The following is a 121,052-nucleotide window of genomic DNA, read 5'->3' as shown; positions in this document are numbered from 1 at the left end:
TATATATATATATATATATATATATATATATATATATATATATATATATATGCACATATATACACACACGTATATATATGTAAATGTAAATATATATATGTATATAAAATAACTGATATAATAATACATATTTGGATTAAAATCAATCCTTCCTCTTAACCATTTTCTAATTGTTCTGTCCATTCTTTGGATTTTTTTTTCTTTCTACTGGGTTAATTGAATGTTTTTACATTATTCCATCTTATTCTATTAACAAATTTATCTCTTTAAAAAAATTTAGTGGTTACACTAGCGTTAACATGTATTTTTAATTAACCAGAATGTATTATCAAGTAATGTGCCACTTAACAAGGTCCTGCGTAACATATTCCCTGTTTCTCCCTCCCAACCTTTGCACTTGTCATGAATTTTACTTTTACATGCAATAAACACACAAAGCATGTTACAGCTTTAAAGTTATCTTTTGGACATTTACATAAGCAAAGAAAAATCATTTTACCTTCATTTATTCCATTTCTCTTCTTTCCTTTGTGTATACCCAGGAATCTATTGTGGTTTCACATTCCTTCTGCTTCAAGAACTTCATTTATTTCAGATAGGTCTTCTGACAATGTAGTTTTTATTTTGGGAAGGTCTTCATTCCTCTATCAATTTTGAAAGACATTTCCATGAAGTTTCAATAAAGACAGCTTTTTCCTTCCAGCACTTTACAAACGTCATTGTCCTCTAGTTTGCATTACTTCTAAGTCTACTGTAATTCTTTTTAATTTTTAAAGATATTTATTTGAGAGAAAATGAGAGGGGAGAGATCAGAGAGAGCAGGTGACTCCCTGCTGAGTGGGGAGCCCCATGTGGGACTAGATCCTAGGACTCCAGGATCATGACCTGAGCTGAAGGCAACTGCTTAACCAACTGAGCCACCCAGGTGCCCCTACTGTAATTTTCCCCCCTAAGTCTGCTGTAATTCTTACCATTGTTTCTCCATAATTAAAAAATCATTCGTGGTATTCTCTGACCTATATATATGTTCTGGTGTCGTCAGTCATTATTGCATCTTCAAATATTTCTTCCTCATTTCCTCTGGTCCTTCTGGGATTCCAGTTATGCATGTGTTGGAACAGTAGATCCTTCCCCCACAGCCCTTGGATGTTCTTTTTTGTCATCTCCCTGCACCCCTTGCCCCCCGCCCCAAGTTGTTCTGGCTTGGGGGATTCTCAAGTTCACGTATTCTTTCCTTGGCTGTGTCAAGTATATTGGTAAGCCTGCTGAAGGTACAGTTTGTGCTCATTTTTAGTATTTCCATCATTCATCTCTCTCTGCTCAAATGACCCATGTTATTTGCTGTTGTGCAACTTTATTAGAACCTTTAACATATTAAAAATTCTGTCAATCCAACACCTATATACTTCTCAGTAATTCTGGGTTGTTCTTTCACTTGGTGGGAGTGGGGAGTGTAGATTCTTCTTGCTTTTTTGCAGTACTTAATTTTGCTCCCCTCCTGCCCCAAGACCCAAGCCAGGAATCTTGTACAGGACAGTAGAAAGAGGAAAATAGACTTCCTAGAAATGGTTGTGTCATTTCTTCTGTTAAGCCTCTTGTGTGTGTGGCGGGGGGCAGGGGGAGTGTCATTAATATAGACAGGAAGTGGGCTAGGTTTAAGTTTGGCTGTTGCTATGGTTACCCAGAGTTTAGCAGTCTTCAAACATTACTAGTGATTCCTTAAAATGGGAGCCTGTTTTCCCAAGGGTTTATCTCAATAAACCTGGGTCACTTCCAGGTTTAAGTGTTCCCTGTCAATTACATCTCAGAGGAAATCAGGATATACTATTTTCATTAATCCATTTTAACTCAATATTTAATAAGTACTAACCACTTCCTGTGTGCCAGTCACTGTACTAAATACTGAAATTTGTAATTCCTTTAATACTCTACAACCTTCTGTGACTATTTTCTGCATCTGTACTTTCTCTTTGCCCTCAGCAGCCTTCCAACTTTTGTGTGCCTTGCCAACTTTAATGTCCTATTCTTCCTTTAATATAGTCACTATCTCCAAGGGACCATGTCCCCCTGTCCTCTATTCACCTTGGAGTTCACCATCTTCTCTAGATTACCTGTGTACCGGGTATGTTTCCACATTCTAATATGCTGTATTTCCTTATAAATTCTAAGTGTCTATAAGCAAGAACACTGTCTTAACAGTTTACTAGGTTTGTGACCAATGATTTGGAATCAATCCCTATGGCAGACCAACAGAAGAATTAAACAAAGGGAAGGGCATGGAAGGGGAGGAAGAATAGACATGCCTCTCCATGAACCTTTATTATCTGCTCACCTATTTGCTCCAAATATCAGAGATATTTTATGCTGATTTTACAGAATGACTATGACAAGTGTAAGTGAAAATTTACGGTTACTCTGTATGCATGCTTACCCTCTGCAAATCTGGATGTTATTTTCTCAGTTGTGGTCAAAATCAGAGTGACCTAAAGCCATGTGGTCATGCATTCCACAGTTACCTTAACAGGATATGGGTGGTTTTAAAGATGGCTTTTGCAGAAGAGTGCAATTATATACAGCCCAGTAACAAAAAATCTGATTTTATTTCTCACATACTTTGCACAAGCTGGAAACAGAGACTGATAGTTATCATATATGGTGATTAGCAGACAGGAAAAGAGCCTGGTACATAAATCCAGGGTTTCCCCCTGATGTATTAGCCATTCCAGATGCTATAACAAAATACCACAGAGGAGGTGACTTAAACAAAAGAAACTTATTTTTTTAGTTTTGGAGGCTAAAAGTCCGAGGTCAGGATGTCACATGGTTGGATGTAGTGAGGACTACCTTCCTGGCTTATACACAGCCATCTTCTTGCAGTTACCTTCATAAACTAGAAAGAGCAAGATCTCTGGCATCCTTTTTTAAAAAGACACTAATCCTATCATGATGCACCCGCATAACCTCATCTATTCCCTAAATATCTCCCAAAGGTCCCATTTCAAAGTACCATCACATTAGAGGTTAGGGGTTCAACATATGCATTTTGAGAAGACATATTCAAGGAATGGCAACTCATTTTCCACCAATCACTTATTACACACCAGGGTTCTTACAGGAAAATACCAATGTTTATTTATATAAATATAGACAAATTTATTTTTAGTAAAACAGTAACAAATAATTTCTCCCTGCTTTTAACTTCTCATTTCTCTGCTTTCTTTTTTCCCATCAGTTTGTCTCAGGCTTGTCAGATTTTTCACACGATGAATATTACATCTTCATTCGGAGACAATATGGCAATGACTCAACTGATCCACACAATTATGAGGACTATCTTTAACCACCTGAAGACTCACTCTTTTCTCACCCATAATTTTCTGCCAGCTGGAAGTAGCACTCTGGTTTCCCCAGGAAATCTCTTACATGTGATAGTTCCAGTCCTAAGAGACAAACTTAAACTCATTCTTCACGTGACCTTAAATCAGGCTCAAAGCCCCATCCACAAATATGGACTCTGTAGTTCTACTTTGTTGTGTGTGACTAATAAAACAGCTTTAAAATCACACTGGAAATAAAATATCAGCAATTCTTATCACATGAAGTGTGGTATTCATTAAAAATGACTGATCAAATCATATGAGTTTGCTACTTTGAAATTAGGACCTATGATAAGGTCACTGACTCAGGTGATCACAAATTATCTGGTCAAAGTCTCCAATGACTTCTGCTCTTCGGCTTTCAAAGTGGGACACATCATCAAACGGTCCCATTTATACAAAACTTATGTAACAGACAAGTGCATTTTCCAATGCCTTGGTCTCTGCTACTTTGATAGCCTCACTCTATGCTTTCACATATTTAAAACAAACTTAAGCTTTTTCTTCAGAATGTGTATTCTGATGTCGAATCAGGGATGAACTCCGACTATATGCCTTCCCACATTTACTGCATTCATATGGTTTCTCTGAAGAATGACTTCTCTGATGCCGAATAAGATCCGAACCACTGCTAAAGGCCTTCCCACATTCATTACATTCATACGGTTTCTCTCCAGTATGACTTCTTTCATGCAGAATAAGGGATGTCCGTTGACTAAAGGCCTTCCCACATGTTTTGCATGTATATGGTTTTTCTCCAGTGTGAATTCTTTCATGTTGGGCAAGGTGTGCACTCTGACTGAAGGCCTTCCCACACTGATCACATTCATATGGTCTATCTTCAGTATGAATTCTCTTATGTCGAGTAAGAGATATTCGGTGACTGAAGGCTTTTCCACATTCCTCACACTGATAGGGTTTTTCTCCAGTATGAATTCTCTGATGTTCAATAAGAAATGACTGTCGGCCAAAAACCTTACTGCATTTATTGCATTTGAAAGGTTTCTCTTCAGAATGAATGTTCTGATGTATTTTAAGGTTGGCAGTTCCAGAAAACATCTTTCCACATTCCTTACATTCAAACAGTTTCTTTTTCCTTGTATGAACTTTCTGATGTTGAATAAGGGATGAATGCCGATTACAGACCTTCTCACATTTACTACATCTGTACAATTTCTCTCCATTATGAATTCTTAGATGTAGAATAAGGGTTGAAAACCTCCTGAAGACCTTCTCGCATTTATCACATTTGTAGGTTTTCTTTGACATATGAATTCTCTGATGAAGCATAATGGATGAAATTCTATTAAAGGATTTTCCACACGCTCTGCATTTATAAGGATTCTCTAAATGGTGACTTTTCTGCTGTGGACTCTGACTTAAGGTCTTCTCACTTTCATGGGTCTTCTCTCCAGTATGATTTCTTTTATGTATAACAAGGGCTGATTTCTTATTGAAGCCTCTCCCACATTTATTGCATTTATATCTTTTCTTTCCACTGTGAATTTTCTTATGAAGTAACAGGGATGACATTCTAATGAAGTCTTTTCCACACTTTCCACACTGGTGGATGTTCTCAACAAAATTAATTTTCTGGCCCACACTAAGAGGTGGGCATTGACTCAAGGCCTTCCCACAGTCAGAGATTTCCTTCCCATTATGAACTTTCCCATGTAGAATAAGGGATGTTCTCTGAATGAAGCTTTCTCCACATTTACCACATTCATAACTTTTCCTTTCATTGTGAATTTTCTGATGAAGAATGAGGGATGAAATCTGTCTGAAAGCTTTTCTACAATTACTGCATTCATAAGGCTTCTCTCCAGTATGGGATTTCTGATGAAGTTTAAGAGATAAGCTTTGACCAAAGGTTTTCCCACAGTCATTACATTTTAAAGATTTCTTCCCTGAATGCACCTTCCTGGGTTTTATCAGAACTGAACTCCTCTTGCAGCCCCTCTTTCCAGTGGGAACCTTCTGTGAAGCAGAAACTGGTTTCTGATAGATGCTTTGCCCAGATTTGTTGCACAGATTTGGAAGTAACTTCTTGGTCTCACATTTAGACCCTGAGTCTGAAAGACATCAAGAAATCAAGTATTTGTTTTCCTATGCTGGAAAAATGAAGCTTCTGTGCAGTCATTATCAATAATGGTAATACCACCAACACTTCTCAAACACATAGTAACAATGCTGATGGCTGAGACAATAACTTTTTAGTGTCTTATTGTAATTTTAACGTAGCAAGGGCTTTTTTAAAAAAAATTTTATTTATTTATTTGACAGAGAGAGAGAGCTCACAAGCAGACAGAGTAGCAGGTAGAGGGAAAGGGAGAAGCCGGCTACCTGGCTGAGGAAGGAGCCTGATGTGGGGCTCAATCCCAGGACTCTGGGATCATGACCAGAGCCGAAAGCAGATACATAATCAATTGAGCCACCCAGGTGCCCCCACAGTAAGGGCTATACAGAAATATTTAATAATTAGAATTCAGGAAATCTTACAATTTGAAATTAATAAAATCAAAGGTTTATTTGTAGGATAAATTCATACCATATACCACATTAAGCTCTACAGTTATTCACTGGATGAATGTACTTTTATTATTAGAAATGTCTAAGATGACAGAAGATAAACTACAGATGGAAGGTAAGCTAGTAGTTAGCTGGGGTGGAGGTGAGAATAGGGATTAACTGTAAATAGACATGAAAAGTTTTATTAGGTTGACAAAAATATTCTAAAACTAGAATATAGTGATGGCTATACAACTTGTTAAATTTGTCAAAATTTGCCACTGAATTATACACTTAAAATGGGTGAATTTTACAATATATAAATTATATCTCAATAAAGTAAAATTTTTGTGAAGTTATAAATTTTTAAAATGTATTCTTAAAATCAAATATTAAAAAAAACAAAACAAAACAAAACAAAAAACAATCGGACTTCTGATTTCCAGCTCCTCATGTAAGAGACTTGCAAAGCACAACTTCGAACTAACAAGTCGAAAGCTAAACAGGTTGTAAAACCAGCTCTTTTTGGACCCATAAGAGAGGAAAAAGTACAAACTACTGCCTCCAAGTCCAGTTGCTTCCAGCCATCCTGTTCCTCTGAGAAGGGAGGAGGGATAGGTATAGGCTGAGAAACTTGTGATATTATTCATACTCCAGAGGCAAAGGCACCTAAAAGACTGAGCCCTAATTCTAGGACGACAGAATGCTTCCCATCCCAACACACCTTAACCACCACATCACGAAAAGGCTGTTTACATCAGTTCCTTCTACCTGGTACACCACCTCTGGCCATTAAGAAAAAAATTACAAGGCATATCAAAACACAGAATTTGAAAAGACAGAGCAAGCATCAAAACCAGACTCCAATATGGCAGGGATGCTGGAATATCAAACTAGAAACTTAAAAATAATTAATATGTTAAGGCCTCTAACAGGTAAACTATACAGCATATTAGAACAGATGGGCAATGTAAGCAAAGAGATGGAAATGCTAAGAATCAAAGCAAAATATTACAGATCAAAAACACAACAACAGAAATAAAGAATGCCTGGGATGGGCTTATTAGTAGATTCAACATAGCTAAAGAATGATTCTATGAGCTAACTTATCAACAGAATCCTTAAAAACCAGAAAGCAAAGTAAATAAATACTGGAAAAAACAAAAACAAAAACAAACCAAAACCCCAAACTACCCAAAGACTGTGGGACAACTACAAAAAAAGTAACAAATGGGTTATGAGAATGCCAGGATTAAAAAAAAGAGAAAAGAAGAAACATTTGAAACAATAATGAATGAGAATTTCCCCCCAAATTAATGTCAGACACTAAATCATGATTCAAGGCATGCAGAGAACAACCACCAGGAAAAATGCTAAAAAAAATAAATTTACACACACACATACACACACGCACACAAAAGAAGGACAGAAAATGGGAGTCATAAAAATGTTCATTTAAAACCAGAATAGCGGGGCGCCTGGGTGGCTCAGTGGGTTAAGCCACTGCCTTCGGCTCGGGTCATGATCTCAGGGTCCTGGGATCGAGTCCCGCATCGGGCTCGCTGCTCAGCAGGGAGCCCGCTTCCTTCTCTCTCTGTCTGCCTCTCTGCCTATTTGTGATCTCTGTCAAATAAATAAATAAAATTAAAAAAAAAAAAAAAAAAAAAAAAAAACCAAAAAAGGCAGGGGTGCTTGGGTGGCTCGGTCGGTTAAGCATCTATCTTTGCCTTAAGTCATGATCCCAGGGTCCTGTGATCAAGCCCCTCATTGGGCTCCCTGCTCAGCAGGAAGTCTGCTTATCCCTCTCTCCCCCCACCCAATTGTGCTCTCTCCCAATCAATACAATTTTAAAAAAAAATTAAATTAAAAATGAAAACCATGATAGGCAAAAAAAAGGGTGGAAGACAAAAATAGGAGCAAAGAATAAATACAACAAATAAAAATATTTATTTTAAGTGGCTGGGTTATGGACATTGGGGAGCATATGTGCTATGGTGAGTGCTGTAAAATGTGTAAGCCTGATGATTCACAGACCTGTACCACTGGGGCAAATAATACATTGTGTTAATAAAGAAGTATATTTATATATGTATTTATTATATATATAGTACATATCAATCCAACTGTATAAATATTCACTTTGAATATCAACAATTTAAACCAATTAAGAGAGATTGAATTTAATTTGATTTAATTCAGAGAGAATTAAAAAACATGGCCTGTGTGCTATTAAGAAACGTACTTTATGAGGGGGTGGAAAACAATTTACCATGCTAATAATGGAAGTCAAAGAAAGCTGGGGTGGCAATACTTGTATCAGATAACTTAGATTTTATTTATTTATTTATTTGTCTTAAAAGATTATTTATTTATTTATTTGACAGAGAGAGAGAGAGAGAGAGAGAGATCACAAGTAGGCAGAGAGGCAGGCAGAGAGAGAGAGAGGAGGAAGCAGGCTCCCTGCTGAGCAGAGAGCCCGATGCGGGGCTCAATCCCAGGACCCTGAGATCATGACCTGAGCCGAAGGCAGTGGCTTAACCCACTGAGCCACCCAGGCGCCCAGATAACTTAGATTTTAAGCCAAAGACTATAATAAGAGATGAGGAAGGACACTGTATCATACTCAAAGGGTCTGCCCAACAGGAAGATCTAACAATTTAAAATATCTATGCCCCTAACATGGGAGCAGTCAACTATATAAACCAATTAATAACAAAACCAAAGAAACATATCAACAATAATACATTAATAGTAGGGGACTTTAACAATTCCCTCACTGAAATGGACAGATCATCCAAGTAGAAGATCAACAAGGAAACAAGGGCTTTGAATGATGCACTGGACCAGATGGACTTTATAGATATACTCAGAACATTCTATCCCAAAGCAACAGAATACACATTCTTCACTACTACACGAACATTCTCCAGAATAGATCACATCCTGGGTCACAAATCAGGTCTCAACCAGTACCAAAAGACTGGGATCATTCCCTGCATATTTTCAGACCACAATGTTCTGAAGCTAGAACTCAGTCACAAGAGGAAATTTGGAAAGAACCCAAATAGGGGCGCCTGGGTGGCTCAGTGGGTTAAGCCTCTGCCTTCGGCTCAGGTCATGATCCCAGGGGCCTGGGATCGAGTCCCGCATTGGGCTCTCTGCTCTGCAGGGAGCCTGCTTCTCCTCATCTCTCTCTCTCTGTCTATTTGTGATCTCTCTCTCTGTCAAATAAATAAATAAAATCTTTAAAAAAAAAAAAAAAAAAAAAGAAAGAACCCAAATACATGGAGGCTAAAGAGCATCCTTCTAAAGAACGAATAGGTCAACCAGGAAATTAAAGAAGAATTGAAAAAATTCATGGAAACAAATGATAATGAATATACAACAGTTCAAAATCTGTGGGACACAGCAAAGGCAGTCCTGTCTAGAAAATATATAGCGATACAAGCCTTTCTTTTCTTTTCTTTTTTTTTTAAAGATTTTATTTATTTATTTGACAGAGAGAGGTCACAAGTAGGCAGAGAGGCAGGCAGAGAGAGAGAGAGGAGGAAGCAGGCTCCCTGCTGAGCAGAGAGCCCGATGCGGGACTCGATCCCAGGACCCCGAGATCATGACCTGAGCCGAAGGCAGCGGCTCAACCCACTGAGCCACCCAGGCGCCCGATACAAGCCTTTCTCAACAAACAAGAAAGATCTCAATACAAAACATAACCCTATACCTAAAGGAGCTGAAGAACAGCAACAAAGAAAGCCTAAATCCAGCAGGAGAAAAATAATAAAGATCAGAGCAGAAATCAATGAAACAGAAACCAAAAAAACAATAGAACAAATCAATGAAACTAGGAGCTGGTTCTTTGACAGAATTAGTAAGATTGATAAACCCCTGGCCAGACTTCTCAAAAAGAAAAGAGAAAGACCCAAATAAATAAAATCATGAATGAAAGAAGAGAAATCACAACCAACACCGAAGAAGTACAAACAATTCTAAGAACATATTATGAGCAACTATACACCAGGAAATTTGACAATCTGGAAGAAATGGATGCATTCCTAGAGACATATAAACTGCCAAAACTGAACCAGGAAGAAATAGAAAACCTGAACAGACCCTAACCAGTAAGGAGAGATTGCAGCAGTCATCAAAAATCTCCCAACAAACAAGAGCCCAGGGCCAGACGGCTTCCCAGGGGAATTCTACCAAACATTTAAAGAAGAATTAATTCCTGGGGTGCCTGGGTGGCTCAGTGGGTTAAAGCCTCTGCCTTTGGCTCAGGTCATGATCCCAGAGTCCTGGGATCGAGCCCTGCATCAGGTTCTCTGATCAGCAAGGAGCCTGCTTCCCTTCCTCTCTGCCTACTTGTAATCTGTCAAATAAATAAATAAAATTTTAAAAAAGTAAACAAACCCAAAAAACAAAGAGGCAAAGAACCTATACTCAGACATCTATAAAGTACTCATGAAAGAAATTGAGGAAGACACAAAGAAATGGAAAAATGTTCTAAGCTCATGGACTGGAAGAACAAATATTGTGAAAATGTCTATGCTACCTAAAGCAATCTACATGTTTAATGCAATCCCTATCAAAATCCCATCAATTATTTTCAAAGAAATGGAACAAATACTTCTAAAATTTATATGGAACCAGAAAAGACCTCAAATAGCCAGAGGAATGTTGAGAAAGAAAGCCAAAGTTGGTGGCATCACAATTCCAGACTTCAAGCTCTATTACATAGCTGTTATCATCAAGACAGTATGGTACTGGCACAAAAGCAGACACACGGATCAATGGAATAGAATAGAAAGCCCAGAAATAGACCCTCGACTCTATGGTCAACTAATCTTCAACACAGCAGGAAAGAATGTCCAATGGAAAAAAAAGACAGTCTCTTCAACAAATGGTGTTGGGAAAATTGGACAGCCACATGCAGAAAAATGAAATTGGACCATTTCCTTACACCACACACGAAAATAAGACTCAAAATGGAGGAAGGACCTCAATGTGAGACAGGAATCCATCAAAATCCTTGAGGAGAACACAGGCAGCAACCTCTTCGACCTCAGCTGCAATAACTTCTTCCTAGGAACATCACCAAAGGCAAGGGAAGCCAGGGCAAAAATGAACTATTGGGACTTCATCAAGATCAAAAGCTTTTGCACGGCAAAGGAAACAGTTAACAAAACCAAAAGACAACTGACAGAATGGGAGAAAATATCTGCAAAGAACGTATCAGATAAAGGGCTAGTATCCAAAATCTACAAGGAACTTATCAAACTCAACACCCAAAGAACAAATAATCTAATCAAGTAATGGGCAGAGGACATGAACAGGCATTTCTTCAGAGAAGACAATCAAATGGCCAACAGACACATGCAAAAGTGCTCCACATCACTTGGCATCAGGGAAACACAAATCAAAACCACAATGAGATCCCATCTCACAGCAGTGAGAATGGCTAAAATGAACAAGTCAGGAAATGAGAAATGCTGGCGAGGATTCGGAGAAAGGGGAACCCTCCTACACTGTTGGTGGGAATGGAAGCTGGTGCAGCTACTCTGGAAAACAGCACGGAGGTTCCTCAAAAAGTTGAAAATAGAGCTACCCTATGACCCAGCAATCGTACTACTGGGTATTTACACTAAAGATACAAATGTAATGATCTGAAGGGGCACGTGCACCCAAATGTTTATAGCAGCAATGTCCACAATAGTCAAACTATGGAAAGGACCTAGATGCCCATCAACAGATGAATTGATAAAGAAGAAGTGGTATATACTGGGGCGCCTGGGTGGCTCAGTGGGTTAAGCCGCTGCCTTCGGCTCAGGTCATGATCTCAGGGTCCTGGGATCGAGTCCCGCATCAGGCTCTCTGCTCAGCAGGGAGCCTGCTTCTCTCTCTCTCTCTCTAGCTGCCTCTCCATCTACTTGTGATCTCTCTGTCAAATAAATAAATAAAATCTTAAAAAAAAAAAAAAAAAGAAGTGGTATATATATATACAACGGAATACGATGCAGCCATCAAAAGCAACGTGGATGGAACTAGAAGGTATTAGGCTTAGCGAAATAAGTCAATCAGAGAAAGACAATTATCATATGTTCTCCCTAATAGGAAGAAGTTGAGAGGCAATGTGGGGGGTCTAGGGGGTAGGAGAGGAATAAATGAAACAAGATGGGATTGGGAGGAGACAAACCGTAAGAGACTCTTAATCTCACAAAACAAACTGAGGGTTGCCAGAGGGAGGGGGTTAGGGAGAAGGTGGTTGGGTTATGGACACTTGGGAAGGTATGTGCTATGGTGAGTGCTGTGAGGAGTGTAAACCTGGCAATTCACAGACCTGTACCCCTGGGGCTAATAATACATTATATGTTGTTTAAAAAAAAAAAAAAAAAAGGAAACTCACTTTAGATATAAAGACATATAATGACAGTAAATGAATGGAGAAAAATATACCATGCTAACACAAATCAAAAGAAAGCAGGAATAGCTGTATTAATTTTGGACAGAGCAGACTTAAAAGCACTGAAAGGTATCATGGATAAAGGGGGTCATTATATAATGACAATCAATTCTTCAGAAGACATAACAATTCTTAATGGGTATATGCCGAACAACAAAGCATCAAATTACTCTTATCACAGTTAAGAGATTTCGACACCCCTCTCTCATAAATGAACAAATCGAGTAAGCAGAAAATCAGGGAACTCAACTATACCTTCATTCAACTGGATATAAGTGGCATCCATAGACCACTTCATTCAACAAAAAGAGAAGTCACATTATTCTCAAGCTCACAGAGAACATTCACCAAGATGGACCACACTCTGAGCCTTAAAACATACCTGAACAAATGACCGAAATGACATAATGCTCTTAGACCACAGAGAAATTAAAACTAGAAATCAGTAACAGAAAGATCACTGGAAAATCCCTAACTACATCAAGATTAAATAATGCATTTCAGAATAACACATGAAATCACAAAAGATATTTTTAAATATTTTGAACTAAATGAAAATAAAACAGAACTTTGGGGCTCCTGGGTGGCTCAGTTAGTTGGACACTACTGATTGTTTGATATACAGATGTTGCTACAAAGCAACAGTAATTAAGACAGTGTGGTAGTAGAAAAAAGATACCAAGAGAACAAAACAGAACTCCAAGAAATATACTCTTGCATATCTAATCAAATAATTTTCAACAAGGGAGCCAAGATTACTCAATGAGGAAAGGACAGTCTCTTCCACAAACAGTGTTAAGAAAACTGAATTATCTATATGCGAAAGAATGATTTTGGATTGGACCCTTACCTTACACCTTATACAAAAATTAACTAAAAAAAGATTAAAGAACTAAATGTAAGACCTAAAATTACTGAACTCTTAGAAGAAAACATTGGAGGAAAAGGTTTAGGATATTAGATTTGGCACTGATTTCTCAGATATGACACAAAAAAGCACACGCAAATAAAAACAAAAATTAACAAACAAACAAAAAACTCCAGACAAATGGGACTACATTAGCAAGTCAAAGGAAGCAATCATAGTGTACAAAGGCAACCTATGGAATAAGAACAAATAATTACAAAATAATTTAATTACAAATAATTACAAGGAACTGATATATAGAATATATAAAAAACTGTAACTCATCAACAAACAACAATGCTATTTTTTAAAATGGGTAAAGGACTTGAATAGACACTTCTCCAAGGAAGACAGACACATAGCCAATAAACACATGAAAAGATGCCCAACCTCACTAATCATTAGGGAAATGCAAATCAAACCTACAATATCACCTCATGCCTGTAAGGATGGCCACTACCAAAAAGACCCCAAAAATCACAAGTGTTGACAGAAAGTTGAAACACTTGCAAACTGTTGGTGGAAATGATAGATGGTGCAGCCATTATGGAAAATAGTATGGAGGATCCCCAAATAATAATAAATTGAAGTATTTAAAAAATAATAATAATGATAAAAATAATAATAAAATCTAATTATGGTATGATCCAGCCATTCCCACCTCCAGGTACATATCCAAAAAAAATTGAAATCGGCATCTTAAATACCTATCTGTACTCTGTGTTCATTAGAGCATTATTCACAGTAGGCAAGAAGCAGAACAACCCAAATAGGCATTGATAAATGGATTAAAAAAATATGATATATATACAGTGAAATATTATGCAGCCTTTTTTTTAAAAAAAAAAAGGGAAAATCCTGTCACATGCTACAACATGGATGAACCTCAAGGACATTATGCTCAGCAAACAAAGTCACTTACAAAAAGGCAAATACTGTAAGACTCCATTTATACAAAGGATCCATGGCAATCAAAATCAGATAAATACAAAGAAAGTTGGTTACCAAGGGCTAGGTGGAAGGATGGAGGAAGAATTAGTGTTTTGTGAATACAGTTCCAAAAGTTATTACAAGATGGAAAAGTTCTGGATATCTGTTGCACAACAATGTGAATATACATAACTATACATTTTAAAATGGTTAAGCTATAAATTCAATGTCATGAATTTTTTTACAATTTAAAAAAACTCAGGGGTGCCTGGCAGTTAAGAGTCTGACTCTATCTCAGGGCCATAAGTTCAAGCCCCATGTTGGGTTCCATGCTAGGTGTAGACCCTACTTAACAAACAAAACAACAACAAAAAAAGTTAGAAAACTGTTAAAATAAGTAAGTAAAAGTAACCTAACCAAAGAGAAATATATCAGAAAAGAGAATGAGTTTTTAGAAAGTAATCAAAATGAACAGTTGTGGAAAATGGGTTTTTTTAAGAATGAAGAAAATGATGCAAGTGTGAAATTACCATGAGCAATGCTGTCACGAGAGAAAGTGGAACATGCCGAGGCAGGGAACATGATAGATGGGGATGAGGCATTAAGAGCTGAGCTTCTGAGACCAGACTGCGGGGTTCAAACCTGGCTCTGCTGTCACTTCCTACATGGGCTACCTTAGGCAAGTCACTGAACGTCTCAGATACCTGGTTTCCTCATATATAAGACAGGAACAGTAATAGTACTTACCGCACAGGACCGGAAGGAACCTATACTCAGAAGCACGTCTGGTACGTAGGAAGGGTTTATTAAATGTTGGTTATTCTCCTTCTGGGGCTCACACTAAAGAGACTAGAATTTATTCTTTACAGGCCTGGAGCCTTTAAGGTATGGAACCTGGCAGTTTGCAAACATCTCCAAGAGGCCACCCTCTCAGGATTGGGGGTATGCTTACGACAGTGACACGAAAGCCTCGATTCTAGATTCTCAGTCACTCACCCACGCCCCGGCGCTTCCTCACTGGCTCCACCATCCAAGGCGCTCTCCCTTTCTCCAGCAAGGTGATCACATTTGGCCTCCGAAAGGAAAGTCCTACATTCAAGAAAAACATCAGAACTGAGCACGACATGGATGCCCAGACGTCAGAGCCAAGCCCCGTGTCAACAGGAATGAGGACTTAGGAGCACGAAGGGAGCACAGAGGATGTGAAGGGCAGGAAGAGGAGGAGGAGGAGGAAAGTTCAGTCACAGCAAGCAGAACTGCTCATTTCTAAGTCTACAAAGCGAATTATGCTCTTGAAAAATCAGACAAGAAACTCCGGAGGCTGGCTATTAAGCTACTGCCTGCCCTTCAGCTCCCAATCCCACCCTTCTCTGATCTGTTTTGTGTGCAGGGGTTGGGGCTCTGCAACCCATGCTTCTTCACCAGAAGCTCCCTGTCAGCATCCATCAACAGGGCTCTGCTGGTTTTAATTCTGCTTCTTTTTTCCCCACACTCTCAGAACTAGCCTCATCCTGATCCTTCAGGAGTGTAAACAGACTAGTCAGCACACCTCTCCCTTCAGGAGTCTGAATCCCTTCCTCTAAGTCCTAAACAACCCCCCACCCCCGCCCAAATCTCCCCTTGTATCCCTAGCCCAAGGATGGTGGTTGCACCCTGCGGTTACCATCTCTGCATTACCTCTGTCTACTATTTTCCTTTTAATCAGAGCCATTAAGTAGAGTCCTCCTCTTAAATTCTCTTAAAACAAACAGATGTCCTCAAAAGGTTACTTATATAATTACTATATGACAGCAATTCCACTCCTATGTATATACCCAGAAGAAATGAAAATACATAACCACACAGAAACTCACACATTAATATTCACAGCAGCACACTCATAATTGTCACAGAGTGAAAAACTGCTCAAATGCCCATCAACTGATGAATGGATACACAAAATGTGGAATACTACTGGCCATGAAAAGGAAGGGGACACAGATAATATGCTACAATGTAGATGAACCTCAAAACTATAATGTTAAGTGAAGGAAGCCAGACACAAAGGATCTTTGATTCCTTATGAATCATACTTATGATTCCATTTCTATGAAAGGCCAAGAAAAGAAAAATTTATAGACAGAAACCAGATTAGTATCTGCCTAATCTGGAGGAATTAGTGGGCAAGGGGAAATGAAAACTGATTGTTAATGGATATGGGGTTTCTTTTGGGGTAACGAAAATGTTCTAGAACTGACTGGTGATGGATGTACAGTTCTGTGTATACATTAAAAACCACTGAATTATATACTTTTTATGTATAACATGTATACGTGTATGTATAACATATATATATGTAAAACATATATATACAAATAGAACTGGGTTTTTTTTTTCAAGATTTTATTTATTTATTTGACAGAGATCACAAGTATGCAGAGAGGCAGGCAGAGAGAGGGAGAGAGAGAGAGAGAGGAGGAAGTAGCCTCCAGGCTGAGCAGAGAGCCTGATGTGGGGCTCGATCCTAGGACTTTGGGATCATGACCTGAGCTGAAGGCAGAGGCTTTAACCCACTGAGCCACCCAGGCTCCCCACAAATACAGTTGTTAAAAAACAAAACTGCTGTGGCTTCTGTTTTCCTAACTAGACTAATTTATGTCCCAAAATGGGTTGGTTGTGGATTACAGGGTAGAGAGAGTCTTACCAACAGAGACCAGGTTCTGGTAGTTCTCCAACATGACATCTTCATACAGGTCTTTTTGAATGGGGCTCAGCCATTCCCACTCCTCCTGGGAGAAGTAGATGGCCAAATCCCCAAATGTCACTGGCACCTGAAACAGAAAATCACATGTCCTTTCACCACAGGTTTATGCTTCCAAATGGCTGGAAACAACAAGGAACTTGTCCCAAACATGGGAGATCTATGGTGCCAGGAATCTTCAGGAAACATTTGACCTTCTGAGGCCAAGAGCAGCAGGTGCATTAAATAAAACATAACACAATATAATATGATGTAGCTATTATTAAAAACTATGTCCCATAAAAAGCAGTTACAACTTGGATTTACTGGGCACTGACAAAGGAAAGGCATTTTTCTAAGCTCCCTGCAGGTACTGACTCATGTTAACCAGTGACCACAGCACTGGTGAGAGAATCACAGCAATGTTACAGATCAGGAAGTGGGAGACCCAGAGACGGGAGCGTCACTTATGGACGGAAGGTCCACAACTAGTGAATGGAGAACCTGGAGTTCAATCTGGGCAATATGGCTTCTGATTAATGCCCCTAATTACACACTCTCTAAAGAGCCAAAGGGCCAAAGGTTCTTTGTAGATGTAACCAAGGTTACTCATCACTTGACCTTAAATAGGGAGATTATCCTGGATTATCTAAGCAGATCACAGGAACCCAAAACAGTAGGGAAATTTCCTCCAGCTGGAAGAGGGGAGTGGAAAAGAAGTCAGAAATCTGAAGCCTGATTTGATCTGCTATTGCTGGCTTGAAGATGGGGGGAGTGGGGGAAGGGACATGTAGAAAGCAGAAGAGGGGGTTAAAGCCTCTACCTTCGGCTCAGGTCATGATCCCAAAGTCCTGGGATCGAGCCCCACATCAGGGTCTCTGCTCAGCAGGGAGCCTGCTTCCTCCCCTCTCTCTCTTTGCCTGACTCTCTGCCTACTTGTGATCTCTGTCTGTCAAATAAATAAATAAAATCTTAAAAAAAAAAAAAGAAAGAAAGAAAGAAAGAAAGCATAAGAAACTGAATATGCTAATAAACAGTGAGTTCTGAAGAGCCTCAGATGTGACCTGAGCCTCAGGTCTGTCCACACAGCAAGCCAATACCTTTTTGCAGCCTTGGGAGACTGAAAGCAGAGGACGCAGCCATGCTGCACTGTGCCTGATCTCCAACCCACAAACTGTGCATCATAAATATGTGATGTTCTGAGCAGCCAAGTTTGTGGAAAAAGTATTTATTAGAGAAATCGCATTCAAGATGCTTATTTTAGAAAATCACTTCATCATCTAAAGTGGTGAAGCGTGTTTTTTAACGGAAGCTTGACTCACTGGCCTGATTGCAAAGAACCCAATCTGAATGAAAGGTTATGTGGAATCTCTGAAATCAGAGAGAGCTCCTCCTTGTAAATATGGGCTATACACATAAAAACAAAGAGACATTAACAGATTAACTCTAGAGCACAACCTCGAATCCTCCTCTGCCTCAGCAGATGCTGCCTGGGCACTCTTGTCTACCTTGAGAAATGATGGTGGCTCTCCTCCACTACCCATGAACAGCTGAGGCACACAACCTGGAGATGCTAAACAAATGGGCAAATAGCCATATGCACACTGAGAAAAAAGGAGAGGAGGGCGCTGAGTGGTTACATGGGCTGCTGGAACTCTTCTCATCCTCCTACCCTCCATGGTTGATGGGAGGAAACAAAGACCAGAACTTGGATGGGATTCTGTCAGGCAGGAAGCTTCCATGGAAGGAAAGCGAATGACCTATGTCTTACAAGATGGAACTTCCCCGCAAGAACAGGGACTACTTACCTTGGACCTAGACTTCCCTCGCGCAGCAGGCATCCTTTCCTCCCCCTTGAGGGTCCGCATTTGGAGAAGGGCAGAGTGCAGAGAAGGTGGGGCTGTGGGAAAAGAAAAAAGTCATGAGGATGACAGGGCCTTCTGGGTAGTCCCAGCGTATTTAGGGTAAGAACTCCCTGGTCCTTCACCCTAGTCACACGTGCATGCGCAAGCAAACATACACACAGGTGCACAGACACACATGAAGGGAGGTCAGAATATCTTCTGCAGCATTCCTGACCCTTCTCAGAGAAGGGGCAGAGTCAGTGCTCTCTCTTCCCAGGATCACAGAAGGCTCCAGATCAGGAGGCAAGTGAATGTCTACTATGTGCCAGGCATTGTCCCAGGTGCTGAGGAAAGAGCAGAGTTAGACCAGAATTACCAGCTCCCCTGTACCTTATACTCCACCAGGGATGGCAAGTTCATATAGAACACAGAGTCAGCTGAGATCATTGCTATATAAACAAAACAAATCCCCCTCCAAAACAGCGCTGGGGGTGGAGAGGTAGTTGAGGGAAGCCTCTCCAAGGATGCAACACCGAGTTGAGGTGTGACTGTAGTACAAGTGTCAGGCATTTCGATGCTTGGGAAAGAGCATTCTGGGTAGAGGTACAACAGGCGCAAAGGCCCTGCAACAGGTGTGTACTTGGTGTGTGGAGGAAAGTAAATGGTGTGCTTAAGCAGAACAAGTGAGATGGAGAATTATGACATGGAGAACTCTGAGATGATTGAGCTCAGGAGGGGCCACAACACAAAGGGTTGTGAGTGGTCTGGAACTGATCCTAAGCATGATAAGACATCACTGAGGGAGCAGGAGTCTGAGGAGTGGAGTATGTGACTTAACATTTAACAAAATTTGATGAGTGGCTCTGTGGTGAGTACACTGTGGATGCTGATGAGAGGTGGAGGGGATGCAAGAGCTGAAGAGGCAATTCATCAGGCAGGTTATGTGTAAATCCGACATTGAAATTTGGTGGGATGGACTAGGCCCCTCTATCACTGCGTCACTCTGCACCTATGCTGTTATATATGCATTAGCTACTGGTAACTAGTGAATTCTGAAAATAAGGCTACTGCAACAGAGTGTTTAATGCTATTTAGTTTCAATTAATTTATTACTAAAGTCTTAATAAAATAATAAATATTAAAATCAACAAGTTAAAATTAAATCTAAAATTAAAAACTGATCCTCGATTTAATTACTGTAGAACTCTGAAGAATGTTTGAAATAACTGGGTATGTGAATCTATTTTTCCAATGATAAGTTTTATGAAATTTAAATACAGATCAAGAGGCACCTGAGCACACTCCCAAATCCACACGGACAGAAGCTCCCACACTTGCTATCTGCCCAGACCTCATCTATGTAGCTCTTCATCTGTACCCTTTACATGGCTCAGTTGGTTAATGTTTGCCTTCAGCTCAGGCCATGATCCCACGGTCCTGGGACTGAGTCCCATATCGGGCTCCCTGCTCAGCGGGGAGTCTGCTTCTCCCTTTCTCTCTCCCCCTGCTTGTGCACTCTCTCTCAATAAATAAATAAATACAGATCAAACAGTAAAAATTAAGTGTCTGAAGTGTACTGCATGTGTAAAACACAGATTTTAAAGACTTAGTATGAAAAAATATAAAATATTTCCTATTTTTGTTTATATAGATCACAAACTGATGGTTAGGATATATTAAATAAAATGTGCTAAGATTAACTGTAACGATTGTTTCTTTCCACTTTTTTCAATGTGGCTGCTAGAAAATTGAAAATTTATGTCTTGCATTACATTTCCACAGGATAACACTGCTCTATACTGGAGTCTATACCTTTCAATTGCCTCATTTTCTTCATAGCACAACCTGCCTCCCTAGAACAGCTTACGTTTGTGTTTGTGTGGGAACAATCTCCCCCACCTTGACTTGGGCTCCCCGAGAGCAAGCTACCTTGACTGTTTCATTCACTGTTATCCTGAGAGCTGAGAATATATCTGCACAGTGGAGTGCTCAAGAAATACTTGCTGACTAAATCAATAACCAGTCCAATGCTTCCTGGCATGATGAAACTGGGCTGACATTTTATGTCAACATCATCTTATAGAGAAACATTTCTGCTAGCAGTGACTTTAGCTCTCTAAATTTGTCTTTTGGAGAAGGCCAGGGTCTACAGAAGGCAGAAATGGAGTGTACTTTATATATCCCCTTTTTGAAAAATTTGAAATGTAGAGAAAAGAATAGTATCATGAACAGCTGATTCCTTTTCCACCAAATGTTAACATTTTCCTTTTTTTCTGCAATCATTTCAAAATTATAAACACAATCAAAATTCATGTCTACATGGTTCAGCACATACCTCTAAAGAATGCCATCAACATACTTCAGTGCCAACAACAGTGCAATAGTGAATATGTCATAAAAATCTTTTGATTTTTCTTTTCTATTATTTATTTATTTATTTGAGAGAGAGCACAAGTGAGCACAAGTGGTTTAAGGGTCAGAGGGAGAATCAGACTCCCTGTTGAGCAGGGAACCTGATATGGGACTCAATCCCAGGACTTCAGGATCATGACCTGAGCCAAAGGCAGACATTTAACAACTTAGCCACCAATTTGCCCTTTTGGTGATTTTTCTATGAAAAAGGTACAGTTGCATACAGTCTTGAATATGGAAATATGAATATTTCTCTCTACAGATTCTTTTTTTTCCTCTCTTGAGGGTGGAGTTAGGGAAGCCAAATGAAACCAAGGCCATAATTATGTTTAGAATTTGAGAATGGGTATGTTTTAGTTCAAATGCAAGTCCTAAGATCACCCTATACTGCTTAAAGGAATCCAGTCAGAAGAACATTTAGTTTATCATGCTTTCCTCTTTACAAAGAGAAAAGCATTAGTAGTAAGCAATAGTAATAAAACTAAGACTAATACTAAAATGAATACTGAGTGCTTAAACATGCAAGGTGTTACTTTAGGAAGACCATCATTTAATCCTCACTCCACTAACACCATTTCCAGATGAGGAACATGAAGCACAGAGTGGGAATAACTTGCTCAAGGTCATAGGGTGGAAAGTGGCAGAGCCAGGATTCAAGCTGAGGTTAACCCAGATACCCTGCTAACCCTCTAGGTCAGAGGAAAAGGCTGTGTTAAACACATCACTCTGAGGGCACCTGGGTGGTTCAGTCCGTTAAGAGTCTGACTCTTGATTTTGGTTCAGGTCATGATCTCTGGGTTGTGAGATCAAACACCACATCAGGCTACACATTCAGCAGGGAGTCTGCTTGAAATTCTCTCCCTCTGGCACTGCCCTCCCCACACTCTTTCATACTCACTCTCTCACACTCTCTAAAATAAATAAATCTTTAAAAAAAATAAGTAAACACATTATGCTGGAGTCAGACCACCTGGGTGTGGTAACTCTTTTCATTTAGGTGTGCTACCATGGCCATGTTACTTAACCTCTCTACCATTTTCTTTCCTTAATGAGAACAATACAGAACTCCTGGAATTGTCATGAAGATTAACAGAAGTTGAATGAAGGTCCTGCCTCTCTCTCCTTCCTCATGCAGTCTCTCTCCTTCCTCCTTGACAGTCCCCGAATGTGCTACCACAGCCCTGCCTCAGTTCCTCACTCATTTTGCTCTATGCTCCGATCTTACTTCTCTGCCAGTCTCACCCTAACCCTTCTAGTAACACTGCAACCTGCCGCTCACCCTCTACCGATCACTCTTCAGTCTCTCTTGTCCAGCCTTGACTTCTCTCTTCTTCATAACTCTGATCACTAATGCTCTATGACTGAGAGAATAAAAAAGGTATATATTGGTCTCTGACCCCTTCCTTGATAGCACAGAACTGCTAAAACCCTCATAAATTTGTCAGTGATAAGAACACTAGAAACGTCTCTTGTTCTAAAGAGGTGACTCTGGGTCGCTCCTGGACAGGGTCTGGTCACCAGAAAAGACCAAGCCATGAGTAGAAGCTTGAAATTTCCACCTCACTCCGGCATCTTCCAGGAGAGAAGCTGCAAATGGAATTAATGACTGATCATGCTTCCAAGAGGAAGCCTCCACAAAATCCCTATAGTATGGGGTCTGGAGAGCTTTCACACTGGTAAACACATCCATGCTGAAAGGGCAGCACACCCCAAATCCACAGGGACAGAAGCTCCCACACTTGGTACCCGCCCAGACCTCACCTACATAGCTCACCTATGTAGCTCTTCATCTGTACCCTCTACATAGCCTTTACTAAACTGGCAAATATGTTTCCACTCTGTTCTATGAGCTGCTCCAGCAAATCAGTTGAACTGGAGGAGACGGGGAATTTCTGATTTGGAGCATGTTGGACAGAACTTGTGGGTAGCCTGGGATCTACTATTGTGATTGGTCTGTGAAGTAGAGGGGCAGTCTCATGGAATTGAGTCCTAAACCCATGGGATCATGCACTATCTCCAGGGAGACAGGGTGGTTAGAACTGAGTTAAATTGTAGGACGCCCAGTTGCTGTTGAAAAATTGCCTCATGAGGAAAAAACCTCACACATTTGGTATAAGAAGGGCCATGCTATATGTGAGTAAAGGACACACATGGGGAAAGACTGAGTCCTTCCCCAAAACACTATGTAACTTGTTTGTTTAGTCCATCTGGCGCTACCATCTGTCTCCATCCACTTACGTGCACACCCCAAGTGCCATGGTGTGGTGCCTTCACTTCTTCACTTCTTCAAAGAGGGACCTCTTCAACCTGAGTGCAGTTCTTTGGGTGGGATACTAGTATCATGGTCAGTGCTCAAAGGGCAGCTGAATTTATCATTATTGTTGTTGTTAGGGTGGGATGGGGCCAGTGCTGTGGGCTGCGAGTCTAGGAAAGGCTGAGTCACTGCGCTGCCCCCCGTGCTCTGGGGAAGTGCTCAGGTGTGCGTGTAGAATACGCTCATCCCTGGGGAATGGCATCACCTCTGTGGCTAATAAAGTACAAGGTTTTTAAAAAAAAATTTTTTTTTTTTCATTTAAGACAGAGAAAGAGTGCATAAGCGGGGAGGACAGTCAGAGAGAGAGAGGGAGAAGCAGATTCTCCGCTGAGCAGGGAGCCCAAGGTGGGGCTCAATCCCAGGACCTTTAAATCATGACCTGAGCTGAAGGCAGATGCTGAACTGAGCAACCCCCAGATGCCCCGAGATATTTTATTTAAAATTTTTTAAAAAATATTTTATTTATTTGAGAGAAAAAGAATACAAATGAGGGAGGGGCAGAGAGAGCAGCAGACTTCCACTGAGCAAGACGCCTGATGCGGGGCTCAATCCCAGGACCCTGAGATCATAACCTGAGCCAGCCACCCAGGCACCCCTGTACTAGATATTTTAAATAAATCACATGATCTTCTTCCATCTTTAGAGCAAAAAAGGAACCTCAACATGGACCTGCCTATTGCCACACAGGTTTAAGTAATGGCACCTAGGCTTGAGCCCCTACCAACATGCAGCACAATCTGCCCTCTTGGTGTGACACAGGAGTCTATATGTGAAATACCCCTGCTGTCCACTCTGGCAGGGTTTAAGAGACATCAGTATGCCACCACAGTTACGAGACGTTTACCTTTGTTATATCAGACTGGCTACAGGACTTGGGGAGATTCATGTTAAGGTTGAGGAGCTGTGACTCAGTGACCAACCAAGTGGTCTGGCCTTCCATTCTGTGACTGTGCTGAGCAAGGCTACCCTCATGCAGAAAGTAGACAAAGGGGCCTACCCAAAGTCTTCAGAGGCCTGAATTCTCTCCGCATTAAACTCCAGGGCAGGGTTATCTGGGTGATTTGTAGGACCTGCCAATTTCCATGGTGTAAACACGCCCCTAAGGGCCCCACTGCAAGCTACCAAACTCACATCACTGAGCACAGAACTGGGGAAAGGTTTATGATCTAGTGTGAACCAGGCCCAGCACTCCAATACCACAAAGTCTCTTAGGACAAAGCTGCATTCTTTGTCTGGGAGTTCTCCTACTTTTGACTAACAGTCCCAAACTGTAATGGTAATGCCCAGTTCTGTGGTCCAGAACAGAACCCAAAGCAGCTTTATCATTATAGAAAAGTTCTGCTGGTTGATTCTGCTTCATTTTCAAACATCCACATGACTGGCATCCTACATCATAATAAATCTGAGCTTGTATTGATAAAAATATCCTACTTTAAACTATTTATCAGTTAATTACATCCCTTGGCTTTTCCCTTCCAATTCCTCAGGTAGAACAGATTATTGCATGAAGTAGAATCGTGTCCATCTTGTGGTTTCTCAATGCTGTTTGCACTAACCCCAAATTAGAAAACCACAATTCTTGCCCACAGAAAAATTTTCTCTGAGAAACTCAGCACTGCTGGGGAGGAAGGAACAGCAGTTTGATATTAGATAATTCTGGATTCAAAATTTGCATCTGCCAAATATCGGGGTAAAGAAAACCCTTAGCTGTTAGGAAGTTTACATGCACTACCTTTACAGAAACTATCCTCAGCAAGAGGCACACAGTAATTCCTCACCTTCCTTATCCCTTTTATCTCAGTATACACCACACATCCAAAAGACCAAGGAAGCCTGAAACCCACTCAGAAGGCTGTGGGTAGAATTCTCATACAGTGCAGGCAGGAGAGAAACTAGCACAACCTCAGTGGAGGGTAATTTGGCAAATCTTTGAAAATTGAAGGTACACATCCCCTCTAACACAGTAAACCTCATTTCTGGTACTGTGTTTGGAAGTCCTTGCATGTGGATAAAATTACACACAAAGGTATTCATTGTGGCAAGACTTGTAGGAATAGGCACTTAAGGTTCTACAGTTAAGGGCATGAGCCTGGAGGCTGTCTGGGCTCAACTTCTAACTCTGCAACCCTTCTCTGGGTGAACTCTCATGTCCTCTTTAGGCCTCTGCTTCCTCAATTGGAAAATGGGGCAAGTAACAATGACTCCAAAGAGCTGTTTGGAACATTAAATGAATAAAACCACGTAACACACTTAGAGCAGTGCCAGTGCTTCCCAAATACAAATTACCAACAGACTGGAGATAACCAAAATGCCCATCAATAGAAAAATGGCTAAGTGCTTCTCCCTCGCCTTCTGCCTTAACCTACTCCCTCCCCTGGCTCATGCAAGCAGGGTGCACGTGCTCTCTCTCACAAATAAATAAAATCTTTTTTTTTTTTTTAAAAAAGATCACAAGTAGGCAGAGAGGCAGGCAGACACAGAGAGAGGGGGGAAGCAGGCTCCCCACTGAAGAAGAGAGCCTGATGCAGGGCTCAATCCCAGGACCCCAGGATCATGGCCTGAGCCGAAGGCAGACGCTTTAACCCACTGAGCCACCCAGGCACCCCAAATAAAGTCTTTAAAAAAATAAGTAAAGGGGCACCTGGGTGGCTCAGTGGGTTAAGCCTCTGCCTTCGGCTCAGGTCATGATCTCGGGGTCCTGGGATGGAGCTCCGCATCGGGGTCCCTGCTCAGCAGGGAGCCTACTTCCCCTTCTCTGTCTCTGCCTGCTTCTCTGCCTACTTGTGATCTCTGTCTGTCAAATAAATAAAATCTTTAAAAAAATAGGTAAAAAAAAAAATGAGTAAGTAAAAACTTTCCAAGGTGATGCTAATAGGAAGTCATCGTTCATTTTATTTTTTAAAGATTTTATTTATTTACGTGGGAGAGAGAGACAGAGCACAAGAGGGAAGAGGAGCAGGAGAGGGAAAAGCAGGCTCTCAGTAGAGCAGGGAGCCTCACATGGGGCTCAACCCCAGCATCCCCAGATCATAACCTGAGCCAAAGGCAGATGTTTAACCTGAGCAACCTCAGAGCCCCAAGAAGCCATAGTTTAGGACCATTATGCCAGTATCTATGAGCCTCAGGAGCCAGGGCAAAAGATCAGATCCACCCCCGCCCCGGCCCCAAACACAGACCTTAGTGCTGAAGGAGAAAAGTCTGTGATAAGCTCAAAGCCAAACTCTTGGATTCCCTGATCAAAGGATACCACCAAGTCACTGCTGGTGGCCCTTTCCAGCTTTGGGGTTGAATGAGATGGGAAATCTGTGTGTTGATCCTGTGCTTAAGCCATAATCCCTTCACCCTGCTGTATTTCTCCAACCACTTATGACTGCTCAATATAAACTGAACTGTCTTCCTATCAAATGCACACTCCAGATGAACTGCAATCGGTCTAGCCAGTTAACTAGCACAGTGCCTGACTCATGGCAGGCCACTACACCACAAAGTAAGTGATGCCTCTCAGAGCCCACCCAGACTGCAGACCACAGACACTATCTTACCTAGAGATCATCATCCCTTTATCACCTCTCTCCTCCAGCCCCCCAACTCTCCTACCTATCCTCACACTTTAGTAAAGTCCATGGTGTGCCCTATACACCAGTGGTTCTCAACTGGGGTGACTCTGCCCATCAGGGGACACCTGGCAATGTGTGGAAACATTTTTGCTTTCACAGCCTGTAGAGGAGGGGGATGTGCTGCTGCCATCTGGTGTGTAGACACTAGGGATAAGGCTAAATTACATCCTACAACAGGCAGGCCCTCCCCCCCCACCACACACACACCCCTAAACAAAAAAATTCCCTGGCCCAAAATATCCACAATGCAAAGAATGAGAAACCCTGGTCTGACACAGAAACATCTCCAATTCCTGTGTCATTGGGAAATACTACTCCTTGGGCCCTGCTACTTCCCAACCCAGGATATTCAGCTCACAGGCTCCCTCGAGACATCTCCATTCTGGAAGATCCAGGACTCCTAGTCTCCCCTCCCACACCCCACTACTGCCCTCCCAGGACCCCGACCAGAGAATTCTGAACCTATCTAGCCTAGACTTTAGGGTTATTTTATATGATTCCAAAACCCTAGCTCTGGCTCAACTTCTGCTATTCTTCCCCTGGATCTTGCTCTCTAGGTGGGTGTGAGATCCTTGGGGTCATTATTTAATAATCAAACACTCAACTTACATGTTCCTCACCGTCCACAAGGCTAAAATCACTACTACCTAATACCATCCCTGCGTGGGAAGAGAAACGAGGAGAAGTGGATTTCCAAAACCTCTCTGGAAGTTGCACGAGTGGTGAGTGACGGAACCTGGAGTCCCCCGTTAGAAAGGAGAGGAGAGGCCCCCGCAGCCAGCGGTCCCCGAGGCCACTGGGCCATGCTCTCCCTTCCCCTACACACTGAGGTAGCTGCGCTACCGGGAGCACCGTGCTCCACCGTGGGGCCTTCCTCTGAGGCTCTGAGACCGAAGCCTCCCCAGCATTCAGCACCGCGACCCTACCTCCACCCCCGAACCTCACACGACACCCAGCGCTACGACCCACGGCACCCACAGCTCTGCGCCGGGGTCGCACCCGTGTCACTGGCTGGCTTCGCGCGCCCTCCCTCTCACCGAAGGGCACTCCGGCCTCCTTCCTACCCCAGCCGGGCAGGCAGCACGCGCAGCCGCGCAGAACCCTCCCGTCGGGGCAGATACGCCAATGTAACCCCACAGGCGTCCCACACGGCGAGCACCGGCCCCCGGGTCTGAGGCAGCACACGAACGCGCTCCGCCAACAGGAGCCTCCGTGCCTCCTGCACGCGTCCGCTCCCCGCTCCCAAACGCCCCGCCCCGCACAGGGAAGCCCACGGTCCGGGACACGCGCCCGTTCCCACACCTGCCGTCCGTCTCCCGCACGCAGCCGCCACCACGCATCCCGAACAGTGCCGGCCACCACCGTGCACGCAGCCCCGGGCGCGTAGCTCGAGCCCCGCGTCACGCCCCCCCCCCACCGTCCCGGGCCCTTGACCCGGCACCATCCCCGACCTGCCACCCCGCGCCGCCTCACGACCCCGCGCCACCCCCGACCTACCACCCTGCACCTCCTCACAACCTCGCACCGCCCCGCGACCCCGCACAACTTCACCACTTTACAGACACGCATTCACACTCACCTCAGTCCCCAGGGATCGCGTCCGGGTAGCGCCCACTCCAAAATCTGCGCAGCATCCCGCGCCCGGCCGCGCCTGCGCACTCTCCTCCGTAACCCCAGACGCACCGCCAGCCCCGCCCCCTCACACGAGCAACACGTAGACCAGCCGCCGGCCCGCCCACTGGGCGTCCCCAAGAACTTCCAGCCCCGCCCCTAAACAAAGCCACGCGGCGCGCACGCGCTCACTCGCCTCTCCTGGGACCTTCCCACAGGCTGGCCTGAGCCCCACACCCCCCCTCCCGCCCTCGCAAGGCACGTACGTAAGCACTGCCGCGCAATCAGAGCGGCCCTGGGGGCGCTGCCGCACGCGCCGCGCCAGGCCCCGCCCCTGCACCATCCCATCTTTCACACGGGGCCGCGCACACCAGACCCTACCGCGCGGTGCGCGGACTCGCTCCTTCCGCTAAGTTACGTTGACGCCCTCAGGCGCAGTCTTTCCGTGATCCATTGACCCAAATCCAGCCTCCGCGGCTGGCCACCCTCATCGCGTGCACACCCGCAGATGCCCGTCCGGGGGCTTCTCGACCCAGCGCCCTCCACTTCGCACTGCAGGGCTCACCCGCGGGTGCTGCCGCGCGCACTCGCGCGTGCGCACTGCGAGCTCAGAATGCACGTCCTCGGGGCCTTTGGGGCGCCGCGCGGAGCGTCCCCGGAGGGCCAGGCCCAAAACGTGCGATTGAGGGACCCGGGCTTGCGCTGGCAGAGATCTGTCAGGCCGCAGTCGAAAGGACCCGCGGGAGGGACGGAGGAGGGATGCTCCTCCAGGCCCGCAGGGAATCCCACTGGCGCCTACGTAGAACGAAGAACCCCAGGATCCTTCGCGTGGCGTCTCCCCAGCCCGCAGCCCAAGTTTCCCCGGAGCTCCTGCGGCGCGCGATGACGTCACGGCCGAGCGCGGCGGCGGTGCCCGAGGCCCCGCCCCCTTCGCGGTTGGGGGTCTGAGAGGTGTGGGGCGTGCGCTGCGGTCGCGAACCCAGCGCCTGGTCGTCTGCGAGCGGGAGGCGCAGGGTGGGTCGTTGTGTGTGTCTCGGGGCGTGCGTGCGTCCCGCAAACGTGCGGACTTTGCCTGCTTTCGCACGACGGCAGAGCAGCTGTGACACGGATTCGTGGGGCCTAGGAGCTGAGCTGAGCTCCCACCTGACCCTGGGTCCCGGCCCTCGCGGCTGTGGGCAGTGCGCGTGCACAGAGGCTGCGTTTGTACAGGCGCGCGCTCGTGTAAGGACGCGTGTGAAACCACCGTTGGGACCGCGTGTGCAGGCTCCGTTCTTCTCCCCACCCTCAGACCGTCCTCTGACCCCGGCGGGCTCCTCCGCTCAGCCTGATTCCGACCCAGGGGCCGGGACGACTCTGACGCCCGCGGTTAGGAGCCCAGTGCCCGGGCCCGCGCCCACCCCGACCAGACAACAGCACCCAGTGCACCCGTCGGAGGTTCCCGTGACCCGCCTCTCCGGGTTCGACCAACACGCGAAGAGCGGTGCACGCGGTTCGGACAAACGTCCACTCACTAGGTCGCCAGCCGTCCTAAAACGGCCGGACAGAGTCCGCGGGACTGGGCTCCCGGCTTCGGCCGTGGCGGAGCCTCCGAGTGTTCGCCAGCCTGGAGGGCCCGGACAGAGGCTTCCTTACGTAGGCATGGCCGTTGGTGACTGGACTCAGTTTCCAGCCCCTCTTCCTTCCACAGAGCTGGGGGGGTGGGAGTGAAAGCTCGAGCCCTCTAGTCACTTGGTTGGCTCCCCTGACCACAGCCCCCACCCCAGGAGTCCCTTGTCCCTCCCCCCACCCCCACTCCCACACTGCGGCGCCTTTAACATGACAAAAGACACCCTTCACTCTCTCCTCCCTTAGGAATTCCAACGGTTTGGGGAGCTCAGCGCCAGGAAGGGGCAAAGGACTAGGACCTACTTCTTACTGCAAAGCGCGGTATTGCAGCCTGTTTGGTGCAAATCCAGGGTTTGTGGTTGCGCTGGCCTGACCGGATGAATGAACGAGTTCCCGGGGCTAGATACTAAGAGGAAATGTGTGAGGGACTAATTCTTGGATTTCCGATTGTGTGACAAAGCAGTGGTGATATGAAAATAGCAGTTACCAGAGATGATTATTAGGACTTTTACTACCACCCCTGCTGCTAGCACCTAGCACATCACAGTCCCTGGTCAAAAGTGTCTTTTCCACCTAAGGTTTGTTTTTGTATTGTGTTTTTCTAAGATTTTATTTATGTATCAAAGAGAGTACATGAATGGGGGTGGAAAAGGGAAGGGGGAGAGAGAGACGGAGAGAGAGAGAAACAGACTCCCCCTAGCAGGGAGCCCAGTGTGGGACTCCATCCCAGGACCCCAAGATGGTAACCTCAGTTGAAGGCAGATCCCCAACCGACGAACCCCTCCAGGAATCCCACACTTAAGGTTTTATTTAATCCTTTACCCTACTCAGAGTTGTTTCTAACTGAAATCTCTGGTTTCCAGGTGCATAAATGGAGGCACAAGGAGATTAGGAAAGTACTCACCCAAAGGAGCAGGGCTAGCAAAGGTCAGAGCTGATTTCCGAATCCAGGCCCTGGGGACTTCAAAACCCCTGTCCTGTTCACCCCTTCAGGGGTTTTTCCTTGGAGGAAGCTGCTTCTTGAACAGGAAGATTCTTCTGCACACCTGGTGGTGCTGGAACAAAGGGGATGGCCAAGAAAATCAAGAAAACCTGCAATCTGGCAGTTCTGTGTTTTCCTTAGATCACCTCCCAAGAGTGAGTATCATTCTTTCTGCTGTTTAGGGAAACTTTGGTGGGAAAGTTTGGGAAGCCATGCACCGAAGAGAGCTTTATGAATTTGGACACTGCATGGCTATAGAGAAACCAGAGGGCCAGGGCTGAGATGTCCTAAATCCTGGTAAGGCCCTGGTCTGCCCGTTTCTCTGAATGAGGCAGTCTCCCAATAATCCTGTGAATGTGTGGAAGGCAACAAGCTTGTACCGGAACCAGGCCCACAGTCCATTCCGTGTCTTTTGTTCTGTCGGTTTCTCTCGCTGGCCTCTGGAATTTGACTGACACCTTGAAGCTAACACCTGCTGTTGGGGAAGGCGAGTTCCCTCAGGAGTTCCCTCGGGTGGGGGTGGGGGTATCTACAGGCCCTGAGGCTGCTAAGTGAATTTGGGAATGAAGGTATGAATAAATAAATCCTGATAGTTTAAGCATACAAACCTGAGATTGAGAGACTGTGCAATTTCTTAACAAATGAAATTTTGAGAGCTCTGGGTTCAAGCCAGAAATTTCTGGCACAAAGTCACAATGATATTCTAGAGCTTGATCTTAAGCCACTTTAGTATTTCATTTATTCTTTTATTTATTCAATATATTCTTTAGTTTCTATTATGTGCAAGAATTTTGCCAAGCTGGTATAAAATAGTAGAATCATAACTAATAGAGGTGGTATCCACAATCGTGGAGATTGATGTAGGAAAGATGCGAGGGCTCAAAGCCAATGTCTAAAAAAGAATTCCTAAGACGTCTTTGGTGCAAAAAGGTGGTTTTATTAAAGCATGGGGCACAGGACCTGTGGCAGAAAGAGCCGCACTGGGGGTGGGTGGGGAGGTGCCTGGCTGGTTTAGTGGCTGAAACATCTGCCTTTGGCTCAGGTCATGGTCCCAGGGTCCTGGAATTGGCTTCCCTGGGCTCCCTGCTTCTCCCTCTGCCCCTGCCCCAAATCATGCTCTCTTCTCTTTCTCAAAATTAAAGAAAATCTTAAAAAAAAAAAAAATAGGAAGGAAGAAAGAAAGGAAGGAAGGAAAGAGCTACTACACTGGGGTCAGGAGGAGTGCCTTATTATATACTTTCAAGTTGGAAGAGGGTTAGGAATAGTGTAAGTCTCTACAGAATTTTGGAAGCAAGATTTTCAGGACTTTCAAAGGGCTAACTATTGTTACAAAAAGGCCATTTATTACCGTCTAATAAAACCTGAGTCATGAGACCCTTCAGATCTACATTGGTGGGTCATACGCCCGGAGATGAATGCCAACATGTATTTGAGGGGGTCTATGTAGAGATAAAGGAAGTTTCCAAAAGAATTTTTTTTTTAAGATTTTATTTATTTGACAGAGAGACAGTGAGAGCAGGAACACAAACGCGGGGGTTGGGGTGTGGGGAGAGGGAAAAGCAGGCTTCCCACCGAGCAGGGAGCACAGTGCAGGGCTCAATCCCAGGATTCCAGGATCATGACCTGAGCCAAAAGCAGAAGCTTAGCTTCACAACTGAGCCACCCAGGCGGCCTCCAACAGAATTTTTATATGTTAAAGGAGACTTAGAGGATGGGGGGGGGGGGTCTAGTGGAATTTCCTTTTACACTTAGCAAAGTGTCAACATCCTGGCAGCTGAGTTCCTAGAGGAATGTCACTCTGCCTTTTTCCAGGACTTGTCAGTGGGCTGTAAGTAATAAGGAAATTCAATAATTTTTCTTCTGCCTTCGTTTCTCACCTCAGAACTATAGAAGAAAGCGTTCTGGAGGATTGAAAGGAAAGAAAGGATGTCTCTTTCTCTGATAGAAGAGAGTCCTACAGATATGCCGTCACATGTAGCATCTGCTTCTTGTCTGAGAGGACTTGCTGCCCTCTAGCCCAAGAGAAGGCCCGTATAGTCTCTCATGCCAGCTCTTCCCAGGCACAGACTCACGGAGCCTTTGAGGCAAGGATAACAGCTGCCTATTTTGAGACGTTTTGTTGTGTGATAAAAACAAACTCACTAGGGGCATCTGGGTGGCTCAGTTAAAGCCTCTGCCTTTGGCTCAGGCAAGGTCCTGGAATCAGCCCCGCACTGGGTTCTCTGCTCAGCGGGGAGCCTGCTTCCTCCTCACTCTCTGCCTGCCTCTCTGCCTACTTGTGATCTCTGTCAAATACATAAATAAAATCGTCAAAAAAAAAAACCACAAAAAACTCACTCGTTTTAGAGTATCAGTCAGGTGTCCACCACGTGTCGCCATTGAAATCTGCAGTCACACACTTGGTTTCTTTACACCTGTCCCGGGCAGATCAGCAGGAGAAATTACTGCTTGCCCAAAACATTCTTAAGCAAACACATCTGGGCCACTGCGCTAATGAGTACCATAGCGTTCACTATTTCCACGTTCCATCCTCCCACAGCCCCCCGTCACACAGTCATGTGTGTCAAAACTGTTGTCTCTCCTCTACTTTACGACGACTGTCGTTTTCCTCTAATCTCCTCAGTGTATAGTGCCACCGTGCAGGTGGGGCAAATGGCAGAGTCGGCTTTAAATCCGAACACGTCAGCACCTATACTGCACGTACAGTGAGTGAGTGTTTCAGCCAGAAGGCAGACACCGACAACCTGGGCACACCAAAAAATCCCATGCTGTTCGAAGAAAACAACTCATATTTAAGGATATTTAAGGGCACAAACAAGTTAATCATTTTTTAAAAAGTGGGGAAAATTGATACTATGTTACTTAATCTGCAAAGACTGGGCTGCTGGAACTAAACTAAATACCTCATGAACTGCAGGAATTTATTTCTCATGGTCTGGAGCCAGACAGGAAGCTGTCGGTGTTTCTGACCGGCAGACACAGGCACACTCTTGCAAATCATTGCATTTTGTTGAATGTCCTATATAAAAGGTGCTCTTACCTACACCTTTCTGCCAGCCTAGTATATTCTGTATGATTGTGCAACTAGGCAGACAGACAGAACTTCCTGTCCTCCGATGACCGACCGATGACTGAGGATCAGGCTCCTCTGTTTCCCACAGACCTATATTTTACTTCTCCGATCACTACTGGAAATTTACACGGTTGATTGTGACGTCATATGCATGTGTGTTTGTGAGTGTTATAATATAAAACTGTATACAGCTAAATAAACAAAGCTTGAACAATGAACACATTTATATATAAAATGTATATATAAAGAAAACATGTTTATGTATAAAATTTATATGCAAAACCTGTATTTATGTAAAATATATTTTAAAAACTATAAACATAAACTACATAAACATTAAAACTCTAAATAAATAGGGGCTCCTGGCTGGCTCAGTCCATGCAGCATGCGACTCTTGACTTTGGGGTTGTGAGTTTGAGCCCCATGTTGGGTACAGAGATCACTTAAAAGAAATCTTGGGGTGCCTGGGTAGCTCAGTGGGTTAAAGCCTCTGATTTTGGCTTGGGTCATGATCCCAAGGTCCTGGGATTGAGCCCCACATTGGGCTCTCTGCTCAGCAGGGAGCCTGCTTCCTCCTCTCTCTAGGCCTGCCTCTGCCTACTTGTGATCTCTGTCTGTCAAATAAATAAATAAAATCTTTAAAAAAAATCAAAATTAAAAAAAAAAGAAAAAATAATTTTAAAACAAACTAAATATATAAACATAAAAAAAAATTATACATGTCTATAGAAAATGTTTTATATCTAAAACTTAACAAAATTTGTAAGTATGAATATATAAAATATTTTATGAAAAACATAAAACTAAATAAAACTAAACAAAAACTTGAAATTATAAACATAAAATATATGGGGGCACCTGGGTGGCTCAGGGAGCCTGCTTCCTCCTCTCTCTCTGCCTGCCTCTCTGACTACTTGTGATCTCTCTGTCTCTGCCAAGTAAATAAATAAAAAATCTTAAAAAACAAAACAAAACAAAAAAAAATAAAATATATGTGCTTATACATAATTTTTATGTTCAATTGTTTTGAAAGTGTGCAATTTTCACAATTTTCACTTATATTTTCCTTTGTATCCTAGAGTTGTTTAATGGAAATATTTTATAATTTCTTGTTGTAAACATCTTTATGTTTTCATTTTCTCCTTTAAATCTCTTCATTTCCTACATGTGAGCATAAATGTCACTTGTCATGTCAATTTTTGGAGGTATGGATGCTTTCTTTGTAACCTGACCAAATATATGGTCATAGGAAAAGGATTCTATGTATGTTTGAAAAGAGGTTTATTTTCTTTTTCTCTTCTTTTTTTTCTTTAAGATTTTATTCATCCATGATAGAGAGAGAGAGAGAGAGCGCGAGTGCACGAGCAGGGGAAGAGGCACGAGGAGACGGAGAAGCAGATTTCCCCCCACCCAGCCAGGAGCCAGGAGCCTGACATGCGGCTCCATCCCAGTACCCTGGAAATCATGACCTGAGCCGAAGGCAGACACTCAATCATCTGAGCCACCCAGGAGCCCCAGAGGTTTATTTTCTGTTGTCTGTGGTCTGCTCATTTCCTGGCCCTGCGTAGGAAAATTCTGAAGAAATAAAGGCAGAGACAGGCCACCCCAAAGGTGTCCCTGGGTAGACTTTTAGTCCTTAGTTAGGCTCCGAAGGAATCAGGAGAAACAGTGGCTACCTGAACACTTCGTTATAAACTTGCTCCGAGAAACAGAAGTGGGAAGAAACAGACTAAATTGTTGACAGTGGCCATCTATGTAGAACAATTATTTTCAATATTTATCTTGATAGCTTACACTACCCTCCCCTCTTTTTTTCTAAAATAAGAAGTTCTTACTCTTCCCAATGTAAAGCCAGACCACATTATTATGGCTAAATCATGGGAGGCCATCCTTATCCATTTACCACAATTCTATCTGATAATAAATAAATTATCTTTGAGATATTTCTCCCTCAGTATAATGACTAAGCAGAAAGGGATGTGGTTGGAACCACTAAAGAGCTTTAGGTCCCCTAATCGCTGACAGTTCAGTTCCTCCGGTTGGACCCCTTCCTGTGGAAATCAAAGAGCGATGCCCCAGGCACAGACCTGAGCTTCTCCCAAAAGGGGGGCCCCACGGGAGCACTCAGGACAACTTCCCAGCAGCTCCCACCCCGGCAGCACTGTCTCCCCCAGAGAAGGAGCCACAGTTATTGGAAGGTCCTGGTTAAAACTGCCCAGCTCTGAGCAGGGCAAGTCGGTGGGCGGCAAAGGAGACAGGACACACGTGATGCCCCTCATTCTAATTGTCCAGTGTCTGTGGGGCATAGCACAGGGCGAGAGGGTGCGCGTCTAGCCCAGGAGACCCATCTCTCAGTGCCATCCTCAAATGTTCCTGGACTATGAGAGCAGATTAATTGGGTATCCGGGAAGCATGAGTTCCTCTCTCTGGAACTTGAGAGAAATGGCCCATTTCTTGCAAAGGAGAGATCAACAATAGCACCCTTTTTATTCAGAGGGATGAAAAGGATTCTGGAGGAAATGAATAAGCATAGACAGTATTTGCAGTACTGAGGGTTTTTTTTTTTTTTTAAGATTTTATTTATTTGAGACAGAGAAAGAGAAGGAGAGAGAACACTAGCAGGGGGAGCAGCAAAGGGAGAAGGAGAAGCAGGCTCCCCACTGAGCAGGCAGCTCAATGCGGGACTTGATCCCAGGACACTGGGGTCCTGACCTGAGCCCAAGGCAGACGCCTCACTGACTAAGCCACCCAGGCGCCCCAACACTGATGCTTCTCCTGGTGGCAAATTCATAGGCGCTTTGGATCTCGTTGCACAAAGCTTGACGACTGATTTCTTACTCACCCTGGTCACTTTCATGTGCGTGATGTGTTCCTGGCAGCTAGATGGACCCCGGTGTGCGGGCGGCCAGATCGAATGGAGAGACGGATCACAGCCTTTCTCACCACCAGTAGCTCTAATCTTTGGGGGCCACGAAGTGGCCTATAGAGAGAGTTTGGCTTGACACAGTTCGGGGAGGGGTCATACTGTTCCACAGGGTCCGGCAGGCGGAGGCCAGGGGCACTGCCAACATCTCACAGTGGACACACCACTCTCCCTGAAGAGCTGCCCTGACCGAATTTCACCAGTGAGGGGGCTCACAAGCCCTGCCTTACATGGACAGAAACTTCTTCCATGTGACTTTTCAACGGATTCATAGTTCTGCGTTTTGCAGTATCCTCTGATTTAGCCAATCCTCCCAACTGCTCATACAGTTTCTCCCTTAAATATACTGTCATTCCCAGGGTGCCTGGGTGGCTTAGTTGGTGAAGTGTCTGCCTTTGGTTCAGGTCATGATCCTGGGGTCCTGGGATCAAGTCCTGAAGTCAGGCTCCCTGCTCAGTGGGGAGCCTGCTTCTCTCTCTGCCTGCTGCTCCCCCTGCTTGTGCTCTCTGTCAAATAAATAAAATCTTAAAAAAAAATTTAAAAAGCCTTCCTCCAGACTGAAGGGGGTACCAGGCCCCCCCTGGAAAAGGATGCCTCACCCGCTCTGTGGGCTGAGATGCCCGTTGGGACTCTGCTGTGGTGCCTTCTGGGCTCTGCACCAGCCTCCAGCCCACCTGAGCAAGGGGCTCCCAGGTCTCCCTCTGAGAGGCCTGGTGATGGGCTTATCGGCGGCGTCATCGACCTGACTCTGATCAGAAGTTACTCCCTCCTGCACTTCACCTCAAGACCACTTTGCAGAGCTCTGCCATGTGAACAGGGAAGTGGGGGGCATGGGTTATGGGGATGAGGTTGTGGGGGACTAGTCATGCCCGCAGGGACATTTCCCATGACACACAACTCCTTGTCAACTTCCATTCCAGTCTGCTGTGTCTTACAACACCCTGCGTGTCCCCATTCTGGACTTCAGGGACATGGTGTCCCTGGCCCTTCAGAAGACTGACTCTGCCTTGGTCACTAGGGCCTCATTCCTAACCACAGCTGTCACAGCACCCTCCCTCCGGCTCTGGTGGCTAGAGCAACCAGATTGACTCTTTCCATTCCAGTGGCAAGATACCTGGGACTTTACAAAATTCCCCTGGTGAGTAGCCCTGTGACCTCCATTATTATGCTTAATTACATCCCTATTACAAGCATCACTGGCTTTCTTTTCTTTCAAAAAATTTATTTATTTGAGAGAGAAAGTACGCGGAGCAGGGTGAGGAACAGAGGGAGAGGGGGCATCCTCAGGCAGACTCCCCGCTGACACAGGCTCAGTCCCACAACCCCGAGATCAGGACCCGAGCTGAAATCAAGAGCCTAACGCCCAACTGGCCGAGCCATCCAGTCGCCCTGGCTTCTTATTTTCACAAAACCAGTCAATTCTTTTGAGCCTCCTGGTCCTACACTACAAAGTGAGGAATACGACAGTCTTCCTGGAGGCTGTGGAAGGATGGGGGAATGACATGAGGGTGAGGGGTGAGGACAGGCGAAGTCCCAGTGTGGTGGCATTTTGATTCTTCCCTCCTCGTCTCCATCCGTCTATTCCTTCACCTTCCTGTTATCACTGGCAGTTCTGTGCACCACACACTGACGTATCTGAAATCATATTAAGATCTCACACCCTCTGATCGTCAGGCTACCAGCCTTTCAAGTTCTTGGGTGACAGTCGTATCTTGCCCAAGAGATACTATTTACACATCACAACCCTTACAAAAACGGTCGTGATAGTGGCAACCCTTGAAGGAGCATGCTGACGTTGCTGGGATTTTTCTAAGAAATTCTCATCTTGGAGAATCTGCAGTAGAGAGGAATGCCTTCACTCTTGGCTGGGGATTTCAGAAGCCGTGAGCCCCAACCCCTGTACCACAGGGGAGCAGAAGAGAAATGGTGCATGGAGTGTTCTCAAAAGAAGGCCTGATTTCACTGTTCGTTCTTTCATGTGTTCCTGCCTGGCTGTCAGAGAGAGGTCTGTACCCATGGTGTTTTCAGGCTTCAGACTTGGATTCAAACGCAGCTTTTAAAAAGAAAGATATACAAATAAACACCAAAAACAATTGTCTGGCCCTATGAATGACTTAGTCACATGACATATTTCAAAAAATGCTATGGAAGGATATTCTCTCTTCCTATTTAATCTAGCTTGTGTTCGGTGCCAGACAAATGGGGCTAGCCAGCCAGAGAGAAAGAGAGCGATTCTGAATTATGTCCAGCATGCTGAAAGATGGGACAGAGGCACAGTGGTACAGTGCAGTGGTTGCCATAGAAACTGAGACACATTCCAATTAAAGTAGCTTTCTCGAAAGGGGAAGTGGGATTTGAATTTTAACTTAAGAGATGAGATATTTACCCACCACGCCATGCCCGCAAATGACACCCTTTCAACAAAAGAGAAAAGAGTGTTGAGAAGCCTGGGGATCTGTTACGTTGGCATCAGACATGCAAGTTTTATAGCGCGCTCTCCCTGGTATCCATGTTTTCTCTCACTCCTCCCAAATCGTTGTACCTTTCATCCTGCTTTTTTTTTCCTTTTAAGATTTTATTTGAGAGAGAAAGAGCACATGAGCAGGGGTGGGGGGAGCAGAGCAAGAGGGAAAGGGAGATTCCCTGCTGAGCAGGGATCCCAATACGGGGCTGGATCCCAGGACCCCAGGTTCATGACCTGAGCCGAAGGCAGACAGTTAACCAGCTGAGCCAGCCAAGGATCCACCCTTCAACTTTCTTGGTGCAAAGAAATGTCAATTTTACTATAAATTAAAAAAAAAATCCATAGAAATAAAATCTTATTTATTTATTTATTTATTTATTTTTACTTTATAATTTTTTTTTATAAACATATATTTTAAAAAGGTGAGGGAGGGGCACCTGGGTGGCTCAGTGGGTTAAGCCTCTGCCTTCGGCTCAGGTCATGATCTCAGGGTCCTGGGATCGAGGCCCACATGGGGCACTCTGCTCAGCAGGGAGCCTGCTTCCCTCCCTTTCTCTCTCTGCCTGCCTCTCTGCCTACCTGTGATCTCTCTCTCTCTCTCTGTGTCAAATGAATAAATAAAATCTTAAAAAAAAAATAAAAAGGTGAGGGAGAGCCTGGCTGGCTCAGTCTGTGGGGCATGCAACTCTTAATCTCTCGGTTGTGAGTTCAAGCTCCACACTGGGTAGAGAGGGAAAAAAATAAAATTAAAAAAAAAAAAAGAGAGAGAGAGAGAATCCACATAAAATTCAAATCCGTAAAAAATAAAATAGTACTTAATTTAAGATTGAATCAAGAGCGAAGAAAAACGGGGCAGGGCCAACTTAAGACCCAGACCTCATGAGTCCTCATACCCACGACTCCTGCCTTACTTCTAGAGAGTCCATTTCACAAAGCCCACGGAAAAGAAATCTCCCTCGATGCCATAGAGTTATCCTTGCTAAGTTTGAAATTATGGAGAAATGTTTCCAGAAGTTTCGGCAGTCTTTATGCCAGTGCCGCCTCAAAGGCAAGGACATTCAGCAAGAGTGCCATCAGGCAGGTGGCTGGGAGGGGTCCCACAGGCAAGCTCTCTTGCATTGACAAATCCTCCATTTTCTGTTTGTTGAAGTCGCTACCCTGCTCCGGGCAGTCCCTTGTCTTTGGGCAGAGCCGCCTCCCACTTGCTTCCGTGAGCGCTGCAGATGCCTCGTGCCCAGCAGTGTGATCCCATTGACTCAACACGGTGTTTGGGGTTTGGAAGGCGCCGAACAACAGCGGCCACAGACCACACGGTTTCTCTGTCGTCCGCGGCGGCTTTTGCACAACAGTGACAGAGTCCGACAATTATGATGGAGGTTGGGTGCTGGCAAGTCTGAAATATTTGCCATGTAAGTCCTTTACAGTAATAAAGTTGGATGGTCCCTGATTTGCACAGGCGAGTGGAGTCTAATTATTTATAACGGGAAAGACTGGAACACCCAGTGCTTTGTTCTTTGGGTCCTTCACATTTCTCCATTTTCCAGCAAATTCTCTGCCCTGATTCTTGCACCGCTAATGTAATACGGCATTGCAAAGTCCTGTACCCCCCATGCTTCATCTTCTGGAATCTGCATCACAAGATACTAGTGGGAAGAGGGGGCAGATACGGTCTGTCCCCTCATCCCCTCTATGTGTTTGCATCTGGGGTGTTTATTAATAATAACAATAACGAGTGTCAAATGTGTCATGCCTTTTACAGAAGAAGCCAGAAAAGAAATGATAAAAAGAAATGGAAATGGTTACTTCCAGAGAATCCATGGAAATGAGATGTGAATGAAACCTCCCTTTGTCTAAATTTTTACATAAATTTCACTTTCTAAAATTTCACCTTAAAATATTTATTTATTGACAGAGAAAGCACAAACAGGGGGAGCAGCAGGCAGAAGGAGAAGCAGGCTCCCCGCCAAATGGGGAGATCAAAGCAGGGCTCGATCCCAGGACCCCGAGACTGTGACCTGAGCTGAAGGCGGATGCTTAATGACTGAACTACCCAGGCACCCTAAATTTGACTTTTGAACCATGTGGACATTGTACATATTAAAACTTAAAAAATAATTCTATTTTATTTTTTTAAACAGTTTATTTATTGGGGTGCCTGGGTGGCTCAGTTGGTTGAGTGTCCCAACTCTTGATTTCAGCTCAGGTCATGATCTCTGGATCCTGAGATGAGCCCCGTGTCTGGCTCTGTGCTCAGCATCGGGTTGGCTTATCCCTCTCTCTCCCCGTCTGCCCTTCCTTGCACTTGTGCATTCTCTCTCTCTCTCTAAAGTAAATAAATAAAAATTTTAAAACAAAACAATTCTATGGGCACCTGAGTGGCTTAAGCATCTGCCTTCGGCTCAGGTTGTGATCCCAGGGTCCTGGGATCAAGCGAGCCCCTCATCAGGCTCCCTATGCAACAGACAGTCTGCTTCTCCTTCTGCCCCAGCCCCCCACTTTGAGCTCTCTCTCTCTCTAATTAATAAATATTTTTTAAAACTCTAAAGATTTATTTAGAGAGAGTGTGCAAGTGAAAGGGAATCTCAAACAGACTCCACACTGAGCAGAGCCTGACGTGGGCTCAAACTCACAACCCAAGATCATGACCAAAGTCAAGAGTCGGACACTTGACCAACTGAGCCTCCGGGCACTCCCAAGAGTCAGTTTTATAAACATCTAAAGCTGTGTGGCCTTGAGGAGGGCACTGAACCTCTCTGTGCCTGTCTGGGTAACAGCAGAGTCCACCTCAATGACTCTGGGTCATTGAAACTCATAGAAACTCAATGAAATCACTTATATATTGCACTTGGCAAAACATCTAGCTTGTGCCTAGGGCTAAAGAAATGTTCGCTATTATAAACTACTGGCTTTAAGGCTGAGCTAATAATCACTACCCTTCAAGTTGCAGGGAAAATGATATGACAATAATGCAGGTAAACCATGGGACACGTAACAGGCACTCAATAAAAAGCCACTGAATGTTAAGGGTCTCCAGAGAACCAGACCCACACAGTGCAGAGTCCGCGCAGGGTCACACGAAGAGATTATGACGAGTTGGCTTGTGTGTTTATGGGGTCTGGGAAGACCGACAGCCTGCCGTCGGCACGCTGGACACCCAGGAAAGCCTGTGTTGCATATTCCAGGGTCAGGGTCAGCCTGAGAGAATCTGCCCTTCACCCACTGTTTTGGGCTTTTTGTGCTATTTGGGCCCCCAGCCAGCTGGGTGCTGCCCGTCGGCGTCAGTCGGTCTGCGGAGGCAGATGCCAACGTCTTCTGGAAACATCCTCCGACTCCCCCAGAACTCAGCTTTAACTGAGTGAGCTGTCCACGATCCAATCAAGTTGACACATAAAATTCACCACTGCGGTCGCCAAAAACGGGGTGAGGACTCCACTGATTTTAATAAAAAATCCTGCAAGACCAAACAAATAGGTATCATGAGATGGCGGGCCACAGGCTACACAGCCAGCCTCTGGATGTGTTTGGCCAACACAGCGTTCACAAAACAATTTCTCTGAGTATCCGTCTCTAAAAATAGAGACACTTTCCACGTGAACTGGGATTTCTTGGGGGGGAAAATCACAATTGAGGGGAATTCTAGGTCTGCATCCCTGCGTGGCAACACTCTTCTAGGGATTTGGGATGGATTCCATCTTCAACTATCCCCATTGCTCCCCATGACTCCCAGCCTGCCAGCATCCCTCACCTGCACCATCTGCCTGGTGAGAACCGAGTTCAAGAACCGCAGCTCACAAGCAAACCCCCTCATTGAGCTCGGCTGCGCAATGGCGCCATGCGGCCACCAGGTGGCACCATGGCGTGTGCCGTTCAACCACTAGAGGGCGCGCGAGTACTCCCCTGGGGCCCAGCAGCCTTCAGAAAGCTACTCCCATCGGAGGTGGTCCTGCTGGGTGCTGGGAGCACCAGGTGTGACTTCCTTATTCCTCATAAGGGAGTTGTGCCTCCTGAATGGCAGCAAGGGGAACTGAGGCTCAGAGAGAGGCCGCATTTGTAAAACCAGGCAAAGCATCTCTCCGGGGGGCCAGAGGGGTTTAAGGACCTACTGTGTGTCCCAGGTTTGGCAGAACTGCTGCTGCTCCGGGTGTACTCCGCAGACCGCACCTCGTGACTTTTATTATCAGAGTTGCTGAGTCATGATAACTAGATGCATCTGACCGTCGGCCCTGTGGCTGCCCCTGACAGTGAGGGAACCAGACACTGGGCTGGTCCACAGCACGCTGAGTCACAGCCACATTACTCAGCCTCCTTGGCGTTTGGTGTGAGTAGAACATGGGCAGAGTGACGTACCACCTTTTCCCTCTTTCACCCAATCTGTCCCTTCCTTTATACCGCACAGCACTTCTTCCCAGAAGTCCTCCTGGAGAAACCCTGGCCCTGCCTTCCCCTCTCCGAGCGTGGGGGAAGGAAGTACTGACTTGCTTGTGATCCCTTGAGATCCCATACTTTTCCTCATCACAGCACGTGCCACACTCAGGGCTGCGTATCTGTCTGCCCACCGCCTGCCCACACCACCCCATCCCAAAGGACGCTGAGGTACAGCTGTCACCCTCGCCCCAGCATGGGCTCTGAGTTCCAGGAATGATTGAGGAGGTGCTTCTTGGGGTAAGATGTCCTGGCCGCCAGCCTGGACTGGGCACCGGAGGAGCTCCTTCTCCCTTCCCGTCTGAGTGAGACAGAATCGACGCGTAGTAGGTAATACCATGTGAACTTAAGGTACACAGTGTGGGGACTCCACACCCTTGTGTTGCCAAAATTATCGCTACTGTTCACTAATGCCTCCGTCCAGCTGTGCAATTACCATTTCCTTAAAAATTGGAGCAGCACTGGGCACCTGGGTGGCCCAGTCAGGGGGGGCATCCTTCGGCTCAGGTCATGATCCCAGGCTCCCGGGACCGAATCTCACATGGGGCTCCCTGCTCAGCGGGGAATCTGCTTCTCCCTCTGCCCCTCCCCTGGCTCATGATCTCTCTCTATCTCTCTCTCAAATAAATAAAATCTTAAAAGAAAAAAATTGGAGCAGTACCCGCTGGGGCCAAATGAAGCCCAGTCTCTGGGACGGAGGCTCCAGGTGACCCCAAAGTAAATGGAAGCGTGCGGCGCAGATCCTGGTGCTTCTGTCACGATCTCGTTTAAGTCAAAAGAGAGCAGGAGCCTTTCTTGGGGGGAATGGGGCCCCAGGAATCTAGAAAGGGGTTCCATGTTCTGACTCTGCCTCTAACTGCAATGCCTGTTGTCTGCGGGTGTCACTAGTAATTCTCTGACACCAGTGGGGCGTCCTACAATTCAACCCAGTTCTGATGCCATTACCACACAGTGCATCACATCCCACAGGTGAAGGGCTCGGTCCCATAAGACTGCCCTCCCCCAACCTTCAGACACCAATCCAGGTTGTCCCTGAGCTTCTGACCAAACAGCTGTCAATCAGAGGGTCCCAGGACCCCCTCCTCAGGCTCAATTAATTTGCTAGAGCACCTCACAGAATTCCAACTCACTAGAAAACTGGTTTATTATAAAAGCAGGTAACTCGAGAACAGCCAGATGGGAGAGATGCTTAGGGCCAGGTATGGAGGAAGGGTGTGTGGAGACCTCCCCACATCTGCCCTCGTTCACCAACCTGGAAGCTCTCAGAAGCCCGCCCTTTCAGGGTTTTGTGGTGGTGCATTATATAGGCATCACTGACGAAATCACTGGCCATTGGTGTTGGATTCAACCTCCGGCCCTTCTCCCAACCCCAGAGGTCAGGGATGGGACTGGAAGTTGCCACCAGCCAAGACTTGGTTGGTTGGTTCCCTTGGTAACCAGACCCACCCCTGGGTGTTTGCTCAAAGTCCCTTCATACATCAGTTAAAAGCACCTTCATCACTGAAGCAGCTCTCAGGAATTCCCAGGTTTTAGGAGCTCTGTGCCAGGAATGGGGATGAGGACCAAATAAATATTTGTTTTTATAAATCACTATTATATCATTCTAATCAGAGGAGGGAAAATATCGCGGCTAACTGGGGAGGTTCTGACATTCAGCAGATGTGCTGGGCCTGCCCAACTGAGAAAGCCTGCTCCAGGCGTGACTTTCTTATTGGCGAAATGGGGACTGTCAAGGGTAAACTATATTCGCGGGTTACAGTGAAGGTTTAGTAAACAGCAAAGTGTGCCTGTTTTACATACTTCACCACATAACAAATAGTCAGTCACTGCAACTATCATTAGTGATACGAATTCTATTAAACAGCTAATATGTATCATTTTTAAAAAGGTTTTTATTTATTTATGAGAGAGTGAGAGAAAGCATGAGTGGGGGTGGGGGGAGGTAGAGGCAGCAGGAGAAGCAGGCTCCCTGATGAGCTGGAAGTCAGACATGGGGCTCAATCCCATGACCCTGAGATCAAGAGCTGAGCAGAAAGCAGACTCTTAACTGACTGAGCCACCCCAGCGCCCTAAGCTGATTTTTAAAAGCAGAAAAATATTTTTCAAAAAATATTTTATTTATTTATTTGACAGAGAGACATCACAAGTAGGCAGAGCACCAAGCAGAGGGAGAGGGAGAAGCAGGCTCTATGCTGAGCAGAGAGCCTGATGTGGGGCTCGATCCCAGGACCCCGAGATCGTGACCTGAGCCGAAAGGCAGAGGCTTAACCCACTGAGCCACCCAGGCACCCAAAGCAGGTTATTTTTAAGAAACTGCAAACACAAGACAAGCTCTAAAAACTGAGTCATGACCCTTTGTAAGTGACATTTACATTTCTAAGGGAAATTTCCATTTGTGAGGGTGTCTCTGTATATGAGGGCTAGGACTCGAAATTTCTAGGAAGTTCCTATCAATGGAAAATCTGCACAAGGACCTGCTCTTGCTCGCTGGGCTTTTCAAGGTACCTCCATGACTGACTTCTACCACCTTCTGTCTCCAGGGAAGCTGGTATTAGAGGCAATGGCTTCCACCACTTCACTCACTCCATTTTCCTGGGTCTCTCCCTTATGCACAGGAGGTACTAACCTTATGAAGCTTTTGGTTTCCTCCTGTTAATCTGTCTTATACCATTTTAATGATCAGACCAGCCAAAGAGCCTAGAGGAGAAGGGCACACTTTTATGCCCCTCTGAGTTGGCTGCTTGGGGAGGGAAGTGAGGGCTGGGTGTTGGCATTTCGCTTGGACCCTGAGAAACACCCCAACTGGCAGCTCATGTCGGCATTAATAAAGTAGGGGCGTTGCCTAGATCAGTGGTCAGTTTGGGTTTTCTTAAGCGATCCAACCATTGCCAAATGACCTCTTGCCTACATGAGGAGGCGGTGGGGTGGACAACAGCCTCTTCCCATACGATTCCCACACCCCACACCCCGCCCCGCAGCAGGAATGCTGCCGCTGGTACACCACCAGCCTAGCTCTAGACCAGCTCTCATGGGCGAGCGGAGAAATAAGTGGTAACAGCATTACAGGGAAGCCTCCTGAGGCTTCACTGCGTGAAGTACGACGTGGCGCCCACATCACACACCAGCCCCTGGATGCTGGGCTTCCGGCCCATCTTTGCTTCTGCACAAGTTGGCTACAGATTCAGAGGCTCCCACTAGTACGGGGCTGGTACAAGTCAGGAAAGCACTATATTTATGGTTATACCTTTATTACAAAATATATTGTGGGGAGGAAAAATGACAGAGTCAGAGAGAGAGATAAAGGTCTGGTCCCTTCAACCCTTTATAAGAACGCCATCCACCCCAGGGACTCCACCACAAAGACCTCGTCCAAACCCAATCACTTCCCAAAGGCCCCACCTGTGAACACCAAAATATTAACACTTAGGGATTCAACATATGGATGGAGGGGTGGACACAACAGCTTCTAGAAGCTGGAAGAAACAAAGAAACGGAGTCTTCCCTGGGCTGTTCACTTAGCACAAGGGGTAACTTGGCAACTGTTTGGGGTAAATTTTCTACCCTTCTGAGGGTTTTCTGGATGGCCTAAGAATTAAACTGACATGGGACAGATGCACAGGGGAAAACCAAATTTAATTCTGCACATGCAGGATCCCCACATACACGAGAGGTTTCAAGACAGAGAGGAAGGCTAAGGCAGGTCTCCGTGCCACGCAGAGCTGAGGACGGGGCTGGGGGCCAGAGCCTCAGAGGGGAGCAGGGCACTAAGAACACACGTGTTGTAATAGATGTCTGCCCTGCCCTGCAGATGGGGCCCTCAGATAAAACCTGTCTTCGGTAACAGCTCTAATTCTGGAAAAGACCCCCAGTTTGGAGTCTTCTAGGTAGTTAGTTAAGTGAAGGGCAAAAGTTTCTCTGGGGCCTACAGGGTCTCGATCACCTTCAGCCCCAAATAGCCCAGATGCCAAAGCCAAAGTGGGCCAAAGACCTCTTTAGGATTTAGGAATGAAAACATTAATGAATGTTAGAGCACAGCACATCAGTTATAGACGGTCTGGTCAGTGTTGCTCAACCCCACCACACATTAGAATCTTCTGAGGAGTTTTACTACATCGTGCACTGGGTTGTGACCCCGACAATCTGAACGCTCTCCAGCGGTGGACATGGGCACAGTATTATTTTTTTACAGCTCCCAAGTGGCTCTGAGGTACAACCAAGATTGAGAACCAATGAATCTACAAAGTTTTGGGGTTTTTTAAGATTTCATTTTTAAGGGGCGCCTGGGTGGCTCAGTCAGTGAAGCGTCTGCCTTCAGTTCAGGTCATGATCCCAGGGTGCTGGGATAGAGTCCCACGTCAGGCTCCTTGCTCAGTGGGGAGCCTGCTTTTCCCTCTCCCTCTGCCTGCTTTCCCCCTGCTTGTGCGCGCTCTATGTCAGATAAATAAATAAAATCTTTAAAAAAAAAAGATTTTATTTTCACATAATCTCTACAGCCAACATGGGGCTTGAACTCATAATCCCAAGATCAACAGTGGCATGCTCTACCCACTGAGCCACCCAGGTGCCCCTCTACAAAGTAGATTTTTAAAATGAAAGTTCAGGGCGCCTGGGTGGCTCCATTGGTTAAGCAACTGCCTTCAGCTCAGGTCATGATCCCAGAGTCCCAGAATCAAGTCCCGCATTGGGCTCCCAGCTCCGTGGAGAGTCTGCTTCTCCCTCTGACCTTCTCCCCTCTCATGCTCTCTCTCTCTCTCACAAATAAATAAAATCTTTTGGAAAAAAAAAAGATGAAACTTCATTGTTCTGCCCAAATGGAAACCCTGCATCACTTGCCATAAGATACTCCTAAGAGTAAACACAGTGAAAAAGAGATATAACCTGATATAAGGGGATTGGTGAGCATTAGAACTGCTACAGATAGGGGCACCTGGGTGGCTCAGTGGGTTAAAGCCTCTGCCTTTGGCTCAGGTCATGATCCCAGGGTCTTGGGATCAAGCCCCGCATCGGGCTCTCTGCTCAATGGGGTGCCTGCTTCCCTTCCTCTCCTGCCTGCCTCTCTGTCTACTTGTGATCTCTGTCTGTCAAATAAATAAATGAAATCTTAAAAAAAAAAAAAAAAAAAGAACTGCTACAGATAAACTTACTCCTTCACTGAGAAGGCCTGAAAAAGATCTGAAAAAAATAACAACTCCCTGATTCAGAATTGCCACACTTTATGCCTCCAGGGTCGACCAGGGCACTGACTTACTTAGACCCTGGTTTCGGACACAGGGGGAGGGAAACATGAGTTGGCCCAATTTTGCTAGACGATTTTAAGACGAATAGTAGGGACGCCTGGGTGGCTCAGTGGTTAAGTGTCTGCCTTCGGCTCAGGTAGTGATCCCAGGGTAGTAGGATCGGGCCCCACATGGGCTCTCTGCTCATCAAGGAGCCTGTTTCCCCCTCTCCCACTCCCCCTGCTTCTGTTCCCTCTCTCGCTGTGTTTCTGTCAAAAAAATAAAATCTTAAAAAACAGACAAACATATATTAGGAAGCAGTGAAGACATCTCTGAGACTAGGAAGACAAGATGCTGGATACTACAAAGGGAGGGGAAAGCGGGGCGAGGACAGGGCGGCAGATCTGACTGCATTTTGCAGATGGCGCGAAGATGGAAGCAGGGTCGGGACAGTGCCTGGCAGGGAGCTAGACTGGGAAGTCCGCGCCCATCCCTCTCCACGCGAGGATACGCCGAGCGCACCCAGCTCGAGAACTGGCCGGGGCCAGCCAGCTGCGCACGCGACAAGGACACATCTTGGGAATTCCCGCGTCCTGCTACCCGACCCGCGCCATCCCTCTCGACAGCCATTGGCGGCGCGCGGAGACGCGAGACCAGCATCACGAAACCCACTTTGCAGATCAAGGCACCGAGACTCCAGAGCGAGGAAGGGTCGCGTCCGGGTCCCCAGAGATCACGACACCCACACGTGAGAGGCCCCTGTGCGCGGGCACCGCCCGACGGTTCCACCAGGCACTCCAATTCCATCATCAGCCCTGTTCAGATGGGCAAACTGAGGCACGGAGTGTGTGCACCCCGAGGGGCAGCGGCGCTTCAAAGGTCACTTCACAAAGGGGAAACCGAGGCCCGCCGAGGACGAGCGGGTTCCGGCCCAAACTTCCCTCGGCGGGGGCGGGGGGTCACAAGGGGGGTCGCCCCGAGGAGGGGACGCGGCTCGGAATCCACGACTTGTTCAGACCAGCCTCTCCCCGCCGCGGGCAGCCACGACGTCACAGGGGGGTGGGGCGGTGACCGGGAAACCCGGGCGTGGAGGAACAGCGGGTCGCACTCACCTCCCGAGGCCGACCTTCGGAGCCTACACTTCCGGGAACGGGGCCGGGAGCAGCTCGCCGGCGCGCACTCGGCGACCCTCCACCAGCGCGACCTGCGACAGCACCCGGGGGACCACGGCCCACGCAACCCTTGACAGCACCTCCGGCGAGCGCGCGCGGGGCCCACTCAGTGCGCATGTGCGCCCCTAGCTGTCGTTCAAAGCCGGCCTGCGGCGTCTCTGCCAATCGGAAGCCTCCTTCCAGCCTGGCCCCGCCTCGTTCGCCAGGCGTCCGGCGTCCGGCTGTCTCCAGGGCAACCGTCAGGCCGCCTGTCTAAAAAAGAGGGGCCCAGCGACTTCTGGGTGTTGTAGTCTCCGGGGGGCAGAGAAACGGGAGGCGCCGGGGAACGAGAAAGGTCTCCGACGCCGGCGTTCCTGCTTCCTTTCCCCAGCCCCGCTTGCCAGGTCCTGCCACAGGGGCCGACCAGCTCGCGGGCCTTGGGGTCGGTGGTGGGGGCGTCGCGGGGTGGGGGAGGCGTCTCTGTCACCATGGTAACACCCCCGCTCGCGGCCCGCCTCTTGAGCGCTGACATCACGCGCGGAGCCGGGCGAGAAGGCAGTGGGCGCATGCGCCGGGGGAGGGCGGGCTGGGGCGGGCCCGTGGGAGGAGCCAGAGGGGGAGGGCGGAGTTAGGACCCGCACTTCGCCCAGAAGCGAGCCTGGGAAGTCCATCCCCATCATTTTCCATTTCGAGGAAACTCGGAGCTTATCAAAGTACACCTGAAGAATTGGATATTTTCATTGTAAATTTTATTCGTCAATAATTTTACTTTTAGAGAGAGGTTGCAGGTAGAAGGTGCCCACATGGTCCTGTCCCCCAGCTTCCCCTGTGTTAACCTCTCAGGACTGCAGCACGTTTGTGCACACAAGCCTCTCGCATCTGAGCAATGCCATAAACTAAGCTCCAGCCCATTCCCATGGTCCCAGTCTCCCCCCGGGGTCCTTTTCTATTCCGGAGTCCCGTGGCGTGGAGTTCTCAGGTTTCCCCAGCTTCCTCTGATCCGCAGCCCTTTTCTCAGACTTTCCTTGTTTGCCGTGACCTTGACAGTCTTGAAGGGTCCTAGCCAGGTGTCCTGCAAAACATCCTCCAGTGCTTGCTAGAGTCCACACTTAACTTACGACTAGGAACCGACTCTTTAACTTTAACTGAACATTTAACTTTGCTAGTTGAGTCAATGATTGCACAAACGTTAAGTGTGTTTAGAACACACACATATCTGGATATGTGCATCCACTTTTTCAGCTAAATTTCATGAAATCTAATTACACATTAGTGACGTCTGGTGAAAAACGAGCATTCAAGCTGAGCTGTGCTGTAAGTGAAAAATGCATACCGGATTTCAAAGGCTTACTACAAAAAGAAGGATATTTATTTGACAGAGAGAGATCACAAGTAAGCAGAGAGGCAGGCAGAGAGAGAGAAGGGGAAGCAGGCTCCCTGCTGAGCAGAGTCCGATGTGGGACTGGATCCCAGGATCCCAGGATCATGACCTGAGCTGAAGGCAGAGGCTTAACCCACTGAGCCACCCAGGCACCCCTTTAATGAACTTTTTGCTGAACCAACCAATGACTGCTTCTGATCATGATGATGGGAAGGCTTCTACTCTTCAATACCCCCATCTTACAGATGACAAATGAGGCATTGATAGACAATAACTTCCCCAAAGTTGCAATCCAGTAAGGGGCGGGAGCTGGAATTTACACGCAAGAAACCTGTCTCCTACAAACCATAAGAGACTCTTAATCTCATAAGGGTAGCAGGGGATAGGGGGATAGGGAGAGGGTGTTTGGGTGATGGACCTTGGAGAGGGTATGTGCTATGGTGAGTGCTGTGAAATGTGTAAACCTGATGAGTCAAAGACCTGCTCCCCTTGGCAAATAATACATTATATGTTAATTAAAAAAAAAAAAAAAAGAAGAAATCTGTCTCCTTGTTAGAGCCCAAGCTCTGAGCCAGGACCACAGGGACATGCTCCAATGCAATAGGGCAACAAAGTACACAGGCTGGAGAGCTGGGACACAGCTTTGTCTTGGGCTCACTCTACCTTCAGATCCCTATTTCCTCAGTCTTTGTACAAAAATAAATAAATAAATAAAAATAATTTGTAATGAGTCAAACCTGGTCAAACCGCAGCACCTTGACCTTGGACTAGTCATCATCCCTCTGGGCTATATTTTCTTCACCTCAGAAGCAGGCAGCCTAGTGGAAGCTCCTTGAAGGTTGTTGCCAGAACTGGCATATATGATTCTGGGCACCTTTGGTCCCCCGTGAATGGAAGAACTGAGACTTCAGCTGCTTCAGCTAGTGTAGGTTTAATCAGAGAAACAGTGGGGGAAGTTGAGCAAGGCCAGGGAGAGCAGTCGTGGGGAGACCCCTGGTGCTCAGTCACCCTGGGCCTGTCGGGACCCTCAGGGACACTTTCCCGCAGTGCCTCTGGGCAGACAGGTGTCACCCTCAGAGGACCCCAGTTCTTCACCCTCCAAACTGGCCTTCTGGGGCCAACAGGCTTCTCGAGAGGCGAGACTACAGGGCAGATGAATGACTGACCAGGGCCGAGCTGAGACGGAGCAGTGTTGCTAGAAAGAGCAGCAGGGGTCGGTCCTGAGGGAAGGGGACAGAGAGCAGAGAAAGGTAGATGTGCCTACCAATTGGAATGCAGGGCCCTAAGTCGGGCGGGGGTGGGGAGGACTCCTTCCATCACTCCCAGCAGGTGCCTCCTCCTCCCAGGGGTTCTTGCCCTCAGTGGGAACTAGCCGCCCCTCCAGTTCCATATTTCCCCTCACAGCTAGGCCTTCCACTCCCCTGCTTGCCAGTTACCCTTCCCATGGTGAGCTCCGTGACCACAGGGACCTCCTCTGCGGCAGCCCCTGGGTCCCCCCCCCCCTTCTGTCCCTGGCCCTTTGGTGCTCCTGGCCCCTCTGACCCCCCACCCCTCCATACATCAGATTGCAACATCCCCATACTCTCTGTCACCCCAGCCCCACCTCCATGCCCCGGGCCCTCTCACCCCCAACCCCCTTGCGGCCCCCAACTTCAATGTACCCCCAGACAGGCACATGGGAGCCTGGAGGGAGTATGTGAGGTTTGCCTTGTGTACTGGGGCCCCCATGATTGATCAGGTGGACTTCTTCCTCTCAGGGGGTCTCACAGTGTAGTGTAGGGGTCCAGAGGGCCTCAGGGTGACTCCAGCCTCCCCCACTTTTTATAGTTTTTAAAATTGAGGTAAAATCCGCACCACATCAATTTCACTATTTAGCCCTTGTAATAAGTCAAGGATCTGTCCTGGAGTGGCTCCTTAGTACACTGAACAGAATTCCCGGGTGGCCCAACCCTTCCACCGCTCAGCTTGTACCCAAAAAGCGGAAAACAAGGGTTTGAACAAAAAGGTGCACACAGATGTTCGAAGCACTGCTATCCACCATAGTCAGAAGGTGACAACAGCTCAAAGGTCCTTCAGCTGTTGGACAGATAAACAAAATGTGGTCTAGCTGTCAGAGGAAACGGGACTCGGCCGTAAGAAAGAACAAAGAACTGAAAGAAAGAACAAAGAACAGAGCCCTGCTTCCACCCGGACGACCTTGAAGATGACCTTGAAAACTGGCTCCTCAGCGAATGAAGCCTGACACAAAGGTTTCCAGACCAAGCTCGCCCATAGGGACGCCTGGAGTTGACCAGCGTTTGGGGAAATGCTCCGTAGCTGGACAGTGGTGAAGCCTGACCCGCGCCATGAGGGGGTAAGTGTTACTGTTGGTGAACACAACTCCGAGATTCTCTCATGGGCGTTTCCTAGCCCACCTGGGGTTCCCTTCTCAACCTCGAGGCAACCAGGCCAAGCCCCCCACCCCAGTTGTGGACAAAATGCCCTTCCCGGCCATAACATACCTGATGTCCTCTTCTGTGTTGCAGTAGTGACAGTAACACTTGGGAGGTTGACGAGGAAGTGAACCAGAAACAGGAAGACACAGTTGGTCGGGGTGAGGCAGGTCAGGTTCCTCCCCTCCCTTTTCCTCTACTCCTTCCTTCCTTTCTTTCTTGTCCCCCACATTGCTCTCGCTGTGACATCCTGGGGGCTCCCTGCTCCATCAGGCTCACCTCCCATGTTCTCCCCCATCTCCTGTGGGGGCGGCATCAGCCTCTAACGGGGAGGTTTCGCAGCCTCCTCACTGCTGACATCCGGACCAGATCCCTGTCGTGGGGGCAGCTGTCCTGCACCACGTAGGATGTCTAAGACCACCCACTAAATGCCATGGCTCCCCCTCCCCAGGCAGGACCACCAACAGTGTCTCAAGATGCTGCTGCGTCCTCTGGGTGGCAAGGTTATTCCCACCACCAACTGGAGAACCACCCAAACCCAACCCAGCTCATTGGTCCCATCTCCCTCCCCTCACCCAGCCAAGCCTCATAGATCTGCTCCGAGGTCCTCCTCGTGTCCACTCCCATCACCACGCATCCTGCCTGGGCAGCCGGGCCGCCTCCTTGCAGTGTCTCTGCTTCCCCTCTTGCCCTGATGCCACGTCACTGTCCGCATGCAGTAGCCACAGTGACCCTTCCATACTTGGACTCAGATCTCGCAGATGGCTCTCCATCAGACTCAGAATAAAAGCTTCCTTCTTGGCATGGTCTGGGAGGCTCCTTTGGGATCTGGACCCCCTCTGCCCCTCTCAACTCCCGCACGTCTTCCCTTGGTCCCTCAAGGCACATTTTGGCCTCAGGGTCCTTGCCTTGCATGTACTCTTGGCTCGCAACAGCTGTCCCTGCAATTCTCAAGGCAGGCGGCTTCTCGGATCCCCCTGCCTTCTCTGGTTAAAGTGCCCACTGCCCTACAGGCTGCAAGAGGTTCCCTGGATTTCTTCCTTTCCTGGGGCTCCTGGCTCGTTTCCTGTCTGTCCTGCCCCTATCATGTGAGCTCTGTGGGTCCAGGGACCTCGTGGGGCCTTGTAGCCCCCAGCGTCCAGCGAGGGACCTGCTGCGTATATAAACACTTGGATACGTGATGAACTGAACGACTGCTGGGCTGTGGTCTTCCAAGTCCTGACCCACACTCTGCCCCCTTACCTCTGTTTAATGCTTAGGAAATGGCTGGGTCCTTAAGAACCTACCTTCCATGGAGAGAGACAGAGGCAGAGGCAGAGAGAAGGAGTGGACGGTAGTGTTTCTTAGGATCATCTGGGGCCATGTCAGTACAGAAGGGGGTCATTTCTATTTAAGCTTGAGGATGGAGGCTAGGGTGGAGGGGGGCCGTGGAGAGAGGCAGGGAGGGAGTGCGGGGAGAAGGGAGGAAGGAAGGGGTAAGGGAGGGCGGGAAGGAGGGGTGGTTCTATTCCCAGAGGGGCTTCTCTCCTACCCCTTTGCTTGCTTGGCATCTCCTTCACGCCCTCCCTCCTCTTGCTCCGCTGTCCCCTTCTGCCTCCCCCTCCCCTACTCCCTTTAGTAACGGGCTCCTTCCTACCCAGTCTCCTTTGTTGTAGGACACGAACAAGAAGGTGACCATCATGTAGGCACATTTTAGAATGTTCCATCTGGTCCGCTTGGCTGGCGGCTTCTTGGGGGCGGTGGTGGTCAGGGAGAGCTTCTCTGGGAGGACCCGGAGGGAATGAAGCTGGCTGAAGCCATGCCCTTCCCGATTGGAAATCCCTGCCCTTCCCGAACTCCACACCATGTCTTCACCTGCCTGCTCCTCCAAGGGACATTTGGGTCTCCGCTGCTGGTTCCTCCTCCCTCTGCTCCGCCCCACAGCGCCCGCTTCATCAGCTGTCCTCCTCCACCTTGAAGCCCTCAGCCACAAGGACGCCAGGAGGATCTTTCTAACTTGGACCTAATCTGGTGTGCCAATGTCCCTTTCACTTCAGCAGGCTTTCCTGCTCTTCTCATTCTATACATTTTAGCAGAGTGTAACTACAGAAAACCTCTGGTTTTTTCGACTGTGTATGCAGTAATGTCTCCCTAAAAGCCATCTGACCCCGGGAGTGTGTCTTTGTCTGTTTTTTGGGAAGTTTGTTTGATTACAGACTCAGTTCCTTTGACAAAGCATTATTTAGATAGTCCAGCCTTCTTTTGTTTCACTTTTGGTCCTCACCCGTTTTCTTGGGATTTTGTCCTTTTTGTCTACACTTGCCATCTTAACCAGCATAAGGTCTTTCTAACTATCCTCTTTATTATTCTTGTAATACCTGCAGGATCCCTCCCTCCTGATTTGGGTGACTGTTTCTCCTGTTTTTATCTGTTTCTCATCAGCAATACTAGAGAACTACATTTTTATCAGACTTTTCCAAAGGACTGGCTATTAGCACTGTTGACTACTAGTGTACATATTTTTCGTTGGCTTTTTATCACTTCCTTTATTCTGCTTGGGTTTAATCTCATTCTCTTTTTCGAACTTCTTTAAATAGGTACTCAGATCATTGGTTTTCTGCGTTTCCACCTTCCTTCCCTCCTTTCTCTTAATGTACACATTTACGATTATACATTTCTCTCTGAGCAAAGCTTTGTCGGGGCGCCTGGGTGGCTCAGTCGGTTAAGCGTCTGACTTTGGCTCAGGTCATAATCTTACGGTCTGGAATCTAACCCCATGTCCAGCCCCTCATCACACTGGGTCCTGTGCTCAGTGGGGAGTCTACTCGTCCCTCTCCCTCTTCCCCTTCCCCATTCATGTTCATGTGCTTTCTGATATAAATAAATAATTCTTTTTTGGGGAAAAAAAAAGCTTTGGGGCACCTGGGTGGCTCAGTTGTCCAACTCAATTTTGTCTCAGGTCATGATCTCAGGGTCCTGGGATTAAGCCCCACATTGGCCTGCTTCCCCCTCTCTCTGCCTGCCTCTCTGCCTACTTGTGACCTCTCTCTCTCTTTCTCTGTCAAATAAATAAAGTCTTTTAAAAAAAACAATAAACAATAAATGACTTCAATCTGAAGTTGACTGAGGCTTGTTTTGTGAACAAAAGTGCAGCCAATTTCCGTAAGAAAAGTAATCCCACGTTTACTGTGCATTCCCCTGGGGTTGTGTTCAGCATTATTTCCACGTCAGTCATGTCATGTTTGCTTGTCGCTCTCTAGACGTTCCGTACGTAGGCAGTTTTATTGACCTGTCCTGTCACCTGCTGCAGGAGGTGTCCAAGTCGCCCACTATGTCATGGATGCCTCTATTTCTTCTTGTGTTTGCCCTGTTTTTCCTTTTATGCAAAAACTGGCTGCTGTGTGAAAACAGATTGAGAACTGGCGCATTTTCCTGGTGTATTAATCTCTTTCTCGATTTCAGCATCCCTCTTCGTCCCTCAGAACACTTCTTGACTCCAAACCAGTCGTGTCTGGTGTCAGAATCATATGCTGGCTTCCTTTTACTTCAGAGACTTATGTCTTATGGTAGGAGTCTCCTTACTTTCCTTTCAAATTCTCCATCTCTCTCTTACAGATTTTTTGTGGGAGGGAGAAGTTAAAAACGTTCTCTTTGTCTGTGGTTTTAAACTATTTTGTGGCAAGGTTCCTAGAAGTAGTTTCCTTTATAGTCATTCCCCTTGGGGTTCTCAGAATTTTTTTTTTAAGATTTTTTTTTAAGTAATCTCTACCACCAACGTGGGACTCAAACTCACGACCCCAAGATCAAGAGTTGCATGAGTTTCCAACTGAGCCCTACCAGACGCCCCTCTCAGAACTTTTAAAAATCTGTTGCTTGATGATTATTTTTTTACCAAAATGCAAAATTCTTAGCCATTAACTCTTGACATATCACTTTAGTTTCATTTTCTTTCACTTCAGCTTCTTAAATTCTCACTTGGCGTATGTCGCAGCTTTCACTGGGTCTAAGTCTTGTGTATGTCTTTGTGTATTTTCTACTCATTTATTCACCGTGGTTCACTTTGAGTAATTCCCCTTGACCCGTTCTCTAGCTCCCTGATCGTGCTCTTGGCTGTTAACGACCAACCCCTGAATTTGTCATTTCAGTTACGTACTTTCAGTTCTGGAATTGCCATTTGACTATTTTTTTAATAAACTATAATTCTGTGGTGAAATTCTTCATCTAATTTGTGAACTTAATAACAGCAAGCTTATTTTTAAGTGGTTCTGGCCATTATCTGGACCACCTGGAGCCTCACTTTTCTGGCCCGGGTTCTTCTTTCTCAGTTTTCAGCCACGCAGCCCTGACACTGGGGACTGACATGTCACTTCCAGGGGGAGCAGGAATGGGTCCCACGCCTACCTCAGTGTGCTGGGTCTCCTTGGCACCCGTGAGCAGCACGAAGGAGCAGGGTGGCCCAAGGGCTCTGGCTGCCCTTCGCACCAACACCTTCACAGGCACAGATGTCCAGCCCATGGTTACCTGGAGGTTTCTCTTCTTGCAGCTTTTTCAGAAACTGGGCAGAAGGAACTCACTGTCCTCGGGGCAGGAAAAGGTGCAAATGCATGACTTACCTCCTTCCTTGCAACCGCTTGTTTCTTCTAAAAGTGAACAAAGAGGAGAAAGAGAAGAGAAAATCATCAAGGGAGCATGAAAGGGAGAGAAGCAGTGCCTCTGGGTGCCTCGGGAGGGGAGGGAAGGGGATGCTGTGGCCTCCTTGAAGCCCGTGGTCCCCAGGCACTTGCCTGCCTCATGGCCTTGGCCCATTCTATTCTCTGTGCCTGGAACACCCTTGGCATGACCAGCAGCAAGGCAGCTGTCAACCTCTCCTACACTGTCTTTCCTTCTCCCTCTCTCCTCCATGTCCACAGGACTCACCCACCTCTAGCAGATGCTTCACCCATTTCCTTTACTTATATTGTTCAAATGCAAGCTCATGCAGGCACCGATTTCTGCCTGCTTGGTTCCCTAATCTTTCTGGCTCCTAGAGCCGGCCTTGGCCCAGAGGAGCTAATCTTCATCAGCATTTGTTGGAGGAACGACCAAAATGTTGAACCACTCATGATGGGAGCCACAAACGTGAGAGGGGGAGTGCGAGGTTCGGTGATCTCTAAGAAGAGGAGCGAAGAGTTCTGTGTTTTGGTGCACGGGAGTGAAGGCAAACAGAAGGGCCAAATGGCTCAGGCACTACTCACCATTCAACACCTGGAGGCTGAGCAAACCTATGGAAGACAGTGCCAACTGAGCACCACGAGAAGCAGCATGAACAGTGTCCTCGGGTCCCCAGTCCAACAAGCTCAACACAAGCTCCCTCTCCTCCAGGAAGCCCTGCTGGATTCCAGGCACCTCCCTCGGGACACGAATTCCTACTGCCTTATAACCATTGTCTTCCCCAACAGACTACAAGTTCGCGCAGACGTGCGAGTGTGTGGGGTTCATCTTTGGGGTTCCCGTCGCCCTGCAGGGTCCTGGCACACATCCTGGCACATGCCAAACAAGCTTCCCACCGAAACCCACCCCCATGCTTGGAGAGGGATTCTTACCTAGGATCTCTGATGTTGCCCATGCAGGGGAAATGGTGTTTGGGAGGCAAGTCATGGGGGCAGACGAGGTCCAGAGTGTTGAGTCCCAGAGTCATGAGAGACGAGGCCGTAAGGAAGAAACATCACCATCACCAGATTAGAAGGTGGGGGTACTGGGAGCCCATGAGAGCAGAGCCCGGGGTGGGGGGTGTGGGGATCAGTTAGGATTTGGCAGTGAACAGGGGAGACCATCCAAAGCCTCGTTGTCTGGGTCGGGGGGAAGCAAACGGCTAAAGACACCTGCATTGGATTGGGGTTAAGCTGGGAAGGCAGCCACCAGCCCTCCCCTTATAGTTAGTGTCCCCGTGTTATAAGTCCCTTGCAGACTTTGGACGAAAAATGCTGACTTTGAGAAGATGTTGTGGGGGAGGACAGAGCTTGATACCTCAAAGTTGCCGCCTCCAGGGACCAGCATTTGGGAAAGTCTTACTGGCTTTTCATTACTATCCTCACCATCCTCACCATATCATCGCCATATCCCCGAGGTAAGGAGGGAGGTTGGTTCCCATAGGACACCCCACCTTTTTGAAAGTCAAAGTAGGACAGCTATTTTTTTCAAGTCCCTGGATTTTAAAGAAATTTCCCTAGAGATGATCCGTGGCTAGGAATGGACCCCTTAGCAGAGACAAGAAAGGGAACAAAGCTAGGGGAGGGGAACAACATGAAATCAGAATCTTACTTTTCAGTACTGCTGAGATGCAGGTAGCAAGAAGGCGGACACCCAGTAGGGGTTGTTGGGCACCGATGGAAACAGAAAGGAGGGGACCAAGGTGTTAATGGCTCCTTCGTAGCTCAACCCACCCTGATGGTTCCCAAAGAGACCCTCCCATAGGAGGGAAAGGAAGGGATCCCCCAGATTTCATGGGACACTCTGGGGGCCAGTGCGGGTTGCTTCTACTACACTTGTCCCCTTTGGAGACACATCTGTCCAGGTGGCCAGAAGCTGCAGATACCCGAGGAGATGGGGGGATTACCCCCCAGAGATTAGAAAGATTATCAGCAAAGGATCCCTTTGATCCATTTTACCTCATTTCTCTGCTGAGGGTCAGGAAAGAGTGGGCTATACCTCTTACTTGTAACTCAATACGTCCTTGAATTCTGGGGCAGTGGTCCTCGGGTTTTGAGAATCTGATAAGGTCTGGGGACCTCATATGCATATGTGCTCACATACCCGGTCATACCTGCAGCCTCGGACCCACCCGAGTCCCAGGCACCCAATCCCGATGATCCCCGCAGCCTCGAGGGGCAGGTGGACCCTACAGCTCAACCTGAGCCTCCTGCAGAGGTAGGGTCAGTGGGTGAGGACTGAGACTCCCCCAGCAGAGGGTCTCTCTCAACCTGGGCCCTAAATCAAAGAGAGCAATTCAAAGACCCCCTTCTCTTTCTTGTTTTCTATACTTCATAGCACCCAAACACACCCCAATGACCCCTAAAAAAAGAAAAATAACTCACTTTTCACTGTAGGGTGCAGCAAAACCAGAAGTCAGGAAGTTAATATGGAAAAGAGTGGGCAAGAGAGTAAGACCACATTAACAGCACCCCAAGGATATGCCATTATTCCTTCATTAAATAACCTTAAAATAACTTTCAACTTTTTATTGCATACTAATTATTAACTCACAAAACATTGCAAAAATAGTACACACAGGGGTCCTCTGTGATGGCCATCCAGCTTCTCCCAGTGGCGGCATCTTATGTAACCAGAGAACATTGTCAAAACCAGTAAATTGATGTGAGCGCTATGCCAGTACTCAGACAGTAGAATGGGCTCAGATCACCAGTTTCCTTGTGCACTCTTTTTAAAAAAAATTTTGTTTTATTGAATCCTCATCTATCTCATAGCCATAGGGAAGCCATCTTAAAATAACACGGACCTCATCACCTTGCTTTATGAGTGAAAGAAGGGAGACCCACACAGCCACCAAGGGCGTTTAGAAGAGCCACATGGTGACCCAATACAGGTGGATACCAGGGATTCATTATCTCTCCACCTGAAGGAGAGAGTAGAGGTGGGACTTGGGACTGAAGATTGAGGGGATGCACCACTTCTTTATCTGTCCCCCATAAATTATGATGGGCCCCACAAAACAATCTGCTTATGGAGTTGACGTTGGTGGGTCCATATGAGTAGACTAGCCTGTTTAAGGATCACCCCCTGGGAAGCTTGTTACAAACAAGGAGCCTGAAGCTGTCCTGATTCTTCAGGTAGTTTGAGATGGGATCCTAATTTTGAATGAAGACCCTGAGAGGCATTGCTCTGACTCAAAGATCAACAAACATCTTTTTTATAACTAGGCTCCACACCTACTGTGGAGCCCATCACAGGGCTTGAACTCACGACCCTGAGATCAAGAGCCAGACACAACTGACTGAGCTCCCACAGATACCCCAACAAAACATCTTCTCTCCATAAAGGACTAGATAGTAGCTATTTTAGGTTTTGCGGGTCAGCAGTCATAATGGTGACTATACAAATGTCCTGACAGCAAGAATACAGCCATAGAGGATGCATAAATGGATGTGTGTGATTTGGTGTCAATAAAACTTTATTAAAAAAAAAACAACAACAACCAGGAAGTGGGCCAGGCTCTAGTTGACCAACTCCTGCTCTAGCTCAGTAGTTCTCCAACTATCTGAATCACCTCTTGAAAGAACAGGTTCCTCGATCCCTCCCATTGTTATTCTCATGCAAAAACTGTGGGTGGAACTCAGAAAATCACATTTTGTTCTGTTCTGTTTTGTTTTGTTTTTTCAACTTTCTGAGGATCAGCGTTTCGGGAAGCCATGTCTTCTGACTCGAGTTCCCTACGGCTCATAGTGCTGTTTTGAGAATTCACTCATGTCACAGAGACAGACACTCCCCATTATTTCTCTTCGACTCCTCCCAATTAACAAAGAGAGCAGGCATTAGCCATTGTAGGGGATGTTCTTTTCCTTCCAGAAACACTTGTGCAGCCCAGCTGTGTCCTAGACCTTTCTCTAGGCCATGGATTTGAAAGATGGACAAACCCCGGCCTCAGAGGAGGAGAAGAGAAGCTCCCTTTCCCACACCATCTCCCCCCAAGTGGTTCACCACCTGGCAGCGGCACGCAACGGCTGAGCATCTCCAACAGAGTCTGTTTCTACCGACTGTGCTCCTGGCCCCAGGCCAATGTCTAAAGGCCAGGCTCTGGACCAACCCTTTCCCACGTATTTTAAGGAATTTCAAGGCCCAGAGAGGGTTACAAGAATGTAATCTCAAGGACACGGTACTCACTTTCTTCTTCGGTCCTGTCTGGAGGGGAGAACGCAGGCAGCCAGGTCCCGACAGAGGCACGGGGTAGAGAAAGAAATGGACATTAAGACTGGGAGCCCAGATGCTGGCAGGTGCGTGTCCCTGACCAGTCAGAAGAGAGCAGAGGCAAAGGACCTCTGGAGATGAGGCCGATGAAGGCTTGGACTCCATCGTGCAGTCAGTCTCTTCCCACAGATCTGGATGGAGCTTCTATGGTGTTCAAGGTGCGAGGACACACAGACGGCAAAGCGGTCAATGTCCTGGAGTTCAGGGAGTCAAGTCAGAGAAGCAGTGACAAGGGCCATCTATGGAGCGCAAGCCGGGGAGCGTGTCTGGGTGAACCTGCGGGGTGTGGTGGGAACCTGTAGGGGGTGTGGTTGCTGACCTTGTGGGGGGGCCTGGGAAGGCATCTCGGAGGCACTGTCCCTGTGTCTGAGACCTGAAACATGAGTAGGGTTAATCACGGGAGGACTTTGGAAGTGGGGACAGCAACGCAACCCAGGCAGAGGGAACATCGAGGGCATGGTGCTGGGTAGGAGGGAGCCTGGGCCTTTGGAAGAATTTTGATGGCCCAAGAGTGCAGGGAGCTAGATAACACAGAGCCCTGCAGGTGAGCTGAAGGCCCTCAGACTCCATCCTAACAACAGGGATGTGGCATTGCAAAATTTGGACCCTTGTCCTAGCTCTATCCCCACTGGCTTTCTGACCTGCAGCAACGTGCCCCGCCTCTCCACACCTGTGTCTTCGTCATAAAAATGGAATTCTAACAGGATGACCAGACATTCTAGCTTGCCTGGGACCAAAGGAGAGAAGTTCCCAGGAGAGAGAGTCCCTCCTTGGGACTTGTTACATGCAGACACGAGCGGATTTCTCCTGGGATCCAGCAGCAGGGAGTTCTCCCCGGCTGATGAACCTGCTCTCTCCAAGCAGCACGGCCAGTGAAGAGGGGTCTGGAGTCCAGAACCCATGGATTGTGAGCTGGGAGGCATTGGCAGCTCTAGCCTCCTGGCACTGAGTTGTTTGTATATTTTGTCTCAAGGTCATAAGTACTAGCTCTTGTTTGCGGGAAGAACACAGACTTGTCCCTGGTCACTCGGAGTGGATTGGAGCTCCACCAGTGGAGTGGGTTGGAGCTCCAGCCACATCTGCTTCTGGAAGGCCAGTTCTCACTCCCTCTTCTGGGTATCTGGGGCCATAGGCATCCCCTGGGAAGTGGTGTGTGAGCCCTCCGTGATGGCTAAAGAGATCTCGGTGGGGGGAAGCAGCCTGGGGGTCGAGTGGGGATCCCTTCCCCTCACCATTCCCCAGAAGATGATGCTGGCTTGTCTCTCACCTGCCTCCAAAGCTCTTTCTACCAAAGTAGGGAGAACAGGCTTCCGATGAAGTCTCGATAGAGACCAGCATCGTGTTAGAATTCACTAACATTTTATTTTCAATATATGTATTTTTTCACGGTGTCTGCTTATAATGAACGGTGCTGGCTTTCTACTTTCTCATGTGGTGTCTTGTTTCCTTTTCGAGTTTTTCTCTGTAGGTAAAAGAACTGAGTCCGTTTAAAGAAAAATATAAGTGGTACTAGGGCTGGTACATGAATGTGGGAGGAACTCCCACTGTGTCCTGTCTCCCTGTTTGTACAAAATGAGGACCAGGTTTTCCAGCCATCCCAGCATCGAAAATCAAGAAGTTAGAGAATTCCCTGTGCGTTCTTGTTGGCCGTTGGTGGGAGTGTGAATGCATTCAACCTCTGCCCCCATTTTAAATGCCTGTGCCCCGGACCCAGCTGGTTCCCTGTTAGGAGTTTCTCTCACACATAAGACAATGCAAACATGGGAAAAGCAAGAAAATTGAAGGAGAGCGAGCATGTTGTAGAATAAATACGAATTGAAGCAGAGAGGAAATGAAGATAAGAGGGAAACAAAAGTTCTGTGACCAGGACACTCATTAAAAGTTCTGTGACCAGGAGACTCTGTGAGTGAAATGTTGTTAAGGTGTTTGAAAGAAAGAGACAAGTTCTGCTGAAAAGCATAACATTTTTAACTCAAAAAGCTGAGGGTAGCCGTATGTATGTGTGATTGTTTCTGGCAAGAACGCACCAGAGACCTGACAGACCCGGGAAGGGATGAGAAGATTTCTGTCGTTGATTTTAAGTCCTCTCGACTTCTCCCACGTGCATCTACTAAATTTATAATGTCAAAAATCTACAGCCTAATAACTATAGCGTAGAGTCACGGCTCTGCCATGCAGGAATGAAAAATTTCCATCACCTTAAAATTCAAAGAAACACAATGGGACTGGATGCTGTCAGAATGGCTCTTCCCAATAAATGAATAAATGAAACATGTATTTAAATAAATAAGTAAATGACTCCATCTGTAATCCACATAACCTTGTAGACAAGAGAAGAGGAACACCAGAAAGGGTATGGGTTTCCTACTTACCATCTGTTGACAACCTGGTCATCATATCTGAGGAAAAAAATATACCCCACAGTAAACAAATATGAACAAAGAAATAGTCCTAATAAATGGATTTCCCCAGCTCAACAGATTGAACAACTTCCCTTCTTTGGGAAGTATGGCTACGGTGTCTCAGGCATGATCTAGGGTTTCCCTCAACATCCCCACCATCCCCTTTCCCCATCATCACTGGCAGGCATGCCTTGTCTCTAATATCATTTCTGTTTATTCTTCTCTGTTCTCTGCCAGTGTCTGAGTTCTTAAAGGGGGAGCATGTCTGATCTCTCTGGTCCAGGACTGAGGAGATGCTCAGAAATTCGTGCTTCGAGTCCCCTACCAAAGCTCACAGTCTAAAGCCATCAAAAGCATGGAAGGGACTTACTTAGGATTCCTGAAGCCGCCATCCAGAAGAATCAGCATGTGGTGGTCAAGGTCACAGATGTGGTACAGAATGGCAGGGTCATGGAAAGAGCCCCAGGTGGAAAACCAAACATAAAATGAGATGGTGGGGGTCAGGAACAGGCTGGGGAGTAGAGTCCACAATGGTTGGTGCTGGGCAGGTAGGGGTTGCAACCCAGACCCTGGGGGAGGCTGGAGTCTTTGCATTTGACATTGGAAGGAGTTGCAGTGAGCTGGGGAATGGTCATGGATCATCGCCCCACCATGCTAGGACTCAGATTTAGCTCCTTGGCCTGATGGCTTTCCTTCAGCCATATGGAAACTATGAAAATGTGCTCAATGTCTGGGCAGCTGGGTTTGATTGATTGGCTAGGGGGAGGGGGGAGAGAAAGGGGGGTGGTATTTTGTTTTCCTCACGATACTCTAGTACTTGATTTTGTACTTTTCTAGAGTAGAAGCTAGGCTGTAGATAGCCAGGAGAAGAAAGACCCACTGAAGTGCAGTAGAAATTACCTCTGTCGGACATGCACAGCCATAGCAAGGGGAGGTGGGTGCGCCAAGAATCTTACCTTTCAGCACTGTTGGTGGGCAACCCCCAGGAAGGAGAAGACCAATGGCAGCCAGCAGGAGTCATTTTCCCAATAAGGTTTCAGAAAGAATATGAAATCAATCAAGTCATGCTTCATACCTCCTTATACCCCATAGGTCCTCAGATTGAAAGCTGAGACCTGTCCTAAGAGCCCTGGACCCCTTTGGAGACACATTTATCCCAAAGTCAAAGAACCCCAAGGATACCAGTTATCTGGGGCAGACAACTAACTCCCCCTCCACCAGGGTTTTGGGAGGGTTGCAGAAGAGGGGGCTTTCTCTGTAACAACCAGTTGTCATCCCTACTTCTCAGCAGAGACCAGGAAGGTTAATACTCAGAAAAAAGGGGAGCTTCTCCACTCTGCACCATGTTTTTCTCAACTAAAACACACCAAATGAATATGTGCAATCTACTCCAATCCAGCTGTACTTTTTAGAGCAGAAGGTCACGAATCCTACTGAAAGTCTGATCAAAGCTATAAAGTCCACGTTCCCAGAAAACCACACCAATTCTCAATCCTCTGTCTGTCTCTTCCACACTCAGTTTTACACATGATTGCAAAGCCTTGTTGACCTCCCTGAAGACCACCTATTTGCCCCCTGGGATCTGCAGATTCTGGGTTTGGAGCCTGAGTCAGGACTGAGAGCCTCTCCTGGAATCTGTTCTGGTTGATCATGGTGGTCAACACTTTTTCCTATTCCTTGCACCTCTTCTCGGGTTGAAAGTCTCCCTAGTTAGGTAGGGGGAAAGTGGTAGGACTTACTTACATTTTACTGGCAGGGCAACAGAACCAGGAGTCAATGGGTTGACATGGAAGATAAAAGCAAGGGAGAGAGTAGGATTAATGCTAACATTATCAAACTCAGTTAATGTCTTTATGCCTGCATGGAGCATTTCTGTCTTTACTGCCTACAGGTCTTCCCTGCCATCAAGACAAAGCCTGTGTGCCAGACCCAAGTCCCACCTTTCCCCAGCATTCCCTGAGGGTCTTGGCATCGGAAGGAATCTGAGAGGAGCTAGCTATGGGGGTTACATATGGGAGCTGGCTTGGGGGTTACACAGTTCTTACTTTTTTCTTCAATGGCGACTGGAAGCCAAAGTGTTAGCCATCCAGATTCCAACAGGAGCAGGAAGTAAGGAAAGAATTCAGCATTAGATCACTGTGTTGCTCAAGGAGACTGATAACCCACCCACCGTGCGTGTTGATAATCTACTCAGGTCCGCCCATCATCCATCCATCATTCACCCAACCAACATTCATTTGGCACACACTCTGGCCACTGCAGTATGCTAGAAGCTGAGAATGCCATGACTCAGACTCAGCCCCTGCTCTGTAAACATTTATGAGACTAGTTGGGAAGAGAGATGCTGGTACAGAGCTAACAAGACATCTCCAGCCCTGGTCTCATGAATGGAACCTGCAACCAATGAATGTCCTGAACTTCCTCCAGGCTCTTCAAACATAGCGTGTCCCTAAGAGACTTTGTGGTCATCACCAGCCCACCCACCAAAAAGTAACGTTATTTTTTTAATAAAATAAACACCCATGCATTCACAGTGATATAGATGAATACTTGAATAAATAAATGGAACACATTCCTCACAGAAGAATTCCAATGAATATGTGTAGAAGGAACAAGAGAAATAGAGAATCACCACAGAGTGAATACGACAGTGATCATCTTTGCAGGCAAGACCCACCAGTAGGCGCCATAACTGGTGGGGCGAATGTTTAAGGAGAAAGCTTATTTGCATGGTCTCCAGCTGTCTCCTTCAGGACACTCATTAGTTACAAGGGGAAACGGTTTCTGGACCGTGGAGAACCCTAGCAGACATACCACAACCAAACGGTCCAGGTTAACATCTCAAGTAAAGAGACACATCAGTACATCCCTTCCATGCCCTTTCTGCCCCAAACATGCCTCAAACAACATAATCACACAAGTTCAGACTGAGAGACAATCTTCAGAATATCTGACCAGGGCTCTTCTTTGAAAGGGTCAAGGTCGTGAAAGGCTGGCCAACTCAGCCATGAGCTGTAAGGACTAAGGCAAGAGTGAGGAGATAGGATGACTCGGGGAAGTGTGGGATCCTGGATGGGATCCTCAGATAAGAAAAGGGACATTTGTGGGGAAACTAGTAAAACTGGAACAGGTTCTGTAATTTAGGTGGTAGTTTTGTAATGGTGTCAAGGTCCTGGTTATCATCACTGTGCTGTGGCTGGTGAGATGGTAACGTGAAGGGAGGTGGGGAGGAGGACATTTGGGAAGTCTAGTTTTGTGACTTTTCTGTATCTCTCAAATGACTTCAAGAAAAAGTTTTAAAAAAATCAATTGCTCTGCAGAACTGTCCCATCTCAGTTAAGGGCAGCCCAATCATTCAGCTGCAAAAGATAGGAAATGAAATGAAAAATAAAATTATAGGAGTCTTTCTTCACTTTTGTCTTTCCCTAACCCTGGTTCCCGCCCAATGTATTCTTCATTAGAACCAAGATTGATCATTTAAACACACACACACACAAACACTCCCCTACATGACACTCCCTTTCTGACAGCCTTGTAATAGCCACATCTTAATCTGACTCACAAGAGCCCCTGTATGCAGGTTTCTGCCTCCTCTCCATTCTTACTTGTGACATCCCCACCCACCTTGTCCCTCTCCACATCCACCGTGCTCCAGACACACAGGCTGCCCTCAGATCTATAAAGGAACCCAGTACCTTCCTGCCCCAGGGCCTTTGCACATACCCTCCCTAACTCTGGCTGGCCAGCTCGTACCCACCATTGGCATCTCCCCTCAAAATGTCATTTATCCAGAGAGCCCTTCTCTCGATGTCCACGCTGGGAAGTGCTTATTTGTGTAACATGAGAATTCTTGGAGGATGGGACTATGTCTGTTCTTTTCACCCACTGCATTCCCAGCATCGCGCCCAAGGAACAAGCTGGAAACTCAATGCATGTCTGTGCAGCAAATGAGGGGATAGGAACTCAGCTTCGTGATGAGACTCAAGTGCTCTTTCCAACAGGTGGTGTCCTTACATGGTAAAGATCTGGGGGCTCACTAGAGCTCTGTGACCATAGGAATGTCCACTCCCAGGCACTACACAAACATAACCACATCAATGACACACAGAAGGCCGACGGACTCGAGATGCTCATGATGCCTTTTGGTCCAACGAGGATGGTCAGGCTTACTCAAGCAGTGTCTCCCCGCCAAAGGCACCAAGAGCCCGTGACAAAACCAGTTTCAGATGCCAGTCTGTCTCCAAGGCAGGGCTCCGGTAGGGCTGCTGGCTTACAGGGCTCACCCACCCTCCCATCTCCTATGGGGAACCGGGAAATGAGGGTGTTTACACCTGACGCCAGCAGGAGTCTGGTCGGACTGCCAGAGACCCTTTGGAGCCAGCCCTGCCCCTGCCCACTGCAAGCAGAAAGGCAGAGGAGATAGGGAGTGGGAGCAGACGTCACCTTCACGGGGAATGCAGGCTCTGGCCAGTCCCAGGAAAAGCAGAATCAGCAGGGGTGTCCGCAGAAACAGTTCGCACCTGCGCATGGTGGGGCAGGATGTGGGGTGGACGTTCTCCTTCCAAGACAAACAGGACTCTGGTCACCCGCTGCCCTCCCAGACTCCCGGAGCCAAGCTCCCTTCCCACGCATGCCCTTTCCCGCCCAGGAGGCTGGCAGGCACCCAGCCCCCAGCCTCTGCGACCCGCTGCTGAGGCGGGAACTGCCTTTCCTACCCGCCTTGCTTATTTATCTTAAAGAAACATTGTAGATAAAGTGCCCAACTCGATGCTTGCCATCCTGCTTGTCTCCTGTTACTCAAAGGCCCTTGAGCTGAGTCATTTTTAAACAGTTGGTCAGGGAAAACAAAAGAATACTATCCCATGGCAAGTGGAATTCTAGCTTCCGCAAAGAACATTTTATTGGAACACAGCCTGTTCCTCTGTGTCCTGCACGAGGGCTTTCCTGCTCCAACGGCGGAGCGAAACAGCTGTGACCCAGACCTTCTGACCCACAAAGCCAAAAACAACCACGATCGGACTCTTGATGGAGAAGTGTGCCGACCCCGTCCTGGACAAATTGTAAGTTTCCAAAAACAACATCACAAGCAAATAAGACCTGTCCTACTTCTGCCCAGAGATAAAAATTATTTTCACATCCTTGTGCATTTCTGTGTGCCTAACACCCATTGGCCATGTGCCTTGAACAAGTTACTCAACCACTTTGTGTCTCAGCTTCCCCGTCTATAAAATGGGGATAATGCTATTCTCAACCTCATCGGTGTTGCGATTAGTTGTGTGTATATCTCTAAAACACACAGAATGGTGCAGATCGTCTCTATGTGTGTATCAAGAATACAATATATGGACAAATCATGATTGTACATACATTTAATACACAATATACATGATATGCATGCATACCTTTTTTTTTTTTGAGATTATTTATTTATTTGACAGACCAGAGATCAGAAGTAGGCAAAGAGGCAGGCAGAGAGAGGCGGGGATGCAGGTTCCCTGCTGAGCAGAGATCCTGATGTGGGGCTCGATTCCAGGACCCTAAGATCATGACCTGAGCCAAAGGCAGAGGCTTAACCCATGGAGCCACCCAGGTGCCCCGCATGCGTACCTTTTTAAAAAGATTTTATTTATTTCACAGAGAGAGTGAGAGCAGGGGGAGGGGCAGAGGGAGAGGAAGAGAGAGAATCCCAAGCGGGAATCCCAAGTGGTAAGCATGGAGCCCAAAGGAGGTCGATCCCACGACCCTGAGACCATGACCTGAGCTGAAACCAGGAACCAAACACTCAACCAACTGAGCCCTCCAGGCACCCCCATACATGCATATCTCAAGAAGTGATCATTTGCATGACTGTGTGGCTCAGTGGGTTAAGCCGCTGCCTTCGGCTCAGGTCATGATATCAGGGTCCTGGGATATAGCCCCGCATTGGACTCCCTGCTGAGCAGAGAGCCCGATGTGGGGCTCGATCCCAGGACCCTGGGACCATGCCCTGAGCCGAAGGCAGAGGCTTAACCCACTGAGCCATCCAGGTGCCCCCAAAGTGTTTTATTCTTCATGCACAGTGTGCACTGAGCATTTCTCCAAGGCTTCAAACATTCATTAACCATAAAGTTTTATAAGCAAAACTTTGAAATTTTTCATCATAAAAATAAAGCATATTTATTTATAAGTTTAGTTATAAGTAAATGAGGCAGAGTTGATTTTCAGTATTACCCTGCAATGGTGGGTGTATGACAGGGATTTATCAAAATCCACAGAAATCCACAACAGGGAGTAAACTCTAATGTAACCATAAACTCCAGTGAATAATAAAGTATCACAATCATTCATCAGTTGTAACAAATGTACCACACTAGTGTAAGATGTTAATTATAGAGGACACTCTTGGTGTCCAAGATCAAGGTGATAGCAGTTGGGGGAGGGGCCCCTCTTTGCCTGCAGGCAGCTGCCTTCTTGTGTCCTCACCTGACAGGGAGTACAGGGAAGGAGCATACTGATCCCATACTTGAGGGCTCCAGCCTTGTGACCTAATCACCGACCTATGTCCTCACCTCCTAATAGCATCCTGCCGGGGATTAGGATTTCAATGCATGAATTTGGGTCCACAGCACCTGCAGATGTTCAGAGGAGCACTGTTTATAAAAGCCAAAAAGTGGAAGAAACCCAAACATCTGCAGATGGGTGAACGGATAGGCAAATGTGATCTGTACATCTCCTGGGATGTATTTCCCTGGGAAGGTAAGCAAGTCCTGCCGTGTGCCACAACGTGGATACACCTGAAAACAAGCTGAGGGCAAGCAGCCCACACAGGAGACCGCATTGTTGATGACTCCATTTATATGAACATCTGGAATAGACAAATTCCTAGAGACAGAAAGTATGGTGGCTGTCACCAGGGGCAGGGGCAGGGAGGAGGGGGGTGAGTGTTGAATGATAATGGGGTCTCCTCGGGGCGATGAAAATGTTTTCAAATTCGGTACAGGGGGTGGTTGTACAACGTTGTGACTGTGCTAAATGTCACAGGATTGTATATTTAAAACAATTAACTTTAGGGTTAGGCGTCTGACTTGGGCTCAGGTCGTGATCTCAGGGTCCTGGGATCGAGACCCGTATCAGGCTCCCTGCTCAGTGGGAAGTCTGCTTCTCCCCCTGTCGCTCTTGGCCCGCAAGAACGACACGGAGACACGCGTGGAGGCAAACTTCTTTAATGGCTTCTTTTTATCTTCTTCCCCCTCTGGCGCAGCACAGCACGCAGCTCCCGCCGCCCCGCTTGGGTGCCGCCGCCGCCGCCGCCATGGTCCGGGCTGCGGCCCCCTCCAGCCGGCTCAGCGCGGCCTGGCTCCCGGCGGGCCAGCCCCTCTACAAGTACATTCAAGCATATATACACCGGCAGCTTAGCCCGCCTAGCCAATCACCGCAGTGCTCATGCACCTCCCGCGTGAGTGGACCTAAATGCACAGCCAATCATATTCAGTCCCTTACAGCTCTTATAGTAGGCCTTCTGTACTGGCTCCCGACATCCCCCTCCCTTTGCCTGTCCTCCTGCTCATGTGCTCTCTCTCTCAAATAAATAAATAAATAAATAAAATCTTTTAAAAATTTGACTCTATTAGGTAAATTTTATCTATCCCAAACAAAAAAATCTTATGTGTGGAAAATATATCAAAAGACCTCAAAATAACAATCAAATATACTCCTGCATTACAAGAAAAAGGACATGCACAGGAACTGCTCATGTTAAAACTAACCCAATATAAAAATTATACCACCAGAGCAGCAACAGCAGCAGCACCTCCCCCCTCGTCAAAGAGAAATTAATGAAAACAGTTCAATCCTTCCATGCAGTTCCCGGAGCAACCCCAGGGCTTGGCCACAGTGGGAGGGATGAGCACTGTGTCCCCGGCACAGGGTCATCACTCCCACGGGGCAGCACCCACACTGGTCGTCACAGCCCCAGCTGCTGGGACCTGCTTAGCCACATCGACACTGTTCTCCCCAGGGCTGTCTGGCTTCCTTCCTCCACTCTCCGAAGAATTGCAAGCCAGGGGCTAAGTCCCAGGATGGACAAGCCACTTCCGGGGCTGTGGCTGGCTCTCCACTCTATTCCTGCACAGCTGTCCCGGACGGAGAGCCCAGTGGAGTCTCTTGTCTCCCATGGAACATATGTGGGAACAATGAGTTTCAGAAATTTGCCCAGAAGGGGCTGCCAGCAGGGCACAGGAACGAGCCACCATGGAACCAGAAAGCTACAGATCAAGCCTTAGCTCCCCCACCTCCTGGCTCTGTGAACTTGGATAAACTCTTTCTCCTTTTTGATCCTCAATTTCTGGAGAAGTAGAAATGGAGACATCACAGGAATAGCTAATACTTTTTAGAGCGTTGGCTATACTCCCAGCGCCCTTCCAAGTGTCTTGGCATCCAGGAACTCCTAGGACACTACGAGATAGGAACTATTACGGGCCCCACTGCATAGATGAAGAAACTAAGACCCAGAAAGTGTAAAGTCAACACAAAATCACACAGGCAGTGCTAGGCTTTGGAAGCGAGCATCTGAATATGGTTTACACGCTCTAACCAGCCCCTTCCAACAGCACTTTCCACAGTGACACATATGACATGTCCTCCTGCACTGTCCAACACGGCAGTCGCATGTGACTGCTGACCCCTTGAGATGACACCAGTGCAAGAAGTAAAATGAACTTTACTTTCATTTCCTTTTAATGTGTCTAACGTTAAATAGCTCCGTGGCTTCATGGCTGTCATCTTGGACGACACTGCTCTGAACCACTAGCCAAAGCTGGCTCTCAACCTTGTCACGCTGTCTCCCTGGTGGGTCGTGGGAGCCTGAAGACAGAACCACATGGGCAAGCCCTCCACGCTGCACCAAGGAGACCCCGATTCAGGTGTGGCATGTCTAGCTCTGAGGCGTGTGCATCCTGGGGCAGGAAGACAACGGATAATATGACTGCAGCTACCGCCATCACTGCAAGGAAGGCACATAAAGTGGGGTCATGTGGCACACATGGAGGGTGTTGGGGTGATGGTTCAGCCTGGGGCTGCCCGGGAAGACCTCACCGACGTGTGCCTCAGGTTTCGGTCTGAGTGGGTGATGATCTGGAGTATTGGGATACAACCTGAGCAAAGCTCCCAACACAGAAAAGAGTGGGAAGGATTGGAAGGATGGACAGACAGACATGGAAGCACACACTTTTCCTTTAGCCTCTAGTGTCTCTCCTGCAAGATGCTATGTCCAAATGGAGCATTTTAGAAAAATGGGCCCACAACAAATCAGAAAGGACAAAACTCCTTATGGTGTTGCCTGTTTCTGCAAACCATAATTGAAGAAAATCGAGAGCCAAAGGCTAGTGGAAAGTGTTCTGAAGATTTTTGTTTACTTATATCTGATGGCTTCACTGCTGATGGAAATGACTTTATTTCTTAAAATTCTATGAGTTTTTGAGGCTGCAATTTGAAAACTTTCTTCCAGCTGATCAGTGATCTCAATCAAAGGAGCCACTCACTGAATGAAGGTCACTGACTGCGCTCCATGAACAATCCACCAGAATAGCACCAAATGGACATGTGTGCCTCCCCCACAGGTAGGAAGACACAGGGTTCTTAAAAACCTTAAAAAGCCCTAGGGCACCCAGATGGCTCAGTTGTTGGGTGTCTGCCTTCTACCCAGGTCATGATCCCAGGGTCCTGGGATCAGCCCCACATTGGGGGGGGGGGTCCCTGCTCAGCGGGAGGCCTGCTTCTCCCTCTCCCCCTCCCGCTGCTTCTGTTCCCTCTCTCACTGACTCTCTTTCTGTCAGATAAATAAAAAAATATTCAGAAAAAAACCCTTATAAAGTCCTAAAATGCCATTTTATGATATTTATTAATATTTATATGTATTTATGATATTTTGTGATTCAAAGTCACCAAACCAGAAGGTGGGGAAGGTAGGATTTGGACCTGCACTCAACCTGCTTGACACACTTCCAAATCCCAACCATGAAAATCCTTCTGAAGGTGTCTCTAGCCCCTCAAACACGTGAGTCTTCAGGTGCTGAGGTTCTGAACGTGGAGGACTTCGTGCATTTCACATGTTCTTCTCCTAGATGGCGAGGACAGAGGGTAAATTTGAGGCAGGACAGAGAGGTCTGGGACCACCAGAGACCAGATCTGAAGGAGCGTGTCAGCTGGACTGTGCAGATGAAGACCCCAGGTGCACCGTCTGAGGACTGAGCAGGGAGAGGACGGGGTCAGAAGTGTGGGCTGGGATGGTCTGACACAGCCCCAGCTACCTGGGACCAAGTAACACGTCACCCCAAACTCAGTGACTCAAAAGAGCAAGAGTTATTGGAGGACCTGTCATGGTTTTGAGGGCCAGGAATTTGGGGAGGACCCTCCCAGTGAGGGATTCTGGCCCAGGGTCCATCAGGTGATGACTGGAGCAGCTGGGATGGGCCACCGCCTGTCTCTCCGTGTGTGTTGTGGAATGGGCTGGCTGAGGCTTCCTCACAACATGGCAGCTGCAAGCTGGGTGAGAGCACCACAACCATCCTGGAAAACGAAAGCAGATGGTTCATATGTCCCTTTGTGTGTCTGTCACCTCCCCTCGACCAGCAGTGAGGTCTTCTCAGGCAGGAACTTTCTGGTTTCCCTCAGTCTCCCCAGGGTCCACACGGGTCTAGAACAGGGTAGGGAGGTGCTCGTATGTGTGGAAGGCTATCTAAGTGGCCTGAAGGGGGCTTGTGGAGACGGTGGGCTTGACCTGCCCCGAGACTGCACCCCTGGAATGCCCTAGGCATGGCACCAAGGGGCAGGTGAGGGCAGAGTTCTGGAAGCTTGACAGAGGCTTGCAGACTTTCCCAGGCCCGTGTCCGGGAAGGTTAGGCTGAGGCTGTGAGGAAGACACAGGACAGAAGGCAGCTTGCTTGCCCACCAGCTGAGGACAGTGGGCGTCTAATTTCTGCACCACAGCGACCTGTCTAGCACGGAGGGCACTCTGCAGCCCACATCCCAGGAATAAGTGTTCCGTGTCCTCCCAGTAACTTCTCCTGAGAACATGGAGATCAGCCCTTGGGTTCATCTCCAGTATCCCCGGGGAGTCATCTGCTTCCAGAAATAGCCCTCAAAACTCTGCCATGTTCTCCATGCACAGAATCGCCCTGACTTGGGCCACCCCCTCAGTTGCCCTGGTCCCTGCTTCTCCTGCCTTTAGTCCTTCCTCTGGGACATGAGCCCGTGGAAGGCGATTCTTGCACACTCTGAGTTATCTGGGCTCATTCACCCCTCTGGAGGTGACGGCTGGGTCTGGGGAGCGCTCCCAGGCCCTACAGCCAAGCATCCCGCGGACCCCACAGACCTCACAGACCACTAACAATGAGCACTTAAATTTCCTCCTTCAGACCTGTTGCTCATCCTGTGTTTCCTTTGAGGAGGAACCCCCAAAGCAGCCGGTTTGCTTTTCTCCCCCATCTGCTACGGATGGGCCGACACACTGATGAGGGAGCAAGAGGCTGGCTGAGGACGGAGCAGGGGCTGGCGCCTTGCACCCCCTCTCCACCCACTCCCCTTGGTAATATGTGTGACATTCCACAGGCACCCCTGACGGCCCTAAAAGAAGAACAAATGGTTATCTTGCAGAGATCACAGTCCTGCAAGGCAGGAGTCTCTCTTGGTTTACAAATGTCCTTGAGATTTACAACAAAGAAGTTACCTTATCAATAGCCCAATTTCCAAAGACACATAACTCAGTTCCTCAAGCCCTAACGTCACCCTCCCCTCCATAAAAAACCGAAGGAGGCGAAGGAGGCGGAGGTAGAAAGAAAAGTAAATAAAGTTAAATTTCTTCTAAACCTAAATCTCACTAACAAGGACGTTTGATAGCAAGAATGTAACATTCCACCAGGAGACTCCCAATTGTCTTTATGTTAGTGCCTCATTAGAGGGAAAGTGGCCTTGGCTTGATAGTAACCAGGCCTTCAATATCCTGACAGTCTTCTTTACCCCAATAGCCCTTCTGAACAACTCTTTGTCCTCACCTACCCAACTCCTGTGTATATAACCAGCCACTCCTCACAACCCGGGGCAGCAGCTCTTCCTGCCCACGGGTCTTGTCCCAGTGCTTTAATAAACCACCATTTTGCACCAAAGATGTCTTAAGAATTCTTTCTTTAGTTGTCAGCTCCGAACCTCACCCCACTGAACCTGACTTAGGTTCTGGAACTTCATCAACACCTGCTCTCATTTCCATGACTCCTGTATACACCCATATATGCACGCATGACATATCTGTGTGTCTACAAACTCGTCTCTTACACATACACACCTGTGTAGGGAAAACATTGGAAGGACACGCTCTTATAGTAAAAGCCGCTTGGTCATGGGCGGCTTCTTCTCCTTTGCTCCTTATTTTTCAAAGGTATTCAACAATCATGCATTTATTACCTTCATGATCAGAAGCCTACTGTGATCATTGTTTTTTTAATAAGCAGTTGAAAGAAAACGGGCCCCCCAGGAAACTGGCCTTGGACAGTGTTTCCCAGACCTTCAGAATGAACTTTCTGACGCCAGTTATCACCTCAGCGGGCAGAAAGGGAGCCTCGTGCTCTGGGACTCTTTAAAATCGCCTTAACAGCCCTCACAGGGACCCTGAAAGTGAGGGAGCTGCGTTCTTCCTCCTTTCTGCCGCTGGGAAATGACGGTCATGATCCTTCATTCAGCTCATTCAGGGCTGCAGGAAAAACAGCTTCTCCTTTGGGGGGCGCGGGAGGGCTGTGTTGAGATGCCAAAGGGAAAACCCCGTGGGCCCCAGGCAAGCAAGCTTTGGGAATAAATACACTTGAAAGCATTCGAGGAAATGAAAACTTTGAAATAGCAAGAGAGTTACCTGAGGCCGTAATTAGGCAGCTCTGTCCCTGTGAACGCTGAGGCTGTTTTGATTTTCTCCGTTTGCCTGAGGACTTCGTGGGGGGGGGGGGCGGCTAGGGGAGTTCTTGTCCTCAGGGTCAAGTCCTCTTCCCTTCCCTGACCCCACCCCAGGTTCCCAGCCGGCTCTTGATCACACTCGGGCTCAAGATTTAGATACACCTTTGCGTTTTTGTTTCCCTAAATAGTCACCAAAGGCTTTTAAACTAAAATAAAAGTATCTTGGGGCGTCTGGGTGGCTCAGTGGGTTAAAGCCTCTGCCTTCGGCTCTGGTCGTGTTCCCAGGATCCTGGAATCGAGCCCCATATCGGGCTCTCTGCTCCGCGGGGAGCCTGCTTACCCTGCCCCCCTCTCTGCCTGCCTCTCTGCCTACTTGTGATCTCTCTGTCAAATGAATAAATAAAATCTTTAATAATAATAATAATAATAATAAAAGTATCTTTCCTGCTTCCAAAGGGAGCAGCTTAAAAAATGCAGAGGAAGCTTAGATGTCCCTGCTCCGTCCCCCCACCATTCCTCCTCACTGGAACCCTGGTTGCCATCTGAGTAGGTCTTTTACTTGCATTGCATGGATTTGCACACCTGGGTCACACCCTTGCACGCACCTGTATCGAATACACAAATGTGGGACACAGCACGTCTATGGTGAAGGAAGCTGCTTTTTTCTTTTTTTTTTTTTTAAGTTATCAGTTTGTTAGGCACATTTTACCAGAGCACTAGGTAAAGATCTACCTTGTTCTTTCTCAGTGACTGCACACCTTCCACTCCATGGATGGGCCGTGCGCTCTCCGTCCGTTCACCCCTTTGGCAACTATTTGTGGAGCCCAGAACATATACCAAGTCCAGTGGATGTCATTGTGAATAAAGGATAAATGACATATTCCAGTGGGATTATTTAATGGAATTTATTAAATAGATTCTTTTTCTAAAAATTTCTTATTTATTAATTTGACAGAGAGCAGCAGCAGAGGGAGAGGGAGAAGCAGATTCCCCAACAAGCAGGGAACCCCATGCGGGGTACCATTCAGGACTCCATGAGGGCTCAATGCAGGGCTCATTTGGGGCTCCATCCCAGGACCCTGGGAGCATGACCTGAGCGGAAGGCAGATGCTTAACGACTGAGCCACCCAGATGCCCCTAATAAGGAGATTCTAAAGCTCATGGAAATGCATTTCTCGAAATAGGCATATAACCTGGGTGAATCTCAAACTCTCAATTCTTGGAAGAAACCACATCCAAAAGAGGACATGCTGGGTGGATGATTCCATTTATTTAAGATTCTCAAAGATGTAAACTGACCTGCATGGTGCAAAGGGGACGGGTGGCCACCTGGGCCAGAGGGAGGGAGGGACTGTACAGGCCCCATACAGGTGATTCTGGGGGAGGATGAGATTGTTATCCTGGGTGTGACACGGCTTCACGGGTCTATGCACACATCAAACTGATTATCATAAACTGATAATATGTGCAGTTTATTGTACGTCAATTATACCAGATAAAATTCCCATATAGAGAGAGAGAGGGAGAGGAAGAGAGAATCTTAAACAGGCTGTGAGCACAGCTGATCTCACAACCCCTTGCCAAAATCAAGACTTGGCTACTTAATTGACTTAGCCTCTGTCGTGAGCAAAACCCCTGCGTCCCGCCAGGAGGTCGCAACGTGTAAAGAAGAGATAGAGAGATGGATATGATGTAACGCACTTGATCTATCGGGACGAGGTACGCACCACTATTGTGGCCCGGTCACGGTCCACTGACGTTGTCACGGAGAAGGAGATGTCGCCTCACAATCTAGACAGAGAGGTCACCGCAGAGGTTGAGACTGAGAACCAGCGAGTGGTTGGCAACGAAACTGTCGGGGCGTCGGTAACACCGGTGATGATGTTCTCCCAACAGGGAACTCGCTTCACCTCAGTCCAACCCGATGCCTCTTTATATACTGTGCTAAGTCTCCTTCATAAACATATTACATCACTTATTTTTCTTATGCTTACACACCAAAAACATACACACGTCGTAAACATGTTTTGGTTTACGATATTTCCCACAAGTTAAAATATTTACAACTTGTTACTCCGCGCTAATCTTATCATTACACGCATATGGTCTAGGCTTACTTGCTATGTGGTTAGTTTGCAATTTGTTCCTGTTTTTCATTTAGTAGGGGTTTGCACTTACTACATATTATTTATTTATTTATTTATTCATTTATTTATTACACTTTATTTATTAAGGTTCGTATTCACTACAGCCACCCAGTCCCCCCCAAAATATATATATTTTTAAAGATTTTGTTTATTTATTTATTTGAGAGTGAGAGAGCTCAAGCGAGGAAGGAGCAGAGGGAGAATGACAAGCAGACTCCACGCTGAGCACGGAGCCTTATGTGGGACTTGATCCCACAAACCCAAGATCATGACCTGAGCTGAAATCAAGAATCGGATGCTAGGGACACCTGGATGGCTCTGTGGGTTAAGCCTCTGCCTTCTGCTTAGGTCATGATCTAGGACCTAGGATCTAGGTCCTAGGATCAAACCCCGTATCAGGCTCCTTGCTAAGGGGTGAGCCTGCTTCTCACTCAGCCCCTCTCTCTCTTGTGTGCGCGTGCACACACCCACTCTCTCAAGTAAATAAAATCTTTTTAAAAAAATTATTTCTGGCATGAGGAGAAATAAGAACTTAGCAGTTTATCCTAGAATGTGTTACAATTAGAAGTGTGCAAAATGACGGTAATTTAGGTCACATAAAGCTGCATAAATAAATAAAACAGGTTACAATCTAATTGGAAGATCGTTATTAGTAATCACAATTTTTTCTCTGTGTAATACGTCGGGCTTCATAAAAATAATTTGTATAACAAAATACTTCATGGTGAATTTTTTCCCAAGTTTTTATTTAAATTCTGGTTAGTGAAGGTACAGCATCATCCTGGTGTCAGGAGTGAATTTAGTGATTCTTCTCTCCCATACGACGCCCGGGCTCATCCCCGCAGGCGCCATCCAGCCCATCCCCCACTCGGCCGAGCCTCCGCCCGCTCCCTCCACCGTCGAGCCCCACGGAGAACAGAGATGTCCTTTCGGGAGATGCTCGGTGGCGGGTGACCGGGACAGTCCCTCCCAGGGAAGCCCGAGCGAGCGCCCCCGGGTCCGCGGTCTTCGCTGCCACCTACCGGCCGTGGTCGCATAAGCACGCGAACTGGCCCTAAAATCAAGGAGGACAACCTCTCGCTCTCGAATATCCGCAGTCAGAACGATCCAGCCGCGCGGATCCAGCCGCGCGGGGGACCGGCGGCGCCAGCCTGGACACAGACGCCCGTTCCTGCAGCCCGGAGCCCGCGGAGGGACGCTGCAACCGATTCCGACGCGCATTCCCTCCGCAGGCCTTGCACGCCACCCACTCCAAGGAAGGAATGTATTTCTTCAAGGTCAAGGACACAGGATAACCTCTCATCAGGAGACCTCACGCTGCAGCCTCCCAACGTTTAATAACGTCTGCTTCAGTCCCTACTGTCAGGCCCCGGCCTGTCTGTAGAGGGCCAGAGAAATGCGTGTAATATACAGATGGACAGCGGCAGCCAAGGGGACGGCTCCATTGTCACACATGCGGTGAGAAGAATACAGGACAGTAACAATAAATGCGGAAGCTACCGTCGTACTAAAAAACCTGGGTGCATTTCAGCAACAAAGTTGAGTGGCAAAAAGCGAATCCAGGAAGACAAGCTTCTGTATGTTATTCTTCTGTTTAAAAAAAAAAAAAAAGCAAAACTAAACAACATATTAAGTCGCACGTATGCACATGTCTTTAATGAAATTACGTTTTAAAGTAATGATGAGGGACGCCTGGGTGGCTCAGTTGGTTAAGCGGCTGCCTTCAGCTCGGGTCATGATCCCAGTGTCCTGGGATCGAGTCCCACATCGGGCTCCTTGCTCCGCAGGGAGCCTGCTTCTCCCTCTGAATCTGCCTGCCACTCTGCCTGTGCTCGCTCTCGCTTGCTCTCTCTCTGACAAATAAATAAATAAAATCTTAAAAAATAAAGTAAAATAAAGTAATGATGAGCTAGGATTTGTGATGCTGGTTTTCTCCAGGTGAAGAAGCTGAGAGACGAGTTCTCAGGAGCGCGTCTACAGAGATGCAAAGGTCATGGGATATTATCAATATCCCATTTCTGGGAGATGATAAGGCATTCCTTTTTTTGATACTTTTTTTCAAAATAAATTAACAAATAAGTATGTAATTAAAGAGAAACATAACTTTACTAATTTATGAGAGTGTCAGTACAATCCTGCGACTTGGAAGTAAAATTATTAAAGGGAAAGAAATCGAGCATGTTAACAACTCATGTCTCTGGATATTGGAAGTATCCTTTTTTTTTTTTTAAAGATTTTATTTATTTATCAGAGAGAGAGAGGGGGAGAGAGCGAGACAGAATGGCAGGCAGAGGCAGAGGGAGAAGCAGGCTCCTCGCCGAGCAAGGAGCCCGATGTGGGACTCAATCCCAGGACGGTGGGATCATGAGCCGAAGGCAGCTGCTTAACCAACTGAGCCACCCAGGCGTCCCTGGAAGTATCCTTTTAATAAGCATCTTATTGTCCCTGTATTTTATAATTACCCCATGATGAATGTCTACATCTTAATAAAATTCAAACTGCTGTTCATGCTAACAATCTTTTTCTTTTTTAACCCATAACAGAGGCATGCACTATTCAGAAATCTGGGAGAAAAGGAGGATGTGTGGCAGAGAGAGAAGGGGAGAAGCCAGTTAGGGAAGAGGAAGCCAAGGACACGTGGGGTTTCCACGGTGGTGTGAATGGCTAATTCCATCTCGGGCCGCAGGGTGGGACTTAGACAAGTGAAGATAGGCTGCTGACTGACGGACCCAAATCACTGCGGAGTCTGGCGAGAGCTGTTTTAGTGACGCGATGTGGGGAGAAGGCCCGAGTGGGCCGCTGAGATGGAAACAGCCTGGAAGAAGTGAAAACATGTGTGTCCTTATACCTGCGTTCTCCAACCTCCTGTCCCCTCTACATGTTGAAAGACATGGGCTTTGGGCACTTTTTGACATGCCTGGATGAAGATACAGGAGATCTCCCTGTCCTATTTCTGCAATTTCCTGTGAACCTATAGTTATTTCAAAAACACAAAACAAAACTGTACTCAGGTGATTGCCAGCGTAAGAACCAATGACGAAGGGGCAGCTTCTGGAGAGTCTTAGAATTTAGAATGTCTTAGAATCCCTCTTTCAAAGGAGGGCAGGAGCCCACCCCCAGCCTTCGGATTCAGTAGGTTTGGGCCTGATTGTTATTTAATTTCTTTTAAAAAAAGATTTTATTTTTTCGTTTAAGAGAGAGAAAGGAGTGGGGGGGTACAGAGGGAGAAGCAGACACCCTGCTGAGCAGGGAGCTCAATGCAGGGTTCGATCCGGATCCCTGGACTCCAGGATCATGACCGGTGCTGAAGGCAGTCACCCAACCATGTGAGCCACCCCGGCGCCCTGCTGTTTAACTTCTAACACGGATCACAGCCGGGTGGACGCGGCTGGTGGAGGACCACACCCAGAGGTTAGGAAAGGTTGCTCATCCCTGACCCACTACCCCCCTTCCCGAATCCTAACTCTGTCCTGGAGGCATGGAGATACCCGAGGGGCCGGGGAAGCGGATCTGTGGGAATACAGAGCAATGTTCATCCTGTTTTCGTCCTCCACACGCTGGGATCTCCCGGGAGACCTGTAATGCTCCCAGTGCCCCAGCCACACCCCACACCAGCCAAATCCTTCTCTCTAGGTGTGGCCCCCATGCGCAGGTGGGGTATTTTGGGTTTTTTGTGGGGTTTCTTTGTGTATTTTTTGTTTTTGTTTTTTTTTGAAGTTGGCTCCAGCTTGCTGCCAGATTGGGAAACTGGACTGCAAAGAACCTTTGGGTGAGGCTCACTGGTGGGCATCCCTATGATTAAGATACATGAGCAGGGTGTCCCAGGAAGACGTTTTCTAGGTCTGGTGAAAGAAATCAGGCTTCATCGCTAAGACGGAGAACGGCCTCGTGGACTCCGCTCCAAGACTGCTCAGGGCCTCAAGTCTGGAAGAGACGCGAGTCTGCATGCGTACACTGGGTCCCGTACTGGGCACCTGCCCCAGGAAGGACCTTAAGCCCTCCTCCCTGGAAATGGGACTTTTGTAAATGGACCCCATGTAGGAAGGGACAGACTCAGAGCCCTGAAGGTTACTGGATCCAAAATCTGCTTTTCTCAAAATCTCCCAAGAGCAGAAGCATCCGTATCCCTTGGGGATTTCTTAAAAGTGCAGATTCTCGGGACATCAAAAACAAGAAGATCGGAGAAACTCACTACCAAGGAGTCTGAGTTTAAGGAGGCAGAAAGAGAGGGATCCTGATGGTGGTGGAGGGGGGCGTAGAGACATGGGGTATTACAGGGAAAGCAAGGAAATCAGTCAAGTGCCAGCCTTTGAGTATTAATAAACCAGTAGACAGATGTGCCATCCTAACACACAAGGTTAATAGAGGAAATGCTGTGGGACACAGGTGGTCAAGAAAATGGATTCTGAAACTCAAGTTCCTTAAAATGCAGGTTCCCAGGCCCCGCCCCAGAGCGGAGTGTGCGTCCTTCACTGCCGGCTTCACAGAGCCTCCAGGCGATGTCTGTGTACCTCAGTTAAGGTGACCTACTAACCAGTGGCTCCGAACGCTTCTGGAGTCCTGTGGGAAATGACAGGTCACCCAACTTAGCAACGATTCATGGTGCAGAATACAAAGCGGTTCGGACAGGCAGAGCACGGAAGGATTTTAGGGCCGAGGAACTGCTCCGCGCGAGACCCTCACAGTGGGTCCCCGTCCTGCGTTTGTCTAAACCCAGGGAAGGGGCAACACTGAGTGACCCCTCAACCCTAGGCTTGGGGGACAATGACATCAGCAGGGCCTCATCACTTTTGGCCCTGGGAAGGTAAGGGAAGAGAACGGTAAGGGAAGGACGTGGTAAGGGAAGACGATGGTAAGGGAGGACGTGTTTGTGTGGGGAAGGGGCGGGGCGTCCTCTGGGAAAATCTCTGGACTTCTGCTGTTTTGTAAATCTGAAGCTGCTCTAAAAAAAATGTCTTTTCTTTTTAAAAGATTTTATTTATTTATTTGACAGAGATCACAAGTAGGCAGAGAGGCAGGCAGAGAGAGAGAGAGAGGGAAGCAGGCTCCCTGCCGAGCAGGGAACCCGATGTGGGGCTCCAACCCAGGACCCTGGGATCATGACCTGAGCCGAAGGCAGAGGCTTTAACCCACTGAGCCACCCAGGTGCCCTCTTTTTATTTTTTTTTTAAAGTTGCTCAGGACGGGCGCCTGGGTGGCTCAGTGGGTTGAGCCGCTGCCTTCGGCTCAGGTCATGATCTCAGGGTCCTGGGATCGAGTCCCGCATCGGGCTCTCTGCTCAGCAGGGAGCCTGCTTCCTCCTCTCTCTCTTTCTGCCTGCCTCTCTGCCTACTTGTGATCTCTCTTTGTCAAATAAATAAATAAAATCTTAAAAAAAATAAATAAAGTTGCTCAGGAATATGATAAATAAATCAGAATGTGTCTATACTTAAATCGGGTCCGTCGGAAATTCAAACTTCACTGGTTATCTCCTATTTAATCTGGCCACTTGGAACACCTGGGGGGCTCAGTCGTTGGGCGTCAGCCTTCGGCTCAGCCTTCCGCTCAGGTCATGATCCCGGGGTCCTACAATCGAGCCCCCATCGAGCCCCACATTGGGCTCTCTGCTAAGCAGGAAGCCAGCTTCTCCCTCTCCCACTCCCCCTGCTTGTGTTCCCTCTCTCGCTGTGTCTCTGTCAAATAAATAAAATCTTAAAAAAAATAATCTGGCCACCCTACTTGGACCATCCCACCTTATAAGGAAATAAAGGATAACAGGAAGACAATCTGCAGCAACAATTTTATTAGGAAATGTCGAAAATAAGACTGGCCTTCATTGCGAGAATAGCAACATAAACCAAAAAGCTTCCAACAATGGGACAATGGGACACGATGAGACGGAAAATGAAAACCAATAGGGAAGACATCATCGTTCCAAGATCCTCATAATTAACGTTCACAGGACAGCTGCTATGTGTCCGGAAACCTTGTAAGTGCTCGAGATGTCCTGTCATTTTTCCAAAATCGGGGACAAACCACCCTTACCTCCTTCTTGGGACGGAAGGGACTTGGACCTGGTCGCCTTGTCTGCAGAATCGTCAGGAAGTCACTTCATGTGGGTTTTTTGGTGGCGTTTGAAAGTTCCCAGCTGACGAAAGGTGCCGTGGCACTCGGGACACGTGTAGGGTTTCAACCCAGAGTGGGTGCGAAGGTGGACGTTGAGGTTCCCCTTGTGGCTGAAAGCTTTCCCGCAGTCCGCACATGCGTAAGGCTTCTCCTTGGTGTGGACCCGGCGGTGGCTCCGAAGGGTGGAGTCGTGGGTGAAGGTCCGGTGGCAGAGCTCGCAGGAGTAGGGCTTCTCCCCAGTGTGGATTCGCCGGTGCACGCGGAGGTCTGAAGGCTGCGTGAACGTCCCCGCGCAGGAATCGCATCTGAATGGCCTCTCTCCCGTGTGTGTCCTCCAGTGAATGCGAAACTGAGATTTATAACGAAACCCTTTCTTACAGATGCTGCACATGGTTGGTGTCTGTCCCATTGGTGTCTGTTCCGTGGCTTTTCCCCCAACAGGATGGACCGAGCTGGACACAGGTTGAGCTGAGACTTCTCCTTTGTCCAAATACGGGGTCCCTCCTCGAGGTACTTCTTCGGAAATAGAGGTGTTGTCCAGTTTTCTTCTTTTGGGATTTCTTGGGCTTTTCTGAGAATCTCTTCTGTTCTCACTCTGAGGGGAAATTTGTCTCTCTGAAACGTGGGTGGAGGGTCTGTTGGCGTGCACGTCTGTAATACGGGCTCCTTCTTGGAGATTCTTTCCACCCTTTGCCTTCATGGAATCTGTTGAAAGAAAGATTAACACACAACACTTAACAAAGAGCATTTTCAATGATACCAACCTCCTTTGGACCAAAGGCCGCTGTGGGTTGAGAACTTCCCATCAACCAATGGACCTGGGATAGGGTTGTACGTAGGACACTGAGGACAGTCAGGGATAGAGAAGGATTGGTATTTCAGGGCTCTCTTCCCCCAAGAGATGTCAGTGCTGGTTCCCCACCCCCACTTCCCAGCTGAGGAAGAGTCACTACCTCCTCTGAATTCCCAGTTTCCAGGCTCACCAGAACCTTCCAGAAGCTGAGGCTCTTGGAACTTCAGTATTGTCCTCTCTTCCAGATCTTCCATCAGATTCTCCTTCAGGTTCCCCTTGGGTCTCAGATTCTCCTGCACACCTTTTCTAGGAATGGTCTCCAGCAGGAGAACGTTCTGTGCCTGGCAATAGGCAAACACATGTAGTTGCCAACGTGCCTAACTTGGGGCATGGGAGGCTCTCATCCCTGTTTTCCCCATCCTGCCCATCACCCTAATCTGAGACACCAACTCTCTCAACATGACAGTGTTGTGGATGTGCCCACACTTCCTTTGGGCCACTCATCACTCCCTCTCATCAATCATGCCCAGTGTGCCTTTAAATCATGTCCACATGTCACAGCCCTTACGCTTAATTCTCTAAGCACTTCTCAGGTCACCTGGCTTCCTCTGGCCAATTCGGGAAGCAAGGTGGCTCTGGGTCCAGGTGTCGCTGCTCATCACTACTGATATTTTGTGGGATGATCCCTGTTTGGGGCTCTCCTGTGCATTGTGGGATCATAGCAGCGTCCCTGGGTTCTGACCACTCGATGCAATCCCAACCTCCAACCCCACCTGCATTCTGACAACTGAAATGGTCTTGGGGCATTTGCAAAAGTCTTTTAGAGACAAAAACGACTCTAGGTGAGAACTACTCCCTTAGGCAGAGGGACAAAGGCTGAGGAGTCTTCCTTCTCCACAGAAGCTCAGAGATGTCTACAGGCTCGATGCATCCATGGGGATGGGACAATGGGTGCACTTCTGTGCTCTGCCACTGTCCCAGTTATTCCACAGCTACACCCACCACCACTTCTAGTACCTTCTGCCACCGCTGTCTCAAGATCGGGAAGGGCCTCACACTCACCTGCCCGGCTGACGGCTCGTTGACTCCTGGCAGATTCTGCAGCTCTCTGCTGACCTTCTCGCTGTCCTCTGGATGTGTCTCACTCACAGAAGATCGGGGCTTCTTGGACAAGTCTGCCACAAGGTCCATGTCACTGACCTCTGCTCCAGCCATCTGAGCATCTGAACTTCGTACAAGAAATTCCTGTCCTTGTAAGGTGACTATGGTCTGTGAGGGCAAGAGTCAACCAAGATCAGACTCACTTGAACCAGAACGGAGCTTTGAGGCTCCCTCAATGAAGATACTGCACACTCACACTTTGTTGGAATTACTGGTTTCAAAGGCAGGCTCCCAAGGTGGTAGGGGACTTACCCGCCCTCTTGTGTTGGACAACCACCGGCCTAGCCACAATATCTAATCAACATCAACACCTCCCCATGTCCCAACCACCACCTCAGCTAATACTCAGCCCTCAAGAGTCATCCTAAGGCATGCTTTATCCACTCCTGACTTCAGCACTCGAGGTGGAGCACGGTGAGAAATCAACACCAGGCCCCGCTGAGACATCACACGTGTGGCTTACATCTCACTCAGCCTGTCTTAAGAATCCCCTTATCTGTCATTCCAGATGACCATCTTCCAGTTCCCATGGCTATTTTCCCACCACATTGTCGAAAGCTTATAATTCCCGTTCTCCACTCACCCCTGGAGAATTTCATCACCTCCCGGAGTGCTCAGGGCAAGGAGGACTGCCATGTTGGATCTAACTCCCTCCTGTCCACTTACAAGATTACCTACAGAGCTCATCTCCCCATGGCTGTTGCTACACCAGGTCCCATTCCCCTCCTAGATCCTTCAGACTCTTGCTTTTTCTACAAAGCCTACAGGTGCACGCCAACCACCACGATGGAAAATGTTCCCATGTAAGGTCTTAACCTGGTCTGGAGAGTCATACCTGTGAGCTGGAGGGATATCCGGCAACCACCAGAGATTTTTTGTTTTTGACTTTCCCAACTGGGGGTGGTTGCCTTTGACATCAAGGATGGCGCTAACACTACAATGCCCAGGAAAGCCCCAAGGTTGGTCCATCTCAGTGTCACTAGTAGATTTGAAAGACCCTCGTGGAGTCGAAAGCCTGCTGTCCCAGCCCCCCTCCTTCCTCAGGGTCATGCCAGGACTCTAGTTACCATGGCAACATAGCTCATTAGGTACTTCACCCAAGTAGGACCACTTTTAAGAGGGTCTCTGGCGATATCAAGAATTGCAAACGTAACGGACTGAACTGGTTTCCAGCTCCTTCCTCCTGGAGCCCCTGGAATGCCCCTTAGGCAGCTGTCCCCACCAGAGGTCGGGCAGGGTGAGTGACAGTAAAGTTCGTAGACTCCTGAAACCGATCAAATGCCAGTGACCTCTTTCTCCTCCCTGTCGTGACAGCTGGAAATGTCTCTAGACACTGCCGAGGGTCTCCTGAGGGGCAAACCGTCTTCCCAGCAGGAACCACTGACCAAGAAAGCCCCCATGTCCTCTCCAGTCCAAGGGCACCTGCAGTTCCCACACCAGCTCCCCCTTCCCATCAGGAAGGCCCTGCTCACCCATGTCTTGGGGGTCTTGTTGCTTCTCAGCAGGTCCCTCAAGTCCTCGCAGCTCCGCACACCACTTTCCTTGACTAGGACCTGAAGCTCCGGGGGCATGGAGATCAGGAACTGCTCCAGCACCAGCGCGTCCAGGATCTGCTCCTTGGTATGAAGGTCTGGCCGCAGCCACAGGTAGCAGAGCTCACCAAGCCTCCTCAGGTCCTCAAGGGGGTCTGACGTCTCCGAGCTGGTGAAAGCCCTGAAGCTCAGGTGCCACGTCTCACAGTCGTCGTCTTGTGTCCCGTCAAGGGCTCCTTGCAACAGAGCAGACCGTGGCAGCTCTGTCTCCGGGCTGCCTTGGGGTTTCTCCTGACCCCCTGAGAAGTTCTGGTCTGTAGCCATATCGACCGGAGAACTTTCCGGTATGACTCTGCAGACTTTCTTGAAGCTGGTGCCTAATTAAGAGCCACCTAAAGGGACTGACTCCAGTTTTCTTCAGCAACAGACGCGCCGTTCATTCAGGTCTGTGGGGTGGGGCGGGGGGAGGAACCAGATTGGTTTAATTTCTTACCACCCCCTTCCCTCCAAACCCTTCACCCCAACACTAACACCGTCCCCCACTCATCCAGTATTTAATTCCGTGAAAAGTAACCCCACTATTATTTTTCCAATGTTCACATTTATAGTAAAAGGTGGTTCACATGTCTGAAGGGCCCTTAGATTCTGAGCTCTAAATGTACAGAAGCGGGCTCCGTTTTCTCATCTGTAAGTTGAAACAATATCATCCTTGACTATAAATTATATATAACTACGTGTAAAACTCCTATAATTAAGGGGCACCTGGGTGGCTTGGTGGTTTAAGCCTCAGCCTTTGGGTCAGGTCATGATCTCAGGATCCTGGGATCCAGCCCCAGGTAGGGCTCTCTGCTCAGCAGGGAGCCTGCTTCCCCCTCTCTCTCTGCCTGCCTCTGCCTACTTGTGATCTCTTTCTCTGTCAAATAAATAAATAAAATCTTTTTTTTTTTTTAAAACCTCCTATAATTGAATTTTAACAATGTCAGTCTTTCTATCTTTCCACCAGGACAACCTCCATGGCAAAACTGTATTAGTTAAAATTCTGCAGAATACAGAGAAATATTTACAACCTGAGAATTTCATGTGGTGTGGGGACATCGGAAGTATTAATCTATGATCGTGCCCAGACACATTTCCTTGTTGGTCCCTGGATATTGCTTTGTTCCAGGAAGAGGATTCGAAAGAACCCTAACAGGATTAACAAATATTCCTTACTGTCGTGAGATACAAACAACACAAAACTCACCACTTCAACTCTTTTAAAACGCACAAGTTTGCAGCACTATCACATTTGCAATGCTTTACAACATTCATCTGTATCTGGTTCCAGAACTCACTCATCCCATGCCCAAAGGAAACTCTGTCCCTCCCCCTTCCCTGGCCACACCCACCCCCAGGGGATCTGTTAATCTCTTCTCCCTCTCTTTGGGTTAAACACTTAATCTCATCCAAGAAAATGGATTAAAAATCCAATGCTCTTTGAAATTTTCAAAGGCCAACGGTCAACCTGAGGATGGGGTGGAAGACTGGGGGGTACTCGGCAGGGCACTGAGAGCCACTTGGTCCTCAGGTAGAGAGAGGGGCTTTTTTTTTTTTTGAAGATTTTATTTATTTGCCAGATAGAGATCACAAGTAGGCAGAGAGAGAGGAGGAAGCAGGCTCCCAGCCGTGAGGAGAGCCGGATGCGGGGCTCAATCCCAGGACCCTGGAATCATGACCTGAGCCAAAGGCAGAGGCTTTAACCCACTGAGCCACCCAGGAGCCCCGAGAGAGGGGCTTTAATCATGGCTGGTCTAGTAGGTTGATAAAAAAAAAAAAAAAAAAGGTCCATACTCAGAGGTTTGATTTTTACCCTGTGGACAGCAAACACCCAGCGATGTGTTTTTAAGCAGCGGTGTTGGGCATTCAGAAACCTCAGGAGAAGCATGTACCATGCAGAATTCAAGGCGAATTCTACACATTTGCCTAAAACCCGCAATAATCAACCTTTTCCCCTACTTCGGCTCCTTGGGGAAGCCTGCTCAGCTCAGCGCTGATTCGATCCCATGTTGTAGCTTTAATTAGCTGTTAGGCAAGTCCACCAGCTCTCGGGAGACCATCATCCTTCTCCATAACACGGGATGAGAAAACACACCTCTTACCCTGTCTGAGGGTAAAATATGAGGATGCAGAGAGGACATGCCTGGCACGTCTTTACACAATGGCATGACCAACATTTGGAGCCATGATTCTCAACCAAGGGTGACTTGCCCTACTCCCCTGGCACCTTAGGACACTGGGCGACATCTGGAGGCATTTTTGGTCATCACAACCCGGGCATGGGGGAGGCAGGTGGTGGGGGGACACGGCTAAAAACCCTGCAGTGCACGGGACAGCCCCCAACCCCCTCCCCAAAACAAAACAACAACAACGAAATCACCTGGCCAAAAATACCATCAGAGGCTGAAAAACCCTGGTTCAAAGTACAAACCTGACATACTGGGGGGTCAAATCACACCACAACCATTCAGAGTTAATTATGGGGTATATATAGGACAACTCTTGCTTTCACAAGACCTCGGAGCAAATGTGTAGTGGATGCAGACCCAAATCCTCCTGGCACCAACCTCCATCCACATCCCAGGTTCCCAGCACCCAAGGACATCCCCAGCCAGTGACTTGCCTCATTCTCGTCTTTGCGCCGTCTTGCCTCGAGCCTCCTCCAGCTAGGACTGGCTCTCCCACAGAGCTGTGCTGAACACACAGCCGCTTATATAGGGCTAGAGAAAGCCCAGAATTCCAGTTACCTCAGCAGCCCAAAGATTAGTTTAAGGCCGTGGAATGAACCACTTTAAGGTGGCCGTGTGGATTATATTTCCCACTGAAACTCCATCAAGAGGAGAAAAAAAAAGGAATTGGAGCACCTGGGTGGCTCAGTGGTTTAAGCCCCTGCCTTCAGCTCAGGTGGTGATCTCAGGGTCCTGGGATCGAGCCCCACATCGGGCTCTCTGCTCAGCAGGGAGTCTGCTTCCCCCTCTCTCTCTACCTGCCTCTCTGCCTACTTGTGATCTCTGTCTTTCTGTTAAATAAATAAATAAAATCTTTTAATTAAAAAAAAGGAATTTATTAAATAAAATAAATTGGAAACAATATTGGTTTTCCTGGTCTACTGAATTATTTATCCTATGCCTGAAGCGTTCAAAGGAGTCAGTTAAGCACTTTGGGTCAAGATTTTATTTAAAATGAGCTGACAAGGCAGGGCATGGGAAGTAGGTGTTTAGAAAGCCAGAGGTTGCATTCAAGTAGAGGAAAGTACATCATATCCATTTTGCAGGCCGAGTGAGTATTTCCTAAATGCCAAGGGCAACACCAACCCATCAAGCCAAGAACATGAGCAGAGCTGGGAGGCTGGTATCAAACGGGTGATTTTATTTAGTTCGGGGACGCCTGAGGAGCTCAGTCAGTTAAGCGTCTGCCTTTGGTTCAGGTCATGATCCCAGGTTCCCTTGGGATTGAGCCCCAAGTTGGGCTTCCTGCTCAGTGGAGAGTCTGCTTCTCCCCCCTTTCTGCCCGCTGCTCCCCCTGCTTGTGTGCTCTCTCTCTCTGTCAAACAAATTCTTTGAAAAAATAAAAAATAAAATCTTCGGAAAAAAAATATAGCTCAAGGAAAGCTCTGACATATTAATTCTAAGGTATTGAAAAATGACAAATAATTATTGATACGTAAGAATATTCGTGATTTTTTAACTCATATTTTTCACTGTCTTGCGATTAATGCCTTCAAGCTTTGCTCAAACTGGGTTAAATCACCCATTTTATATACATCAATTTACTCTTTGATACAAACAGCAGAAACCAGACAGAAGCACGCAGACGCGGCTCTGCCTTCCTTCTCTCCCAGGGTGGGGAAGGTGGTTTTGAGGCTTCTCTGCAGACCTGCTTGTTCCCCTGAATTAGCTTTCACAAATCCTGAAAAGCTGTAACAGTGGGTCCGCCTGTTACCGAGTGAAGTTTAATCAGGGTTGGGCGGATCTGGGTTACAGTTTTGGAAGCTCTCAGTGTCCATCAAATCATAACCAATCCATTCAGATCGTGAACTTTTTTGTGTAACATTTCAGAGGAATCGGAAGGCTCCTGGCTTTGCATGATTCTTGGAGCGCAAGGGAGTCTCTAAACCTGAGAGTGTTCGTAAGCACAATGGGGGCTTTCTGCCCACCCAGACTCGTCCCTTTCATCCTGAGACCAGTGCATGGGAGACCCGGCACTAAATCTGATTCAGAACCCGACCTCTCGCCCCCTCACTGGTGCTTCTTCTAATCTCTCCGGGACCCGGACCTTTGCAGCTGCTTCCGCAGTGGTCCTTTCTGCCCTCCTGCTCTTAAGGGCTGCGTTCCCCATGGCCCTGGACCATGTGACCTGACCCCAGCCTTACACAGCAGTACCCCCTTCAGAACTGACCCACGGTTTGCTGAACACGGGGAGGAGAAACCTTGTCCTTTCTCAGCACCCAGAGGCCTTCAGCATCTGACCTGCGGATGCTCTCCTTCCTCAGCCCTCTCCCCAGCAGCCTGGCACGCTTCTGCTCTGGGACTCTGACCCCTCGGTCATGCTCCATGGTCTGGAATGCTCTGTCTGCCCCTACAGGGCTGTTAACAGCTTTGGCCCCGCAAATGCTCTGTAAATACTGATAAACAGATTAGACACACAGACAGACAGACAGACAGATCGTTCACAAACAGATGACATGTCCAGGATTCTGCACTTTCTTAAGATCTCATTTTTTCTGTGACTGTAAATGACCTCGTATAACCGAAAATGTGCTTTTCATGAGGATGAACATTTGCCGGGATAGAAAATGATAGATTTACCTTGTTTTCCTTCAATTCCTGGAAGGTCTTTGCTGCTCCGTCGTCCACACTGTGTCACCCCGGAGAGCCATGTGAGCCTTCCTGCAGAAGTGGTCTGGGTGTCTCTCTCTCTTCAGGCTTTTCTGAAATTCATTCTTTTGTGACCGGCTGTAGATTTTTCCTGTTCAGCCTGAAGAACACCACGGGTCCAAGAGCTCTTTCATCTGTAAATGTGTGAAAGTTATCTTCCTGATTTCTTTCTTTTTTTTTTTTTTTAAAGATTTATTTATTTATTTATTTGCCAGAGACAGAGGGAGAGAGAGCGAGCACGGGCAGACAAAGAGGCAGACAGAGGCAGAGGGAGAAGCAGGCTCCCTGCGGAGCAAGGAGCCCGATGTGGGACTCGATCCCAGGACCCTGGGATCATGACCTGAGCCGAAGGCAGCTGCTTAACCAACTAAGCCACCCAGGCGTCCCTTATCTTCCTGATTTCTTACTAATATTTCTTCCTCCCCCTTATCGTGCTCCCCTCAAGTAGGGCCTGGCCTCTTAGTACTTTCTCGCTTCTGGAAGCATCTCTGATGCTTTGTTCCTCCTCTCTAATTTCTGTTGTGTCCACTCTGCTGTATTCCCACCTGCCGTGTTCGTTCAGCTCCTGCATGTTTTTCTTAACTAATATTCGTTGAATTCAAAAGTTTTTTACCTTCTTATTTCATGCTGCTGATTTGTGTTTATTTCTATTCTATTCCTTTGGACGCCAGTTCTAACACCCCATTTCTGAAGGTAGCTGTAATCTAGCTTTTATATTCTTTGTTGACTTTTTACATTGGCTGTGTCATGGGGTGCCTGGCTGGCTCAGTGGGTTAAGCCTCTGCCTTAGGCTCAGGTCATGATCTCAGGGTCCTGGGATCGAGCCCCGCATCGCATTGGGCTCTCTACTCAGCGGGGAGCCTGCTTCCTCCTCTCTCTCTGCCTGCCTCTCTGCCTACTTGTGATCTCTCTCTGTCAAAATAAATAAATAAAGTCTTTAAAAACTAAATAAACACATTAGCTGTGTCCTCGTTTGGCCCCATGAGTTAGTATCCTGAACGACAGGAGAGCTTTTCAGTTCTGGTGATTCTGCAGCACCTCAGCGATATGCAGAGACATGTTTGCTCATCTCAGCTGGGGAGAGGCGGCTCCTGCTGTCCTATACGTAGAGACCAGGGAACTGTTCAACACCCTGTAACGCCCCACATAGTAATGATCCCAACCGAAACATCTGCAGTGCCGAGGCTGAACGCCAGAAGAGGGGTATTGACTCTAGCGGACCAGCTGGCGAAGCCCTGTAAGCCAGAGACCGAACTTTTCCAGCCCCAGTGCCCTCAGTGACAGATTAATCCAAATCTCACCCCCTTTGGTAAAATCCTACCAAGTAAAACCTCAGATCTGGCCCCAAATTTAAGCCCCCGGGTGGACACCAGAGTAAAAGGAAGCCCTTGTGACCCCTGAGGATCTCAGCCAGCACTCACGGGAAAAAGTGAGAGCAAATGAACCCCCCAGGGCTTTGCCCCACCCTCGGGTCATTTGGTCTGAATTACTTGGGTTAGGGTGGGGCTTCACCAGGATTTTTTAGCACCAAGAGATATGGAATATTATTCAGCCTTAAAAGGAAGAGAATTCCGTCACCTCTCAGGATGGGGCAGAAGCTTGAGGCCGTTATGCTATGTGAGATAATCTAGGCACAAAGGGGCCGATGTAGTGACTGAAGACAGGAAGGGGACTGCGGTGGGGTCCTGCGGAGTGGTCCTTTAACACAGGCAGAGTTTCAGATTTCAAGAAGGAAAGCCCTCTCGCGTTGGTGGGGATGGTTGCACAGCATAACTGAACTGGACACTGAAACATGGTTTCGATGGTACATTTCAGGGGCATCTGTCTGGGTGGCTCGGTTGGCTATGGCATCTGATTCTTGGTCTCTGCTCAGGTCCTGTCCTCAGGGTCCTGGGATCGAGCCCCAAGTCAGGCTCAGCAATCAGCGCAGGTCTGCTTCTCCCTCTCCCTCTGACCCTCCCTCTACCGGCGCCCCCTCTCTAAAATAAGTGAATAAACCTCAAAAAAAATTGGTAAATTTCATGTTACATGTATTTGTCACAATTTAAAGGTTTCTTTTAATAAAATTTTTTTGAGATTTTATTTTTAAGTAATCTCTACGTCCAACGTGAGGCTCAAACTCACAACCCTGAGATCAATCAAGAGTCACATGCTTCAGGGAAACTTGATTAAGGAGCGACCACAGCCCCTCTCATTACTCACGTGGGTCCCTCCTCTGATCTCTGGGCAGGCAACTGTCTCCACTCATTAGGGTTCAGTCATTCGCCAGCACGTGTGGAGGGTGATTTGCTCCTGGAAGGAAATCCCTCTCTTTTTCCAAGGACCCACCCCGCTTGCCCAGCCTCCTGTAGGGGAGGTGTGGGGGCAGCTCTAGGACTCTGGTACAGCCTCCCCCTCACTCTGCACACAGCCTACAGCCTACAAAGCAAAGACCAGAGCAGGGAGAGGCCCTTGGTGGCCCTAGCTGTGCAGTGGGGGGAGGGAGGAGGCAACTGAGCTGTGCTCAGAGCCTGGGCAGAGCACAGTCTCCTCCAGCATCAGCCCTCTCCTTCACAAGCCGGGAGATGGAGTAAGCAGTGACGTCTAGCGACGGGACTCTTGATGCCACAGTCGCTCTGGGGAGTGAGCGGCATCCTGGACCGTCGGACCATTGGGTACCAATGGCGCTCCAGGAAGGAAGCTGTCCTGGCTTACATTGGGATATACAAGGACATTTGGATTGAAGATGAATGATGGGGAATCTCGTGGTATGAATATATTGCGATATGAGCCCAGCGTAGTAGGCATTAGGACCAGCTCTCTCTGCAGGGCTCCAAGCCCCTATCAGTAGGGGCGAATTTCCAGCACGTGGACAGGACCCCATCCTTTCTCCCTCACCTCCGTGCTCTCAGACTTATCATCTGTCCTGGGGCCACAAGGGCTGGCCTCAATATATCCTTTACTTATGTTTTTGTCCATTTCCAAAAGAAGGCTACACCTCAGCCCCCAGCCCCCAGGCATAACCTGACTCTGGCTCTCCCCTATGGCAATACCCCCTTGCCTCCCAGCTCCTGAAATGTCTTCTCCCAGGAAAATTATCTCACTCTCAGCCTCCTCTGAATGTCCTTCAGGCATTCACCCTCCCTCCCTGGAGGGCTGAGCTCCTGCCTCTGATGTTACCATTACTGTAGTTCTGGGATATTTCCATGCCCCGTGCTCTTGGCCCCATGACATTCTCTCAACCCTCTGCCACACACTGCGTGAACACATACCCATGAATTTGTCACCCCAACGACCAAGTGCCTCCGCCATCTTTAACTCCACCTCACTTCCTGTTCTTTCCCTTGTCTCTGAATGTCACTGGGACCAGCAATCTATTGAGTCTCCAGAGCTCTGCCCTTAGACCCCTTCTCTCCTCTTCTCATCATCTAAGTACTGACAGTGCTCCAAATTATACACCCAGTCTGCCCCTCTCCTCCGAGCTCCAGATCTGCACATCCAACTCCACGCCCCACCCCCAGCTGCATAACCAGTAGTTATCTCACGCTCACCGGGTCTCAGATTGAACTCCTACCTGCCCCCTGCACGCTTCCCATAACCTTCAAGGGCGACCCCCTCCCTCCATTGCATAGACCAAAAAGTAGGGATTCAGCCTCGACTGCTTTCTCAAATCGCACACCAAGTCTGCTGGGGAGTCCTATCAGCTCTGCCTTGAACTACATCCAGAATGTGACTGGTTCTCACCACCATCTGGGATTATAGCATCCCAAGTGGTCCCTGTCCTCCCAAAGCTGGTTGGAGACTCCTTGCCCTCATCCCTGGTTCTGTCCACGTGCTGGAAATTCACCCCTACTGATGGGAGCTAGGAGCCCTGCAGAGGGCTGGTCCCTGTGCCGCTGCTCTCAAACCTTGTCCCCACCCTGCACCTGCCAACGCATTTGTCTGGTTTCTCCCTTCGTGAGATCCTCAAAGGCAGGCCTAGATCTTTTTTTGTCCCTGAGTCTCTATGCTGCCTCTGTCCTCTCATTCTGTGATTTAAAGTTGCTAATGGCAGGGTCCCTGGGTGGTTCAGTCAGTTAGGTGGCTGCCTTTGGCTCAGGTCATGATCCCAGGGTTCTGGAATTGAGTCCCGAATTGGGGCAGGGGGGCGAGGGGGGCGGCTTGCTCAGCGGGGAGCCTGCTTCTCTCTCTGCCTGCCACTCCCCCTGCTTGTGATCTCTCTCTCTCTCTCTCTGACAAACAAATAAAATCTTTGGAAAAAAAAAATAAAGCCACTAAGGGGTTAAAATGTGATTTCTAATTAGATTGCCTACGGCCGGCCGGAGATCCAGGAATGTCAGAATCCCATGCACGGAGGTGATGAGGCTTGCCTTCCTGACCCAGAGATGAAGCTTCATGGCCCAAGATGGCAGAGCCCTCCTGCCAGCCCCATACCGCCTCCTTTAGACCATTCTGTGAACACAGGATAATGGTTCTCATTTGAGCTGCTCCATGGTGGGGGATCCCTGTCACAGCAGCTTGGCTGTGATGAATGTTCCAGATAATAAGGCCAGAGCCCTGACTACCATGCAGGTTCTGGGTCAACCATCCCAGTTGACCTCAGCCTCCTACCCACGGTCATCAAGGCACCAGACATGTGACCCCCTAGATTGGCCCAAATACAAAAGGCATCAACAGGGACCAAGGAATGCATCACTTGATGATAAAAAGATCCCTCCAGAAATTTGCAAAATGTATAAACTTATATGAGGACAAAACATAGCTTCAAAATATGTAAAAGTTTGAAAACGAATGAACTAATGAACAGAGAGTAGGTCAGGTACCCAGAGGTGGACAGAGGGCAGAAACCGGAATTGCATGAGGCTTTCTCGTGAGAGAATCCGAGGTTCACCACCTCCAACAGAAGAGAGTCTCCAAACCCCACAGCTGATGCTCTCAGCCGCAACTTGGCCGCTGCCACCAATTCCCATGCTGACACAAGAAATCATGGACCATTTGCAAAGAAATGTTTTATTCTCTCCACTCTGCTCCAGGGTACCCCTCCCCCTTTCGAGCTGGAGGATGCCCAGCGGGGGTGGGGGAACGAGGGAAGGCAAGCCCTCTACTTGGCAGAATCTTTCTGAGCAGACATCGTAGAGGCTTAGATGCAATGGGACATTCATACCATATTAGTCTGCTCGTGTTATGGTTCTGAAAGAAGGCAGTTACTTCGCACAAATGGCAGAAATATTCCCTCGTTATCCCAACTCTCCTAAATGGCCCCAGATTTCATTCTTGGGTTTGTTAACAACACTTTCTACTTATTCAAGGATAAATCAGTGAAACCTGCCACGGTCTGGTGACTTTTAAGAAGTCTCCCAACGCTCCCCAAATTTCCTGCATGAGACTCAGGGACTTAATTTCAGGATCTTAGTCTCAGTGGAGGAAGCGAGACAGGGAGGGGTTCACGAGGAGCTGGACAGAAGGACACGGAGCAGAGGTCTGGAGATCTCTAGGACCGCTGGGCATCGCCCTCCCTGGGGGCTTTCTCGCTGAACTGGCCCAGATCTGTGGGAGAGAAAGAAGCGAATTTGGAATGGTTAAACTCGCCGCCATCATCCAAACCAGCCCAGGCTGGGAACGAAACCGGAGAGGAAGACAGCTTTGGTTCGTCCAATGTTCAATTCCATTTCCCGTTCTCTCTCTTTCCTTCTCGCTCTCCCTCCCTTCCTTTTCATCTACCCACACATTTCCCTTTTCCATCCCATTTAGGCACGTGGTGGAGATGGGCATTTTCAAGAGCTGGGAGGGTAGCTAAGGTTGGTGTGTGTCACATCCAGCACTGGCTGATGGCCAGTCTGTGCTTTCCAGATGGGTTAGTGGCGCTGGAATGAAAGCCTGGTGTTCGTTTCCAAAACCAGGGTTAAACTGAAGGACAGGGAATTGGGGTAAAGATGCAGCCAGAGGAAGGCAAGCTAAACGGACTGAGGTCATGGCTGGGTGGGAAGCCTGCCTTGGATAGTTCGATTCGTGCCTTCAGCGTGTTTTCCACGCACCTACTATGCATCATTCCTTGTGTGTAGGCAGGGAGCCAGGCGTAGAAGGTCCCTAACACGTGGAGCTTGGATTCTCTGGAGCAGACAGACAACGAGCGGAGCACAGGATGCAGAGAAGACACACTTGCGGACAGACGTCAGGACAAGAATCAGACAGGATGACAAAAACAGAGGAACAGGAGGTTCGTGTCAGGGAAATGGTCAGGGGTAGCAGTGCAGGAGCCGGCTAAATGATTTCTGGATGATGCGAAGGATCTCGCCGTGCAAAGCTCTAGAAACAGAACGTTCTAGACTAAGGCATCAGCTGAGTGGAGGGGACCCTGTGTTCTAAGAAAGCCAGAATTGAGAACGGGAGTAGAAGAACGTGCTTGAGCATGAGTCGAGACGGGCACAGGGTCCAAGAGTTCCAAGGCTGCAAATAAAGACGGAGGTCGGAGCTGGGAGTGAGGCTCTGCGGTCAGTGTTGCAGCTAAAGCTGAGGGGCTGATAGTTGGTAGGTTAAGGTCTGGGAGTGGGGTCATCACATCAGTGCCAGGTTGTGGGGAAACGTCTGGGACTGGCTGGGAAGCATGTGTTGGGCCCGGAGGTGGGGGCAAGACGGAGGGGTAGAGCGCAAAGGAGCCATCAAGGCCAGCATGGGCGTTGAGTCAGCCCTTGATGGCGAGGACGCTCCTGTCCCCGGCTCCTGTCTGTGTCCTCCACATTTCCCGTGCTCACCTGCAGTCTCTGGTTTGGCAGAGTTCTCCCTCAGGCTCCTCTTGGAGGCCCGCCGAGGGCGGGGATGGGGGAGCCCATCTGGGAACGAAGCCAAATGGCAAGGTCGGTGCTTTGTACCATGCACCATGGCCATAGTTCCCTTGTTCCCTTGGCATTTGTGGCACCTAGGGGTTCTCATCCTGGGTCATTCTGTCCTCCTCCCCCGATATCTGGTGACATGCAGGGACATCTGTCATTGTCACAACCCGAAGATGCTAAGGTCACCTAGTGGGTGGAGTCCAGGGAACAGCTAATCATCCCGCACGGGGATGGCCCACAGCAGAGAGATGGGCACCCGTGAGTGCCCAGGGGACACACCACCCTGGACGTGATCAGTGGCCTGGTAGGTGGCAACAGTGGGAAGATTCGGGTCAGGACCAAGGCTGCATTCCTGGCGCACCACTGGTGGTTGCTGTCTGCACCTCTGCACGATTCTTTCCCTCGAGATGTGGACGGGAAGGAGGGGGAGTCTCAGATGTGTCCTGTAGCCAGGAATTGCCTTTCCCCAAGTCCCCGGAGCAGCAGTGGCAAGCAGAGAGGAAGCCCACACTCACTCACCAAGGGCCTTCCACAAGTCTAGGACCTCCAGGGCTGTCTTCTCCTTCCTGCCGCGGTCCGCGCTCTGGGGAAGGTGGAGCACTGGGCAGGGGAAGGGAGGGAAGAGCTGGGCCTATGGTCTGGGACATGACAGCAGTAACACAGGGAATCCAGCAACCCGCACACACTGTTCCCCTCACGGAGCATGGCTGCCAGACCTGCAGGACCGCCAGCCTTCCGAGCTGGCGGGTGAGAAGGCTGTGGCTCTGAGATTCACATCTGTCTCCCAGCATCACCCACTGCTGAGCCGAACCCGCCTATGTCTGGGCATGAACCCCAGGTCCTCGTTGCTTGGCCACGTGGTCCCCGGGGCCTGGGTTTCCTTGGACCATCAGTGGTCCCCACCCTGAGCATCACGAGGATGTAGGGCTTTAATGGTCCCTTGGTAGCACACAGTGAAAATGCCTTCGGGGAAACGGGGAGCCCTGGACAGAGGGGCCCAGAAGAGGAGGAAGTGACGGCTGAGTGTCACCTGGTCCCCCTCCACCAGGAGTTGTTCTGACCTCCCTGTGCCGCAGGGGGAGTCATTGGCACTGGGAGCGGGCACACTCACCGGGACCCAGCAGGTAGCCCACGCTGTTGAGGGTCCAGCCTCCTCGTCCCTGGACAGAGATCCAGAGATGGAGACTCAGGCAGGCGGGAAGGGCGGTGAGCACCCCATGGGCCTGGGGTCACGGGGCCAGCTGCCACTTTCCCACGGGCCTGACAAGTGGGTTCACTTAATGCACATTTCACCAGTGAGGAAAGTGAAGTCTTCCTGAAATGTAGCAGCTTGGCATGAAGAGGGAGCTTTAAAAACCGCTTACACGTGGTTGCAGACCTCTCTCTCTCTCTCTCTCACACACACACACACACACACACACACATGGTGCAAACCCAGCCATAGCACTGGACGTCTTCAGGCAAATGGCTGTGTTCCCTTGACCATCACAGCCACTAATAAGCACCGTGGGTTTTCCACATGCCAGCGTCCCCTTCCAAGCAGGACTTAGATGAAAGGTCTCATCTCAAGCATGACAAAAGTTTTCAAGATGGCAACAGTAGACCGCAAAACCTAGAGGGGATGCCTTCTGGGCATGCGACCCTGCAGGGGGGTCAGATCCTGGCCTGGGGGACAGCCCAGTCCCTGCTCTGGTCCCAACAAGCTCCAAGAAACTTACAGGGCCTGCAGAGAACCCTGGCACCAACCCAAACCTGGGGCGGCCTGAGTGCCCAGCCCGGATGTTCAGGGTCTGGTAATGGGCCAGCTAATGCACCTGGCCCAGGACAACTCAGTTAACCCTTGTGGCGCTGTGATTTTACAAAGAACTCGGAGGGACAGAGAGATTAATTGGGCAACTTGCCAGGAGTCATGCAGCTAAAAAGTAACGGAACCAAATTCGGCCGGATCTCCACAGCCCACACTCCCAGCCAGGGCTCCCTGAATGTGGGCCAGGGCTTGGCAGAAACCCTAGGGGCACGGCCCAGTCTTTGGTGACCAAACAGCGCAGAATGACCAGGAGCTCACCAAAGGCATCTTTTTGTACCGTGGCAACGCTGATCTTATCCTTTGGGCATTTTTGCATCCTGACCCCCATGTCTGGTGTCCCACCCCATGCCTGCCCACACCCCGACCTGGGGCCACGGCGCCCCACAGCCCATGACTCCTAGCTCAGCCAGGACCATCAGGAAGCTCTTCTAGGAGGGCAGGGACTGGGCACGTTGCAGGTGGGGAGGAAGCCAGGAGGTCTCACCTGGCGGACAGGCACAGAGGTGGGAGTCTCCACTAGGCTGAGCAGGATGGCAAGAAGCAGGACCAGACGGACAGGGGGAGCCATCGGAGGGCCAGCAGGGTAGGCGCTGGTTGCTACGGGATGCTGCCAAGAGAGGGTGGCGAGGGTGTTCATGTGTTTTTAGTGTCATTAGGTGTAACTGCTCTACAGAGGAACAGGAAGCAGTGAACACACACTTGGGATGAATCCAGACACACGCGCACAGCCCAGAGTCCCACGCCGTCGACACAGCCATAAGCATAGCCGCAACTGGCAAACATCTCCTTGCGACTGTCTGGGCACAATGACTTACCGTGGATATAGGGAAAGGGTCTCCTCGGTAAGTCGGGGTAACATTGGTCACCTCGTCTAGTTACGTCTAGTTACGTCTAGTTTCTCATCGCACTGAGGACTTGTAGGATCTACTCTTCCTAGGCAGCTTGTAAAGACACATGGCAGTGTCCCCTGTGGCCACCAGGCCATCCCTAGCGTCCCCAGCACACCAGCATCTCACAGCCGGGTGCTGGGCCAGCCCTGCCTCTGCTCAACTCCCCCTCTGATCTCGTTCCCTGAGTGGCTGCTGTTTCCAGATTCCACCCCGGAGTGAGATCATGCAGGATCCGTCTTCCTCTGTCCGACCTGTAACAAACTGTAACGTGCACCATATTCTAGTGCAGAACAGAGACTAATGCCTGGGTCCTCCTGCCTCAAATACATGGTGGAAAAGTAAAACAGACACTTGTGAGTTCATGGCCGATTTTGTGGCGCTCCACTCTGGAACATGTCTATCTAAGCAAAGCGACAGCGCTGGTTGACGGACAGCCATGAAGGAAGTGGGTAAGCGACAGGACACCGCACAGGCAAAACACGGCCCCCCAGAAACCCGGGCGCACCGGAGACGCAGGCTCAAGGTTCGCAGGTACATTTGCCCCTCGCTGTCCTTTGGCCCATGCCTGCCCTGCCTTCCCCATCAGCATGTCCTGATTCTCCGGGTGCCCCCCTCCCCCTTGCTCACCCTCCCCACTCTGCCCTGCTCTCACCTCACTGGAGTCCGCTGCTTTCCTGGGCTTTCTGGAGGCCCAGTGCCTGACTGTGGCTTTTATGCCTCCCGAGGAGGAAGGAGGCGAGGCAGGAAGCGCGGAGGGAGGGAGGGTGTGCGCAATCAGGGGGGCGATGGGAGAGCGTGCCAAGGGTGGAGGTGCTCCTGAGACTTTGTGCACGGAAGGGCTTTCGTGAGCTGGCCTGTGGGGTCAGGACGAGGACGCTGCCGGAGGGGAAAGGTTTCTCTGTTTCACCTCCGTTTCCCCTGCAGGTGCTTAGCTCTGAGATGCACCAGTTGCCCTTCCTCCTGCCTTTCTGCGCCTCCTCTTCGGGACCCAGCCCAAGTCTGCGTACCCCACTTCCATCCGTGCCCCTTCCTGTCTGGCCCTGCAGTGCTGGGTTCTCTGGTCTCTGCGCACCTTCAGGGCTCTTGCTGCGTCCCTTGCTTCCGTCCTGCACGACGCACCTGCTCGGGTGTTTCCTAGTTCTCCGGGCATCTCCCCCTCCCCAGAACGGGCTCAGCAAGGGTTCTCGATCCTCATGAGCCCAGAGGTGCTCCCGATCCTCATGAGCCCAGAGGTGCTCCCGATCCTCATGAGCCCAGAGGTGCTCGATCCTCATGAGCCCAGAGGTGCTCCCGATCCTCATGAGCGCAGAGGTGCTCCCCCAGAGCGGCTCTGCTCCTCTGGGGACATGTGGCCACGCCCGAAGACGTCTTGGCGCATCACAACTTGGGAGCGCTTCTGGCCTCCTGGGGGAGGAGGTCAGGGACGTTGCCCCCAAAGAACAGTCCAGCTCCAGATGTCCAGAGCCCTGAGGCTGGAAAACCGTGCCAGAGTGCCTGGAACGGCGCCTGGCACTCAGTCAGGATCTATGGGGTGGACAAAAACCTGCGTGTGTGTGTGTGTGTGTGTGTGTGATCTCCCACTGTTTCTGGTTTTTAATTGATCTGTGTCTTTGTTTCTCTCCCTCTTGGCCCCGGGGATGAGCAGTTTTCCAGAGGAAGGAACCCCAGAATCAAGGAGGGGCTTGTATGCCTGCACTTTGCTTCCTAAAAGTCCTGGTCCTCGCCAGGCGGCGGGGGGGGGGGGGGGGGGGGGGGGGGGGGGGGGGGGGGGGGGGGGGGGGGGTGGTGTCCCCATCTCTACCAGGCAGAGCCCGGGGCTCACTATACCTTCATGCCATCGCCACATCTCTCCCCCACCACCGCGGAAGGGAGCTGTCTCATCTCAATTATAGAACAAAAGCCCTGGGACAGGGGTCGAGTGAGAGCAAGACACGGGACCACGAAGATCCTTGCCTGCTACCACCTTCATTTCCGGGCATCCGTCATTTCTCCTCTGGAGGAGAAGGGAGGCGGAAAGTGACAGGAAGATGTAAATGGCTTTGCTGGGAAAGACTGTGAAGGATGAGGGGTGGTGCTTGAGGGGGTGGAGGGACAGGCAGGCTGGAAGCCCAGAGGTGGTTACCTGGAGACCGCTGAAGAGTCAGAGCAGAGAGCATCACCAGCCCTCGCTTTCTTACTTAACCCGTTCTGGAAAAGTAAATGAAGAGAACCCAACCACATGCCCTCCCACCAAACTGCGTGCAAGAAATGCCTCTTTCTTTGCATTTCTGTGGCTGAGCCCATTGTCTGTCTTGAGCCCGCGTGGCTCTTTGTAGTTTGGAGCGTGGACATGAAGACCCCTTCCCTAGTGCACACTGCAGTTCCCGTCCCGTGTTTACTTGGTCCTATGGTGAAGAGTCTGCTGGGTTTTTGCCACGTTTCAGCCAGAGTTCTTGTATGTGTTCCAGTGTCGTGGGGATACTCATCCACTCCTGCCCCAGCGGGGATGGCAAGAGACTGAGAAAGTTCACCCTTCCTCCTTCCAAAGGTAGGTTTCGAGAGCCTGAACATGCTGTCCACAAGCCAGTGCGCTGAAGACCCAATTATTCTGGTCACTGAGAGCAGAAAAGATATTTGTTGGGGCTTCTGGGGGAAAAAAGTTCTTCCTTTTAAAACTTTTTATCTTGCTGTCATTTTAGACTTAAAGGAAATTTGTCCAAATAGTTCCCCAGTACTCAGATTCTCTCAACGTTTACATTTTCTGCACTGGATGTCCTGATCCCACACCCACCTCTCTCCTCTGCACAGACATATATACAAACATTCTGAACTGTTCCAGAGTAAGTTGCAAACTTTACACCCCCTCGCCCCTAAATTCTTCCTAAAACCGAGGGCGGTCTTTAATGTGAGCACAGTTAAGATTATCACCAGTGTAACATGGAGACCATCCTCATAAACCACAGACCTTAAAATTTCACCCACTGTCCCAATAGCAATTGTCCTTTTATAGCGAAACAAAACAAAAACCCCAAAGAAACACCCCCACTCGATGCCTCTTCAGTGTCCTTTACAACTAGAAGATTGTCTCTATCTTCTCTTTTGCAACCTTGACGTTTTCATTGGCATTTTTATGAAAGGACCAGTGAGCTGCTCTGTGGCACGCTTCTCCTTCTGGGTCTGTCTGAGACTTTCTTAACGCTAAAGGCGTTGGGCAGGAAAGCCATAGAAGTGATCAGCGTGGTGGCGTATAAATTCCATCCTTGTCCTCCGTGCGTCCCATCCCAGGGACTCAGCACATCAGCTCTTCCTGCTCTCCATGGGGTCAACTTACTGCCTGATTAAGGGGGCATTGGCCAGATGTCCACACAGCAAAGTTAATTTTGTCCCTCTGTTATTGATGTCTTTGGGGAGATACTTTGAGACGATGTAGGTGTAGTTCCTTCAATCTTTTGAGTTTCTGGAAGCGCATCTCTGGATAGACATGCATTGTCGCCACGCCACTGCCACGCCACCGGGAGAGGGAGCGAAACGCAGGACGGACACTGAAGCACAGAAAGCAAGATGGGAAGACGGGGTAACCCTGAGCCATGGAGTCGCACAGATCTGAAAGCTCACCCTGTTCCCACACTTCCAACTATCTGCTCCTACTAAGCAGAGTGTCACTAAACCACCTTGCACTGGAGGGTAAAAGAACAGCTCCGTGGAGGTGTACCAGATGTACAAAGGTCTGCGTGTTCAGATGAGTTGGAACGCAGGCAATCGCCCGTAGTGCCATCACCAAATTCCAGGTAACAGAATTACCCAGCACCTCCCAGAGTCTCCTGGGTCCTTTTGTATGTGTGTGTGTGTGTGTGTGTGTGTAAGAACACGTGACATGGCATCTGTCCCCTTAACGAGTCCTGACGGGGCAAGGCTGTGGTACAGCAGGTCTGCAGAACACAGGATCCGGCACAACCTGGTGTCTTCCCCAACCGCAAGCGTGTAGAACTAGATGAAATGGAGATTTCGCCAACACGTGGAAATGAGACAGCAGCCAACGGGGCAGAGAAGAAATTGAAAGAGAAATCAGAAAGTGTCTTGAATGAGGCTAGGTGAGCCAATTTCTAGAACTTGCACCGACCGTTTCCTGAGAGACCACACCTCCCTCCTCCGCCCTTCTGTCCCCAGTTGTCACCGCGTGGGTTAGGTGCCAAAGGCAGCTTGTCCCCCGTGCTCTCATCTGAAGGGGGGAAGAACGCGGGCTTTGGTGATGACAAGCTGCAGGCACTTGAAAGAGAGCAAATGCAGGGAGTGGTTTTCCCCGCCCGCACTCTCCACACTCATTCTGCTTCTGCTGGGAACACCCATTAGCATCCAAAGGAAACATTTGCCCACCCCATCTGTTTCCCACCAAGTACTTGAAGAAATGAGGGAGGACGATTCAGCCTGCCTCCAACTAATAACCTATTTGTGTCTAAAGGATGAGGCTGTAAACTGAGAGACAGAGTTGAGAAAAAATAGAGAATTGGAAATGATAGATAGTAGAGCTAATTGATAGATAAGTATAATAGATAGAAGGATGGATGGAAGATGATTGACAGATGATAGAGATAATTGATAGATATAATAGAAAGATAGGTATAGGTAGGTAGAAAGATAGATATGAAAGATAATTGAAAGTTATCTAGCTAAGTAACAATACAGGGCCTTAAGTGTAACTGCCTCACAGAGTTTTGTGAAGATTAAGTGCCTTAATATTACAGTCCTTAGGGGGTGTCTGGGTGGCTCAGTGGGTTAAGCCTCTGCTTTCTGTTCAGGTCATGATATCAGGGTCCTGGGATCAAGCCCCTCATCGGGCTCTCTGCTCAGCAGGGAGCCTGCTTACCCCTCTCTCTGCCTACTTGTAATCTATGTCTGTCAAATAAATACATAAAATCTTCAAAAAATATATTTGAAGTCTTTAGAACAGCGCCTGCTACTTAGGGAACACTCAGACACGGGAGCTATGGCTAGGTAGCTAAATAGTTAGATACCTACAGGGGTGGATGGATGGATGGACAGATAAGGCAGACAGAGACACAGAGGGCCAGAGAGGATATTTGCATCTAAGATCAGATTCATACTCCTCCTCAGAGTTCAGGGAACGGAACGAACGTCTGCAGAGCGATGCTGAGTGGATGATAAAAGGGACAGCTTCTGCATCCGACTTTCGCTCCATGCCAGGGACTGTGCTGCTGCTATCTTTATATGGATCATTTAATCTGAGAAACGGCCCTATAAAATGGGTACGACAGGATCTCATTTTAGAGGGGAAATGTAGGTTCTGAGAGTTGAAGTAACATGCCCTGGAATCACACATGTCCCAGGTCACCGGGGGAAGCTTCTACTACACACTGGCTGGGTCTTTGCCTGGCACCCCTTACCACCCCACTATCATGCCTTCAATCCTAGGAAGCAGGCAATGAGCTTTGCAGAACATAAATATTCCTACACATAGCTGATTAATCCTTTTCTAAATTCATTTTAGAGAGAGAGAAAGAGAGTGAGCGAGCACAAGCAGGGGGGAGGGGCAGAGGGAGAGAATCTCGAGCAGACTCCATGCCGAATGCAGAGCCTGATGAGGGGTTCAATCCCATGACCCTGCGATCATGACCTGAGCCGAAATCAAGAGTTGGACGCTCAACTGACCGAACCACCCAGGCACTCCATGTCTGACTCATTCTTTAGTCTCAAATCCTAGAAGGAAGGTAACTCAGTCAAAAGTTATACATGTTTTGAAGTTGTCTTTCAGCAAGAGAGCACGAGTCTGTGGTCCCACCAGCACCACGGAGCGTACCCATCTCATCAGAGAGGTAAATGGGGGTGGGGGGGAGTGTCCTGAGAGCTTTGGGCAGCACAAACCACTGGTGTTTCAGGAGAAAGACCCATCTGAATCACTGACCCAGGATTCACTGAATGGTCTGATTTTCAAAGAGGGCTGGGCTGGTGAGGGCTGGAATCATGATACAAGATCAAGACACTGAAATGACAGGACAGGAATCTGTGATCAGGAAGGGGAGTTTTGGAGCTGACTCCCCTAAGAATGTTTCTGTGCAAAGCTGAGGGGGAACAGAATGGCATGGGGCCAGTAATCATCATGGTTTTTCAAGGGCAGCAGGCAAAAGCCGCCACCAATGCCTACACAGGCACAGACTGGGGTGGCATGGTTGACTCATGGGCAGAGTCACCAGAGGTGACCAACAAAGGCAGGGAAGGGGAAAGGTGGAAAAGCATGTGAGTAGATATCAAGTTGTGAAAATTTTAGGAGTGCAAAATATGGGTCAGCTTCCTCTGTTTGTGAACTGGAAGGTGTGTGGGAGAGGACGGGCTCCTTCATGTTAGTGGGGTTGGTTGTATCTGTCTAGTTTCTGCTTTCCTTGTAGGGGCATGGATAGTATTAGTGGGATTGAAAATGGACACAGAGGGTGGCTCAGTGGGTTAGGCCACTGCCTTTGGCTCAGGTCATGATCTCAGGGTGCTGGGATCGAGTCCCACATTGGGCTCTCTGCTCAGCGGGGAACCTGCTTCCCCCCCCCCACCCTCTGCCTGCCTCTCTGCTTACTTGGGATCTCTCTCTGTCAAATAAATAAATAAAATCTTAAAAAAAAAAAAAAAGAAAATGGACACAGAGAGAGCTGCTGTTGGGTGAATGCTCCTGCATTCTTCCTTCAGAGTCTGTGACAGAATAGACTGAAAAAGTAGGGTAAATAAAATAAAATAAGCTAAAAGATGATAAAGAAGATGGGGCAAGACACAGTCATGGCGGAATGTGTCTTTCTTGTTATTGACTCGTTACCACGATGGTTTTAGATGTAGCAGGAGGGGACTGTTACATGTTATTACGGAGAAAAGGGTTTCTTTCTAAACATACATGTGAATGTCTTCAAATTTTACCCCTTTTGAGCTAGGCAGGCTCTACAAATCCATGCTCACCTCCAACGTCGTCCAGCAATTTGGCATTCACGAAACTCTCCTGAGGTCTAATTGAGACCCATGTTTGTCTTTTCAATATTACCAAAGAAATCCCTTCACATAGGTAAAAATGGGCTTGGGGGGAGTCAGGTCGAATACCTTTTCCCTCCTGGAGCTCAGCTTCAAGCAATCACCTCTGTCCATTGTGCTGAATATTCAGTGCCTCTCAACCAGTTCATTCATGGACAAAAATTAAGGAATTAAGGGATTACAATTAATCTTCTAAAGGACACAGGCATGCTATCACTTGTGGTTGGGAACTTTTTAATTTCTTTTAAAAGATTTAATTTATTTGACAGAGAGAGATCACAAGTAGGCAGAGAGGCAGGCAGAGAGAGAGGGGGAAGCAGGCTCCCTGCCAAGCAGAGAGCCCGATTCGGGGCTCAATCCCAGGTCCCTGAGATCATGATCTGAGCTGAAGGCAGACACTTAACCCACTGAGCCACCCAGGTGCCCCAGGAACTTTAAAAAAAATTTTTATTTTTATTTATTTGAGAGAAAGAGAGAGCACATGTGAGCAGGGGGAGGGGCAGAAGGAGAGGGGAAGCAGATTTCTCACTGAGCACAGAGCCTAACTTGGGGCTCAGGTGCACAACCCTAAAATCATGACCTGAGCTGAAACCGAGAGATGCCCAACCGACTGAGTTACACCGGTGCCCCATGGGGTTGGGAACGTGGGTTAGGATTAAGACCCCACTCCCTTTCCTGCTCATAACCCAAAGATCAGTGTTTCAACACCTCCAGGTTTTCCATTCCTGTGTCCACCACTTCATCCAAACCCCAAGCCCCGGAAAGAACCCTGACTTCTTCCCACATCCTCATAGCACACTGCCCAGCCATGCAGTTGTGGGAGAGACACTCCACTGCTTCACTGGTAAACTGAGGAATCATATCACATGCGGCAAAGAGGTAGCCCCAATCAGACCCTCGGGCATGCTTTCAGTGCATCAGCTTCTGTTTTTTTTTTTTTTTTTTTTTTTTTCCATCTGGTTTGGTTCCTCTGCAGTGTTTTTAAAGAATTGCAGGCTGAGTCACTGATGTGTAGAATTCAGAAATTTCACATAAAGATCTGGTTCTCTGGCTTCTCTCAGGATGTTGGTCTGTAAACACTGGGTCCAAGTCTCTAGCTGGCAGCCACCAGCCAGGGCCGAAGAGCAGCTTTTGACAGAGCGTGTTCTTTCTGGCTCACCACAGACCTCACCAATCCCTAGTGTGTACCCCCAGTTCCTTCACTGGCTTCTGCAACCTCTTTGGTCCCCGTTATGCCATTTGGAACTCCCTGCCCTAGAAGCCCACTGATGCTCAAGATTAAAAGAGGAATCTGAGACTTTCCCTTGGGCTCTGTGACGGGAAGGGGGCATGTGCAGGGGGTTTAACTGGCTCCCCACCCCAGGATTCAGCACTTCCCAGTGCCTCAGTGTCCTGGCATCTCTCACTCCCCAGGCTGCTCCGTTATTCCGAACAAGAAAGGGACATGGAAAGAGAACTTCAGAGTCAGATGTGCCTGGGGTTGAATTCCAGCTTTGCCACTTCTAAGTAGCTGTCGACTTCCTCATCTTTAGAGATGATTTTTTAAAAAATAATAAAAATAGTACCTTCAGGGAGTTGTTGAAGTATCGAGACTGCGTATAAAGCAGACTGGGAAGTGACCCATTGCGGAAAGGTGCTTTCATCAGATATTATAATCCTACTTCTAGTAATCGTCGATACTAACTGGGTTCCAAGTGATGTGCGAAAAACATGGTGCACCTGACCTCAGGGAATCCCCGATAACCCTGTGGGGTAGCAATGACCCCCACTGAACCAAAGACAAACACAGGCTCAGAGAGGTTGAGTAACTTCCCCAAGATTGCACAGAGAGTAAATAACTAGAACCAAACCCAGGCATTTGCATTCTGGCACCTATCTGCCTAACCACCATGCAGCCATGCCCCGAAGTACTACTGATCTTCCCCTTTGCAGGACTGGCCAAGAGGGAATATGGTTGGATCCAAGGTCACCCGTGAGGCCGTGAAAGACACTTTGTTCTTTTCCCAGAAGGGATTCACCCTCACTTGCATGTTATCTACGCTGAGCATCGCCTGCTTTCATCCTCTTCCCCTCCTCCACCTGTTCTCCACAGGACAGCCCAAACGTTGTATTTAAAATACAAATGGGATAATGCAGTGCATGCCCCAAACCTTCCAGGGGCTTCCCAGCATGCTGAAAATATAACTAACCTCTCACTTCCGCCCAGACGTTCATGACTCCTCTTTCCCTCCCTCCTCCATCCAGCAGCACCGGCTCCTCCCAGCACCAGGCCCGCTCTGCCCCATGGCCTCACAACTGGCTGTTCCCTCTCCTGTCCGGTCTTCCCCAGGCCTCACCCAAGCCCTTCTTCGGACCTTCCTGACTCTCCAGTCTCCACTGTCTGCCCCCAAACTTGTCCGGGACCATTAGTGTCTGCTCGGCTGGACAGGGACCCATTCTGGTTCACTGCTCTTTCCAAGGGCCACTCCATACCGGCCTGGCCACAGCGGGTGTTCCTTAAAGATTCCTGAGCAAAGGAGGGTTACTTACAGGAGGGGTTGCCCTGAGGGGCCATACCTCTTCCCACATCCAAACTGTTGGCCATGGGACTCTAGGACGAAATCAGCTGGACATAGGGGCTTTCTCCCACCCTGGGATGTGGGCCCGCTTTGTAGCTTGCTCGCTAAGAAAACATGGCAGAAGGAAGCGGTGCTGGCCTCGAGCCTGCGCCCCACACAGTCCTGCCCAACTCTGCTCTGCGGGCTCACTCTCGGAACCCTGGCATTGCCGTGCGGTAAGGCCCAGGCCCGTCTGGGAACGGGCCCCTCGTCCTGCGTTGGTTTTGCTTACAGAGAGCTCACTGCCATTCCTGCTGTCCCCGGGAGCCGTGAGGGTTTGAAGTGGGGGGTGAGGAAGATGAGGGAGTAGCCTCGGGGTGTGACCTGGCACTCCTGTGGTTCCCCTCCTCACAAGCAAGTACAGACTTGGGGTTCACCCCGATGGCTGACTCCCTTTAACTGGGGACAAGGGAGGGGCGAGGAGGCAGCAGCCAGGGGGAGCCCTGGGAGAAACCGACTCACCCCTGCTGGGTTCCCCACAGAGCTGCTGTGCCAGGACCCCAAGAGATGAATGAAGCAGGAAGGAAACCCGCATGTGGCTGCCCAGAGCCTCTGGCCACCAGCAAGTTCCCACAGGGACCGCAATAGGCCACAGCCTCACTCCTTGTCGCTAAAGAAGGAAGCAGGGAAGTCGAGGCCCAGCCTCCAGAAGCACAACCCAGACCTCCTGGTCAGTGGTGCTGGTGGATGGAGACAGGACTGCAGAGGGGGCTTGTCACGGGGGACTCTGAGGTCACCGGCCTCATCACAGTGGCACGGGTTTTACCCGCTTGCTTCTTCACACATGCGGAGTCGGTGACCGCCATTCCCTCCCTGCCTCCCCATTATTGCTGGTCTGTGCAGAGCCGTTTTGTTTAGCTCAACAGTGGCCGCCAGCAGAAGGCTGGACCTCGCTGGGAAGAGGAGTGCGAGGACCAGCGGCCAGTGGGAGTGTGGCCGCTGCGCCCACACTGGCTAATGACCCGCAGGACAGTGAACCCTAACTCCTGGGGCTGTCCCGTCCATCAGAGTAACCAAAACTAGTCACACGATCCAGCTCTGGGCACGGTAACCTTAAACTTGGTGAGAGGGCTGTGGCCCAAACGCAGCTTCATTTACAAGATGACCCTCAGACACGACTCTAATACCCTGCATGATTTCTAAGGAGGCTCTATTGGATGTTCTTATTTCTGAGTTCGGGGCGTCTCCCGGGCAGTATCGGTGCAACCCCCCCTTCCCTACTCTCTGGATGGACATTTAGGTCACCCCGACCCGCTGCCACACAAGCAACACGGAGACAGACACCCGTGGCCCCCGTGAGTCTGGGGGTGGGCGGGAGGGGCCGCTGGGGGGGTTCTGTCAGCAACACTCCGCACCCCCACCAGCTGGCACCAAGCTTCCTACTGGCCTGGGGAGGTCCTTCTACAGTCTCTGAGGGGGACTTGGCCCTTCATGGCAGTAGATGCTGGCCGGCAGGGTGTGCCCCCTGGTGGACGAGTGCCTAAGTGCTGATGCCCGCATCTCCCCAGCTGTGTCTGGGCTCCACCACCCGAGCCAAGAGAAGGGCCCGACTGAGGGACAGCAGCAGTCCACACTGACGGAGGCAGCGTGCGTCAAGAGGCTTCCTCAGGGAAATCAGGCTCCGGGGAGCTTGTTGGAAGGGACGGAACCTCCCCAGCCAAAGCCGGGCTCACGTGGGTGGCAGAGGCAGGTAGCCCCAAGTGAGGCAGGAGCCCGAGTCCCGTGATCCCTGCATGATGCACCCGCGCTGGGCCAGCCCGTGCTTCCGTTTCCCCCAACTGTGTGCTGGGTACAGCCTCGCTGCACTATGGCAATAAACCAGACGGAGGATTTCTGCACCTGACCAAGGGCCTGACCCACAGCTAGGAGCGCCTAGTACTGTTGTCACGGAACCCCATCCTCAGATAACCCCCCACCCCAGCCCCCCGAGGTCCTGCAGCTGCAGCAGACACGGCTTCTCAAGCCAGTTTCCTCTGCCGGCTGGTGGGCACAGGACACGGCGTTGTGACCAGCCCTCTCTTGGGCTCAGGCCAGTGTGTGGGGCCTCACGCAGGGCAAGCCGGGAGTCTGGGTTCCCTGCCCCACAGCACCTCCGATCCGCCCTTCCCACCTGTCACACAGCGGGTGTTGTGACCTCAGGGCTGCTCCAGGGCACCCTGGCAGATACATGCCATCCCAGCCTCCCTCAGGGTCTGGGCACTGTCCTGCCTCATGGCTGCTGGAAGGGGGAGCCAGCCTCCAGCTGCAGATGCCGGACAGTCTAGCTCGTGCCCTCCCAGACTCCCTTGCGGCCAGGGCCTGGACTGTGGCCGGGGTCTTACGGGTCAGGTACAGCAGCACCTTCCTAAAGACAAAACAGCTGGGCTTGAACTCCAGGATTGTGCTTAACAGAGCACAAGGCGGGTGGGGGTCGCAGGAGCTGATGAGGCAGGCCCGGGTCCGCACTCCACAGTAAGCCACTCCCGGGAACCCCCCCCCCCCGCAAGGTCCCGGACCGGTGGCCCCCAACTTCATGCCCCATCCTCAGTGAATACTGGATCCCTCTCTTGACAAAATCGGTTTCCCAAGACTTACTGATCTGGTATTTGGGTGTCCCCCATGAATGGGTGCCTCCCCCAAGGAAGACTCTGGCAATGAACGTATGAACCACTGCTGTTTACAGATGTGGACACCGAAACCCACAGTGGGTATGAAAGCTGAGCAGCCAGGAAGCCACAGGCCGAGATTAGAACCCAAGAGGGTCTGTCGCCAAGCCAGTTCTGGCTCTAAGGACGGCAGTGGAGACACCTGCTCCTGGGCCCCCAGGGAGCTGGATGAAACCCATCTCTGAGAGGCTCCTCTCCAGGCTCAAGGATGAGGAACTGATGCCCAAGGTCCCCCCAGAACACGGGCTTTGGAGGTGAGGCCCACCTTCACAGAACCCGGGACTGCCTGGGCACCTCTCATCAGTAACTTTATTACTCTCCAAATGGTGAACTGTGGTCTCCGCGATGCTTCCCTGGAGCGGGCATCGCTGTCCATCACGCACCCTCCCAGCCGCAGAGAGGGGCGAGCCCAAGGAGCCCACGAGCAGAGCCCAGTCCATCCTGTCAGAACCATCACCCCTTCCCCCTCCCACCCTCGCCCCGTGGGGAGGGGTCTCCTTCCTCCAGCCTCCTCTAGATCAGGGGCCCGCGCTCCTCTCTTGGGCTCAGGCCAGCCTCGCTGGGCACCCACACGGCAGGTGGAGAGGACGGGGAGGGGGGCGGAGGGGCTCGCGGGCGCACCTGCACGGAGTGGGACAGCCTGGCAGGCCGTGACAACCCGATAGGGCCATGTGGCCCGGGACAGGAGTAGAGGAAACAGGTTCCGACTGGAGCCGGCGCAGGAGCAGGGGGCTGCAGGCCGGGAGGGGCTGGGCGGCAGGCGCGGCGGCTGCTACCCCAGTGGCCAGGCCGGGAAGGGGCCCCCGCCGCCGGGGCCCGCCGCTGCGCCCGCGCTGCCTGCCGCGCGGCCGTGGATGCGCTGGTGGCGCAGCACGTGCTCGCGGCGCCCGAAACCCTTGCCGCACTGCCAGCAGGCGAACGGCCGCGCCCCCGAGTGTGTCTTGCGGTGGCGCACCAGGTGCTCGCGCCAGTAGAAGGTCTTGCCGCACTCGCAGCAGGCGTGCGGCTTCTCGCGCGCAGGCAGTGGGCGCAGGGCCGGCCCGGGGCCGCCGGGGTGCGTTCCGCGGTGGCGCCGCAGGTGCTCCTTGCGCCGAAAGGCCTTGCCGCACTCGGGGCAGGCGTGCGGTTTCTCGGCCGAGTGGCTCTGCCGGTGGCGCAGCAGGTGCGCGGGTTTCAGGGCGACCTTGCCGCACTCGGGGCAGGAGGTGGTGCCCGGGGCGGCCGCCGCCGCCGCCAGGAAGGGGGGCAGGCCGGGCGCAGGCGGCGCCGCGGGGGCTGGTGGAGGGCTGCCCGGCTCCTGCTTGTAGGGGCGCGTGGCCTGGGCGTCCCCCGTCGCCAGCATCTCCACCCCGGGGGCCGCATCTCCTGCCGGACAAAGGCAGAGTGAGGGCGGGGTGGTGCAGGGCACAGGGGGCGGGGGCAGGCCGGGGGGGGGGGGGGGGGGGGTCGGGCCTGTACCAGGAAGGGCCCTGCCCGGGCAAAGCTTAATGCCAGGAAACCATGGGGGCCGGGGTAGGGCTGATGGGTCGCGGGGACCCCGCACAGTGCAGTCAGTGCCCAACAAACGGAGGCGCCGTGCGGGCACGGCTGAGCGGGAGGAGAGGGAATGCGGATGCAGATGAGCCGCGTGTCCGGGAGCGTCAGTGGGTGGATGGTGCAGGAGCTGGCGAGGGGGAGGGGCGGGGGGGGGGCGGGGCGGGCAGACAGATGGACAGTGGGTCGCCAGGGTGGCTCAGTCCTTTAAGCATCCGCCTTCCCCTTGGGTCATGACCTCATATCCTAGGACTGAGCCCCCCTTTGGGGGCGGGGTCCCTGCTCCGCCCCCCCCCCCCCCCCCCCCCCCCCCCTTTCACTAAAACCTTTTTAAAAAAGATTCCTGGGGCACCTGGATGGCTCAGTCACCAGGTGTCTGCCTTCAGCTCAGGTCATGATTCCTAGGGTCATGAGATCCAGCTCTGCATCAGGCTCCCTGCTCAGTGGGGAGTCTGCTTCTCCCTCTCCCACTCCCCTCTTTCCCTATCTCTGTCAAATAAATAAAATCTTTCTAAAAAAAATTTTTTTTTAAGTTCCTGGTTTAAAGTAACAGATGGAGGGGCGCCTGGGTGGCTCAGTGGGTTAAGCCTCTGCCTTCGGCTCAGGTCATGATCCCAGGGTCCTGGGATGGAGCCCTGCATTGGGCTCTCGGCTCAGCAGGGAGCCTGCTTCCTCCTCTCTCTCTGCCTGCCTTTCTGCCTACTCTGCCTGTCAAATTAAAAAAAAAAAAATCTTGAGAAATAAAGTAACAGATGGACAATGGAGAGAGGGAGGGATGGACAGCAGGTGGGGGGGTGGGGGTGGATGGAGGAGAGGGGACAGTAGGGAGACAGAGGCGTGAAAGAGCAGGCAGGCTGGCCACACGATGTGTGATGTGTGGCGTGAGTAGGGATCTGGGGAAACGGATGGGCGGATAAGTCGGGGGACAGGTGAACCTCACATTTCCTTTCTCCAGGTTTTTAAACTGCCCTATGGAGTTCTGGGGGGATAAGCTCCAGCTCATGATCCAATTTACAAGAATGACCCCAGTGCAACTGCGAAGTATGAAGCTCCTGCTCCCATCCACACGCTTCCTCCACACCAGCCACCAGCTCCTACGCCCGGTGTCCTGGCCGTCTTTCCCGGGTGCAGAAAAACCTCCCGTCAGGGGCAGAGGCCACCGTCCCTACCCTGGCTCTGGCCCTGACTTGCTATGTGGCCTCAGGCAAGCTGCTTGAGCTCCTTGGACCTTGGGTTTCCAGTCTGCTGGGCGTCGGCTCCCAGAGGGCAGCGTGTACCCAGCAGGCCAGCCAGAGGTGGGGTCGGCTTGGTGCACTGCAATGTGCTTAAAAATGTGAAAAATGTGTGAAAATCAGGCATGTCATAAAAACCCAAACTGTGGACTTTTCTTGAGGACTAGTCTGCTGATATACTGGGTGAGAGTCCCAGGTGGCAACACAGGTAGCAAGAGAGCTGGCAGAACGGTGCCCGGCACACACGCCCAGCTGGGACGCATGGTTAGGCACCGGCTATACCGTCAGGCACACGCTATCGCCGTGCCCTCTGTGAGGGCGTGTCTGACCCATTTCCAGCCCCGGTGCCCAGCTCAGGGCCTGGCACATGGCAGGGTCACCAGGAATGTTCACTGAGAAAATGAATGATGAGGAGGGGGACCCCCTCAGGGTGGGGGAGGGGTGAGCTACTCACCTAAGGGCATCATCCCAACATCATCCTTTCCAGTGCTCACTCCAGAGCCTTCTGTCACATCCTGAGGTGCCCTCACTGCTGGTCCCTGGAATGAGAGATACCACACTCAGAAATGAGAAACCACAGTGACAGGCTCTACTTTTTCTCCCCTGCAAACCCCACTACGTTGTCATCAAGCCCTACCACGTGCTCTGGGAGAAGCTGGCCACCAGGCCTCTGGCTGGTTACCAGGTGAGGGACCATCTGGGGACCAGATCCCCCAAGCCCCCAGCTAACCCCCTCATGAGTCCCTGAGTCAGATCTGCCCCAAATTCCTGACCCACAGAAACTGTGAGACAACAAGCATTCGTTGTGAAAAGCCTCTAAGTCTGGGGTGACTTGCAAAGGACAACTGACACAGCAGCTTTAAATCCTACCTTAGCTTCACAATTCCTGCCCTCTGGATAAAGTGCAAACCAAACTCCTTGACAAAATACACAAGAAAAACACATAAGCTATCTCTAACTCAGGAAAAAAATAAAGCTCAGGAATGGAACTTTTCCCTGATCAAATGGTAGATCACTTCTGAGCAGACAGTGTCAGTCAGGAACATGAAAGGTTACTGAAAATGTTTTAGACTATTCTATGTTTCAGACATATTTTATGTTCATATTCTTCACACTATTGTCATTGTTCTTAAGCCCTTGTCCCCAAAGAACAGATCAGAATCTTGGTGCCAACAAAGGAGAGCTGACTCCTGAGTTCCACACACCCAACTTCCTTCTCATATTTACTTCTTTTAAATGCAACGCTTAGGGACGCCTGGGTGGCTCAGTTGGTTAAGCAGCTGCCTTCGG

General features: G+C 48.9%; 5 protein-coding genes across 12 annotated transcripts in view; all 5 read right to left on the bottom strand.

Moving 5' to 3' along the window:
• Positions 1-2,441: 2,441 nt before the first annotated feature.
• On the bottom strand, positions 2,442-50,666 carry ZNF667 (zinc finger protein 667). 6 transcript variants are annotated; one of them, XM_059383190.1, is made up of 5 exons: positions 50,491-50,666; positions 18,704-18,795; positions 16,860-16,986; positions 15,173-15,265; positions 2,442-5,449 (listed from the first exon to the last, which is right to left on the bottom strand). In XM_059383190.1, the coding sequence occupies exons 2-5, from the start codon at positions 18,761-18,763 to the stop codon at positions 3,870-3,872; spliced, it is 1,860 nt and encodes a 619-aa protein (XP_059239173.1). In that variant the 5' UTR covers positions 18,764-18,795; positions 50,491-50,666; the 3' UTR covers positions 2,442-3,869. The 6 variants fall into 6 exon arrangements, with proteins under 6 accessions (XP_059239173.1, XP_059239169.1, XP_059239171.1 ...); XM_059383186.1 differs by lacking the exon at positions 50,491-50,666 and adding an exon at positions 31,203-31,285; XM_059383188.1 differs by lacking the exon at positions 50,491-50,666 and adding an exon at positions 29,259-30,534.
• Positions 50,667-52,834: 2,168 nt separating this feature from the next.
• EDDM13 (epididymal protein 13) lies at positions 52,835-56,249 on the bottom strand. The gene is made up of 3 exons (XM_059383212.1): positions 55,979-56,249; positions 54,412-54,449; positions 52,835-53,130 (listed from the first exon to the last, which is right to left on the bottom strand). The coding sequence occupies exons 1-3, from the start codon at positions 56,186-56,188 to the stop codon at positions 53,106-53,108; spliced, it is 273 nt and encodes a 90-aa protein (XP_059239195.1). The 5' UTR covers positions 56,189-56,249; the 3' UTR covers positions 52,835-53,105.
• Positions 56,250-86,831: 30,582 nt separating this feature from the next.
• On the bottom strand, positions 86,832-90,661 carry LOC132005908 (zinc finger and SCAN domain-containing protein 5B-like). The gene is made up of 4 exons (XM_059383420.1): positions 90,278-90,661; positions 88,707-88,913; positions 87,835-87,985; positions 86,832-87,556 (listed from the first exon to the last, which is right to left on the bottom strand). Exons 1-4 carry the CDS (start codon positions 90,659-90,661, stop codon positions 86,832-86,834), a joined length of 1,467 nt encoding a protein of 488 aa, XP_059239403.1.
• A 9,591-nt stretch (positions 90,662-100,252) lies between these two features.
• Positions 100,253-106,501, bottom strand: GALP (galanin like peptide). Of its 2 annotated transcripts, XM_059383210.1 has the most exons (6): positions 105,409-106,501; positions 104,351-104,473; positions 103,171-103,219; positions 102,579-102,659; positions 101,982-102,059; positions 100,253-100,776 (listed from the first exon to the last, which is right to left on the bottom strand). In XM_059383210.1, exons 2-6 carry the CDS (start codon positions 104,432-104,434, stop codon positions 100,721-100,723), a joined length of 348 nt encoding a protein of 115 aa, XP_059239193.1. In that variant the 5' UTR covers positions 104,435-104,473; positions 105,409-106,501; the 3' UTR covers positions 100,253-100,720. The 2 variants fall into 2 exon arrangements, with proteins under 2 accessions (XP_059239193.1, XP_059239194.1); XM_059383211.1 differs by lacking the exon at positions 101,982-102,059.
• A 10,787-nt stretch (positions 106,502-117,288) lies between these two features.
• The window catches only part of ZNF444 (zinc finger protein 444), a 12,410-nt gene continuing 8,646 nt past the window's right edge, over positions 117,289-121,052 (bottom strand). For both annotated transcript variants that reach the window (XM_059383205.1, XM_059383207.1), the window contains exons 3-4: positions 120,217-120,301; positions 117,289-118,362 (exon numbers count right to left, since the gene is read on the bottom strand). In XM_059383205.1, the coding sequence (XP_059239188.1) occupies positions 117,770-118,362; positions 120,217-120,301 (678 nt within the window). In that variant the 3' untranslated portion in view covers positions 117,289-117,769. The remainder of the gene's footprint in view (positions 118,363-120,216; positions 120,302-121,052) is intronic.

The sequence above is a fragment of the Mustela nigripes genome, chromosome 17 (assembly GCF_022355385.1).
Source record: "Mustela nigripes isolate SB6536 chromosome 17, MUSNIG.SB6536, whole genome shotgun sequence".
Classification (NCBI taxonomy): Eukaryota; Metazoa; Chordata; class Mammalia; order Carnivora; family Mustelidae; genus Mustela; species Mustela nigripes.
This window is presented reverse-complemented; position numbering and strand designations above follow the sequence as displayed.

What these genes read in the sequence shown, in the direction of transcription:
- ZNF667 (XM_059383190.1), bottom strand. Translation starts at nt 18,763, where the DNA reads ATGCGGACCCTCAAGGGGGAGGAAAGGATGCCTGCTGCGCGAGGGAAG. An exon ending in GAGGGAAGTCTAGGTCCAAG is followed by an intron (nt 16,987 to 18,703) that starts GTAAGTAGTCCC and finishes TTTCTGTTTCAG; the next exon opens with GTGCCAGTGACATTTGGGGA. An exon ending in CCAGAACCTGGTCTCTGTTG is followed by an intron (nt 15,266 to 16,859) that starts GTAAGACTCTCT and finishes TCTTGAATGTAG; the next exon opens with GACTTTCCTTTCGGAGGCCA.
- EDDM13 (XM_059383212.1), bottom strand. Translation starts at nt 56,188, where the DNA reads ATGGTGTGGAGTTCGGGAAGGGCAGGGATTTCCAATCGGGAAGGGCAT. An exon ending in CCTACAACAAAGGAGACTGG is followed by an intron (nt 54,450 to 55,978) that starts GTAGGAAGGAGC and finishes CAACCTCCCAAG; the next exon opens with TGTTACTGTCACTACTGCAA. An exon ending in AACACAGAAGAGGACATCAG is followed by an intron (nt 53,131 to 54,411) that starts GTATGTTATGGC and finishes CCCTTCCCTCAG; the next exon opens with GACCGACCCCTGCTGCTCTT.
- LOC132005908 (XM_059383420.1), bottom strand. Translation starts at nt 90,661, where the DNA reads ATGGCTACAGACCAGAACTTCTCAGGGGGTCAGGAGAAACCCCAAGGC. An exon ending in ACGAGCCGTCAGCCGGGCAG is followed by an intron (nt 87,986 to 88,706) that starts GTGAGTGTGAGG and finishes GCCTATTGCCAG; the next exon opens with GCACAGAACGTTCTCCTGCT. An exon ending in TCAGCTTCTGGAAGGTTCTG is followed by an intron (nt 87,557 to 87,834) that starts GTGAGCCTGGAA and finishes TTCTTTCAACAG; the next exon opens with ATTCCATGAAGGCAAAGGGT.
- GALP (XM_059383210.1), bottom strand. Translation starts at nt 104,434, where the DNA reads ATGGCTCCCCCTGTCCGTCTGGTCCTGCTTCTTGCCATCCTGCTCAGC. An exon ending in CCTCTGTGCCTGTCCGCCAG is followed by an intron (nt 103,220 to 104,350) that starts GTGAGACCTCCT and finishes ATCTCTGTCCAG; the next exon opens with GGACGAGGAGGCTGGACCCT. An exon ending in TGCCAAACCAGAGACTGCAG is followed by an intron (nt 100,777 to 101,981) that starts GTGAGCACGGGA and finishes TCTCTCCCACAG; the next exon opens with ATCTGGGCCAGTTCAGCGAG.